At 34.4% G+C, this 144,179-nt stretch overlaps 1 protein-coding gene across 1 annotated transcript; it reads left to right on the top strand.

Moving 5' to 3' along the window:
• Positions 1-47,891: 47,891 nt before the first annotated feature.
• Positions 47,892-132,779, top strand: LOC134527983 (uncharacterized). Its single transcript, XM_063361126.1, has 4 exons — positions 47,892-47,921; positions 48,305-49,890; positions 123,087-123,346; positions 132,637-132,779. The coding sequence occupies exons 2-4, from the start codon at positions 48,305-48,307 to the stop codon at positions 132,777-132,779; spliced, it is 1,989 nt and encodes a 662-aa protein (XP_063217196.1). The 5' UTR covers positions 47,892-47,921.
• Positions 132,780-144,179: the final 11,400 nt, after the last annotated feature.

Below are 144,179 nucleotides of genomic sequence, written 5' to 3'. Positions count from 1 at the left end.
ACATCAATGAGTAATTTTTTTTGTTGATTTTTGGGATTCTTTCCGAATTTCTAGCTAAATAATTACGAATTTCCAACATGGTGACCCAGACCAATAAAAATATAGCGGACAACTTGGCAATAAATACTAATGCACTCTAACGGGTAAAAATAACACAAAATTGAAGCAGTGGTCTGGCAGACGACTAAAAATATGTATGGCTGTCTCCAGCAGACGAAAACAAGACGTGCGACTATAATATCCTAAACCAATATGGCGGCCTCCAGCAGTCAAAATAAGATGGTGGACATAACATCATACTAGGTGCCATAATATAAACATTTAACTTAGTAGTGTGAGGTAGGTCAGTCGTTGGCCTCCGTGGAGGAAGTATCCACTGCAATTTTTATTTTGTCCTCATCGGATTTGAACCGAGGACCCCAAGCTCTATAACATAAGTGGGTTTTTAGTTCAATTTTAGCAAAATTTTATTCAAATAAATTTTTGCTAAAATAAAAACATTATCTCGAATTTTTTGCTAATTATTCCGGATCTTCAAGATGGTGGTCGTGAATTCATAATTTCAAAATGATGGAATGTTTTTTTTTTATTAAATTGTAATTATAAAGTTTGTTTACAAGTTTTAAAATTATTTCCAATTTTTTTCTGATATAAATTTTGTATTTTCAAGATGGTGGCCGGAACAATAATTGCAACGATTACCTCGCAATTCAAAATGGTGGTCTCCAGAAAATGAGAAGATGCCGGACAGGACCACAAGAGCTTAGGGCGGTTATACGACGGGGAATTTAAGCCGATGTGAGGAATTTTCGTTTTTCAAAGGCAAAATTATTTCGAGGCATTTCGGATTAATTTTAAAAAGGTTTTATCCCATAGAAAATTGAAATTTTGATTCTCCAGATATTTCTTTAGATTTTTTGCGAATTTTTATGACTATAAACTAGAAATTTCGTCGAATTTTGGCGAATTTTGGCAAATTTAGGTAAATAATGAGTCTTTTCTTTGGCAAATATTGAAGTTAAAGGTCAACCATCATAACCACCGTGACGTTACAATCCAAGATGGCGGGCGAAAACCCCAATCCTTACTCCGAATCGAGGCGCCGGACCGGTTATTATATAATACTCAGAGTTCTTCATAATTTTTTAGTGAAAATTTTAAACAGTACAGATACTTAACGGGTCCGACTACCTGTCAGGAAATTTCACATCAACTTGTCCGAAATTCACTCTTTTTACAAGAAACCTCTGAAATATATCACGTAGTATATTTTTTGTAAATAGAAAACAAAACATTAATGTAAAACTACAGATATCTGTAAATTTGTACATTTATAAGAAAACAACTGCATCTCTACTATATAGTATTCGCAGTAATACTGGGTTCGGATTCTTATCTGGGCATTTATGCCTTGTGTTGTTCTAGTAGGCCTACCTCACATAGTTAAAATAATTTGTATACTGTTTTCTGAATAACTATCCAGTATTAACTGGACACATTATAAGCATGATACAACAAAATAAAGTCAAATCATTGAATATTCGTATAGGTATCATTTCAAACGGTTTAGAAAAATGAAACATTATTTCGAATATAAATTTTTGCGTCAATATTTGTGAGAAATATTCAGTATTAGCTAGAAAAACATATTTCATATATCCAAATTAACCATAGCCGTGTGGTGTAGAAAGTTCCTATATCTTTCGTGTAGTATTACAAAGTTTCTCTTCGTAACTGGTTTCCAAAGGAATCTTTTGTAATAGTACAGAAAAGTTTTACTGGGCAGAAACTGTTTTCGTTCAGTAAAAAATTTCCTTATATAACTTTTTGCGTTTGGATAATATTTATTGTAAGCTCTTCAACATGGTTGAAATGGGCACATTCACACGACCGTAACTCAAAATCTTGTAAAGTCTCTGTCATCTTACTTGTCTCAAATTTGGCAGTTTTCAAAAATAGTACCAATGGGAGCCATTTCCCAACTGTCACTTTTAAAATAATGCATTATATTTGGTTCCGAACACTCACAAGAACATCTATTTGTTTACACACACTGTTGAAAGAAAAAATGCCACAAGGATATGTTGACCATCGCTACTACCTTTGAGAACCGATTGTAAAATTTTTAGCAAGCTACAATACCAAATCTATAAATGAATGTTTACAAAACAATCAAATGCCATTTAACTATAAAATTCTAAGCACTTTCCACTAATATAATTGGAGTAATCGCTTACAGTCCTATAAGTACACTATACCTTGACAAAAGTAATGTTAACTTGTTCACGTAGAGTCGATAGGGCACTTAGAGTACGTGTTGGAGTAACCGTTAACTTTTTTTAGTTTCTGCTGAAATAAAAGTAGTAGCCTACACACTTAAATATTATTAATTAAATATTATTATAAAAAATACTTTTTTACGATTTATCCAAGGATCTTTGTGCATTTACAGATATGTAGTAAATTTAAAGGTACTGTTAATTTTTAAAATCTCACAGGTGTTATACTAGATTATTACAAAAGTATATGAAAAACTTGTTAAGTACACTCCCTCTTCCCAAAGTAATGTTTATCATATTTACAACTCAACACTGAACTAAAATTTCGAAGCGATTGCAGTTTCTGTGAAGATACAATTTTTAAGACCTTGAGTGTATTCTCCCATGCAGTGACCATTGATTTACTGTGATTCATTAAAGTAAAAAAAAAAAATAAGTAATCACGGCAGGCTTATCTCAGAATGCAGCTCACTACCAAAGTCACGCTAGACAAAATAAATCCACCAAATCACCAAATACGTGCCCCTTTTCCTCACACGAAATTGGAAATCGCTTATCCTGCTGGAAACTAAATAACAGAAATGTGTGTGGTGTATTTGACGTGCTAAATAAAATAATTTGATCGAAATCTTTTGTGGTGTACATAATGTGGAAACGACAATGGTTGGTTTGTATCGCGAAAGAGATAACATAGGAGGAGAATGGGTATGTGCAAAATTGTTCATGTTATTATGATTGAAGTCAAAACGAGAAATTCTCCCCCTCCCCCATCCTTTTTTTCCATTTGGACAACAAAACCATTCAGTTGGTCGTAAAGAAGTAAAAATCAAATTCCGCGCTGTTAACGTAATGTTTTATGAATACTCACTTTATTATATATTCTCTACGATAATTCCTAACTGATCACTTAGGCGGAAGACCGATGATATGACCGACAAATATGATGATAATTTCCTCTAAAGAAAATAAACCGTACACGAGCGACCAAAAAGCAGTTATAGAAACCAAAGACTCTGTTAATGAAGACGTGGAAACATTTCTACAAAAAGTGTAAAGCCTGTAGAATACAACCAGCTAAAACTATTTGCAACTGAACGTAATGTGCATCACAAAGCCTCTTTTCACGTCAGCACAAATCACATTCTTATACCTTCTCATCCCTTCTCATTGTTATTATACCCGAGAAGGGAATCAGGAGCCACCAGAAGAATGCAGATCCTCTTGTGTGGTGGTTGGGGAAGAGATTTCGTGGCTGTAATATCAGACGCAGCAAAGAGCAAATCCAATCCTTTTTGCAACCGTCTCGTGCGCGCGCCAATAAGCAAACAGGGTTACGTACGCTAGAACGTTCGCAACGAGTTTTTACATTGCGGCGCAACCATCAACCAACGCAGCGACGGACCCGTAATTTCCGTTCGAAAAAAAAAGAAAGAAAGCAGTAATCTCATGAACTCGAGGGGCACGGCGCATTATGTACGTGGACTGAGGAAATATCGCTGGAATGTAGACCGTTCGCGAAGGATAAAGAGAAGCAATTTTCCTCTTGCGCTCGGATAGAAGAGAAGGAGATATTGCTTCAGCCCATATTACCCTACTTTCCTTTCATCGATATATTCTCCAGCCACTTTCGAGCCAGCATCCAATCACCTGAAATGAGCATACATAATCTGGTATGGTTGTTGGATTTGCTTTGTGCCAGTCTTTGTATTTAAATTAATTTTTTTATGTTTCACGTACACATATGCGCTTGTTACATTTTTTTTTATTTTTTTTTAATACTCTTCAGTAAGCATGCTACGGATGTGAACATATATATGTTACAACATAATAAAAAAATATTTCAAGAATAAATCTAAATACAAAAAAATTGTGTTTACGTTTTCTAATGCATACATTAAGACTACTTTGAGAGCAATCTACATTATTTTATACATCTTTAAAGCTAATCATAATATTTCCAATTCATTCTGCTTTTGGTTCCCGACTAAGTGTACTTCTGGTTCCGTTAGTGATAGTTCACAAATATTACACTGTTAGAAATTACAGTAAATTTACGGACTTTTCGACAAAAAATTAACCTCAAATTAACTAAGAGTTATTCGTCATTTAAAATAGCTGAATGAAGTAAAAACTACGCCATATTTCTACTTCCGAGATGTGTATTTAGTTATAAACAAAGGTAAACACACACGTGGACAAAATAAGAGGGTTCTTGCTTTATATTCAACCAGTTTATGAATTTTTGTTAATACACCAAAAATATCCTTTTGGATTCATGTCAAAAATAAGTGAACTGGTGTCTGTAAATTTACGAAGATCCTTGGATAATTTTTAACCAGTGTTCTTTGTACATTAAAGATAAACATTTTTATATAGTGTAAAATTAAAATACTTAATTGACTGTAACAGAAACTGTAGATTTTGACGTCCATTCGGCATGAATTTAAAAAATTTTTAAAGGTGTACATCATTAAATTTTTAGTCTTGTTTTGAAATATTTTAATGATTAAATATTTAATCACAAATGAATTAACTAATGACTTACTGAGTTTGTTTACAACCTAAACATTTTCTGAGACACACATGAAATTCTTTACTAACATGTTTTCCGAATTTTATCCATTGTGGACTAAATATTTCATAAATATATTTTTGCATGCTTTGCTTAATATCAGCAAGAATTACTAAAATATTAAAAGTATATATTTAGATACTTAAGCAGTTAAAGCCATGAATATTTTTGAACACATAAGCAAGATTAATATTAACATTTTATTTTAAAATTGTATTGCTGGGATAGTATCAAGATAAATGTCATACCTAGATAAAAGAGCGTTAAATTGTATGCAGGCGAGAGACGCAAAAATATGCAGCAGCAGTTCTTATACTTCTGAAAGCATTCCACATCAATCACATTAATTCACAATACATACATAATTAGTGTCAGTGTGCAACTTTAACTAAGTAGTGTTTTATTATTTTTTTTAAATTTTAAGCTTTAACCTGATGATGATGATGATGACAAGTCCTCTCCTATTGCAAACGTTCATGGAAAATGAATATAAAAAAAATCTGCTTCAAAATAGGAACTAACAGAAGTATAAAAACATTAAATTATGTAGTTCCGCTTCGTTGCAACAAAATACAATTTCTGGTTTAGTTCGGCGTTTAAGTAAATAAGTTCTTTGAATGATTCTTGCAACGGAGAAGATTGATTTAAACAATTTTTATGGACTTATGCCTTTGTCCATTCTTGCGTTTTCTCTATTACATACAGTGAAAATTAGTAACGGCGTTTATCCATAAAATTTTTTTTTAAATATCTTCGCTAACTTCAAATTATTGTAACTGCACCAGACTTAAGATATTTAAATTTATATCTTTAAATTAGTTAACTACTGATGAAAGTGTTGAGGAAGTCTGAAAACCATATTCTGGAATATTTACGTATGAATGATACTCAAGTCAAAAAATTTTTAGTATTAGTATTTTTGTAATAAAATTTCAATTATTTATCACAATATTAAAAAATTTGAGCGAGTCTTTCAGTAGTCACCAGGGATGTGTAACATCTAACCTCGGTAACGAGCAAATTCCTGTGTGCTCATGTTGCAAATAAACTTATGATACGAAACTCTGACACGAAATGTAACGTAGAACTATTTAAATTATTGCCGTCCGTGAAAAATATACGATTATTTTAAAGGAAAATTAAAATCAAATTATAATTTTGTTTCACTAGCTGGAAAAAAATTATTTTTATCCCCTACACCGGAATTACCATTGCTTGCGTTCAGGTATACAAAAGTATGTAAACGTATGAGAAAGTATGGAAATTTATAAAAGTACTGGAAAGTATATCCAAGTGCAATCTGCAACCTGTTTTAAAGATGTTTCAATTTAAATATTTTTTTTAAAACTTGCGCCATCAAATAATATTCTTTACATATATATAATACAACATATGTAACTCACGTTAACTCCGTTACCTACTCACTTCCATTACCCTCTGATTCTGATAGTACACTACCGTATGTAAAAAAAAAAAGGTTTCACTTCAATTACATACGATAACACTGTACGCACTTGCCATAGTCCAGCCTGGAATAAACGTGCTTTATTAAAAAGTGCTCATAGGTTGATAACAAAGTACATCTTCAGGCGGGTTCCACGAGATTGCGTGACCCCTTCTTCTCCTTGTTTGTAACTGGCTTAGGGTCATCAAAGGCGTGTCAAAGCCACTGAAACTCCAGTCATAAACGTGACAATGATGCATAAGTGCTTCTAGGGGCGTCGAGATTTATGACAAGGGGGTGAAAAGAGGGGGAACGCAAAATCCACGGGTCTCCGGCACCAGAAGGCCTCGGTTAAAATTCGTGATAACTTTTACTCATGAGTTTACACTTATGAAATAGGAAATTATAAGTCTGTACCTGATATAATACATTAGGAACTTTACAAATGATGAAATACGTACATATCACATGACCATTGTAACACTTAAGTCTTACATGAATATATATGTTTAATTTTTGAAGGGTTTGAAGAGTTGTGAATTGGAAATATTATTCACACCGGGGCTCTTATGTTTCTTGACAGCCCTGTGTGCTTCTAGACTAATTTGCTAACCCAATTAATTGATACTGGAAAAAAATGTGCGAATTTATTTTGTGATACGACAAAATTCCAAATAATTATATCTTTGTGCGGCTTTTCCGTCAGTCTGAAGGAATCTCGGCCAATTAGAGACCCTCGGTCAGAGAAGTGTCGAATCACAAGTTGCCCAGTTGAGACTCCTCACAACAGGTGACGTTTGCCCAAATATGGGGAGTCTATCCTGGAGGTCATCGAGACAGCGAACCCTGGTGCCGGACATAACATTTGCATACTACTAGCGAGACAGGCTGTGATATAACCTTACCACGCGATGGTCGCTCGAGTAGGCCTGCTAACTAAGAGATTATACTAAGGACACTTCATCTTTTCATCTTCAAAATAATCGTGGCCATGATATAACCAGTAGAGTCCCGGAAATTTCGCGGATTCCTCTGGCCTCAGGATAGAATTCAAAGTTATAGGTGTGCTCGACCCATGTTTACTTTCCCATTGGTTGATTTCTTAGCGAGAACATTTTTATCCTTGTCATGGCACTACCTGATTCGCTTACTTCGCTCCTAGCTGGACATCGTTGGCTCACGGTCGTAGAGGGGCGTGTTCAGATAACTGCGGTCCAATCATGGACACAGTGCGACTGCGTGGAGGTTTGCATTCTAGCTTGCGTCTAAATGAATCCGCTAAATTTCCGTGGCTCTAATAACCAGGTGCGCATAGTTAGAGCTGCGCGCCGATGAACTGGGACGCGGTCGACAGACGGGCTGGTGCCTGCGCTCGGATGCGCTCGGAGACGCGCGGTAAGGGAGAGGGGAGGCACGGCCCTTATCACAAAGGGCAGCGGTCCGGGGCGAGCCTAATGAAGCGTGCCGCAGGGAGGACGGCGAGACGACGCCGCACGGCCGGCTGCCCCGCAGAGGCGACGTTGCCGGCGCGGGAGGCTGGGTCGTAATTGGCCGTGAGTGCGGGCCAACCAGGGCGGAAAACGCGTCGGCAGAGGCGCGGCGAGTGGTTGGAAATCCCCGTGGGTGGGAGGAGGGGATTGCTGTTCGCTCGAAGGTGGGGGAGACATCCGCGCTTACGTCAAGCTTATATAACAACTACTACACACAAAAAAAAAAGTAAACGTAGTGCTTTACGTCACGCGGTTTTGCTCAGGGGCTTGAAGAGTTGGCAGCAGTCCTGCGCTCAGAAAAAAATATTCGGTACTTTTCAAAAATTCCTTTGGAAACCAGTTGCCAAGAAATAGGACGATTTTTAACTTTTTACAACACATGACTATGGTTATTTTTGCATATACATTTTGTTTTAATACTGAATATTTCTTATGAAAATTGACACATAATTTTATATTTTAACTAACTGCAGTACTGGCGTTTCCCGAGCTGAACACAGGGTGATATACTGTCCGCGAGTTAAATCAAAATGGATAGCGCTATATGACAGTATGGTGGAAATAGAGAAATGACACACAATTACTGTTAGTATGTCTATGACCTATGATTTTTTGTTTACCCATAGTGATTGGTTGAACTGTTTAGAAGTCGGTGAGCTGCAGCGCCATCTAGTGGCGAGTTATGGCAAATAGGATATCGCGAAAATATTCTCCGTGTTCAAATATCCATGTATATCAATTTTGTGAATATAGGTTGAACGATGTATAAGTTCATGCACTGTAGAGCCATGTAGCGACTGGTTACAAAAACAATTGGATGGCAAGAACACCTCCATGGAAAAACACTTCGATGTGCCAACTTTCATGGCGATCGGTCAAACGATATTGGAGTTTATAAGTTTCATCCATTTATACCAACATTTGTTAAAAAAAATTATATCCATCCTCTCCTCGGCAAAATATTAGCGGGTATTATAATGCATCATACGAACGATGTGTTTCGCAGATACATTTAAGGTTATCACCATCACGCCGTCGAATCACAATTTCGCGAGACACCGAATTCTCGCCAACAACCACAATGCCAACTTCATTTAACGTCGGTGCATTGAAGCGTCTTTCAATGTTCTGTTTCAATGTGCTGGTCTTTCATCTGCTTTGATCACTATTTTGTGATTATCTGAAGGCATCATTTCTATTGCAGACTTGAATAATTTGCACAATTAATTGTTCTCATGAAAGAGTTGTTTCAGTTGCACAATAATCTCTCGATTTAGGACATGACTTATGGCACAACGCTGATTGATTTCATCATCAGAATTTCCAAGGAAATAAATGTGAAGAAATTTGTAATCACCATTCACTGACGGCAACAAAGTTCCTGCGCGATGACGAATTTGTCCTTGAATCTGTAAAATATATTTTTTAAAAAACTTGATTTATGAGCCACGGTAAAACGTTGTGTGATGTGTTTGTGTATGTGATGTGTGATTCAGTCAAAAAATAATATACCTTAAAAGTTGGGTTCAAATCTCATTTTTAAATAGTATTCGCCCCAAACGATGTCATTTGAAAGGAATCGCTGTACTTTTGTATATCCTGCGAGAAATGCTTCGATAGAGGTTCTTGCCAAAAAGCAATGTTGCCAGTGGCTTGGGGGTGATGTTAATTGTGTTAATTTTACCTTCACGCTCGCACAACATAATCCTGGTGGTTCATATGGAAATCTCAAAGCATTGCAATGTTGACAAACATTGCTCATTTTTCCGAAGTCGACCGATACATCCGCGGCTTAATTGACTGTAGGATCATATCTGAATGCTAAACGTTTATGTCGTAATGTCACGCTTAGCAGTTTGTTTTGTCGCAGTTCCAAATTATTTTGTGTGTAGGCTCCAACTGAGCGAGTCGAACTCGACTGTATCCATTGTTCTGGAGTTATAATGGATCGCGCTTGACCAATTCTTCTTCAATTTTTATCCAAATGTTTCTTCGCTCTTCGTCAGTCTCATTATTACTCGACGATCATTTAGTTGGCTTGCGTTGCGCGTGTGCCGACCGATATTTCGATGCCTCACTGGTGGCATTTATATCAATTAATTACGAACTGAAATCAATTGAATGTTCCAATTTTATAATTTTAATGGTTATATTATACTATGAAAATATGTTACGGTTTTGAATACACCAAATATATGGTAAATACTGATAAATAACTGAAATATTGAATGTGGAATTTAATTATTTTTAAGGTTATGTTAAGAAAATATGTGACTGTTTTAAATGTACGAAAGGTATGATAACCACTTATAAAACACTGAAATATTTAATGCGGAATTTTTTGTTGTTATAAAAACCTGTGACAGCAGAACTCTCAAACTGAACGAAATTTTCTGAATTTTCCGATGGACTTTCCAAAAACTTTTTTTCAATACAAATGTTGTCTCTACAATTACAAACAAAAAATAACAATCTTATCGGTCGATAAGTTCTCAAGTGATGATTTTTTATACTTGCTGCAATTCATTTGTTTACATATAGATTGATTTTTCATTAATGCATATTTTTTTGAAACATGGAAAAGATCTTCAAATATTTACTAATTTGATTTTATTTTGTTTTAATATGCTTATTAATGTTATGCAGTTAGCTATTCAGGAAACGGTTTTCAAATAACTTTAACCTTTGTAGGTACTGGGAAAACACAAAGCATAATGCCCGGTTAAGAATCCCAACCCAGTACTTAGGTTAACACTATTTTGTGGTAATAAAGTTCTTTTCATGTTAGTGTACAAATTACAAATATCTGTACGTTTACAAAAATATTTCTTTTTAATTAAAATATTACTACCTTTGAGAACTAACGAATTTAAGACAAGTTACATGACGCCAAGAGGATTTTCATCTTTGTGATTTGCAAGTGCAGAGATCTTTAGTGCTAACGTCATTACTTATAAAATAAATTCGAGAGTATAGAGTTAGCATGCATTTTAGTTGTAACATTAATTTTTTTTGGGGCGTTTCATATTACAGAGTTAAAGCTTATTTGTTAACTTGTCTCTTCAAAAAATTATGAAAAACTTTGCAAGGATAAATTACAAACAATTGTATAGTTAACTCAAAAGGAGATATAACCGCAAAAATTTGTGAAAACTCTATTTTTAGTGGAAATGTGAATTATCTGTAACAGGTAATAACGCAACTAATGGACCATGCCCAATTTTCTACATGACAATTTTTTTTGTGTTTGTTTAAAGTTGGGTTTTCAATGAAAACATAAGTAACTATTAATATGGTTTTTCGTTTTTTTTAACGTACGAAATTTTGGGGTAGATATTCAATTTACAAACAAATATTCTCTAAATAGTAAATTTTAAGGTTCCAGCTATATCTTAAGGTGATCAGAACCTATGAGATATTAGTAGGCTGGAAGCTCACTACAAAATTTTTCAAACATTCGTTTTTTTTTTTTTTTTTGGAAATATACGCATGACGACCGCTAAATGGGTGCAACGCGCTAGTTAACATAATATTCGGAGAGCTGGAGCTCAAATCCACTATTGTTTGTTATTTAAGAATTTAAATTATATTTTTGTTTTATTTTATTTTTGTTTACTTAAACCATCTTATGACGTTTCCGTAGACGATATTTTAATCTAAGTACAAAAAAAACAAGTAGGAGATGGATTGCTTTTTTTTTTCCTTTGGTGTATACAAAAACCTAATGTGTGGCTGGGTTTGTAAAACATTTGGTCCTGAAACTGAACTCCTAACTATCGAGAACGAGCACAACAGAAGTATAGAATACGCACGTCATTTATTATTCAGTAATAATTTTTTTCCATTTACAACAACAAATAATTAGAATTTCACGCTCTATGTGAGTGCCAGTCTTGTTCTAGCAACGAATCTTAGCACCTATAAATAAATTACTAAAAACTAAATAAAAGTAAAATCATACTATCCATTTAAACCAATAAATTTAATTTTCTTATAATAAATTTACGAAACTTTCAACAAAGAATGCTCCTCAAATAAATTAAGGGTTCTCCATTTTCCCTTATATCTTGTTCTTCGAAGAAACTACGCTCGTATTCCAACTTCAAAGTTGAGTCTTTAATTTTAAACAGAGCGAAAATGCATTTTTTTTTTGTGGGAGTGGAGAGGGGATATAAAATATGTTTTCTCAATGCAGTTTTAAAAGATATATCTTTGGTTTTGATTCATACTACATTCAATTTTTTCTCAAACCAAGTACCAAAATATGTGGATTTTTGTAAATCCCAATATATTTGTTAACAATGTTCTCCATAAACGGCGTATCTACTGCGGAGAACGTCGATGTAACGCTTAAAAACTAGAGCACATAAAATCCACAAAGAAAGGGCTCTTTATTAAGACGCAGAGTCACTGAAACAACTGGGAATTCTCTTGTGTTACCTAACACGGCACATAAAGTGGGAGTAAAATTGCCAAGGGATCACACGTGTTAATAATAAAGGAGTAAATGGTACTTAAGACCCAAGGGAAAACTGCTAAAATATATAATTCAACTACCCCGTGCGGCCCAGAAGCAATGGTGGCTACGTGGTGTCTTCCCATAGTAACTCGGAAAGAGAAATACGCAGGACAGAGGAAACTTTAAAGAAGTACACACTTCTAACAAACACAAACACGATTTTTTTGTAAGAGGTAGCATTCTCTTCCTCGATGTTAATGTTATTTTAAACCTTCACATTTTGGCGTACATTTATTTACTCTTGTACTCAAGGAAATATAGGTACTGTCAAAAATTTAAAAGTACAATTTTACTATTACTTGGTAAATTTTCCATTGCTGATAATGTAGTCTTACTCCGTGTTATGTAAATTAACATTTGTAAGACAAGTGGAAATTTAGACCATTAAAGTTAACTAAAAGACATAAACATGTCAATTTACACAAAATATTATTTCGTAAAAATTTTGGTTTTTACAAAATATAAACAGGATATCTCTGTTACTGTCGGAAAACTCTAAGGAAATAATTGGACACATTAAAATCAACATAACAAGTATTTTTTTTTTTTTAGCCTTTTTCGAAAATTTTCACTTTTTTCCTAACAGTTTACTCCTTTATTATATAAAAATTTAATTATTAATTTATAATTATGCTACAAAAAAAACCATTTCAAACATTTGAAAAACAGATTTTTCGTTAAACAATCTTGTTTCCTTTCTTCAGTCACCAAAACAAAGGTCAACATCAGTTCAAATATTCTAAAATTTTAAATAATGGTATTTATTATAAAAAACATTGCTTATTTATTAGTTAAAATAATACCTGCAACTTTCAAGTTTTAAAAAAAGAATTTCGTCTAATGGACGTTAGTAAATCCAAATATTAAAATAATGTTGAAGAGTTAAAAGACAATGAAATAATGTTAAAAAAATTAGTTACATCTGAAATTTTCGCAAATAGGAAATAGAATGAAATAACTACCCTTTAGAAAATTAATCAATAAATTTTATTTTACAGAAAATGAAACGGAAATGTTAACACTATGAAATTATAATAGGTCGTTTTAACTATTTTTACATCAAAACATTTTATGAAAAAATTAAATAAGGTTAAATTTAGTAAACGAAACCAGGATTTTAATCTTAATTTTTATTTAATTTTTACAGATATATTAATACAAAAATTTCAATAATAACCATAATTATTTTATTTTCAAAATATTATGTTATATTTTTGACGTGACAACGTCTAATAAATCGATGAACGCCGGCTGCACGCACGAAACAGTGTCCCGTTACGCACATTGTTCCGTTACGCTGTGTCCCGTTACGCACATTGTTCCGTTACGCTGTGTCCCGTTACGCATATTGTTCCGTTACGCGGTGTCCCGTTACGCTCATTGTACGCTTGCGCCGCATCTATCTCTCTTCCACTCGATTGGCCAATGCGTCCGAGGAGAAGAAAGACAGCGGCAGCACACAACTTACATCTACACGTGAACTGTTTCGTCGACTGTTTATAAAGTGAAGTGAAAAGTTAATGTGGTTTTCATTGCTTATAACAACAACAATTTCGGCAATAAAGGTTAATTATTCTTGCCTTTTAAAAATCTGATTACTAGTATAATTTCAAGTATTTATTCTTTTATTATTAAAAAAAAAGTATCATCTGTCGGCGAGTGCAGTAATAATAGGTTATGTTAGATATTTGATTACAGTTTATTGATATGAAAACAAGTTCATAATTATATTGAAACGAAAAATTAATGTGGTTTTGGTTGCTTATTATAACAACAATTTTGGAAAAAAAGGTTAATTATTCTTGAATTTTAAAAATCTGATTACTAGTGTAATTTCAAGTATTTATTCTTTTATTATTAAAAAAAGTAGCATCTGTCGGCGACTGCAGTAATCCTAATAGGTTATGTTACAATTGATAAAAAATTATGGTGATTCATATAATTGATGATAGATATTTGATTACAGTTTATTTATTTATATGATAAATTGTTCACAATTATATTTAAACTTTATAGCTTAATGCCAGTTTTTAAAATTAATTACAAGTCATCTACACGTTTCTGTTTCGTCGTCTGTTTATAAAGTGAAGTGAAAAGTTAATGTGGTTTTCATTGCTTATTACAACAACAATTTCAGCAATAAAGGTTAATTATTCTTGCATTTTATAAATCTGATTACTAGTGTAATTTCAAGTATTTATTCTTTTATTATTAAAAAAAGTAGCATCTGTCGGCGACTGCAGTAATCCTAATAGGTTATGTTACAATTGACTAAATTATGGTGATTCATATAATTGATGACAGATATTTGATTACAGTTTATTTATTTATATGAAAAATTGTTCACAATTATATTTAAACTTTATAGCTAAATGCCAGTTTTTAAAATTAATTACAAGTCATCTACACGTTTCTGTTTCGTCGTCTGTTTATAAAGTGAAGTGAAAAGTTAATGTGGTTTTCATTGCTTATTACAACAACAATTTCAGCAATAAAGGCTAATTATTCTTGCATTTTAAAAATCTGATTACTAGTATAATTTCAAGTATTTATTCTTTTATTATTAAAATAAAAATAATTCAATTTTATTCATAAACGTATGCAATCATTTCATCAATGTTTTGTTATGACGTTATAACTATCGTCCGTAAACCGACTTTACAGACAACCAATTTTGTTGTGAAATATAAGATATTCTTGTTTAATTTACCAACGAGATGGTATTAATTTAATTTTATTTAATTTTGTGGAAACATTATTTTATAAATCTACTGCAATATTATTTTTACATCTGGATATATAAATTTAAAGTCTACTTTGTGAAGAACTTATTGTGAAATGTGACGAGATGTGGGTATTTAAAAATAAACTCCTTTAAATTTATGCACATTTTTTTTTCAAAAATAATATTTTTAAAAATTTCGAATGTTAAACTAATGTTGACCAATATTGTTTTTTAATCTTAGCATCTTTCTGTCGAGAGATCTAAGACTCTTTCAAGTGATTTATTCAGATGTGTTGTAGCCTAATTACATACGAAATAACTACTATTTTATACGTTAAGGTAGCGAAAAGTTGGAAAAATACAACTGTAAAACATCACAATTGAAAATTATTATATGTAAATGTGCCATTGCTGGTTTTCAATTTATGTCATAAAGAAACTACAAGAATGGACAAGAACGATGAATACAAAAACACACAGAAAAACAAGCCATAGTCAGCCGAATTCAAGTGCTAAATTAATAGACAGCACAGATAATTTTTGGAACGAATTAGCAAATATTGTAGAAGACAAATATAGGCAACTCAATCTGGTTAACATGGGCGAAGCACTAGTAGCGCTACTACAGCGATCCTAGCGGCGTGAGCCGTAAGCAACATGTGAAATTCAAATTTGTGTACGATATAATGGAAGACTTTGGCCATGGAAATAAGAGAAAATTCGTGCTTAGGCCACGGAGGTTCATATTCCTCTGTTGCCTAGGCACGAGTTTTCTCAAATTCTGGAAAACAAACCTGTTCTTGTACTGAAAATAATGCTATTAAAATAAAAACTTAAAAAGCTTGCACTAATAACATTGTTTTCAACGCTACGTACCACTGATTTCCGCCAGGATCGCTGAGATTCACTTGTCTCGCGGAGTTTCGATGACTTTCCAATATCGTCCTACTACTTTATTTGGAATTAGTCAGAAAAATACATCCTTAAAAAAAAGAATTTCTCGAAAAGTGTAACCGGGCGATTGGTGTTACTTCTGAAATGTACAATTGATTCCTAGAGTTTGGTCAAAAGGAACTGAGACATCCTGTACATTTTTGTCATCAAAGCCTGCAAACGTAAGTTGTTTTCTTTGTGCTTTTTAAAGATATTATTACTAAATTACCAAACGAACACATATTTCAACTCAGTTAAAGGGTGGAGTATGGAACCCACGTTTTATATATTGCCAGTGTTACGTCTTGAACACTCGACCATTATGATAACCCCTAGTTAACAATTTAAACGTAATAACATCATAACGATGTTTTCAATATATGCTATACAAACAGAAAGCAAATGTAAATTTAATTTAACCAAGGACTGAAAAGTTCTGTTTTCTAAAAATAAGTGTGAATGTATCCTAAATTTCCTAGCTACACAAAGAAAATGTAAAGCTAATAATCATTTGTTCTTTACCGTGTAGGTGTCACGAGAACTGCCCTGCTGAATGTATGAAATCCATGTGTGGTTTATAAGAAACTACTGAGTGTCTTATCTACAGGTTTTCCCACGAAATAAATCCAACCTTCTCCCACTATTTGCCATATATTCAAAATATTTCACGTTTCAAAATAACTTATGTTTTTGTTGGAAAATTACTTCGTATGAAAGAGTTTAATTTGTGTGATTTTATATGCCATTGTTAGGGTGTTTTTATGTAAGTATCTACGCATGCACGTTCAACATGAATATGATTATATTGAGGTTAAATAAAACCATTTTAATATATTTGTTACTGTATAGTATTTCTAAATCCATAAAAAAAAAACTTCTTTATTTTAGCTTCATAACCATTATTATGTAGGAAAAGCACACTTCGGGATTATATCCACGTGCTTCTATTAGTGAAAAGTTATAAAAATCTTTTGAATTGGTGATTGTGTAAAAATGTCTAAAATAATTTGGAAAGTCCAGTGAGAGACATAAGTATTTAAATATGATTTAAGAATAATGTTGAATGATTCCTGGTTGTATATATTTTTATAATCACATAGTCACTGACAGATAATTTTCTCGTCGTTCTATTCAATGACTGTCAAACTGATAATTTAATGACATTCACTCAAACGTCTGCTGCTTATCAACCTCTAGCTAAGACATAAGCTAAAAGAAAAAATAAAATATTCAGGTTTGGGAAGTGTAAATCACTAAAGAAGCGCAAATAATTAACAACGAGGTGTGTGTAGGAGTCATATATTATTTTTTAATGAATTTAGACAAATAAGCACTTATTATGTAGACATGTTTTTTGCACGTAAACGTTTTCGCAATATGCTGTAAATTTGTTTTTCAATCGGAGAAAAAATATTTATATAAAATTACAGACTTTTGAAAATTTGTACATTTACATGAAAACAATTGTATCACTAAAAAATAGTGTTCACACTAGTATAATAGTTTAAGTTATTTACAAACCGTTCCCTGAACAGCTTTACAGTATTAACTGCGCACATAATAGGCGTGAAACAACAAAATATAGTTAAATTGTTGAATATTTGATAATCTTTTCCATGGTTTGAAAAAAAAATTTTAATGAAAATTAAATTAAATATTAATCATGCGCCATTTTTCGTAGGAAATACTCACTAATATTTTCAAACACATATTTCTACAAGCAAAAATAACCACAGTCATGTTTTGTACAAATTTACAATATATTTTTTCTAGTATCACAAACCATTTACAAAGGAATCTTATGGAAAAGTACAGAATTTTTTTTCTGTGTACGAGAGATTATCGCCTGCAAAATGAATTTCATGCCTTATGCAACGTGAAGTAAGCCAACTGCTCAATGGCACAGGATAAACTATGCAAGTCTGAAAGAACCACCAAGTTCTTCACTTAGTAACGGAGTTTCACCATTCTCGATTGCCTTGGTTAGTAAATTCAGCCAGCGCTCTCTGGGACACGTGATAAACTTTTCAACTTAAAATAAGTTTGCAATCCTACCGCGTTTTTGCAGCGCTCTAAATCTTAAATGGAAATGGTAAGCAATGTTATATCATATCCACATAATAAATAATTTCGTAACCTTTTGTTACTAACATTTTTATCGCTCTGAGCTTTGATATTTATGTTCGTTGTAAAAAATTATTTTAATTTATATCAATTTTTTATCTTTTTGCTAATGTATTCTATAGCTAAACCTTTTGTTGAAAAAGTAAAATACTATTTTATTTCTTGTTTTCTTTAACAAATCGTGTGTTTTGTCCATTAATTTAACCTATTAATAGTAATTGTATTTGCGGGTAATAATTTTGCATGTTTATAAGAACCCTGTTTTTATATTCATACGTGTATCAAAGATCTTCAAATTACAGAGAATCGTTAAATCTAAATCTTAAAACTTTATAAAGTAACGTGTTATAACCTACAAGAAACTAAAATAATGAATGAAAACACTAAATAGGTGGTATTTTTCAACTGCTTTTTATCTCCAAAATTTTACAACTGTAGCCATATTCTTGTAAAGTGTAGCAGTTTAAATATTAATTGAATTATAATTACTTATTTACCAAAAAATCTAAGGATTTTTACTTTTCTCATAAATTCCAAATATCTTTCCATTATTTTAGTTTCAGAATAAAATGGTGGGTCCTTAAATATACTTTTATAGTCTCGGAAAATGGAATAATTATTTTTTGCATCGTTGTCCTTTGAAAGCCGTAACATAACATCTAAAAAGCAATTTGTTTTTAATAACAAACTTCAATTCGTTTCTGGGATGACGTCCCTTGGGTACATGGGTACTAATTAGGTCAAACCTTTTCAATTATTTTCCAATTGCAATTGTACTAAAACTTTTTCCAAGCAGAATGCATCAGAAATTTAAATGCTAAAGCCACTGTGATTCGGTTACACACAACCAGTATTTGACACTTACATGGATGAAAAGACTAATAGATTTTTCTTTACTCAGTGTTCAAGAAAAAATAATAATTTTCAAATGTTTAAATATAATTTAAAAAGGGTACTATCATGGACTGAAAAAAATTGATGTTTCAATCACCTCTAAAAAAGACTCCACGATCCTCTATATACTTGGATGAATTACACCTGTTCATTGGGTACTGACGCGTGACACCTGTTAACTGGGATACTTTTTATTCGATATAACTTTCTTTTATTTTTTACATTGGATCAGAGTTCTTCAGATAAACTGTGGCCCAAACACGCGAAATTTTCAGGTCTCTATTTATTATATATGCGACTAATTTACAGAAAATAATTATATTCTTTTTGAAGTGTTTTTAATTTCAATATTAACTAAGCATATTTTATACAATTATTAAGTTCCCAAATTTCAAGTATAAAAGTTTAGATACGTACTATATTTTCATTTGCGATTTCATGCTCGTATTATACCATTAATAGTTACTCCACAAAATATTCTCTAGATAAATGTGTGACCTTTAAATGAGTCTTTAATCTATAATTAACATGGACGTATTAGATTATAGAGGGTGTCTGTTCTAAATATGCAGAAACACTCTTTAACAATTGGTTTGCAAGATTAACTTCAGCTGCATTAAGGATAATGCTACAAGTTTAATAGCTATAGCTTAAAAGAAACTCGATATAGAAATACTCGTAAAAATTCTATCATAGATTGAGTATTTGTTAAAACAAAGTTGTTAACAAAGTATAAGCAAAAAGATAAGCGTTAAATTTCAATGTTTAAAAAAAATGTTTGATCATTTATACTGGTAAAGTGGTGGGGTGTCTTATTTTGGTTTCAATTACTAACATAGAAGACATGGCATACACCAAGGGGTGATCAAATCTGCTTCATGGTAATTGTGTGAAGCAGTTTTTTTCTTCAGAAAATTGTTGCACGAATATTGGTAAGACTACCAAAGCATTAGCGGAAGTGTAGTGGTTGCATTGTAAAAACAATATTATAATATTTTTTTTATAAAAGTATATGTTTTTAACGACGGAGATTCTGATTCATACTTACTAACCATTATCAGACGTTGACAAGAAAAATTTACACGATGTTTCAGGCGGGACAGTATGGTGCTGACGAGGTTAAAAAGTGACTTCACCTACGTCACAGCATATGCCGCCTCCTGATAGTTCCTAACTCTATGGCGTGCGCGCGCGCACACACACACACAAACTCCTTACCTTCATGGTAATAACTTGGTTGTGTATTTATGGGCACCTATATTACGTTAAGCATGACGCTGCATTAAGAGTGCATGGCGTCGTATCTCACACCAAGGTGCATGCGCCCCGTGTGCTAATGGGTGGGATATTAAATCCTCATTGTGACGCGGTGGGTCCCACGAACTTCGCATTAACTACCGCGCGGTTCTGAAATAACTTCGAGCTTTCTAAAAGCAACGTGGACTAATAATTCCTTTAAACAAAAACCTGCGTCATAGGTTTGAGAGAGATCGTAAAGGGGAGAAAATGCAACCCAGGACAAGCATTACAGTATAAAAATAATAAAAAACAAAACTGACTAATTCACTACACAATTTTAGACACTTAAAAAATGAGGCAGTTGTCCTACAGAACGATATAGGTCCTTGATACAAAGAGTAAACATATTTACTATAATTTATTTTCATAGGGTTAGACATTCATTAAAAATATTTTAATCCTGCGCAATAACATTTACGCTACATATAGCATGCTATTATAATTATTAATTCATTTTTTCCCTTAATATTTACGTATTTTGCTTCAATAATAAAACTTCCATATAAAATGCTATGCAAATAAAGTTAAGAATGTGTTAATATATTCAAATTGTTTTTAAAATAATATTAATAAAGCCCGGGCGGTGCTTTTTGATATTTTATTCACACGCAGATATTCGTTCAATTAGAATTTGGCATCACTATGGTCAGGTATTACTCGCGAAATGATTCTTAGACTAACTGAGAGTTAAAACATTGTAGTATCGTCCTTAGGTAAGTTTCTTTTCAGGTGCATGTCTACTCTCGGCGCGCCAATCACAGTAATTCAGTGCGGGAAGCAAACGCGTCCTGACTGGCTCGGTCGAACAAGGCAATGGCTTCTCTTGCAGACGGCCGCCAATCACAAAGAAGAAACACCTGACACGGGTATACCGTGTAGTAGTTATAATGGGCGTCCAGATTTATTCACGAAAAAATGCCTGCCCCTAGGCATGACATTTCGACATCTGGGTCTCTGAAGATTATTATTGTAGACACCTGTATGTCTTCTGGTGTCAGTTAAAACTCCGCATACGCATGTGTGCGGTAAAGTTTGGCTTCTGCCACATTTCACCTTTTCTCCGGGACGCAATTGGTTCATTTTTTTTTTAGGTGTTTATCATCGGCTTCAAGGTGAACACGTCGAAGAACTGCACCAGTATTCACCTGGGGTGAGGATTGACACACACTAACCCTCCCTCCCCCCCCCCCCCCCGGCCCAAGGTTGAACCCACGCCCTTACAAACTGATTGACCAAACATGCTTTCTCGTTAAAGCCTCGGAAAAAAAAACCTCGCGTTGAGAAAATCTCTCAAGATATCCGAGTGGTTTCTGTCTACGAAAAGCAATTAAGAATGCACCCATGAGGGCCCATGAGTAGTTCTGTCAAATATCGTAATACGGCAATATGGGAAACTCTGGCCAATTATCATTGGCGAAGCACGATAAAATTGACATTTCTTTCAAGCTATCTTCACTGCACGCCGCTAGATGCCACTACTCTCACGCACTTAAAACACATTGTAAAAAAAAAACGCAATTACACTCCACGCCGCCAGGTTCGCTGACATTAAATGTCTCGCGTATTACTTACGAGTCTATACCGTCGCTATTACAATATTCTGTTCTGTTTTTAAGTTTTTAAATTGTATTTATAGGAGAGTGAAAATGGCAAAAAAAACGCGTGTATTCATAATTGAATGAAAAATTGTAGTTCATGTGTTTCGAACTTTTGCAAGACAGGCTGCAGCCAAATGATAAAGTTAACTATGCATGTGCTTGGTAATTAATAGAGACTGGAAACGTTCATGGATAAATAATATTTCGTGATGTGCCAAATTCAAATAATTATACTTTTGTGCGGATTCTGCTATTGGTTCGCTGCTGATCTGGAACAATCTCAACCAACTAGAGACCCTCGATCAAAGAAAGTACCGAATCACAAGTTACTCAATTAGACTCCTCACAAGTCCGCCGCCTATGAATGGGTCAAGTTTACCTGAGTATGCATCAAATTAGAATGTATGATATAATGAATGATGGTTGGAAGGGGGAGCTGACACGAGACGGCCTCTAGCAACTCTCGCCAGCTCCATGACGTTTATAGCTTGGGATAAATTCGCGATTGACTCAGCCAGGAAACGAACCTATATGACCTTGGTGGGGTGATATGACCTCTCGACCGTCGAAACTAGGTTTTTCGCACCAAAGGCCGTCACCAAGAAAAACTTCATGGCACTGGATAGTCTGTCTGTGAACAGAGAAACCTACTATCCATTGACTCCGAGTAAAGTCACCTAAATAATTCGCGTATATTTAACTTCGATTTTTAATTTATTTGTTTGGATCTATTACAAAAACAAATCTCACAAATATTATTTTTTTACATACATTCTAATAATTTGAACGGTTGATCTGCTGGATCAGCAACTACAGTTAAATTAATATATGAACTTTCTTTCTTTTTTTATTTTGGCCGCAAAGTTGCACGAGCGATTAGTGAACTCCAAATGTGTTTGGAACTGGTCGGGGGTCAATGAACATTAGATTAATTTTACTAGCACACTTCTAAAAGCAAAGAAGTGTGCACGCGGTGTTGCCTTGCGCGGTGATGCTGTCTCTACAGCTGACGACCAATACCCAGGCGTTAAGTGATCCGCAACACTGCTCACGGTGACAACTTCCGCCACACCTTTTATGCAGTTTGACGTATTAAAAGATGAAATCTAAAAGATACAGCATTTGATAAAACTACTGCACTTTTGTAGGGTAGTTTTATTTCATGGTTTCATTTTGAACACATATATTCTTGGACAGAAAAAAAAATGTGTCCGTGGAGTCCACGTGCGACAGAAGTAAAACTTCTTGCTTATTAGGTATAGATAGAGATAAATCATTAGTTATTTTTCATAAGAACAAGGGGTAATTTTTGAGAATAGTAAGGAAGCGGATATGATCTCAAATTAAAAAAAAAAAAAATTAAAAATAAATATGTGTTTTCCGCGCCCTGTACTGTAGGATACGTTCACTAGCACTTTTTGGCGCCTCTTTTCACGATATATCCCCATGTTGCCTTTCATAATACCTCTTATCGGCTTCTGCCTTTTTATTATTTTTAGGTATCATTTAGAATCACTATTTCCAGCCAAATAAAATAAAGGAACAAAATAACATCACTCCAAACGATCACAAATTACACTTATAAAGGCTATCTCACACATCTATAAGTCTTTTTGACTTTTCAAATGACAGTGTTCACATACAAAATTACAGAAAACTTATAAAGTAACCTCTTAAGTCTTTACAGATTTTTTTTACATTTTGAATAACACTTTTCACATAAAAATGAATGATACTTATGAAGTTCATTGCGCAAATCAATATATCTTTTCCACGCCAATAAATAAATTGCAGTTAATTAGAATTAAATAAAAGAAATATGGTAGCGTTAGTCGTCACTCTCCTGCTCTACCGGTTCCCCCACCACTAGCATAACTATTCCCCTCATGCGATCGAAATTTTCGCAACGCTCGAAAATTGTAGCCTCCTCAGCAAAGAAGTTTTAGTTCAAAAAAAGTCTTAACCCGGCATTTTCACAGACGTTTTAAGGTATTAAATTTTTTAAAACAATATTGTCAGTATGATAATAACGTACCTACTGGGAGCCACCGCTTGAAGTCTCGCAGAGGCGTGATACTGACGGGTTGAACTCACGTCATAGAGACAAAGGCGCGTGTGACGCGCGAGACGGTATGAGCTTTGATCGAAGGTCTCTAAATAGTGTGAGCATGCGACCCCACGCTGTGGTAGCCAATTAAGTTCTTTAAGCTTTCTTAGCCCCACGTAGTGTTGCCAATTATTCTTGTACGTTTACGGCTCACTATAACATGCCCCAAGTTATGGTAACCATATTGTTCTGTATTATCATGAGCATACAATCAAAACAAATATTTAATGGGATTGGGCGCCTTGTGTTATGATTAACATGATCTAGTGATAATTGGTATCACAATAAAATAAACACAACATTTATTTTTAAAGAATACTAGACAAGAATAATATACATCAACACAGATTTCTCGAATATGTCCAAAAAACAAATTATGTCCAAATATATGTTCAGTTACATTGGACACATGTTTATTAATTTTCATAAGTCTATGTATTATTTGCCTCCAGCTAGTCAGACACGAGACTCGGACTCCTAGGACTACTGGACCTGTGTGCGACAGTTTGATGAAATAGTTCGTTGTTTCTAATAAAATTAATGTAACACGTCAATGCTAATTACATGCGTGCTTTTAATAGAGTTCACAGTGATGGAGCTATCGACTCACGGCGCAAACGTCTCTAAATGATGGTGCAGCCAGCCATACCTGAGTGCTGGTACAAGGGAATTTCTCAACCTTATAATTCGCGGCAAAGTCGTCGCCGTGCGCTGCCTTCATTTTATGACGTCCGGAGTGATTCGTTCTCACGTTAGCTACACCTTTGTAGTTATACATGACGCTGATCTGCTTCAAACGTCCAAATTCCGCACGGGAATTATCGCCGAAATCACGCCATATTCCCGGCGTCAGATGCACTTTTTTTTATCTTTTAAATTTCGCATTGTCGTTATTAGCCGGCCAATCAATTACGTAGACGCCAGGCGTCATTATTACAAGCGACCAATTATAATGTTATTGTTTCGAACCACGGCCGATTGTTGTTAATTTCATGCGTCGTTATGGCAACGTCCGAGGCCGCTGACGCTCGTGACCACGCCAAACAAAACACTGCCGAAAGTCCGGGAACGAAACATAAACAAAACAAATGAGCTTCAAAAACAGTTGCAGTGAACCTGTAAATACCGTAGTATTACAGTAGCTTCGAAGCAAACCCACTCGGAAGAGATGACGCAAAGTCGCGTGCCGAGAAAGTGGCGGACTACCATATAGGATTACGCCGTTTCTGCTATGAAGGGATGTTTCACGGAAGGTAAGGTACCCAGGCCTTAAGTCTTTTTTCCCACTAACTACACTGTACTATAGAACTGGCATATACAATTTAGGCCAGAATATTTATACTTTTGACCACACGCACAGCAATCCTGAGTAACTTTCAACAACATTATGACATGAGGGCACTGTGGTGTTAAATTTGACAATCTTAGAGAACGCAAAAAAAAACATTTAGTGAAAATTAAATAGCAAGAACAGACGTGCTTTACTGATGTTTTCTTGCTAAACTCTAATTTCGTTTTTGTAATAGGAGACAATGTATCCACACATAACTGAGAAAGTCACGACTTAGAATTGCAATTATTTAAGATTTATCGAAATATTTTCATGTAACTTAGAAATGAAATAATTTAGAACGATCATACTACATATTTTAGAGCTCCTGCGTCTAGCCCAGGGATTAGGGAAATATACAGACAGAGCATAAGGTCCGATTCTAGGTGAGGGGAGTGAAGCCAAAAGGGGAGGGGTTTTCAGTGTACCAAAAGTACCAATATGGCGGCCGTTTGTTTACAAATACATCTGCTATACCTGTTTTGGAGGTTAAATTTGAGGAAAATGTCAACTCATATCATTAAATTTTTATTAAGAAGGTCCGTTTTGGACTTTTAATATATGCATATTAACATAGAATAACCACAAATATATTGATGTAATTTTCTTCCGAACAACTTGACTACTGTCTTCAATAAAAGACTAGAAGACCTTATGTAAATATAAACAAGTGTCCGCCATTTTGGTATGTGAAAATCATAAAAAGAGTGGGGGGGGGGGAACGGCTTCACGTCTGACGGCTAATGCTCCATCGGTATCAGTTCCTAATCTCTGGTCTACCCATGCGGCCATGTTCGTGTACAGCACAGGGTCCGGTGCTGGGCGGGTTGCCTCCGGCGTGTGTGGCGAGTTGCGTCGTCCCGCCGGCAGGCGAACTGCTTGCATATCCGCATTCACCGCCGTGACACCGAGGTTTTTAATTCTCGGTGATATAACTCAGCTAGAAGTGCACAACTTTGAACACCTCAGGTGTCAAATGAAGTCTCCAGTACTTAACCATACATATCTTTATTATTCACTATTTTTTTCCTTACACATATTTTTTCCTACAATAAAATTCGTCACATAAAAAGTATATCATTATCGTGCTCTAAAGTGTTAACTATTTAACAACTTTCTTTTTTTTCAGTGTAAATTTTCATTGGGACAAATAAAGTTACATGTATTTAAATAAAAAAAAGAGAGTTAAGTCGGGTTATTCAAAGACCAAATCTTAAGTTGAATATACATGATTACAAGTAAGACTTAAATAATAAATTATTTTAAATATTTGAACAAATTATAAATATAAAGTCGTTATAATTCTTCTTTCTCTAATTGATTGCATTGTAATTATAACTTTGAACTACTGACATATATAGTTTTTAAATCATATTTTTAACTACAAAAATTGTAATATAAATAATAATATAAGGTGACTATTAAAGTGTTTTCCACTAATGATCTTCTAATTTAATCATATTTACTTTTACATATAACTCAGAACGACTGTTGAGTATAGATTAATTTCTACATTTCTCTAAAATGTAATATACTAATATAGTATTGCATAGTAAAAACATGTATGTAAACATGTATGTGATAGCAAGTTGTTACAGTACATTTATAAAATCTGTCAATATTAAACCTATCCTGTCAAAAAGGTTTCATTAAGTAAAATACGAGGGGAAGTCATTAAGTGAGGAAAAATTTATGTAACATCTTAAAATCGTACAAAGTAGTTTTTAAGAATGTTAATAGATGGCAGCATCATCCGTCTTTATGAAATTAATTTCAAATTAACTAGGTATAAAATGGACGCGTAATTCAAATTCAAAATGGCAAAAGTGCGCGATGATTGGTGGGGATTATGTTGAGAAATAAAAATAATTTGGAAGTTGTTAGTACTGAAGAAAATTTGAATTGTTTTTTTGTGACCTACTGAATTTTCCTCTCTTACCATCGCAGTTCTCGTGTATTTTCTTTAATAAATAGAGATAAGCATAATTTATATGCATTTCAGAATGATTAGTCATAAGAAGTACAAACAATAAGTTGAAATAAAGCGAAAACATTTATGATATCCTTTTTCTAGGAAGTGGTTAGTAAGATATCCAAAATACATATTTAAAGTTTTTAACATTATATACCAAACAGCTTTGATATGCGAGGTACGAGAATCTGATCTGTCATTTTTCAAATATAATACGTAAAATAATTTACTAATTGCTGTATTAATTTATCGTGTTGGCAATGTAATTAGTAAACATTGGTGTAGCATACACGTCATATTTCCTTTGACTACCTGAAAAATCTGGAATTTATAAATTAACGCTATTAAAATTTCAGATACCTATAATCTCTCTTCAAGGAATAACAACCCTGGCAATTTTTTTTATCTCTCGATGTTTGAGGGCTCAAGCAAGTAAAAATCTTCCTGCTTTATGAAAAAAATTTTACAAGGTTTCAGTCTTTACAACTCGTTAACTTTCATATTCTTTGTAAGGCTGGAGACATAAATGGGAATAAGAGTAAATTTTTGTTTTGTTATTGTGTGTCCTATTTTAATACCTTACAAAATTAACAACTAACTTTTAGCGCACAATAAATGTCCTAACTTTCAAACGAGCAGAATTTTGTTTTCATACAGATTTGAATATCATTCGTTTGACTTAAAGAGCATAGCTTTAAGTTTATAATGGTATTCGCGTTCAATGTGATAAATGTAAAGAAGATTCTCGTAAAGTTTTAAAGTCTCAAAACCACTCACACTATTACCATTCCTTAAATCTCACAAGAATAGAAGCTTCAAGAAAAAAATATAAATAATCTTATGCTTTTTTCGAATTATTCTGAACTTGTTTAAAAATTTTTATCTGTCATATATACGTATATGAGTGAATAAAGGGGCATTAATTATTATATTACATATTAAATGTTTTATTAGGTTAAATTAATCTTAAGATATTTAATTTCAATTTTTAACTTAAAATATTAATTGTTTAAAAAAATTTTGTGTTTTTTTTCTCATTTTTTATGATAAAATTTGTAACTCACCAGGTTTCAAAGTTTAGTCATCTTCCATTTAAAATATAAGTGTTTTTAAGAATGAATAATTTATTTTAAGGTCACTGATATAGGACAATAATTTAACCGTATTTTAATAAAAGAAAGTCCTTTTGGAACAGTTTTGCAGTTTATATTAAATCCTGTAAAAAAATTTCCTGCAAATTTTTTGAACTTTCTGTACTTTTTTGGATATGATGTAGCTCGTACATTGACGACATAATATTTACGTCTTCAGTGCAGCTCGTTTCTTATTGTTGTTAAAATGGCTTTGTTTGAAGGATTTTAAAAACATTAACGTTAGTTTATTGATATTTGTTGCTTGTTGATGTTTTTTTCTTGCCGATATTTGTTTAACAATAGTCACTTGATAATGGAATTTTTACGATACTTCCTAGTTTTTTCCTCTCAACCTACTAAACAAAATTATAGCATATTAAACTTTATACAGCTATGGTTTCAGTTGTTAGACTACTGCTAAATAAAAGACTCCATCTTTAGGACAGGCACCCACGCCATGACTGAATTAAAGGTTCTGTTTGTTTAATATTTAATAAAGGACCAATAGTTTAAAATGTATTTTTATTTAGTTTCTTGGTTTTTATTTTGCTACAAATTTTTTACACTGGGGGACATGTGAAGACAGCGACACAATCAAATAATTTAGAGACGGGAGTATTTGCATGGAGTAATACAAAAAATAAAAAAAGAAGAAAAAAAAAACAAAAAAAAAAGATTGGGCCATAATTTCAAACCAATTTCCCAAATAATTAAAGTCCAGTGATTAAGCAGTGTGTCACTTTGCTAGATATTGAAGTTTAAGTTACAGATCTATATAGTGTGCACTCATAAATGTCCACCAATCACCCCAGATTTAATTTCAACGTAATATGCATGCCTAATGACACGTCAAAATGCTTTAATGGTACGCTTTGTAATAACTACGCAGTTCTAACGCGTTGCGACAGAAAAAGAGGGATAAAGGGTACTTTCATTTTATTGCTGGTACAAGATACATTCCCAGCATTACAGACTACATAAATGTGCAGTTTAAATAATTTGTACTTGTTAATTAATGTTTTCGGGTTATGAACATTGAGAACTTAAATGAACACATTACCACGCAGCTAATTTAAAATCATAAATTCTCTCCTTGATTCTCAGATTAATAGTCGATTGCGTTGAATGCAAGAAGCTCTTAAGGCCTAGTCAGAGGTGTATTTGTGTTGGTGATAAGTAAAACTCTCACTGGTGCTTCCATAGCGGTATCACCTCTAAGCGCAAGGCTGTGGACTGGCGCGCAGTCTTCTCGTCGTGCGTTGGGAAACTATGAGATATTGTAGCGGTGAGCGTGATATTGAATTGCGGGGAAGTGAAGATAAAGGTGTAAGGCAAGTCCCTTGAGTGCTTTCAAGATTAAAGTACCTGTTATTTCATGACTAAAAATTATTCTGAAAACCACGAGTTTTTAGCCTTTTTCACTCTCCTAGAAATAACGATTAAAACTAAATACGAAAACATAACTACTCAGTCGCCCTCAGCGTATTCTTAAATACTATTCGTAAACAAACCCAATTAGGATATCTAGGGCAGATTTCAAATAGCGTGGTTTTTTTTTTCTGAAGCTCAGCTCACCTTGTGTTTGCCCAGGTAGTTGGAGCCCTTGATATTGCGTTCAATGTTGCTCTGTTGAACGCTTGTCGTCTGCACTCAGCACTTTACCAGGGAGGTGCACTCCAGCAGCTGGTGCCAGTTGGAATGTTGGGAAAGGGGGAGGGGGAGTTCAATTTCTTGCGAGGGGTGAGGGGGCATTACGTCACCAGTTGCCATCGACTCGAACACGAACTGCGACACGCTGATCAATATTTGCGATCACACATGGAAAAAATTTCTGTACGTGTACAAAAGATACCTTTGGAAACCATGTGCCAAGAAATAGGTGGTAGTACAACAAGAAAGATGCTGTAACTTTGTGCAACACATGGCTATGGTTATTTTTGCATACGTGAAATACTTTTTTTTTCTCGAAATAATACTGAATATTTCTTTCGAAAATTCCCGCATTATTTAATATTTTAATCAATGTTTCATTCAAATATTTTTTTAAACCATTGAAAAGATAATAGAGTATTCAGTAAATGGACTTTATTTTGTTGTATCATGCTAATTATATATGTATTTAATACTGGATAGATATTCAGGGAACGGTTTACAGATAACTTTAACTATTGATATTGGTACAACATGAAGCATAAATGCCCGGATAATAATCCGAACCCATTAATACTGCAAACATTGTTTTGTAGTTATGCAGTTATTTTCATGTAAATCTACAAATTTACAAATACCTATAATTTTACATAAATGTTTCTGTTCCATGTGCAAAAAAATACGGTGCTGGTAATTATTTTACGTTCGTTTTTGCATTGTGCGCATGTCATACTTTTAATACCACTGCTTAAGCCAATTTTAAAAAGGCATTGAATTAATGTCATACATTTTCTATAAAGACAAATAATAATTTTTTAAACCAGTTTTAATTTTTATGAAATACGTCGTAGTTATTATGTGTGTATTTAAACTTCCAGGGTTGGTTTTCATTTCTTCTTTGGTACCTCTAACACATAAATTCTAAGTACATACACCCATTATGTGTTCACAAGTTTTATACAGAACAACAAATAACTTTATCACACCATACACACAGCTATACCAAAAAAAATCGTTCAGCCACCAACATCGATTAACTGTTACGTCCTCTCAAAACAAGCAGCGTTTAAAATAAACGCTGCTTGATAAAAATTTCTATGAAAGTCGTCACAAAATAAATACTATGTATGAGGCAACTTCTGAAAAATTCAAAACCGAGTACCTAATGAAATCTGTGGCAAATTATCATAGAGTATTATAGAGAGATATTCGGTAAGAAATTGTGGATGTAGTATACCGCATAGTACAATCATTTTAGTCAAAAAATAACCAAGAAATTAAGTAAATATGTACAAAACACAGCACTTATTAGAAAAAAAAACTAAAGAATAAAGTTAACGCAATTTAAATTTCATACTAAGAATTCTCAGGACAAAAATTATTAACCAACATGGTAAATAAAATTAACTTTCAATGAAATGGGTGAAATTGAAACCGCTATTCACTTACTAGTGTCAGACGCCAGAATAATCCGCAAATCCACATCTTTTTATATTTAAAAGTAAAATGAAGGTTAGGTTAAGTTTATAACATAAGAAATTTTCTTAAAAGCATTCTTTCTCTGTTCCCTTCCTCCATTAGGCGTCAGATTGTCACATAGATGTGTGATTTTAATTAAAATTAAATTTGGTTTAGGTTGGTTCTTCGTGATTTAAAATGCTTAATTTATAATAATGTATGAACTCTCCCAAGAAAAAAATTGGAAGTGAACTTAAACCCATAACTTCTTCCAGGAAAAAAGATTTTTAAAGAGATTTGTTGTTCATTTTAATAAAACCATTTAGAAGTTAACATAATTGTTGATAAGTTTTTATTTCGTAATTTATGAAGATTAATAATTTAATGAAAAAGTTATTATTTAAGCAGGTTTCAAGGGGAGTTTAAAGAATTATATCCACGTCCATTGATCATGACGTACAAAATAAAATTAGAGACTAAAGTAGATGGGAATATGTGGCGGTACATCGCCAACACATCTGTCGCGCTACGCCCACCACGCAGCTATCAGCAGGAGCTGTCCCGTCGGTGTATGTACACTCCTGGGCTAGAGTACAGTTCACCCTCCAGGAGTCCCGTTAGTCCGGATGCCAAGGGGATTATGACCCGTCCCCCTTGCAGGCTGCCAAGCATGCGAGGAGGAAGGAAGCAATAGTTTCTGTCTGCCTTTTAACAAGAGCAGGCTGTTGTACGCTGTAGACAAATGTAAATTTATTAGCGCACTCGACGGCGCAAATAAATAGTGTGCAACAGTAGACCTATTGTTTATTCTAGCGTGGCCTACCTGCACCTCCCGAATGATAAGTAGCCTCCCGGATATAGAATATATTTTTTATTTAGTGTAAAAATATACTGTGTCAGCTAAATCATTTTGTTGAGGTTGGATTTATTTATGTAAAAATTAATTGTAACCTCTCGTTTAACTGGATGACACCAATCCAAAAGTAAAAATTAAAAAAAATCGAATTTTTCTAGTGCACAGCAAGGGCAATTATGCAGGGTTGCAAATACATAGCTGTATACTTGAATTCGTACCCATTTTAGGGTGCAACCGTATCCGCCCCACGCCAAGACTTATGGGAAAATTGCATCTCTTAATGGTGTTGGTCCCTCCCTTTGCTCTCGTTAACTGTGTGGCCCACAACTAATGACCTTCACACTGATTCTTTTGTTTTCCTAATTAACAGGGGTGCTGGTCAGGTGTATAGATGTACAATCGGGGATGGATCGATTGACTATACCCTAGCCGGAGAAAGGCAAGCAGTGTGCATTATTCAAAGGATATCGGTATAGAAATGTGGAGGACACAAATGAGAAAACGACTTGGATTTGTATTAAAAAGAAGAGAGAAGTTAAGAGGACAGTTAGTGACAAAAGACAAGAAATTAAGAGTGCAACCAATCCCAAATGCAAACCAGATGTCGCCAGAACAGAAGTCCGAATTCCACTATTAAGAGAAGGCAAAGATCATATCTATGATCTCTACGAATAATAATAATGTGTCCTTCTGTTTAATCAAGGATTATGTCTCTTTACAAAATTCCCAGCGTATTTCAGCTTTTAACGCAGGATAGACTGTGGGAGATGCAAACACAAGAAGATCAAAGCGACCCGGTATCTATAGAGAATATTTTTTGACCAAATATGACTGAAAATGTTTCTTTTTAGTAGACGAAGGAGTCTAACAGTAGTGCTAAAGTTAAAGAAATTCTGCAGAGACACGAGCAGTACTACGTTCACAGGACTTTCAAATTGTATAGCAAGCAGACCTCGGCTTTTCATAGGACCAGAAGAACATCGCTTCAGTAGAGTACGCTTTACAGCCCAAATAAATACGGAGACGTACAACTTACTGTTCTGTGAATCAAGGATTCTTTACCGGGATAGATTTCGGAAATAATTACGACTGAAGACGCGTGCGTTTCTTCGTTTGTTTCAAGCTTCCCATCTAGCACCGTAAAAATATGCATTTTCCACTTCAATGGGTTGTTATGGCGCAAGTACAATACCTATGATTGGTTTAAAAACTTAAAGAATGAATAAGTAAGGCTTTACGTACTCACGTGCAGATCTGGCCGCGATACCCCGCGAGGTGTACGGTGCCAGAAGAGAAAAACTAGCAAAATTCTTTGACTCTTCACCAACGGGTGAAAATTTCAAACATTCCCATCGATATCTGAAATTGTGGTGATAAAAAAGCATCGAACAAACAGTGTCTGCGAAGAGTGGAACAAGCTAAGAAAACTTTCATCTTAAACCTTTTAACCCAAATTTCTACACCCTTCCATCGACATAGAAGCAGGAAGCGAAATATACATATTTAAAATATGCTCTCTGTTTGGAAGGATCAAAGAGGAAGCGGCTGTACATTAAAATGGACAAACAAATTGCCAACGTGTTGCACACAAACAAAAAAAAAGTACGGCCAAGTACCTCACCAAGTATCTGAAGAATCTGAGTCATTCAAAAAATTTGAATGACATGTCAACGGCAGTTACAAGATAAGTAAGTAAATACAAGTGTAAAAAAATGTTGAAGCAAACAATAAAAAAAATCAAAATGTTATTGAAGGACATCATCTCCTGCTTCTAAACCAAGAATAATAACTAACTTAAGATTTTAATACATTAGAATAGGTAAACGTAAGTCATAATTTATTTTAATAAAAGTACAGTTCACGAAATATATATATATATATATATAAATATATATATATATTACACCGACAAAGGACATATCATTATCCCACCTTATATGCGAAGGCACTGTTTCCTCAAGCATAATTTTCCCGGTACCACCGAGGATTTTTTATCTCGTAGGGGCGCAACTATACCAACTTTTATGTCAAGGCACGATTTTTCCAAACGCAATTTTCCCGATACCAATTCGCATATACTTTACGATTGAAAAATGTAGCCTTTTATGTTTAGCAAGTGATTTCTTATGAGAAAATAAGAATAAAACAGAATTAAAACTTTTTTACTTCAAGTGATATGAGGCTGCTATGTGCCATTGAAATTAAATTTGTACTATTTTTTTTAAATAAATTTACATACTATTTGAAAAATAAAAAAATTTAAAGAATGTATTGGCAATCATATTTTTACTGGTAAAATATAGATACCTGTTGTAAGAAACATTATTCGTCTAATTATTGAATAGCTGAAATTTTTTTTCTATGTTTAATAATTTGTTATTTATTCTAAAATACTATTTATAATTGTGTATAACTCCCAAAAAAATCCTTTACTGAAAATTTTAATCTTTATGATTGTCTTATTTCTTTGTAATAATTCACATACTGTTTCTTTATTAATTATATTTTCTTTAAATGTTATTACAAGAAATTATATTAATACATTATTAAATTTTATAAGTTTTAATTATGGCACTTTTTTATGTCGTTGCAAATGAAAATCAGTATATTTACCTTTTCAGCATACAACTTTGTACCCGCACCTTTTCTAGAAATTCACACAGCCAACAATTTAAAGACTTGGCAATTATATGTAAAAGGTGTAAATTGCAATATTAGTTTTAAATCTGTTGTATTTTACTCGATGTCATCTGTTTCTCAGATTACGGCACACATAACAAATCTATTTCATTTCACGAGAATGAATTTTAATTTTTAATTTATGGATTGAACATTTTTTTACGATAAAATTAATGTACATACCTTTACTGCAAATGCTGAGGCGACACGCAGAAAAAGGGCATTTAATGTCTTGGTGACCATATTTTCACACCAAGAATGCAAGGCAGCTAGGAGCTGACCCTCGGTGATTAACGTACCTAGAAAAGAAGTATAACGTTTAGTAAATACTTTTAGATAAAATATTTACTGAATGTGTATAAAATCAATATGGAGTCAGAAAGATGACTGGAGGAGCAAAGCTATTGTTAATATCCTATTACATAAAACAAGTTTATACCCTCCATTGAGACCTGATGAATTTATGTAAACCCTTCGAAGTTTTACTTTTTCCATCTAATTAACAAGATATTTTCGAAACAATGTTTCTATTTTCGGAGATACTTCTAGGAAAAGCAACATTGAAAATAGAATGTTACAAAAAACATAGCAGTTTTCGTGTCACGATTACAGATTATTTTGATGAGTTTATAGCTTTTCGTATCCAGTTTCGGGAAAATGGTAAACCAATTAAAATATTACAATCACTTATTCAACCTTGGCGTATATTCTTCGAACCAAAGCTTTTCCTTTGATTTTGTAGGGAATATATTTAATGTTTTAAACGGTCACAAAAGAACTTAAAAATTTATCAATATTTACCAGTTTACAAATACTGACAGCAAAGATTATTCTGATGATAGTTAGAATCAAACTCCCCAAACATATTTGAGAGCCTTTTAAGGGGGATCAGGTCTGGCACATAATGCAATCCTACGATAACAATAATGTAACTTCCTAACCGTTAACAGTCTATGAGGTAAAACCTTTTGGAGTTAGATGTTTAAGACTAGGTTCAATACGTTATGATATTTTTTAAAAAGACATGTCGTTACTATACGTTAAGGACTAGCTATTTATGTAAATTTAACACTGAAGTTCTCTTACAGTTTGTTGTCACAAATATTTTCAACATACATTCACTAAGTGTAATATAATGGATATACAGTAGGTATATGAGTTAATGCTTGTGATGATAATTTATAACACTTGAGTAAATATTTACACACAGTATGTAACACTAAGTGACTATATGTTAAAAGTATTTTTTAGAACCACAAATGTAAGATAAAAATAGTCTAAAATTAACAATACCAAACGACAATGAAGACAATAAAAAATGTGAACGCGTCTTCCAGTACTCGCCAGAGATGTGTAACATATAACCTCTGTAACGAGCAAATTCGTGAGTTCTCATGTCGCAAATACACTTATAATTAAAAATTTTGACACAAAATTCAACGTAAAATTCTTTAAAAACATTCCGAGAGTGATAAATATAAGCAAATTGTGTTTTCAACTACATTTCTGTACGAGAATAACATGTATTTATGGCACCAACCGCTAGAATTCGCTGCCCAAACAGCTAGGTCAACTATCGAATAATTCCATTTAAAACCTAAATTTTAAACTATATAATGTAACTATTCCGATACAAGCGAAAAATACTTGAAAAAATACTTAACCCTTGTTCTGTACCTGATTTTATACTAATGATTTTACTATAATACTGCCCATCTTGTTAAAATTCACTAAACAGTTAGTACTATACAATTTACCCTTTGTCTTTGTGAACTTTGGTTCGCGCCATTCGCCATAGATGGCACCACTCCGGTTATTACACATTTCCGTAACAATTTCGCATTTTACTAAATCACAAATGCCGTGCACCGAGAACTAAGATGTTACGCATCAAAAATCTTTCCAAATGGGAACTTCATATGTTTTGTCTCGCAGTACATAGTGGCCTCGCTGTGGCGCTGTGGCCTTACTTCCCAACGAAAGCAGTCATTATAGACTAGGGTTTGGGTCCCGGGACATCTCGTGTCTCGAAGTACCGGGAATTTTTGTAAATTAAGTTGTCTCGGGTCCTGAGACTTTCGAGTCGATACGAGAGACACGATTGTTGAAATTGTATTGTAATAATTTTATTTTCGGAAGGTCATACGTAATAAAATGTATTAGCTTCCCGCACTCTGTCATTGAAAGCGCCATCTACTAGCTTAACAAATAATTACTTGATACCTACACAAAACACAATACTCGTAAATGCGTTCACCGCCATATTGTTGTTTTGTGACATTTGTTTATGAGATCGTGATTCGTGATATTTGTGACTCAGGTCAGTCAGTCAGTCAGTCGTCAATTTCACTTTATGAGTTGAAGTGCTGTGCGCAGCTGTGTTGCGATTGCGACGTTCTTGTGGAAACGACGACTCCCATCTCATGTAAGTTTAAACAAACACTAGATTTTGTTTTCTTCAGTTTACATTGGATGAGATTTGTTATTTTATATACATACATAATATGATACGATAGTGATACTCATTGAACAAAGATATAACATTAATTTTGTATTATTATTATTATTATTAGTTTGTTTTTGTTACAGATAGTCAACAAATTTAAACAGATCATTTCAGATGGAAAGTACATCAAAAGTGTGGAGACATTATAAAAAAAAATTAACGAATCAACCGCACAGTGTTCGTGATTTCCAAAACAAATTTCATGCAAAGGGTAGAATACTACAGGCCTTGACAGGTACCTCCAATGAGTCCGCACAATTTTTGTAAATCAGCCGGAAGAATCAAAATCGGTTATACAGCCTGGGATATCTTGCGAACCAGAATCGAAAAAAAAAAATCAAGCTGTCTGAAATAATATAATATTTTGCAAGAAAGCCTTTGTCTGAAATATTTTCTCGCTTGGTGGCAGTGGATGGACTTACAATTAGAGCAATCACAAGGAGTAAATTCATTCTTGAGAGTAATATCCAGCAAGGTTATAAAATGCCTAAGAACGAAACTGATATCATGAAAATGATACTGAATTATTATGATTCGAAAAAAGAAGAAATTATTCAGACTTTTACTTTTAAAGATTTCGTCGCTTCTGGTACACGTTTCAGCCTTTCAGTTGACGAAGGGAGTCTGAAAAAAAAAACATGTTGTGGCCATCACCAGCGATGGTCCAAACGAGATGATGATATGCTTGAACTACAAAATACATCTAGGAGTTTTAGACACATTTTATAAAGAAAAAGACAACTGCCACATCTAATGTTAGAGACGATGAAATAATGTCTGATAAATTAATGAACTTCAATGCCAGCTACGAAACAAACTGCCCATTACAAATACAACCATTTGATGATTATTAAAAAAGTGCTTGATGAAACTCGATTCCTAGTGAAATTGTTTAAAGAGTCCACTGAAAAACAGCAAATTACATAAATATCTTAAATCTGAATTTGGGAAACAACTCAGTTTATTACTAGATGTCAAGACGAGGTGGAACTCTGACATTGTAGTGGCAGAACGGTTTCTGAAGCTCAAAATTGCGTAAAGAAAGCTTTGATTTTTTTCAAACATGTTAGACAAATGGAATGAAGAAACTATATTTCTTCTTTTGCAGTTAATCGTTGATTTATTGCAGCCAGTCAAGATAGCTGATGATACATTAGGCATTACTCACAGTTGAAGCAAAAATGACGTGTTGCTGAAAAAAATTCAATTTTCAACGACAAATGATAATCTGGTGAAACTATTCTTTGAAACTTTAAAAGCTCGCCTAGAAGAATAAGACCACAACGGCTTATATGTTTGTTAAAATATTTGCACACTGGCCACCACAGCTCACAATCCCAAAATACGGACTTTTTATTTCGAATTTGAGTAAAACTGCAGTTATTGCTTTTGTGGAAGAACTGTATTCGAGATATTTTTTTTAAATATCCCTCGTATCAAAACTCCATAACTGTAAATAATGGACGCCGAGCCTAGTACCAGTAGCTAATACTAAACTCCAATTACTTCATACAGCAAACTAGTCGTAGCAGCCAGTCACTTTTTTTTTATTACAAGCAATGCTGTAACGGAGCCATATTTTGAAAATTGTAAATGAGAAAGTGGTTATGGCATATATAATGTTAGAAACAAGATATCGTCTGTTGGTTCAATTCCCACCCTCCCTGTCACCCTTGAAAGAGGGAAAACTGGCCTGAGTCTTATTTCCGACCATTAAAGTTTCATCCATGAGCTCATCCCATGTGGGCTGAGTCACGTGACGTGCATATACCGCGGAGAAGTCCCAGCGCATACACGGAGGTGAAACTCGCCGAGTGCTTGCGGGGGAAGGGGGAGCGGGGGTGTCTTTGAATACATTTGAATTTAAATCTCAATTTGGTATTCACATGAGTGAATGGATGAGGAATAGAAGGGGGGATGGGTCGGCAAGGAACAGCCTAAAGGCTTAGGTACACAGCAGTGCTGTTGCCCCTTCACTCGCCCCAACACCTCGACCCCCGGACCCCCGCCTCGCCCGCGAACCCGCTCCGAGGCAGATGTGTTGATTCGCGGGGCAGCGCAGAAGCTGCGGTCGGCGCACGCGCAGCCGTCCAAACGAGCCGGACAGGTCCGCCACACGCACAAAAAAAAATTGGTTGTCTGTAAAGTCGTTTTACGGACCATAGTTTAACGTGACAACGTCGTAACAAAACATTGATGAAATGATTGCATACTTTTATGAATAAAATTGAATCATTTTTATTTTAATAATAAAAGAATAAATACTTGAAATTATACTAGTAATTAGATTTTTAAAATGCAAGAATAATTAACCTTTATTGCCGAAATTGTTTTTGTAATAAGCATTGAAAATCACATTAACTTTTCACTTCACTTTATAAACAGTCGAGTGGAAGAGAGATAGATGCGGCGCAAGCGTACAATGAGAGCAACGGGACACAGCGTAACGGAACAATGTGCGTAACGGGACACTTTTTCGTGCGTGCAAACGGCGTTCATCGATTTATTAGACGTTGTCACGTCAAAAAGAGACGTGTTTTTCAATTAAGTGCCATTTTTAACAATTTCATTTTCACGCGAAAACCTTCACTTTCCCTCATGATTTACAACAATATTAAGACACCTATCGTGTCGCACGACCAGCTTTTGAATCCCTGCCCCATCTAACAACCGCTGCAGTTCATCGGATAACGACGAAATCGTAAAAACGTCTGTTCTTTATCGCTTTTTTTTCTCCGACAACCATTCTGCACCGTATCTTCAGCAATGACACAAGGTTTCCCGCTTCGCTCCACACATCATGGACAATCGCAAGCCCATCTTTAAGAGCTCCGACCCGTTCCGTGTTATTTAAGCGGTTGCACTGTTTTCTCCGTACGCTTCGCTGATCTGACGATGAATTTCAGCCGCTTTGAAAACTCTGGCACTGAGGGAACGAATCGCAGCGCGCACTCCATCCACAGCCGACGGAATTCTCAATCGGCTGAAGCATTTTAAATGTTCACAAGCTAAAGTAAACACCGTCAGATGTTTCCGTGACGGCTTCTTTGGCTTGCCAACTGATGTAGGTACACAGCCGCATGCGGCGGAGTTTCGAAACGGTACTTTCTTAAATAAACAACTCTTGTATAATCAGTCGGAGATTCCCCATCCAATTTTATTTGCAACATAATTTTTTCCTTAATTAATTCCAAGATTTCCCTCTCCGCATCACCAGCTATCTAAATCGTAGGCGTTTATAAAAATTCTGGACTTCTGGGTTGAAGCCTGTTCGTGGGAATGATGAAGTTCTTTACGTTCCGGCATGCCTGTTTGCAGCCATCTACACACGGACCAACCACCGGTCCTTCATTGTTAGTGGCTGTTGAAGATGGCTGCAACGAGATATGACAAAACGTCAGGCAGGTAATGAATTCCATGGGCGGAAGCACAGCACAGAAGCTCAGAATTATTTAATCATACTCAATATTATTTATTTTTCAATTCCAATTTGTTCAAATTCCTAATAAATTCATTAATTTGATTAAATGAACTAAATAAAAACTTAGTTTATTACCAGAGATTTATTTAAATTTGGTTAGAATTACAACTGAGCATAATCTTAAAAAAGGAGATTAATAGTATTTATCAATCTTAGAAAATTACAACTATTGTGAATATGAATATATCAAACTTTAGAGCAGAAAGAAATAATGGCAAATTAAATGTACAGTTGCATTACCACGATGTCGATATGCTGCGCCACTCGGAGGCAGACTAGGGTCCTGGTCCATAGCCGTAACACACTTGTCCATTGCGTGACTTCGGCAGACTAGGCGAGAATAATCAGCAATGGTTTGGCATTACTTTCCGCAATATGGACGTAAAGGGACAGCTCAACTGCTGGTGCTGAACCAAGATGGGAAATTTTTGCTACATTCAGAACTATAAACTTTTTTGTTATTCTAAGTTTGGCCACTTGTTGATAATTACCACTTCTTTTCCACTTGTTATTAATCACATAAAAAGATTTTTTGTACCTTTACAAAAGATTTCTTTAGAAACCATTGGCCAACAAGTAGTTTGTAATACTTCATGAAATATATTGTTACTTTGTAAAATACATGGCTATGGAAACGATAATCGAATATTCATTAATTTGATTTTACTTAGTTGTTTTATGCTTATTACGTGCGCATTTAATACTGGAACACTATTTAGGGAACACTTTGCAAATAACTTTAATTATTGGTGGTACTATGACAACAAAAAGCATAAATGTCCGGGTAAGAATCCGAACCCAACATTAGTGTGAACACTATTTTGTAGTGATACAGTTTTTTTCAAGTGAATATATAAATTTACTAATGTCTGTAATTTTACATGAATAATTCATGTTCCGTTTACAAAAAAAATTGTAAGTAGAACAATTTTTATTCACAGTTTCACTAACTTTATTTTTTTTTTCGTAACCAGTTTGGACGATACAAATCCGCACTCATGCCTTAGCCGGTTCTCAAACCCAAAACCATAAGCACCGAAAGTCGGCGCGAATCCCAAATGCACTGGGGATGTCAGCTCATTTGAGCCAACAGGTAGTTCCTCACATTACGTGAATGTACTCACGTATTATGAACACACGCTCCCTAACCCTGGACACGAACCTACAGACAGAGCACTGCAATCTGGTTCACGATCGATCTGCGGTTCAGTAGATTGGACGTACGTACGTCCCGTTCCTGAACAAGAATTAGCTCTTCTATGTGGCGTTATCCGTCAGTATGGGGTGACCCAGATCATGTTGCGTGCATATACCACAGGGGCATGATTAGCGTTCATGTTTCAGTTTGCATACATTATTTCGCACAGAAACATCTCGGTGAATTCTTCATTCGATTATACAATTTCCACACGAAATAAGTGCTAGGTAAATGCCCAGCCACGTTGAAAATTGTGTTTTACTAGTAATTCAATTCAAAATATATTTCAAATTATGAAAAACTTTTTCAACCAGTCTATAGAATACATATTTGTCGGAATAAACAGGTAAAAATAACAAGTTTAACAAAACTCTAATGTTTGCGTACAAATCTTGGAACGAATAATTTTAAATATTCACATATTAACATTACATATGTAAACGTAATCGGAAATAAGCTACACATGCGATGGTTTTCTTTAAAAGTAGTTTAGTTTTCGAATATTTTACTGTATTGTACTTTATTGCATTTGTTAAACGTTTATTTATTTTCGAGTAGTTAAGTATGGCTAAACTTATGATTACACGAATTTACGTTACTAAATTTTCAATTTTTTTTTAACTTGAAATGTGTTGTAGATATTGTATGATCATTTTTTTGAATATAAATATTGAATGTCTTTAAATATTACTTATATTAGTGTAATAAAAAATATATGCTTATACAGGATATGTTAACATTCCCCGCTTGTGAGCTAGGCTTACTCGCATCGCAGGGCAAGTAAACTAGATGTTTTAAACTTAATTAGCAGCAGTGAAAAAAAAGTCAGATAGTCTTTCAGTACTTGCCAGTACACATCATCAGTAAACATCAAAACTCAGTAACGAGCAAATTGATGTTTTCTCGTGTTTTTCATGAAATAATCATATAATACGAAACTTAACGTAGAATTCTTTAAAATAATGCCGAGAGTGATAAATAAACTGATAAATAAATAGTCGCTTTTCAAATACCAAAATTTATGTATGCGAATCTCATGCAGTCTTTCTGCGCCCACCGCTTGAATTCGCTGCCTGAATCGTAAACTTTGCTTGCCACTATCAAACGCAGATAGCAATTAACAGCACGAAACGAACGAAAATTTTGAACTATTATAAATGGCTCTGAACAAACCCTGGCTTTGTACCTGTTTTTCGACAAGGAATTTTTCTAAAATACTGCCCATTTAGCTAAAATTCTCTAAACCTTTAATACTTTAAAGTTTCCGCACACTTTAGAGGTTATACTTCTATGGCATTAAAATATTAGCCGAAAAATTTTAAAATGCATATTATAACACTAAGTAGGTATATGTTTGTTTTCTTGTTTTTGTTTGAACGACTGAAATCAGTCTTGTCATACATCCTACAAACAAAACCTCAAACTTGTTGAGTTGATTCATTATCATTATGTTAAATTGTTATGTTATAATGTTATAAAATAGGAAAAAATTCAGGGACGACAATGAACCAAATTTCTTGAGGTTACCAAGAGCGCAATCTACCGCTGTGCTACTAGAAGCCTTGGAAATTTAGAAGAATTAATATTATAATTATTGTAATTCCAAATTATTTAAGTATTCTAAAACTACTGATAATTTTACTAAGGGTATTTTAGTTTAGAGGATAGTTTAACTATCATAAAATTTCAATTCACATACTAATGCGTTTGGTATGTCCTCTAATGTTTATGAAAGTGACGGGTTTATGTTGCTTCACGTAGGTCCGTCATTTTTGTGACACATTTCCGTTCATCAACTTCCATTACATTTTCACTAAATTACTCCTTCCAAGAGATAAGATGTTTACACATCAAAAATACAATTTCTATAATAATAATTTATTGGAACCCAAACTTACGATAAATGTCATACTAAACTTAATAAGCAAACAAATCAATCTCACGAACTAAAATAAAGGAAAGAGCTTATAAAATAGAACACTAACATGTTATCATCAAACAATTTTGGTTTCATTTCTCATAATTAAGTACCTTGATGTGTACTGGTGCAATATGGCTCCCAATAGATTTCAATTCTCTCTTGGAGTAAGGAGCACAAAAAAATATGTTTACTGGCAGTGTTGGAGGTGTTAAATTTAGAATTATTTATTAAATTGGAGCACAACATAAATTCCAAGGAGTAACATGACTAGCTTTACTACATACACAAAACGCTCAAAGAATGTTGTCTGAGGGAAGCCTGACGGAAAAAAGGCTCAATGGTAGCTCATTTTGCAATGCAAAATAAGTCTTTGAGAGAACAATATACGCCGACTGGACTACCATCACACTGTTCAAAAAAAAGTAATTAAGGAAATACAAGTATTTTATAATCATAAAAAACAGATCTTATTTTCAAAAAAATATTAAATACCACATAAAATAATCTGAATAGGACTGTAACTAACAAGAGTTTTAACATAGGTTGAGTATTGTTTTCTGCAATTAATTTTTTTCAACTTCATAAGACTTTCATAAATTAAACGGTATTAACCACTCATAAGAATATGTATTTGTCAGGCAATAAAGAAAATAACAAAAGTAACAAAATACCTTATGTTAATACCATGTTTGCTTACAAATCTTAGTTTAAATTACTCACACATTCACATAAATTAAGTAAAAGTATCCTGAAATTAAGTTAGTTGTAGGATAATTTTCTCTATCCGGACAGTTTTCATAGATTTGTATGGTTCTTTGGGTTTATCTTCTAGATGCATAAGTCTGTTACAAGTTTTTTTTTTTGTTTTTACCCCTGCCATTTTGTTATTTGTGTATTTACCTACTCAGTTCTTTCTTAGTATTCCCTAGTTGTTGATCTTTTTTGTTGTCAAAATATATATTTGGCTTTTTTTCTGTGTTTAGTTCATATTAATATTTTTACTCTTTTATGATTAATTTGTTAGTATTGGTCTTCTGCGACCATAAAATGCTCTTCCACAATCGTATATCGATAATATTTTTCTCTTATTTATTCTCACCTATTTTAAGAATATTTTAAAGAGCAAAAATTAAAATATGGTACAAGCCCTTGAAAATTCGATTTTCAAACATATTTTAAAAAAGTTTGAAAACTACATGAACTAAGCAAATATTTCTATAATTGTTTTTGGTTAAGAGAACATTTCATAACGTACCACGAATTAAATACATTTATTATATTTATTTAATTCACCTTTAAAAAAAATCTCGTGGAGGTGAGAACGGCTCACGGAAGTATTTGTTCTCTTATTTTCCTTTGCGACAATGAGATGCCTGCTCAATCGCTCCAGGGAAATGTCTGGCAGCAATAGCAGTCAAGTCGGTTGTCTTCCGTTCCTTTTCAGGAGTCGTGCAAGCATACTTGCGTTCGTTTGTTTTTTTCGTTAATAATATGCTTGAATTGCGTACATTTTTCTTTCATTATTTTTGTTGCGTGGTGACACAACCAGTTCTTGAAACTTGGAAATAGACAGAAGGCATAAATACTTTACTTTGCTTCCGTTTCTTGTTACAAACCTTCGTATTTTTGTTGAGACACATACTAAAGTAGAAAAAAAAAAAGTTAATTCACCACGACCTAATGTTGGAAAGTTCAATGAATCATGTAATTTTTTCACGATGATTATTTTATTGAAAGACTAACATTAATTATTTTTAATTTTTGCTTTATAAACCATAAAGAAGTTTTTTTAATAACAAGAAAAATGCTCCGAAAAGATACATTATTTAATATCTTATCGCTTATTGTAAGGAATTGTTATTCCATAAAAATATATTTTATATTGCAGTTTGTTTTTTAATGGTATGTGATACATTAATTTTTTTTCGAAGACATGTCCCTCCGTTTCCTTGCGATGTGATCTTTGCATATGTGCATTGCGGTCAACGAGTCATAAAACCCTAAAAAAAACTGCATAATTACCATAAAATTGATTTTTTCTCTATCTCTATCAACTCTTTTTGATATTATTTTGTCTTTTCCATGATTTAAAAAAAATTTACTGTAATGAAACATCAATGAAAACATAAAATTATGAGCCAATTATGTTATGAATACTCAGTATCATTACGAAAAACTTATTTTATATGTGCAAAAATAACCATACATGTGTTGTATAAAGCTACTAAATCTTTCTTGTAGTATTATAACTATTTACGGGAAACTGGTTTCCAATGGATTCTTTCGTAAAAGTACAGACATTTTTTTTCGTTGAACCTTGGTCAAACCTAGGATAGCTCCATTTTGAGAGGACACATGTGTTTCACAGACGGTCATTAAGTTATAAGTTCACGTCGTGTTCATCCCAACGAAAACGCGCTGACAATTAGCAGCAGAAACGCACCTGCGTCCAGAACAACTCGGAGACTCTCCGTGAGACGATAATCCATCTTCGGTCGGGAAAGTCTAGCGAAGTGGAGGCCCGAATGGAGGTGCGCCTAAAAACGCAGCAATTTTCCCAGACTCAGTCACCGCTGTGTTAACCCTTCCTCCGCATTCACTCGTTTATCATCACTCACTGTCATCTCTGTCGTTTTCCTCCTTACACCCAACCATTTTCTTTTGACACTCTTAGCAGGTGTTTCAGCGAGACCACTTAGACAGAGTGGCGAACCCAGTCTGCTTACAAACATGCAGCCTGTTAATACACCATTTAAGCCAGCAGTACGCTATATGCGCCAATTTGTTTCTTTACCTTAGAGACAGACAACCCTAAGTCGCAATTTAGTTTCATTGAATCGTAGATCATGTTTTATATGTTGGTTTTCTATGGAAGCTTTATATTACTACAAACATGAACGAGATTTTAAATGCATATGTCGAAAGATTTAGTTGAGTCAGACAAAAGCAAGTTCAATTACAATGTTTTGGATGCGTGGCTGTTATAAAAAGTCCCCCATTTTGAAGGCATTAATCGTAAGTTTCTTCATGCTGGCCATATGCATACGGGGTTGAGAGAAAAACCGAATCAATAAAAGATATATTTAATTAATCTGTTATAAAGTGGCCAAATTGTAACTTAAGTTCGTGTTATTACTCAAAAGTACTTCATTTGATTTCAAGAAAAGATCTAAAATGATCTTTATAATAAGGATACAGAATTTCAGGCTGGTGTGAATCCAACAGGATATTAATTCACTTCTAAACCAACCCGTGTTTCCACGCTAACCATCCAAAAATGTTCACGTCTAGCGAGCAAGCCAAAGAAATGAGTCAGGAATACGTAAATGTGTTTAAAGAGATGTTAAGTATATGCTTGACTCTTGAAATTGCAATAAATGGTCGCATATATTTAATCGTCATTATTTTATACTTAAGTTAAATACCGTTAAACATTTAGAATGAATTTTTAAGGAGTTTTTAAGTTAAGAATAAATACATATTTTTATAAAATAAATTAAAACCTTATTATGAAGAGACCTGTGGTATTGTCTTTAAACGTAAATAAGGTACAGACGCCAAACAAGGCCAGTCTCCAAACAAGGCCACCACGCTCTGTAGCACGTAGTTGTAGCTCGACGCGATAGGTAGCGGCACTATCCGGTACATCCATTGGTATCAGCTTCACACAACAGGTAGCGCGAGCTGTATCGCCAAGTACGTCGTAGACAGGCTGTGAAGAATGTTTTGTCTGACTTGCGGTAAACAAATTTGGTAAGTAATGTTTATGTCATAGTAATGATTCTAGATTTTATACATAGAACATCAATACATTAAACGAAAGGGTATTTTGTTAGCTTTCAGAATATAGTATGTTTTTAACAGTCAGCCAATTGTGCTGTTGTAAGGAAATTAATGAAAGACACAAAGTGTATGTGTCTTTATAAGGCCAAGGTGGCCTTATTAAGATACTGTGCTGGCCTTATTAGGTGTCGATGTTGTATTTTGTGATATGTTGCTATATTCACAGTGCAATGGTTTTATATTATGTAATCAACATTTGTTGTGGCTTTAATTCGTTTGATTAATTGTCTACTAAATAAATTACAGTACTTCTCATGTGAATTAATTTCTTGAAACATCTTGTTTTGTTTCAGATGAAAATGGACACTAAATGTAAACGAGCAAAGTGGACCGCTGACCAGCTTGTGGCAGCTTTAGCAGCATTCAGAAATGGCATGCCAGTTGCAGCAGTTGCGCGTGAGTACAATATACCACGACGGACATTGCGAAACCATATTTTGTCCGGAAGTAGCGAGAAAAAACTTGGAAGACGTGCGTTACTTACAGATCAAGAAGAAAGCCTATTATGCAATCGTATTTTCAGGTTAGGAGAGGTAGGGGTACCGTTAAATGCACAACTTTTAAGAAGGAGCGTATATTCGTTTTGCGAGTTGAATTCTATCAACCATCCATTCAATAAGAATTCCCAAATGGCTGGTAAAAAGTGGTTAAAGTTATTTCTTCAACGACACCCAGACATTTCAAAAAGGAAGGCCCAAGCAATGAATGCAGGTAGAGCAGCTAAACTTAACAAAGTCATTGTTGGTGATTACTTTGTTAAATTACGTGAAATATTAGAGGCACATAATCTTGTAGGTCATCCGGAAAAAATCTACAACATTGACGAAAAGGGCTGTCGTTTGACATTACACAAGCAGCAACAGGTATATGGCAGAAAGGGGAATAAGAGAGTTCATCTCGTTGCACCGGAGCATGCACAAAATGTTACAATTGTTGCTTGTGGTAATGCAATCGGCCAGGCTATCCCTCCTATGATTCTTTTTAAAGGAAAACGCTGCAAGCCAGAGTGGGAAGAAAACATGCCTGCAGGAACAGTTATTGAAATGACTGACAAAGGCTCTATGACATGCGAGGTATTTGCTAAGTGGGTAACCCATCTCTCAAAATTCAAGGCCCCTGGGAAAATACTTTTAATATTTGATGGAGCGAAGTCCCATTTAGATGCGAATATAGTGGATGTAGCCGAACAGAACGACATCATCTTGTTTTGCCTTCCATCCAACTGCACGCACGAGCTACAACCACTCGATAAATCTGTATTCGGCCCTTTCGAAGACTATTGGGATAAAGAGCTTCTTAATTTTTGGACCACGCAAGGCGACAGAACTTTAAACCGTGTAAGCTTTGGACTGATTTTTTCAAAGGTATGGGTAAAGTCAATGACCCCTGCCAATCTAATTGCTGGGTTTAGAGGAACTGGGATCTATCCTTACGATTGCAACATTCTTCCTGAAGCAGCTTTCGCCCCATCTGAACTGACATACACCGAACCCGATGCAACTGTGGCTAGCGAAGACAAAGTTGACAATGTAAGTGCAAGCATTGTTAGTTCTAGCAACGAGCCATCTGATCGCGGAGTATTGAACACTTTTCCAAACAATGATGGACGTTTAACATTCCACGATATACTGGCAACACCTAAATTGAAAAAATCTACAACACCAAGATGCCAAGCAATAAATTCACGAGCTCAACGTATTGTAAAATCATTGTTTCAGACCAAACGACAAACAGTTCCCGGAAAATGTCCAAAGAAGATAACTGAACCAAGAAAGGAAATAAAACGAGCAGCTTCTCGGACACCAAGATATAAGAATCGCACGGCTCCTCAGGCTGGATCTAGTGGGATAACAAAACATCATCATGTAAAAGAGGATTGGTCATGTCCTATCTGCAAAGAACATCAAATAATAGACATGAGATTGTGTTCAGAATGCAGAGTTTATTATCATGAACAGTGTGTTGGACTTGGCAAATGTGATGACAGGCCATTTGTTTGCCCTACTTGTGATGATTAGAGTAGATTTTAATGAAGTCCTTGACTGAAATTTCTAGGCTTTCATTAATAATGCCTCATAAAAATATTATTATTGAAATAACACAGTTGACAGTTAGGAAACAAGTATGCCTACGTCCTTTGTTTAAACACACAAATGTTTCTACATTTTTCATGCAATAAGGGTCAGGTCACTTTTTTTTACTCCTATTATGTGATACTTTGTCATGTGTAAAGTCATTCTTAATGGTATATTTGTGACAAGACTATTTATTTTGGGTATTGTTAGTGTAAAGGAACTTTTCTTGTAGCTATTGTGTATGACCGATGCAAATTCAAGTTTAATATTGTGCCATGTATTTGTTTTTCTTATTTTTGGTAAATTGATAACATTATAACTTATGTGTAACATTTAGTTTTCCTTAATTTTCATTCTTAAACTGCTTTTCTAATAATGAATGTATTTTTTCATTGTATTATTATGTTTCATGCATGATGGCCTTATTAGGCAACACCTAGTGGCCTTATTTGGCACCGGACGTCTTAATAAGGCCATTTGCTATGCCCTTATATTTTTTTACCCTGGAAAAATAATAATTATGATAATCGTGTTCTGTATTTTTTTTTTAAATCTCCACTTATGTTCTTATTACATAGTAAAATTCTAAACTTGTATATACTATCATAAATTTTATAACCACAGCCAAACCTTAACGTGGCCTTATTTGGCTCCTGTACCTTATTTCAGTTTTTTAACACATTCAAATATCCTCAAAATGTTACGATTTACCACGGGTTCGTAAAGGATAGCCCAATTAATAGATTTTATTTCACACACAGTTTTATTTATTACCACTACTTGTCACTTACAATTAATCTTCTAAGATGGCAAATAACTAACTACACTTAAATAAATGCCAGTTCTCCAGTAACTCGTTCCACACACCTCGCTGGGCCGCACCTCTGGCGCAACTCTCGCCGCAGCACCCCTCGTGGGTCTCCGTCGCCACACTCCGCCGCCGCCGCCGAGACTCACTTTCTCTTCACCGAGATCCCACTCGACTCCTCGCTCGCAACTTCGTTCAAGACTCCGCCGCGCCCGCAACTCTATCGCCCGGAAGCTCCGCCGCGGGAAAACTCACTCAGTCTCCGACTGACTGACTCGAAGGCCGGCCCTACCTCCTTATATAGCCCTTGGGTTCCCGTCCAGAACAATCGGGAATGTCTCCGAGATATCGCGCGACCTTCGCCATCGAAATGTCCAGAAACGCGTCGTGAGTCCTGTCGAAGGATGCGGCGGCTGCTCAAAGAACGCCGATAAACGCAACAAGCATCGGGTTCCCACAAAACGCGCCGATAAACATGTTTGAGTCCTTTTATTCCGCAGTGCGGCCTATTTTAAGTAACTCGATCTGAGGCAGGTGCGCGCTGCGACGGTCAGGATGTCGCGAGATAGTATGGCACGAGATACCAGGGAGAGGATGTGGGTGGAAGGGGGTGCCGACAGGCCGAACGAGCGCGGCGACGCCAAGCACTGCAGTCAAGCGCTATCGTAACAATATTATATATATATTGCACTTTATGAACGTTTACTCTTTTAAAGAGACATCAAGTTAAAGAAATATTAAAATAAATATAAATAATGACTTGAAACCGAACGTACACCTATAACGTATCACCTAATGCAATTAATATTTTTAAGTAAGTAAAAAATAAATCGTTTTTCTGAGTGTATTCTGCTGTAATTAAAAAAAAAAAAAAACAATTTTCTTTGTCTTCCAACATGACTTAGCAGTTTACGACTATATTCCTTCTTTTAGCATTCCTACTACATCTTTTGAAACTTAGAATTTCGTGTAAAAATAATATAATTTTATTTATATGTTTTAAATTCTGATAATGCTTGGTTCTAATGAAATCATTAAAATAACGGCATACCTAAATTTTTTTCCAAAAATCTTTATTAAACTGCAGCTAGACACCAAATAGTTTTTACTTAAGATAATGCGCGATCACTGGGGAGCGGCCAAGGAGGTTGAAAAATCTCATTGGGTGCGGCATATTTCTTCGAGTGCTGTACCCGTTTAAAAAATGTAAGAGTCTTTCAGTACTCACCACCACTCTCATATCTCTCATTTCAAAAGGGAGTCAAAAGTTCTGGCGATATTTTTTCAATAGCGTGTCTGTAGACATGAATTTTTTTCTCGATTGTCTATATACAATCACTCGATTTTCCATAGACATTGTCTAGATCCGGAATTCTTTCGACTTCGTATGCAAAATGTGTACAAAACTTTGCGCCAGTTTAAACGTGGCTTGATCACAGAACCGATATTAAATTGAGACAATTCGTTTGGTGACTTTCTTCATTTAGTGGTGTTGAAATCATTTAGATCGTTTTTTTCAATGCGGTAGAAATTCGTCAAGTATATTCCTAAAACTTTCATTTTACTTTTCTTGCAGGAATTAAATCTTAAATAAACGATGTTAATGTGTTGCAGATCAATGTCTGGAGTTCACTGTCGTAACAGTAAGCTGAGCAGCTATAATTGAGGTGTGGGGAATGACAGTACTCGCACATCACTTTAACATGGTGCATAGCAGAGTGTGGTACTGAAAACAACAAGGCGCTTGATATCAACAAAGACACTCTGTGCTGCGCCGCTCTCCGGGTGCAAGATAGCAAGTTCCACTATACCTATACTATAGATACCTATACTATATTTAAAAATAATAAATCGTGCAAACGCCACTCCCATTACCATTGCTCCAGACATCTAACTGCGAAACTTGCTTGTGACTGGGAATCATACAGAATATTTAAGAGCCCCACATTATAAGTAGGCTAAAAGTTTAAAGTAGAAAAATATGGACTTTAATGCATGTACTTGTGTACGCGCGTTAGTAGTTATACTTGCTTGGCGTAATAAAAAGAAACTAAATTTAATTTTTTGCCTACAAATAATTAAGAGAAATAAAATAATAAAATAACTGGAGTGATATTATAAATACCGTTGGAAAAGTATAAATTCCATCAAAATGAATAATTTAAATAAATACTCATTATTCAATTTTAATGCAAATACTTGTCCAAATGAAAATATTTATTAAATAAATTAATCGCGATAAAAATTAATTTATAAGATAAAATATATGCTGATTGTTTATTCTAATTAGTTAAAATAATTATTTATTAAATAATAATGTATGATTTTATAATTTATTGCAAATAAATTATGCACACAGGAACATAACTTCACTTATGTAAATATAATTTAAAATACACTTGAAATGTTTATAAATAAAATATCTTTCACTAATATTAAAAATAAAAAATTGTTTTAATTATATAGACTAGAATTCAATATCTATCACTTAAGTATATTATTTAGAAACACATATATCATTTTGGTTTATATGTTTCCTTTATTCATTCGGGCATTTTTTGTTGCATATTGCGCGCGCATCCAAAGAATTTATTCTCATCATTTTTAAAACACCATTCCTTACCTGTACAAAAAACACCGTATCACTAAAATTAACAATAAATTAATGTTTTAATGATACGGGCCAGTATTCAATAACAGTCACTACCTAATGTATAAAATTTAAAAGCACGTATATAAATTTTATTTGAAAGTAGCCTTTTATTTCATCGTAAAAAATTACTCTTATTATTATTTCATACCGAGCCTAAAGAGGTATTACTTCAACAAGTACTTAATATCGCCAGAACGAATTTTAGCCTATAAATAAATATTTTTAATTGATATTCAGATTTGTATCATACAGTTTTTAATAGCTTACTTACATAAAGTAGGCTACCAAGCAAGGGTGTTTTTATTTTAAGTTTGGAAAAATAACGTACTTATTGTGAAATTTGTTTTCATTTAACTCTTTTTTTTGTATAAGTCGTTCATACGCCTTAATTGTTGTTTACTGCGATCAAATAAATTTGTGAACAGTTTTTAAACTATACGGTTACTTGTTTTAGAGTGGGTGAGTAATTTATCACCTTGTTTTGAAAAAACCGTGACGTTCTTGTTTACGTGTTAAAACCCCATCAGTTTTAAGCGATGCGAATACGTAAAAAAAATTGCAGTAGACGAGCGTTACTAAGTAGGTATTTAATTAACGTTCAAAATAACAAGTTCCAGAAAGTAAGTGTTTTCCTTTGAGGCAGATGATATTGTGTGGATGCCAATTTGCCATGAATAGTAAAAAAAATATCAGGTTCACAAAAACTCATTCATATAAATAATATTACTTAGCGTAAAAACCCTTCATAATGTAGGTCAACATTTAGCATATTTCTCCACTTTTAGTAGAGCGTTTTCCTACAAAAGCAAAATAAAATCATTCGTTCTATAATGCTTAAGCACTGCCAAGGAGATACGACAAAAAATTGCGTGTTTGATGTTTATCAGCTAAGCTCTGGGTATACAGCATTTGGTAGGAGATATTTCGTGAATGGAACGGAAATATGTAAAGACGGTGCTGCCATCTGAGGAAGTCTCAGAAATCACGAAAAGATGGCGGTCCAGCGTAATTCATTTGTATATATTGCTTTCGTGAACATCGCAGAATTTACACCACGCATGGGTATTAAAAAATAAAACTAACTTTTCCATTATCCTTGAATACTTTATGTTATAATTTATAGTCATAAAAATAAATATGGAGAACTTAAAAAAGAGTTATAATCCAGGCCTTGCAATTTTGAAAACCATTAGTTAACATTGAAATGCAAAGATAGCACAGTGTTAATCATACTGTAGAGACTCAACAAATTGTTAGCCTCCATGTACTGGACGCCTTGAAAAATAAAATAATTTCGTGATTAAATTTTTACTGTCAAATATTTCATGTTTAATTAGTTCATTAAGGTTGAGGTTTGTTTGAAGGATGTATTTACAGACTGATTTCAGTCATTTCAGCAAAAACTTAAAACTTATATTTATAATAAGTGTTTTTAAACGTTTAGCTTAATATTTTAGTATTGAAATACAAGTATAACTTCTTTTTTTCTTTATATGCGAAACAGTTCAATTATAACACATACTTTCAATTTTATTTTAAATTTAGTAATATACAAAATTTTGGAATATGTAACATTTTTATAACTCGGGGAAATGCTAACTATTCTGATTTGTTTAGAGGAGTTGTGGGAGGGGGTGAGAGCAAATGGTGATATCTTTGAATAATGTTTCTAGTTGGATTAAGTGTACTTACCGGAGGAAGGGGTACCACTCCACCTGTTGGCCCAGCCCTGTTGAAACTTCACTTGTATATTTTTGATGTGTAAATCTTATTATTTGGTGGGAGTAATTTCTTGGATACCTAACACAGTCGCATAGAACGGAAAAGTGTAAAAACCAAGGTGCTGCCATCTGTGGCGGATGGCGAGAGTCAAAATTCACAAAGACAAAGAGAAAATTTATAGTATTAACTGTTTATTGAATTTTAACACGATAAGCATTATTTTAATAAAATTCCTTATCGAAAATCAGGTCTAAAGAAGGTGTTTAGTTTTTTTCCAGACTTTATTCGCATTTATTGGAGCCGTTTGATTATACAGTTTTAAATTTCACTTAAATAATTTGATAGTCAACGTAGCTGCTCCGGCAGCGAATTATAGCGGTGGATGCGGAAATAACGCGTGAGTCGCGTCCAGAAATGTAGTTAAAAACACAATTTGCATATATGTATCACGCTTGGCATTGTTTAAAGAATTCTACGTTAAAATTCGTGTACGAGGCCCGAGTTTCGTATTAAAAGTGTATTTGCAACACATGCATTCGTTTGTTACCGAGGTTAGGTGTTAACACATCACTGGCGAATACTGAAAAACTTGATCACGTTTTTTTTCCTCTGCCGCAGCATTAATAGTACGCAACAGCCGCTGCTTGTTACCACAACAACCACGCTGGTGACAAGGGAAATCAGAGACGCTTGGTGTCAAAATAACGAGGTGTGCAGTGACAGCTTGTCAATCAGCAATTTGATCAAGAATGATCCCCGTGTTTAAACGACATGATATCGATACCCCAAAGAGAGTTATATCCCCACACCACGTACACAATGTCATTTTTTTTGATCAAATTATAGAAATAAACAGAATGAGCAGAAAAATCTATAGTTTTCGAGAAAAAAAAGAACTCAACTGGATAATATTATAATAAATAATGATAAACCCAAATTCTGTGAGAAACCTTTTTAATCCCTGTTACCCCGATATTTAGACATTTGTCATGCATTCTACTCAGCATCGATTCCGCACATTCTCCGGAGAATCGATCTGTCTGTTACGCATTACGAAAACACAACAATTCCCCGCAGATAAATGCAAAAAAAAAAGAAGTGGTCCAAATAATACTAAACATTATTATTTTTTCTATAGCTATATTTCCAAAAGTCTTTGTTCTATATTGCAGCTAGTCTCCAAATTATTTTAACTTCAAATATATTATTCTTTATTTTTAACTAAACAAGCCATTCAGCAAGATATTGGAAAGTACTGACGGGTTTTAATTTTATATACTGCAATAAAAATGTTGAAGTTATTTACGAATACCATCGTGTTTGAATGATAGTAAGCTATATCTTAACTTATATACTGTTAGTGAAAACTCAGCCAACCGTAGTAGTATTAGGAAATTCCAAAATTTATAAATTAATTAAAAAAATATTTTTGCTTGTTTATCAGTAGTAGTAAATAATAGTTTCTCCAGAGACTGGAGCCGGAGCTTGGTGTCGGTGTCCGCCATCTTGGATTCTAAAGTCACGGTGGCCATCTTGGATGATCTTGACCTTGACCTTTGACCTTGAACTTGACACCGGCCGCCATCTTTATTCCCCCCCCCCCCCCCATCTTGGATTCTAGAGCTTTCCGCATTTAAAATTACGATGTCACTGTTGCAAATTCCGATACATAATTATTATGCTAGGAAATTGAAAAAAATAACAATTTATGAATAAATTTGTATAATAATTTTATTAAAAAGTTCCTGCATTTAGTTTTCCGCTATTTTAAATTATAGCGTAAATATTGCAAGATTCATTACATCCACAATATTGAAAATCCGTTATTATTACGCTAGAAACATATCCCTGTGCATATCCTTGTGATTACATCGTATCCCTCTGATGATTTTGTACTCATGTGCTGTAACTCTGTGATGATATCGTATCCCTCTGATGATATCGTATCCCTCTAATGAGATCATATACCTATTATGAGATCATATACTCTGATGACATCGAGTCCTACAGCTCGTATCCTACCGAGTTGAATGTTCGTGTGGATGTTAATCCTTTTTGTTAAATGTACGTAGTCAATCTATCGACATAACTTAATATTTGATAAATCAAAATCTCATGGTCTTGAATTCTATGAGATGTATACAAATTGGTCTGCTCGAAATTGGTTTTACTTTTTGAAATGAATGCCAAGTATCGAATAATAAGTCTTCGTGTTTCTTATAAACCTAGCTTAGCCTATACGTCCCTTGGGTCTAAGACTCTTGGTCTATACGCGTAACACTGAACATAACCTTTTTAGAATGTTCGCCGAATATCGACAAAAAATACCTCTTGGTTCGCAGACGCTTGGCCTGTATGAAGTTTTGTTATTTCTTATTATTCGTGGTGATATCTTTTTATGAGGCATATGTCCTGGGTTCGACTCTGTATTAGATCACATGCACTACATAATGTCTGGGGGCGCAAGTGTTATTTGGTAGGCTCGTATTATACTCGCGTTCCGTTTTTCGTACTTTGAAGCGATCCCAAGAAGTAATTGTCATGTATCAGTTTATGATTTCAACCATGTCTTTACATATTGGTATGATGGTTGTTGCGCCGTGTGTTTCGAGGCAAGCTGAACGGCCACCCGATGCTTTTGCAAACTTGCAAATCTCTTTCCGCGCGCAGCGACAGATAGGCCTTGTTTAATCATGCCTACGTCGAGAGTTAAGAAGTTATCAAACCTTTGTGGTTAATGTGCTTTAATTTTGGATCTTTGAATAGTCGTATGTGAATACTTTTAACTTCACATGGATTAGAATTTTTTTTTTTTACACGAGACAAAAATGAAATTCAAAGCTGGCGGTTGGGTATTGATCACATGGTCCTTACCACATGAGTGAATGGCACTTGGTGTGTGCTAACCCCTTATTTGTGTCCTTCTGTTTCATGTGATATTGATGTTTTTTTTAGTTATTGTTTCCCGGACCTTAGATGGTTTAATATATAATAATAAATTTAATTAACTTAATTGGATTAACCCAGGTATAAAATACGGAAATAAATATTTCAAATAGTTCTATAAATTAATTTATGAATTTTTGATGAATTTTAGAATTATTTCCGAATATCTAGGTCAGTAATTACGAATTTCCAAAATGACGGCCACTATGTCATTACTGGCTTATGAGAGGCTGGTATAGGAGGAATTTATGCCAATTTGAGTATTTTTCACAATTTTTTAAAATAAGTTATTTACCTTTAATTGATTTTATTTTTTTTGGATCGATCAAGGATTGAACTGAGGACAGTAATAGATTAAAGCAATAATTATTTTAAAAAGTTAATTTTTTAAATAATTTTTGGAATTTTTCTCGAATTTCTATCTTAATAATTACAGATTTTCTAGATAGTGGCCAAGATGGCCGACAAAATGGCGAGCACTCTGGCAATAAATAATACTGCACTCTAGTGGGTAAAATTAAACTAATATGACCTAAGCCACTCTAGCAAATAATGATATTATTACTTCAAACTAAAAAAAAAAAATACAAGTCTGAAAATGTGTATTATTATTATAGATAACCTATTTAATTATCGGTTTGGTAAATACTTTTATGGCCTTGGGGTCAAAGGCGTTTGTTATCCAACCGAGAGGTCCGAGCTGTCATGGTTCTAATCCCCTCGGTTCCAATGTATTTTGTATATAAATATTCAATTTAATATGTCAATTAGGACCACAATAACAATGGTAGGTAATTTAACATGGACCTTACATGCATGAGACAGCGCTCTCTAGGTAAAAACAACAGAAACAAAGATAGCGGTGTCCAAGATGGCAGCCTCCAGCTGAACAAAAAAAAAACAAGATGGCTGTTGTGAAATCTTCCGAAATGGTTACCTCCAGTGGAAGACAACAATATGGTGGACTTGCTTGTCAAAATATAAAAAAATTGATTGTGATGCAGATCCAAGATGGCGACTACAAAGAAAACTGCAACTTTCGAGGAGTGGGGTGCTCGAGTTCAAGATGGTGAAATTCAAGATGTCAACTGAGGTCAAAGGTCAAGGTCATGACCAAAGGCAATATTTCAAGGTCAAAGGTTAAATAAAGATCAAAGGTCAAATGTCTAGGTTAATGTCGTCCGAAATGGCCACCGTGACGTCACAATTTAAGATGGCTGACACCGACACCGCACCCAGTTTCCGGGGCCCCCAATATACTACTCATATTACCTCCTACCAACTGATACGAATAAAACAATTCTGTTCAAACAGTGCCTGCCAATATACAGAAAATGAATTCTTGCGATTATGTTGGTAATGGAAAAAAGAAAACTTTCCAGAAAATTGTGTAGTTATATTATTCCAGAAAATGTTTCGAACATGTGCGGGTAGCTCAGTTTGGTTCCACCATCGCACTTTTCACCCAACGCAGAAGGACAGAACTCCGAAAGACATTTGACTGAAATGTCTGAGGAACGGCTTTCGGTCTACGGCCCTTCTGACAACTACATTTTGCAAGAGTGACCAGATTCTCTCGGCGGGATAAAGTGTTATGCCGGGCCCCCGCGCAGAAGCCTCTTCAGGGGCGGCGTCAGCCCCGGTAGCTTGCGGGCGGAGCGCTCGTTCATTGGCGGGATCCCAATAGTGCGTCATCGCCGCAGGGGACACGGAGGTAACGGGACGCCACACGGGAACTCCTTCCTCCCCTCTCTCCAAGCTTTTTCATACGGTAAACGTTGTTATGATTGCTCCACAACTTTTAACTCGTCCAATTTTTTTCATTTTAAATTGTTTAACTTTTTGGCATTATAATTAACAATTTTTTTTTCTGTTATAATATATACATATGGGTGTATTTTGATACTGATAAAAGATATAAATATACTAATTTAATGCGCCACAAGAAGAACTAATATAGTCTTAAAATCTATTAGGGCCTCACCTTACGGTTTTGTTGCAATTGTTTTTATGGTTACTCAAATTTTCTTTGGTTTGGGGGTACTTCCCATAAGTACAACCAATTATTTTTATTTTGTTTTATAATTTCCAATATCTCTACAACAAATAATGGCCAAAGTAGGGAATGTGAGAGGTTTAGTATCGCTATCAATTAAATGAGACTACTGACTCTTTTGAGTCTGATAAATTGTATAACTTACCAAAATATTAATTAATGAGTGTTTGAATATTTTTCCTGTGACATTTGAAGAGTTAAAATTTTCTTAAATTTTTTATTCGGCTTTACGATGCCCAACTAGTCACAATAGCTTACGGTTAGGGATTCGCCAAGATTTTAAAGGGCTCCAAACCTCTTGGGTATCAACTCTATGCTCATTAATATCGATTCATTGGGATAGAACCCACGACTCTCACCCATTCAAGATGAGATGCCGTAAGGTTATGGTCAACCGGTACCATCTTCATATTATTCTTTTTAACATATGCAGACTATATTTTAAAGTACAACATTTTACATTATTCTGTGTTTCTTGCTTATGAGACACGTCTACTTAATAATACTAAAAAAACTGACTGGCAGAAAACGCACAGCTTAAACCTGTGGATCTAGAAGCATGACATTTTGCATAGGAGTTCCCTATATAACGTGGGTGAGCACTAAGCAAGGAGTTTTGAAAATGCATCCCCTAAGTGGGTTGAACTGGGGATGAAAATTTGTAGAAAATTGGTCAGTTTTGAAGATATAAATAATGTAAATTGGTGTATAGGCTTCTATTTATAAATAAGTATCAGTTCTTGCAGTGTTTTTTTTTGGTAATTCATCCAAAATGAGGATGAACTACATTCCCATCGGGCATAAGGTTAGTATGCACATACAAAGCGTAACTTTATAATTTAATTATTAAAAAATATCGTGGATCAATTGTAAAAAAAAAAGTATTAAATTTTCAGGTCGTTTCGTGCTTTTTCTCCCCAAGTATTCTGAATCGCGAAGAAGTCAGAAAGAGCTGAGCACATTCCTTATGACTATTTTAGCCATCAGCGAATTTCGTTAGTCTCTTTGTTGGCGGCAAAATTTCTGTGCCTGTAAGAACAAAATTTCATACATTTATTAAATTATTTTCAAAGTGAACTTATCATAAATCTAGTTAAGTTCGTGTCTACCATAATTATTAGCTAGAATTTTATATTGATTATAAATATCAATTTTTCAAGGATATTGAATCTGAGAATAATCCGTGTAACTATTATTTTTGCAGTGTCTTATAGAACATGTAGGTGTCTATGTTGTAGTGTTGAGTGTATGTAATTGTCCTGATATTGAATTTTGTATTATGTGTGGTTTGTATGTTAAACTTTTGGAATTTTAACATAATTACTAAAGTAAACAGCAAAACTTTTAAACTATTATTTCTCCTACAGTATACAAACTATATTTATTTTGTTCGATACCACAAACATAGATGTTGTAATCTCAGCAATTGTGTAATTTCTTTAAGTCAATCAAAAGAGTTTTTTTAATACTTATGTACTAGTAGAAATTCATGTAAATGGTGGTAGTATAAGATAGGCATACCACCACTAGTAGATATGATAGATATCAAACAAAACATATCACTAACTATCGTAACATTAACAAACACACAAATACACACATAAATATGTATACATTTTCTAGAGACCTACCTCCTATACATCGGGTAATTTGAAACCAGCGTTCTTCGAAAATTAGAGGTAAAAATTTTAAAAAGTTTGTAGAACGCGGGGAAACGGTTCATCTCCTGGAAATGACTGCGCGAGCCAGGCGGGAAATAACGACGTGAAAGTCATCCCACGTCTTCTCTGCTGGCTGGCGGGATGGAAACTTGTCGTGGTTTGGGCGGACAGTTGATACGCGCCCTCAACCGCCGGATCCGCCCTTCTCCGCTAACATCCCCCTCCCCCTTGCAGTTCACTTCTGCCGAGGCCCAGAAACTCTCCCTTCGCGCCCGGAGGCCCTTCGTCCCTTTTGTCAAGACTCGCTCATGATACGGCGTTCGGACGGACACGCCGAGTATCCCGTTACAACCCGAGCTGTGAGTGGTTGAACATCCGCCCCCTTATACCTGCCTTCTGGTGGAACACCAACGCGTATTGCGATAACTTTTATTAATCTTTTGGTTTTGAAAAATCGATTATGTAATCAATTCTCTGTGAATTAATCGAATTACGACCTCAATACATATCATTTTTGTTTTCACTTCGCAATATATTTTTTTTATTTTGTAAATTGAACAGAAATATTCCTGTAAAATTACAGGTATTTGTAAATTTGTACTTTTACATGAAAACAACTATATCACTACAAATTGTGTTCCTTGTAATACTGGGTACAAATTCTTACCTGGGCATTTATTTTTTGTGTAGTCCTAGTACCTCCAATATTTGAAGTTATTTTTTAACCTTTCCCTGTATAGCTTTCCAATATTTACTGTGCACATAAATAAGCATGATTCAACAAATTGTAGTCAAATTATTGAATTTTCGATTATCTTTTCCATGGTTTATAAAAGTATTGCTTGAATAAAACATCAATATAAATATAAAAATAACCGTAGTCATTTATTGTACAAAGTTGCAGTATCTTTCTTGTAGTATTACAAACTATTTATTTTCAACTGGTTTCGAAAGGTGTAGGAAATTTTTTTTTGTGCAATAAATATAAATATAAAAATTGGTAGACAGCCGTTTGCTGGCTAAGCAACAGACTATCGCCACGTGTTTCCTAAAGGAATACACTAAGCCCCTATGAAGCCAAAGGGACAAAAAAGGATACGAGCCAATCGTCCTTCAAGAAAGGCTGCATATTAAATTCTGTAAAGATACTTGCAACTTATTTGAAAGCCATCAAAAATGATTTTCAGGCTTTGAAATGAATTTTTTTAAGTATTTTAAGAGGTATTCGCAAACATCCCTAGAATAATATTATTAATACGAGATTGTTTGGCATATTAAGTGTACATCTTTTATTTCCATCAATTTTTGCTTATGTGGACTCAACGGAATGGTTTTGCCTGTTACTATGAGGTGTGTCACTGCATAGCTGTTGCAGGTCATAAGCTCAAGTTTGCTTAATATTTTGTTTTCATTTTTTTATAGCAAACACGCCTTTTATTATTTTTCAGGAGAATTTTTCTCATATTTATTTATGTAGTAAAATGTAGGCTACTATAGTTTAATGGTGTTATTGTGATGTAATATTAATTTTATGTAAGTTTGGTTGTTCTTTTATATCATCTTAAAATTTTTCAACGAAAAGGAATATTGTGAAGCGCCTCAACAAATAAAAAGAACTTAAAACAAAAATTCGTTAAAGAAAATTATTGTCAATCTCATCTCTAAGGTGTTACGCAATTTTGATTTAGGGGGGAAAAACCTGTGCTCGTAAGGTATTTCACCATTTGCAGGATAGGTATTTTATACCAGTTTTCATGACTAATTATTAATATCTATGATCTTGTTAATTTTTTTAAGGTCACCTGGATCTTCCTCCTCTATAGGTCTTCGGTCTGCCATAATGTGAACACATACTTTTCGGTTGTGCTAGTAAATCCACTTGATTAATGTAGTAATTTGTTTCTTCTGATCACTGGTTGGTCAGGTTTTATTTGCCTGATTTCGCCGGGAATCATGCAGGTTATTTATTTTTGCCGATCTCTTATTTTTGAAATTATATATTTATTTTTTTCATTTTAGGTACCACGAGCTGATGTGAGACAACCTAGCCATGACATAATGAATATCCATTAAGTTCTCGAATGGTAGTGAGCCTTTCTCCTCTCTCACTGACGGCTTCGGGATGCCTTTAACTACTCATTCAGGAAAGTCTCTTCAAAAATTTATTCCTTTAATGAAGCATGATCTCGCATGTGCTTTTCGTCTTCGAAACTGGATTCGGACAAAACAACATTTAAATTCAAGTTAAAAAGAAAATTTGTATTATTGTAATGCAAATTAAATTGTAACTTTAACTGCTGCGTAACTGTTTTGTAACGTCCACATAAATGTGAACATGAATTACGTATTTCACTCTTGAACTTGATTTAATCATATATTATAGTAGTGTGTAAATGGCGGTACTGAACCTGGAATCGGAGTGTGGATTGAGGATGGGGTCAGTGACACACCGCCCGGACGTCACGGCGGCCATTTTATGTGTCAGATTTCATTAAAAGTTCTTAAAAATTTCTCAAATTCTAAAAATTTCCTTATTTAGAGAGAAAAATAATCTTTTTTTCAAAAAAAAAAATTCCCATTTTTCCCTCAAAAAGTCACAAATTCGAAATTCGGAATCCATCAAAAAATTTTGCGTTTGAAAGAACTCAAATTCCTAAAAACAGGTTAAGACTCCTAAAAGCAAGACGCCCTAAGCCATCGAGGTCACGACCTTGACCTTGACCTTAAACAAGATTTTTTTTATTTTTGACCCCATACACAATCCACCTTCCGACTTCAGGCCCAGTCCTGCCATTTACATACTTCTTATTATGCATGTATATGTATTTATTTTAGGCCCAAAATATATTTATTTAGGTTAACTGGTAACCGACAAAACTCATAATTTTCTATACTCGTGTTTCTTGGCTGTGTGTTTTTTGTTTATGTAACAAAACAATAGGGATTACCTCCGAATTACAATTTATTCTTGTAAATTTAATTTATATTTTCGTAGCTTATGTTTTCTGCAAAACAAGAATTAGCTAGTTATTTTATTTAATTAGCTTTTAATTTTTTGATCGGTGATTTTGGTGAGCAGTCGGCGCGTTTCCTCTTGATCGTTCCATGCACTGCGAGATGGAATGCCATTGAGCCTAAGGTACGTCGGGCTTCCCTGACACATCCTTTTGGGAGATGAACCTGACCTATCCAGAGGGGTGTGGCAGAATGGAGACATCTGGAGACTGCGCAGTTGTTACGAAACGGGCTATAGTATAAATAGCTATACAAGACTGTATCGATTACCTGTCATGGAGAGCTGTTGTCGTGCAAAAATACCTCACACTATACGAATGCGTTTCGAGGTATAGGGTTTGGTTCAAAACGCGTTTATATCCTACTGGTTATCACTGGAACTTTTATCAAAAAAACTCAACGAATTTCATCATATGGGGTTAAATCCTCTTTCTTAAAAATGCCAAAATAAAAATTACATGTAGCAATAAACTTTAAATACAGTGAGGTGATCACAGTAAATTTCATATTATTTTATGCAAATTAAAACATTTTATTTAGTTAAGGAGTAATGATATTTTTGTTATGAACATTTGTATTATTTAAGATACAAAACAGTGACGTTATTATTCGTTCGCAGGCTAAATAAACTAATAAATATTTTTCATTTATTTTTTATGTGAAAACTCTTTTTGCACATAATACATCACAAGTTGATTTATATGCGAATTTCAAATTAATTATATTTTTAATATAATTATTTATTTTATTTCATGACAACTTTCCTGATATGAACGGATGCAGTGCGTGGTTTTGATGATTAGAACTGATGTCAAAAAATACACGTATGTATTTTTACGACCAAATCGATACATCTGTTTCCAATAAGGATATGGATTTTCTCCTCTGACCCTCGTCTACTATCTTCTTTCCTTTACGTAGGCCAAATTTAATTATTTAAAGCGTTACCACTTTCTTGTATGCTGCATAAAAGAGTTGTATTACAAAATAAAAGAGATAGTGAACTGACATCTGGAAATAGGCGAAATAATATTAAAATTATAATATATTATATAATTATGATATATATGTATAATATATTATTATTAATAATAAGAATATTATAATGAATATAATAATAATTATAATAATATATAATATCATTATAATATAATATATAATATTATATAAAATTATATTCCCCGTTAAAAAGTTTATTACTGGACAATAAATAATAATAAAAAGCTTTCGTATTTTGAGTTGATCGTGAGTGTCACTTCCGGGTCTCGATTTGATAACTGATTATTCATAAAAGCAAAAAAAACTTTTTTTAAAAAAGTTTTTATTTAAACGCTCTAAAAAGAAGAAAATAAATGTTTCCTTAAAAATTTTAACCATCAACTTATAACCTCATTATATACAATTCATATGATCATAAAAGCTTGTCGCGCGATTTGTAAATAAACTAGTACCAATTTTATTATGTAAATTGATCTGCTAAGTTTATTGTATTTTCAATTTCAATTTAATTAAATACTGATAGGTAATTAAACCTTGCGACAAGCGTTTATGATCATATAAATTGTATATAATGAGGTTATAAGTTGATAATTAAAATTTTTAAGGAAAAATTTATTTTCTTCTTTTTAGATCGTTTAAATAAAAGATTTTTTAAAAAAAGTTTTTTTTGTTTTTAATTTGTTGTTTTTATTTTTTAGTTATCGCTGGCTAGGTTTCTCAGTCTGTTCATCTCATTCAACGCATCATTGTTGCAAGGTCGTTTAGAATGACGCCAAATTATTTTTCGAGTTACTCTCAACAAGCCCTTTCATTTGATATCCATATTCTATAAATGCATTAAAATAACTATTCCGCCATCTTGGATGGTCCGCCATATTGGATTTAGAATGATGTCACACACCATATCGTGCATTGTCATCCAAACTAAACGTGTATACAAAATTTCAGCTCAATCGGTTGAAGATATCTACTTCAAAATTGAGTTCAAAGATTCCACCCGAATAAACATACTTACATACATACATTGCAAGTTAAATAAAAGCTTTTAATAACATACGCTCATGCCCAACACGAATGCGCGGTTCGTTACATATTCACTTGCATGGCTGTGTTCAATTTCGGTCTGATTCAGTGGAGCTGACTGGAGATCTACCCAACTTTCTCAATATTTCAGAATTATAAAACAACCGTCCAGAAATAAACATTCACTACTAGGCTAACTTATAGTATTTCTGTTAATTCGTGCTTTTCATATGAAATAATCACATAAAATAAATTTATAATATAAACATAACTGATTGATTGTGAATCGTTTTATCAATTTAATACGTATAATTATGGTTCTAACAACCTAAAAAAAAAAAGAATATATATATATATTTGTTTCATTGCTAGCTGAACAAAAAGCGTGTGACCGTATAATGTTAAGTTTTGTCTAAAACCTTTTTATGTGGCTTACTAAAATCCCAGAAAACTGATATTTTAAGGGTTTAAGCAAAATCAGATATTTATGTATTTATTTATTTATAAATGATATCCTGAAACTGAAGAACCACAAACAAACATTTAATTCAAAATAATTATATTACACGCCTTAAATGTTCTCAATTCACGCAATAATTTAAATATAATTTTTTTTTCGCGATTTGCGGAGTATAAATTTAAAAGTTCGACAGGTAATGCCAAACCTAGAATTTTTTTTAAGGAACATATTTCCTGACACAAAACACTTGCAAAGTAATAGGCGCAAACAGTTTCGCACAAAACTTTAATTTTGCCGGCTTGCAGGGGACCACTCCCATTGGCTGAGAGGACGCGGGTGCCACTCAAATTCCAGCCGGGCGCACACGTTAAGAATATGCCAGACGCAGTTTGGTGCGAAACTCCCAGTTATAGACAGTTGCCGGTAAATCCGCACGGAGGTATTCCTATCCGGCGCACGTCAGTTGTGGAAGTGTCCTTGGTAAACGCACACTGCTCCTGCTACAATTCCCCCCCCCCCACCCCCCCCCCCCCCGCCTTCCTGTCCGTACATCGTTAACACATCGGCCATTCTCTGCACATGTGAATTCTGCCTTGCCGTTTCTGTTCGTCGAATCTGTAGCCGCAGCACTGTACTCACTAAAGCTGGACTCACAATCATACGTCGCATCCGTCCGTCACCCGTCCGTCCGTTCGTCAATCACGTGACCTGCAGCCAATCAGATGGCCCGGTAAAATCCATCCGTCCGTCCGTCAAAACCTTACCAAGCTTTAACTTTCGACGGACGGACGGACGGATGGAATAACCTTCAGAATGTTAGCAACCTTTACTTTATTTAAAAGGTATTTTTAAGAATATTTATATGTTTAGCTGGTTCCATTAAATGTTACTAACTTACGTTTGAACGTAATTAAATTTTTAAGAACTGAAAATATTTTAATAATCATCGGAGCCAAAAAAAATTGAATTTAATGATTTATTAAAGTGCTTTGCTGTCATGTTCGTCAATATAATACAACTATACAATGTAAATATTTACCCGTATTTAATATTTATAGTCTGTTAGAAGCATTAAAATGGAAAATATTTGTTGGCCGTGCGGATGACTGTTAATCGCTCGGCTCTTTCTTGACGAACGGGCGGGTGACGGACGGACGAAACGGAACATTGTTGAGTCCAGCTTAACATTCAACACTGCGCTAATCGTCCAGAGCCACAAGTGTAGACGTACAACAACCAACCATCCACTGCTCAATACGCCAGACTGCTGGTCGCCAGTGCGTGTGGCTAGCGTGCATGAGCTTGGAGTGTCGCCTGCTTCCCGCGGTGCGTTTGAACGCCACTGCGCTGAGTTCTCAGCCGCTGTGGTCCCCCGAAGCCTGACAAATTTAAAATTTGCAAGCAACTATTGGCGCTTGTAACTTTGCAGGATTTCGTTCCCGGACAAATGTTCCTTGCTAAAAAAATTGCTGGGTTTGGTATTCTCAGCCACCTACTAATTTTATGCCCCAATATTCGTGAACACATCTGTAAAGTAGCATTCAAGGTTCTCAGAGTCAATAGTTAACGATAATTAAAGGTATATAATCATTTAAGAACTATCAGGCATTATATTTGTGTTTTAATTCAATTTAAATCATCAACAAAAAGATTATTAATAAAAAATAATTTAGAAAACTACTCTCTTCAGAATAAAACATTAACAATTTTAAAATATTGTAGTTTATACATGTTTGTGTATGTAGTTATGAATACTTTTAACCTTTTCTACTAATTTTGCACTAAGAAACAACACGAGACGAAACATTTTTTAACTTTACTGTATTCTCCTCGGAAGAGAAGATCCACCTTAGAATTTCCAGCCCTTCACTATGCAAGCCCTTGTTCCTTCATTCCCTCGCACGCAATCTTACCTTGCTGCATTTCATGTTATGAACAGTGACCCGGAAATTCTGCGTGTTCAGTGGCTGGCAGTTTGGTCTTGATGTTGCTGTCCTGTGTTTTCTTCAACCTTAAAAGTTTATCCATTGGCATCTATCCTCATAAGGAGACATTATAGTTAAAGGCATTGCAATTTTAAAGATTCATCGAGTAGCAAATTATACTTGAATCACATACAGGTACATCTACTTTACATTGCTGATTGGACTACAGTGTCCTTGACATTCCCATGACAACCCTGACCCAGTTTTAAACAAGGAAAATAAGTGGTTACAAAATCACATGTAACCCGCCAAAATAAAATGAAACTTGTTATCGCCCAATCAGCACTCTAAAAATGCTTTATTACATACAGGCAAGTTTAGTATAGGCTGTAGTGAAATGAATCTCCGAAATAATAGTTACTCTAACCATAGCCTTGATTGACTTGAACGAGATTCGACAGTTCAGTTGCTGTTGGTTTGTTGTTAGTTAAGGCTATCTGGGTGGCATGCCAAAACTACTGAAGCTCAATTTAAGAGGTTAATAAAAAAAACACGTACAAGTGTGTTTTACTTTAGCTTGTCGTTGAATGAATATAAGAGATTCACTTGTTAATGGTCATGAAACCTCTCGAGTGGACACTCCTGCGTGAGCGACGAGCTTCAATGAGCAATGTTGCCGGAAAGCGTCGCACGGTTGCCATGGCAACGCACACAGAGGTCCTTGTTCTCGAGGACTGTACCTTCTACGACCTACGCAAGGACAGCCTTATAGTTAACAGGGACGAAAACCACAACCACAACACGAACAGTTCCGAAGTTTATGTAACTGAAATATTTGGTTAGGTTCGTTCAAGGGAATAAATAATTATTATTTTTTTCCCGGGAGGGTCGGTTATGTTAGGCCAGGTTATCGTAACTGAAATTAAAGGTTGGTTAAGTTAAGTTGGAGTAAATTAAAACACTCTATGACCGTAAAATGTATATATCCTTGCAATATGAGCGATAGGCAAACTTTGGAGAACTTCGGAACTGCGAGCTATTGGCGTCCCCCTTCGCAACCAACTAAATGGTATGTTGGCGTTCTCATAAACGGATATAGCATTAAAGTAACTGCAACAAAATCGTACAACTGGTAGGTGATAATACAAACTCTGCATCTTATGTATGTTCTCGGGAAGTCGTGTAAAATGTGCAGCTCTTGTGGGTGGATAAGAATTGTTTGGTTCACAATTAATTATGTATTAGTTACTATATTGAGTGCAAAAAAAGTACCTTTTTCAAATTTAAACGAATAGACAAAGGAAACGATGCTGCATGTTCCATCAAATATATTTTATTTAGAAATTTAGAATTTAAACGAATGTTTAACGTGGACCATATTTTTTTATTATTGACATTTTACGCAATAAAATTAAGTGACACGTTATAAATTTTAACACCTACGATGCTTAAGGTACGAAGAGATACCGCCTTGGCATTTTACATACCTGAATCATTTTCCCTTTACAAATACACGTTGAGTGCAGAATTATATAAAGCTGTACTCGCGAGTTACCAAATCCTGAACACGGGTAGAATCATCGGGTAGCAAAGTAGACTTGAAGCATAAATACATCCGCATCGCGTTGCTGATTGGACTGCACTGCTCTTGACACGCTCCAATATGTTCAAACTCTGAACCGCTAATTGCTTTACTGTTTGTCACTTCCAGTGGAATCAATATTAGTGTTTGACACTTCAGAAGTTATTGCAATTATTAAATCACTAGAGATTTGCCATTCGCTTTGATGTTGCTAAGTTTGAATTTTGAAAGGGATCATGGTAAACATGCGAAAACTACATTTTTTTATATATAAACTAGCTGTGGTACCCGTCGTTGACATGTTAGATTTTCGTTTACTGTAAAGCATTCTGTGCTCTCAGATCAAGCCCTTAAAAATAAGGTCTGAGTGTAAACCACCACTTTATTAACATGGCCCAATATTCTTAAACATGGTGTCGCAGGCGTGTAAGAATGAAACAAGGAATTACAGATCCCTGGACCCCTTTACGGACAAATTGTTATTGGCTTGTTATTACTTCAAGTCACAGTTATAAACCTACTAAATGAAGTACTCGGCGTTTCCCGGGCTAAAAACATCTCAATATAAGGCACACCATCAACTAGATTCAAGTTTGTTGGGCATACACTTGAAAAACAGGAAATTTTAATTTTTAAGTCCCATTTATTGCACAATCTCGGTACATCAAGTTTACGCATCAGCAAAACCAGGACGCCAATCTTCAGCTTCATTTTGTGGGAAGGCAGGTAATCCCTAGGCAATATGTTACGGACGCACCAAAAGAAAGCGCGTTACAAGTTCAAAGGCAACGCCGTCTATTCACGAAGTTCTAAACTAAACTTTTATTAATGCCTTTAGTTCTCTAGCAGCAACGAGCTTCACTAAGCGGATGGGTTTCGCCAAGGAGAAGGATAGGAAGGTGCCAGACCTTACTATATGACCCTGTAGTGGACGTAGAGAATTGACACAATTTCACTGTGTGGCTATGACCTACCACCAATGATTGTCTATTTAAGGACGAAATTTCATAATTATTTGTAGTCTATGTCACTCTCCGGCCCATAAACTATTTGTATGCAAAAAAAAATCATGTCGATCCGTTACCCCGCTGCTGCGTTAAAGGACAAACAGACAAACACAGTTTCGCATTTCTAATATTAGTAGGGATAGGGATGACGGTCATGATGATGGGGGTGGGTTGATAGACACAGAGGCTGGTTCCAAACCCCCAGTCACCACCACGGTTGAGGTGACGATGGCGCGACAAGCGTACCAGGCGAGATGAGGCTGCTTTGGAGGTGGAAGAGCAAAACAGCATCCAGTCATGGACCCAGGAGGAAACTCTCTTACAGGCAAAAAAAAAAGGCCCGATCCGGCCTGTAATCGAACGAGTGACCCTTGGAACAAAGAACCGGTTGAAATCGAACACTATCCGAACTATACCATTTCTCACTCGGAACGTCACTTTATTACGCTTACATTTTTTTCATAAACTCATAATACATTCCTACTAAAACTCTCTGCGTAGGTGAATCTAAATAAAAATAATAATAATATTTTACTGGCACGTATTTTTTTAGCGAAATCATCGTACGAATTGTATATTATTAATTAAGGTTGATTCAATTATAAAGTTGATTTTGATCATTACTGTGTAATTGGAACACGTGAAAATAAGAAGTTTACATACGATAGTGCCTCAATTTTATTTCATGCTTCAGCAAATTTCTCTCGTGTATTCGTAAACTGAAATTGGTCACTTCTACTGTCACCAATCCGCTCACAACAAAATTTGCATTTTCATTATTTCTTTCAGATTCTGATTGTAGAATGCTATATAAAAGTTCCTATTAACTATTCGTTAAAAAAAAATAGAGCCACTCTTACTTTGTGGATTATATGAGATTGAATCTCATAGAAATCTACTTCACGTTGATGATTTGACAAAAATGTTACAAACAAGAAGTGTTTACCCCAATCTCGTGTAACCCACAAAGGATATACCATTTGCTATCGACTAACGAACACTCTAAGAAAATCATTGTTTGTAAATATGTAACTTGTGTCTACCCCGGAGTGAAATATAAACGCGGAAAATAAAATGGTTGCTTTTAGGAATTTTTGAATTATTAGGTATATGATAATTTATACTTATAAAGATTTATAAAGTTGTTAAAAGTAAATTAAGAGGTTGTTTCACATTAAAATAAAGAAAGCAAAAAATCACGAAGGTATAAAAACTAGTTTTTTTTTTCACCTCTCTGTGACAAAGTAAGTTATTGTGAGACAATTGCAATGATGGAGGAGAAGCTCCCGTGACTTGGCTGACATCAATCTCTCGGAGCCCTGCAGCCTCGAGAAACCATACACGTCACCTCTTCGTAAGAGAGTCTTGTTTATCCCTCGCCCCGACAACCGAGAGAGAGAGAGAGAGAGAGAGAGAGTCAGAGAGAGAGGGATAATGAGGTCCGGTGTTGTCTCTGAAACACGACACACTCGGCGCGCCGTCAGAGTCGCCCGGCAGCTGGCGGGGACGAGAGGAGTTCTCCCCGGAACTTCACGTCGCGTGGAAGGAGCACTGACTCCTCCCGCTGCGAAGTCTCTCGAAGGATCAGGTTCTCTCGAGACGGCGAGGAAGGAAGGGAGCTAAAGGGCGCTGAATTTTCTTTTTTTTCTTTGCCACGCGCGTCGTCGCGTGACCCAATAGCGTAAATGTAATTGCAGGGCCATGTATTTTCCGCGAAAAGAATTCCAGACCAGCTGTGTGTTAACACTTTACAGCATGGAATTTTTTTTCTTGGTTGGCTAGGTTTCTTTCAGGCACATGTCTTCTGTCAGCACACCAGCCATGGCAATTCATTGTGGATGTTAATGCGTCCTGAATGGCCTTGGAAAAATAGGGCAATAGTTTCTACAGCATACGGCCACCAATTAGAAAGAAACAATTGCAGTCTAATGAGACATCATATTTCCCTGCGAAAAATGCATTCCCTTACGTAAAAGACATAACATATGTGCCGTAAAATATCGTTTTACGATCGGAGAATGGTGTTCAATTAGTGAGTGGCCACACATGTATTTATTCATTGACACTGCATGAAAACGCTTTTTTTTTGTCCAGCAGATGGATTCTGTCATGTTTGGTGGGGCATCCAAAATGTTGGTTGAAGTGAATTTTCTGAAATGAAGAAACATTTTTAATGAACTGTTTGTTATGTTGGAAACTGTGTTTTACGACAGATATTTTAATTATTACTTACCAATCATTATCAGAACGAGATCAAGCACCTTTTCCGCAACATTTTGGGCGTTAAATTTCCTTAACCAATGGTTAAAGTTTTATGTCCGTATCTCAATTTGGCTTTTACACGCTGTAATTTTGAATTAATAATTAGCCAGTTTGTTAGTACTCATGTTGTTTTAAAATACATAATTTGTGCTTGGTTAAGTAGTTATTGTCTATTCTTATTTTTTTGGTCAAAATGACAAGTTGGCCATCACACATGGAAGACATCAGCTCTCAAGAAACGATTTTGCGCCACGAATTTATACTTACAAGAATTTATTTTTTAGTGCAAATACAGAAATGTAAGAAAAAATGGAGAGCCACAACTCTTATAAATACCAATTTTCCGGGGAACGTTGCGAGATCCTGATTAGTGCTAGATAATCTTTAGTTTATGAAAATATTACCACTGCAGGGAGTGGCCATTTTACGTCTTAAGTGGCTAAAGACCAATGACCAACGACATTCGCCTTACTTAAAATACATATGACTCTAACTAAGTATTAGAATATGTTTAAAACTAAACAAAACAACATAAAAAGAGGAAGACACGATCTACTATGAAAGTTGATATCCCTCTTTTCCAAACTAACTTAAATGCTAGACTATACATTATTCAGCTTTCTTAAGAGTAGTACAATTTGGACGATTCGGGCACATGGAATTGGAGAGTATAGTGCAAAGCCGGTTCGCTATCTTGGATTGTAAAACCATGGCGACCAGCCTTGGATAACCTTGAAATTCAAAATTTGCTAAAAAAAAAAAAAAAAACTCAAAATTCCTCAAAATTTGCCCAAAAAGAACCAAAATCCACCAAAATGTCAAGTTTTTAGAATAAAATCCGGCAAAATATCTTTAAAATATCGGAAAAATAAAAATTTCCCTATTTGGGTGAAAACTTCTCATTTTGAAGGAAAAATTCCTCACCTCATTTCTGAAAATCTGTGACGGCTTTAAAATTCCCAAAAGCGGCTTAAATTTTCCATTAGCAAGCTGTACTAAGCCGCCGATGTCTGTCATTGACGATTAGGATGTAATGGCCGCCATTTATAATTATGATGATACCGTTGCACATTTCTTTACTGCCGCTATCTTAAAAATCCATATTTTTTATTCCAAGCAAGGCACTTTCAATAAATCAAGCATTTCCTTCATTAGGTCATACTCATCAATAAAACGGCATCAACTGTTACTAATTTAGAAAGGAAATTTTTTTTTATGGAAAATTGAGATTGGTAACAGCGTAAATAACTCTGTACGATGAAACACTACCTAAGAATTGTAGATTAATTTAAAATATATATTTACGAATGTTCATTAGAAATACAATTTTAAAAACTTATTTTCCAGATGATAAATTACCACTAGGTATTTAGCTAGACAATAAGTGGCTTACATAAACTTAAAATGAATGACTGACAATAAATACATGGTAAGCAAATAACTGTTACGAGCTACCAACTAAATGAGCGGAACGCGTACGTGAATACTACCACGAGTCCACTTTGAAATCTATCACATTAAAATATCAACAGGCAACCAATTCAGATACCACATTACATAAATTTCCTGTGAAAAAAAGTATGTGGCTATTCACTTGGGGTGTGCGAAATAAAAGTTTATTTGAAGTTTTATTTTAAGCCTTCCAAGAACTGGAGACGTGTTCACAATCGAACGAAATGTTTTCGACACAGCGAGATTGGAAACTGCCCTCTGCTTTAAAAGAAAGTCAGGAATAACAAATGGGTTCGAGGGCTTCACATGAAAGAAGTTCCGGCTGAAGTGAAATTACTTTGGTGCAGTTCGTGGAACCCGTCGACAATGTGCATGACGTCACGTGCTGACGCGTAACAAAACACGAATGCGGGAACTACAATTTTCCTTATCATACTTCCTTCAGAAAATTTTCCAAAATACGATTTGTTTAGTTTAAACTGACAATGAATGAAACTACAATTCTATCGGGAAAAACATTAAGAATGAAAATTTTTTTAACACCTTTTCTGTACTGATTTATTTCAACAATTTTAACTGGTTACTTATTTAAATAATCTTTTGTAGATGAATATTATTTATATTTTTAATCGCCCAGTAGTACTCAATGTACGCGTGGAAATTTAATTTCTGCACTTGAATTTACGGGTATAAGTTCAAAAAAATCTAATAAGGAATTTAAAACAAATGTCAAATAAATAGCCCATTTATTATTTATTGTTTTTATCTCATGAAACTACATGTTGAAAAGTGATAGGAAAATTTTTAAAATTTACTATTGGGTAGTATCCAAACCAACGGACACTGAATTTCGCTGCAGAGAACAATAATTCACACAAACAATACCCTGGAGGCAGTAGCATATCTGGAAGCTGGTGAAGGAGAGGGCCCACCATCCAAAACTAATATTTAATTTTCAATTTTTTTTTTTACCTGAAGACGTTATTCCAACCAGTGTAAAATGTGATGAGAAGGGAGCTCTCTGGCCCTCAAGCCCTTGGACCCACCATTACTCTTGGCTGCGAATTTAACCAGCTTCATATTTACGTCACGAAAGCGCCACTCCTTTCATCGCACCAGATATTTTTATCACTTTTTAAGTTCGTGCTACGTTTTTGTGATATATTTGAGTAAAGATGTTGTTACTAGCGTTTTGGTCTTGGCAGCTAAACATTTAACGTTTACTAGAAACACTTGTAGACTTTTTAAAATTATTTAATATTCATAAAATAACAAATATATGGTCACAATTCTATTTTTTGTATTAATGTTAAATATTTTTTATCCATATCAAAAGATAAGTAATCTAAGTACACGATCGAAACATTTCCTGGTGGAAAGCCAATATTACTGGTTACTTTAAGACATAGATTTTAATTTCTATAAAACAAATTAAAATATTTTTATGCCTATAAATGGTTGTGACACAAAAATAAAGTTAATAATTATATCATTAAATATCTAGTTTTACTTAATTATAAGCTGGATAGTTTCATTCATGTAATCCGTATACCTTTTTCTTTTCTTTTTTGGATAGGCACATAATACAATTAAAATTTATATTTCGACATGTTAATTAGCCTAAAATATTATTATTATTTTTAATTGAATTAAATAAAAGTATTTTTAAATGTTAAATAATTTTTTATCTAAATGTTAAATAATTATCCAATTAATGCGAAAGATCTTTAAATTACATACCAACTAGTGCATCTATATTTTCAGCAAGAATCAGATGTAAATCAGTCTTCTTGCGGTTAATTTACAGGTCTATTGACAGGAATGACCTTTAGAGATGACTGGGATTCTTGTTTTGTGATTTGTGGCTGTATTTGCAATTAACAAATTACTTAATCCATGAAGTTACTAAAAAACAGGGATATTAAAGTAAAAGCGCACTTAACGCTTACTATCATGATCGCTTTTGTTAGATATTCTAAATTAAATAGTTATCAGGTAACATAACGTACGAAAACCGTAAATAATTTATAATATTTGAATACATATCGATCGATTATTTACGTAAAACGCCGTTTACAAAGTTTAAGTCTATTTAAAATGTGTCTATTCAAAATGTGATGTTTACACTTCCAAATAAAAGAAATATTTTAATAATATGTAACATGATAACAGCGACGAAACATCAATAATTTACTATAAGATTTACAGCATCGTTCTACGCTTCTGTATAGTAAAAAAAAATATTGTTTTTCAGTTAAAATTTCTTTAACGCTTCTTTCGTTTTCACACAACTCTTCTTAGGATTAACATAGAAACTTTAGAACAGACGCTCCAAATGTGTACTCTCTTCGGCTACACTTGGATGCGCTATACCTATAAAGCACGGGGTAGTCAAGAGAAACTATTAGTTAATGTAAATAACAGCATTTCATAAATCACAATTCGAAAAAAAATGTGAGTCTTTCAGTACTCGCCAGTGATGTGTAACACCTAACCTCGGTAACGAGCAAATTCGTGAGTTCTCATGTCGCAAATACACTTATAATACGAAACTCTGACACCAAATTTAACGGAGAATTCTTTAAAATAAGGCCGAGATTGATAGATATACATGCAAATTGTGTTTTCAACTACATTTCTTGACGCGAATTACGCGAAGTTTCCACATCCGCCATTAAAATTCGTTGCCGGAGGAAATACGTCATTTACTGAAACATTTAATTAAGAGACAAAAATGTATACTATTTAATGAAACGGTTCCGATAAAAGAGAAAGAGACTTGAAAAAAATACTACACAGCAGTTTTAGACCTGATTTTCGAAAAGTAATTTTATTTAAAATATTGCCCATCTTGTTAAAATCAATCAAACAGTTAATACTGTAAAAAAATTTCTTTGGCTTTGAGAAATTTGGTTCACGCCATCCACCACAGATAAGCATTGTGGTTACACATTTTCGTTCCATTTTCTAAATTTCTCCCACAAAATGCCATATGCCAAGAGCTAAGAGGTTACACATAAAAAAATCAAGACTGTAAACGTTACCATGGCCATAAATGTAACGTTCTATATGAATTTTGTTATAATAAACATTTAGTTTACGTCCTATCAGCGTTAACTCACATTATATATATATATATATATATATATATATATATATATATATATATATATATCTTGAAACAACTGGGTTTCCATGGTCCCAGACCTCTATGATTTTCCCTTCCCCTTTTTTATTTTCATCGTCAACCTTCTCTGTCAACGGTCCTGATAAGGCAAACGCATTTTTTTTTCTGCACAGTAGACACATGTTTGAGAGCAGGAGGGAACTTTTTTTCCCCCCGCCTTGTTTATTTTTACTTTCATTCTTTTTTTACTTTTTCCCTCCCTCTCTGTCTCCCAGCGGAGCGTGCGAGGCAAACGAGTTGCGAACAGTCGGAGCGGAACTCACCGCGCCGCAGCGACCAACCAGACCGAGGCTGTAGGCTTTCAGGACACCCTTTATTGCAGCGCCACGTCTCAATACAAGGAGCTGGGACCGGGGTTACCAGCGCCCTCGCTCCCAGGAGGAACGCCGTGTAATTTAGCGGAGGCAAGTCCAATTACAGCGGTCTTGGCATAGGTTAGGCCAACACAGACGACTCCAACTTATACAGTTTTAAGCACGAAGAAGCAGAAGAAATAAAAAGAAGTTGAACGACTTCAGCTAACGTAGTTTAAAGTTTAATGACAAAAAAAGAAAGAAGGAAGATTTAGGCTGGTGTGTGATTAGGTTAGAAAGATGTCTCCGACTTAAGTTAAACTATAAGTTAAATGATAAGACGGGAAAATATTGGTTGTTTATAGCTCTTATATTAAAGATAAATATTTTATAATTAAAAAAAAACTCTATAGCCCCAGTAGAAAAGTAGAATTATTACTAAAAACTAAAAGGAAGTGCGGAACAAAGGAATAAAATATAAATACACTTTATGCCTACACCAGGGATAAGATCTAGTATATAGAAGATTTAAGTCGAATTGTATAGTCTGTACCATGTTAACTCGTCTCAAATTGATCAGTTCTTGTATGCAGTACCTTTGGTACCCATTTTATAAATGTCAGTTTCAAAGCATAGCACAATGAACACTGACAACCACATTGAGTTTTGACACAAAAGTATCAGAAAGATACGTAGACAGTTGGTACTAATTTTTATATCTGTCATGTTTGAGACAAGTTACATGACATAAACTATAATGTATCAGTCTCTCGAATCCAACATTAACCACACACAATTAACCATATAATTTTTCTAACTTTATGTTGTGTAGGTTACCTAATATCGTCACTTGAAATTCCACTACTGTGATGTTAAAACGAGAGAGTAATTTGGCACATTTTCTTATATAACATACTTTGCCGTAAAGATAAATAAGACTGCTTCCAAATTTAGTGGTCTGGAACTGAAGATATGCATAGTTTTAGGTTTTACCTCCATTTTTTAAGACTTATCACGCAGGCAAACGAGCAAGTTTTGGTTTCTGTTTGAATGTTGTAATCCAGATTATGCTCGCATCGAGTTGTAACACACAGTGATTCCGCTAAAACCGCCTCACCATAAATGTTAGTTTGATAAAAAAAACACACAAAGATAAATGAAAGTACATTTTACCGTGGTAAATATAAATAATGTCGTTTATTTCTGCTGTAATTAACGTCGAGTAAATGTTCAAAAAATATTTAACACAGGTTAATTACATTAAAATTATTGGAGGATTAAAACATAATGAATCATTAAACAAAAAGTTGCTTTCAGGTAAGTGACGTACGATCTACTTTTGACAGTGAAACGAATAAACTAAATGGCATAGTTCAAGAACACGTACAAAAATTATTATATTTGCAAAATATTCCTTTGGAAACCAATTTCCAGGGATTATTTTGTACTAGATACTACCAGAAGATATTGTAACTTTGTACAACACATGGTTATGGCTATTTTTGCATAAATGAAGTACAATTTTCGACATAATAATGCGTACTTCTTATGGAATTTGGCCGATGATATAATTTTTGATGATTTTTATTCAAGTATAATTTTTTTACAATAAAACATAATAGAATATTTAATAATTGGACTTTATTTTGTTTTATTATGCTTATTTAAGTTCACTTTTTTATTAATAATAGCAATTATCTATCTATATATGCATTTGCATCTTGGAAACGGCTCTAAAGATTTATATGAAAATTTGTAGTTTTATAACATTTTGCTTTTCACTTATGTATATATGTATCTTCCATGGAAAAAAGCGATTTTACACACAGAAAAATATTTTTTCTAAACTTTACTTTATAGCTCTTTAGCGCCATCTGTTGTTAGCTTGTAAATTATCTACTCAACTGAAGTTTTAGTTTTTAAATTAGATACTCAACAACAGATGGCACTACATGACATAATAAATTTTAATTTAGATACTCAATTACATATAGAACTTCGGATGATATATAACACAAGTTATAATCCATGACACTTTTTTAAATAATGTATTACTTCAATTAAACTGAATAAAAACATAGCTGTTTATTTAAAATAAAGTGTTGACTTATGAAAATAAGTGATTTTTTTAGTTTAACCGACTGTAATTCATATGTGGTATCTATGAAGTATAGTGAGGACTGAATAATAGTCATATATGTAATCTTTATACTCTTAAATCATTGATTGGAGTAGGTAGAGTTATAAGGACACTCTACCTATTCCGATCACTGCATAAAAAATTAAACTTTAAATTGCTCGTATTAATAAATACATACATATGTAAATATTTTTTATAAATATAAAAAACAAAAAACCTACATATCTCGTATCTCGGAAACTTCTCTAACGATTTGAATGAAAACTAATATTTAGTTAACGTTTTGCTTTTCATGTTTATCTAAATAGGTGTATTCCCAGAAACCTCATGATTTTACAAACAAAAAAAATTCCAAGCGAAGCTTGGTCGCCCAGATATGCTTACTAATGTGCGCAGTTAATACTCGTATTAATGTGTGCGGTTAATACTCGTAAACATTTCAGAGAAAGGTTTACAAAAAAAATTATTGGAGGTGCTGGTAGGTCACAAAGCATAAATTTCCGGGTAAGAATTCGAAACCTGTATTACTGCAAACACCATTTTGCAGTGATACAGTTGTTTTCATGATAATTTACAAAATTTATAAATATCTGTAATTTTACATAACAACTTTTTTTCCATTTACAAAAGAGATCACAATATAGGAAAGCTTCTTCCTTGCTCTGTTGTAAATAACCAACCCAGATCCTGCTCGGAGTGACTTCGGAGTAACCGTGGGAAACCGTAAATAGAACGGGGACTCGTAAATGTTCCCTCTGGAATGAAAGTCCAGTGTATTGGAACCTTTCCGATGTGTATCATCTCAGTTCTCAGTATAGGGTCTTTTATGGGAGTAATGTCGTGAATGCGACGGAAATCTATAAACGGAAATGTGTAAAAACCACGGCACTGCCTTCTGTGGCAAATGGCGAGAACCGAACTTGAAAAGAAAACATTGTAAGTAGTATAGGAATGACGGAACTGGCACAGGCGTCAGGCGGTGGAGCGTGGAGCCGGTCAATGACCGACCAAACTGACGTCACGGCGGCCATCTTGGATGACCTTGATCTTGACCTTTGACCTTGACCTTGAATTAGATCCTCAAAAATCGCCAAAATCCGCCAAAATTGGGCAAAAATTGCCCAAAATTCCTCAAAAATCGCCAAAATTTACATTTCTTCGGAAAAAAATTCCGCCAAAAAATCTCAAAAAATTCCACAATTCAAAAATTAGGATTTCGTAAATCCTCAAAAGTCGTTTTGCCATAGAAAGAACCCAAATTCCTAAAAACGGCTTAAGCATCCTTAACTCAAGCCTGAGTTAAGCCATTTCTAGGAATAAGGATACCATGACCGCCATCTTGGATTGTGACGTCACGGCGGCCATCTTGGATGCGTGTAACGAGACAGAGCATAACGGGACATAACGTAACGGGACATAACGTAATGTGGCATAACGTAACAGGACAAGGCGTAACGGGACAAGGCGTAACGGGAAACAGCGTTACGGGACAAGTAGATCACGGCAGCCATCTTGGATCCGCCATCTTGGAACTGCCATTTTGGATGACGTCATTTTGTTTTCTAGAAAATTCCGGTGATGTGTTTTCCGCCATTTTGGATGATGATGTCACCGTTGCAATTTCCGTTACGGCCGCCATCTTTAACTTTTTTATTTATTATCTGATTTTAATGAATTTTTTTTAAAAATTATAAAAAAATTTAAATAATATAAATTTAATAAAATATTTATAAAAATCAAACATTAACGACACGCAGTTCGGAGTCCTCGGTTCGAACCCGACGAGTGCAGAAAAAATTAAAAATGGCTACCGATCATTCCCTCACAGTGGACGCAGGCAGACTGACCCCCACCACTTATGTCAAAGTATACATATCTTCACCTAGAATGACGTCATGTCCGCCATCTTGAAATTTGGACGCCATCTTGTAAATCTTTATTTATTATCCGATTTTAATGAAAAAAAATCCAAATTTCATCAAAAAATTAATGTATTTGAATTATGTTTGATTATATCGATGTACGTCCTTGGTTCGATTCCCGACGAGAGTAAACGGTCGATCCTTCCTCCATGAAAGCTACCTAGACTGATCTACCACCACCAGTACCAAGGTATATATCATCAACTGGTATGACATCATGTCCGCCATCTTGTCTTCATCCACTGGAGACCACCATCTTGTTTTCGTCTGCTAGAGTGTGCCGATAACATGTAGTATAATTATCTGGTCACCATACTTTTGTCCTCATCTGTTGACATTGATCATTGACCTTGGCCTTTGACCTTGACCTTGGCCTTTGACCTTGACCTTGAACTTTGACCTTGACCTTGAAATTTGACCTTGACCTTGAAACTTGACATTAACCTTGAAATTTGACCTTGACCTTGAAATTTGACCTTGACCTTGAAATTCGACCTTGACCTTGAAACTTGACATTAACCTTGAAATTTGACCTTGACCTTGAAATTTGACCTTGACCTTGAAATTTGACTTTGTCCTTGTCGACCATCATGGATCCGACATTTTATGTTCAGTACATGCTACCAGGAGCTACCACCTGTCGGAGTACACCATCTTGTGTGTGTACTTGTATTATGGAGTACATTTCCATCTGGTTAATTTTATTCTAACCCGCTACAGTGCAGTAATCATTTATTACCGAGGTGCACCCGCCATCTTGATATTCGACCGCCATCTTTAAATCATGTAATAATGTAGCTAGAAAAGCGGGAAAAAATCCAAAATTCATTAAATAAATCACTCATTAACTTACATATTGATTCGATCCGCTCCAGTCCTTGGTTCAATCCCTGAATGATGCAAAACATTTAATTTTATATAAAAATAATAATTTCAATAAACCATGTTCAAAATTCTTAAAGAGACTTTAAATCCTCTACTACCATTATCCTATCAGACATCAAGACCACCATATTGGAAATTCGTAATTGTAATGCTAGAGATTCGGGAAAAAGTTCAAAATTCATTAAATAAATTTGTAATCTATATACTGATTGATTAGATCGACTAAGGTCCTTGGTTCGATCCCTGGCCGATACAAATCAACTTTAATTTTAAAAAAGTACCATAAAAGTGTAAGGTTCGAGAAATAAAACACCTCAAAGTCTTTTACAAATATAATATTTATTACACAATTTCTATCCTACTACAGAATCACTTGCGAAAGCCAGCAATCTTATAAACATTTAGCCCTGCATAGACGTGCAACGACTACTTCTTAGCTCCAAATGACTCCAATAGCCTCCAAATGCTTAACACAGCGCCAAATGGCTCCAAATGCTCCAAACGGCTCCAAATGTTCCAAATGTCTCCAAATGGCACAAATGCTCCAAACCGCTCCAAATGCTCCAAATGTCTCCAAAAGGTTCCAAATTCTTGACAGCTCCAAATGCTCCAAATGGCTCCAAATGCTCCAAATGTCTCCAAATTTTCCAAATGGCTCCAACGGCTCCAAATGCTCCAAAAGGCTCCAAATGATACAACAGCCTCCAAATGCTACAACAGCCTCCAAATGCTTGACAGCTCCAAATGCTTCAAAAGGCTCCAAATGCTCCAACAGCTCCAAAAAAAGGCTCCAAATGGCTCCAACAGCTCCAAATGGCTCCAAATGCTTCAAATGTCTCCAATTGGCTCCAAATGCTCCAAACGGCTCCAAATGTCTCCAAAAGGCTCCAAATGCTTCAAAAGGCTCCAAATGCTCCAACAGCTCCAAAAAAGACTCCAAATGTTTGATAGCTCCAAATGGCTCCAAATACTCCAAACGGCTCCAAATGCTCCAAATGCTCCAAATGGCTCCAACAGCTCCAAAAGACTCCAAATGCTTCAAAAGGCTCCAATTGTTCCAAGAGCTTCATCTTCAATTGGTTCCAACTGATTCCAATTACTTTTCTTATCGAACTTGGCATGATTACTAACATGTCTTTATTAGTATACATTTTGACTGGCAGTGGTAACGTATTTTGCACCTTTAATTTATAAGTTTTATTTAGAAATCAGATTTCGATAAATGGTAGATACCATTTGGAAAGAAAATATATTAATTTATCTTCAAGTTTATACACATACATTTAATTTAAGCCATTATTGTATGTAGCCAGCTTCCCTCAGTTCTTTGAGTATGAAGGATATTTCTTTAATGTTCGAATAGTTTCCTGCACAAAGCGATCCATGTAGTAGTCGTAGCCTGTCAACCAATATGTTAGGATCTTCCCATGATGTATAATCAATCTCTTCTGCTGCGTTCATCCTTGCATGTTTATAATAAATATTATTATCTCTGGTGTCTTTCGTTTTAACACCATCCTCAAGGTCACTTTCGTCATCGTGACAGTGATTATCACAAGCTTGATCAGGATAATTTATTTTATTACGACGTTTCCATCGTTTTGGTCTCAAACCACCATCACAGTCTTCGATCTTGCCTGCTTTTGGTGCTTCAGCACAGTACTCAATCATATCAACCTTAGTTGTGTCAGCACAGTCTTCGTTCATGCCAGCTTCTGATGTGTCACCACAGTCTTCAATCATGTCAGCACCACAAACTTGATCAGGATAATTTATTTTATTACGTCGTTTCCATCGTTTTGGTATCAGACCGCCATCACAGTCTTCGATCTTGCCTGCTTTAGGTGCTTCAGTACAGTACTCAATCATGTCAGCCTCAGATGTGTCACCACAATCTTCAATCATGCCCGCTTCAGATGATTCATCAAAGTCTTCGACCTTGTAAGCTTCAGATGGTTCTCCATCTTTCTCATTTTCATGGAGACGACTATATATTGGAGTAAATATATTTTCATTTCTAATGTGGTTACAACTTCCTTCGTTTGTTTTAAATTTTAAATTATTATCTTGATCTAGATCAGTAATTTTAGCATTAGCTTTTTCGCCTTCGTTCCTCTTCCGCGATGTTGTAGCCCAGTCTTCGTTATCTTTATTCATCTTAATTGTACAGGTCTTGTAATGTCTATCCAAGTAATATCTTCTACCAAAGGATTTCTGACACTGACTGCAATGAAATGGTTTTTGACAAGGACCCAAATTACACTCGCTTCTCTCATGTCGTTTAGCATTCTTTCTCAAGGTAAACACCTTGCTACAGTATCTACAGTGATGACGTTTCGTTACAGCAACAAATCCCGAATCAGGATTCATATTAGTTACTGAGACTAATGCCAGATGCAAACTAAGAGTTTTAAATTAGATATATTACTTAAATAGATTTTTTTAATTATTTCATCAGCGAGAATTAATTTATCTCATTCAAAGGTACTTTTTGCAAGTAGTTCTGCTTTTCAACAACAGATGTCGCCACATGTTACTTGCAGGTAAATAATATTTAGTTCTTTTATGCGGGATGCGGGATGCTCACTAACGATCGAAATAGAACGATGGCTTCGCTAGACTCCAAGGAGAAGGAAGTTCGTCCATCCTGTTAGTGCTTCTTAGATTTCTCAGAAATTATTTGACTGAGTAATGATATATATATATATATTTTTAAATTTCCACCTGATAAAAATATTACAAGTAATGATTGAGTAGCAGAAGTTCACTAATTATATGCAACCTTGAATAAAAAATGACATGCTTCATTAAGTAAAAAAATCCTTCATGCAGAGATAAATTCCTCATCAGTAACCAGAAGCACTCGGAGAAAACCATCAGATGTATAGTCAGGAATAATCAGAAGCACCCAGTGAAAACCATCAAAATATTGTCAAGAATAATCAGGAGCACACGGAGAAATCCATCAAAATATTGTCAAGAATAATCATGAGCACACGGAGAAATCCACCATAATACTGTCAAGAATAAACGGGAGCACACGGAGAAAACCGCCATAATATTGACAAGAATAATCGGAAGCACACGGAGAAAACCGCCACAAGTTTTCTTTGATATCATAAAATTTCAGGAAAAAATAATAAAAAATAAAAATAAATTAATAAAAAATTTAAAACAAAAAAAAATCTACAAAAAATACATAAATAGATTCTGCTAGCTTGTAAACTTAGTTCTAGTACAAGACAGAATTTTATGTATTTTTTATTTTATTTTTTTTTGTTTTAAATTTTTTATTAATTTATTTTTATTTTTTATTATTTTTTCCTGAAATTTTATGATATCAAAGAAAACTTGTGGCGGTTTTCTCCGTGTGCTTCCGATTATTCTTGTCAATATTATGGCGGTTTTCTCCGTGTGCTCCCGTTTATTCTTGACAGTATTATGGTGGATTTCTCCGTGTGCTCATGATTATTCTTGACAATATTTTGATGGATTTCTCCGTGTGCTCCTGATTATTCTTGACAATATTTTGATGGTTTTCACTGGGTGCTTCTAATTATTCCTGACTATACATCTGATGGTTTTCTCCGAGTGCTTCTGGTTACTGATGAGGAATTTATCTCTGCATGAAGGATTTTTTTACTTAATGAAGCATGTCATTTTTTATTCAAGGTTGCATATAATTAGTGAACTTCTGCTACTCAATCATTACTTGTAATATTTTTATCAGGTGGAAATTTAAAAATATATATATATATATCATTACTCAGTCAAATAATTTCTGAGAAATCTAAGAAGCACTAACAGGATGGACGAACTTCCTTCTCCTTGGAGTCTAGCGAAGCCATCGTTCTACTTCGATCGTTAGTGAGCATCCCGCATCCCGCATAAAAGAACTAAATATTATTTACCTGCAAGTAACATGTGGCGACATCTGTTGTTGAAAAGCAGAACTACTTGCAAAAAGTACCTTTGAATGAGATAAATTAATTCTCGCTGATGAAATAATTAAAAAAATCTCTTTAAGTAATATATCTAATTTAAAACTCTTAGTTTGCATCTGGCATTAGTCTCAGTAACTAATATGAATCCTGATTCGGGATTTGTTGCTGTAACGAAACGTCATCACTGTAGATACTGTAGCAAGGTGTTTACCTTGAGAAAGAATGCTAAACGACATGAGAGAAGCGAGTGTAATTTGGGTCCTTGTCAAAAACCATTTCATTGCAGTCAGTGTCAGAAATCCTTTGGTAGAAGATATTACTTGGATAGACATTACAAGACCTGTACAATTAAGATGAATAAAGATAACGAAGACTGGGCTACAACATCGCGGAAGAGGAACGAAGGCGAAAAAGCTAATGCTAAAATTACTGATCTAGATCAAGATAATAATTTAAAATTTAAAACAAACGAAGGAAGTTGTAACCACATTAGAAATGAAAATATATTTACTCCAATATATAGTCGTCTCCATGAAAATGAGAAAGATGGAGAACCATCTGAAGCTTACAAGGTCGAAGACTTTGATGAATCATCTGAAGCGGGCATGATTGAAGATTGTGGTGACACATCTGAGGCTGACATGATTGAGTACTGTACTGAAGCACCTAAAGCAGGCAAGATCGAAGACTGTGATGGCGGTCTGATACCAAAACGATGGAAACGACGTAATAAAATAAATTATCCTGATCAAGTTTGTGGTGCTGACATGATTGAAGACTGTGGTGACACATCAGAAGCTGGCATGAACGAAGACTGTGCTGACACAACTAAGGTTGATATGATTGAGTACTGTGCTGAAGCACCAAAAGCAGGCAAGATCGAAGACTGTGATGGTGGTTTGAGACCAAAACGATGGAAACGTCGTAATAAAATAAATTATCCTGATCAAGCTTGTGATAATCACTGTCACGATGACGAAAGTGACCTTGAGGATGGTGTTAAAACGAAAGACACCAGAGATAATAATATTTATTATAAACATGCAAGGATGAACGCAGCAGAAGAGATTGATTATACATCATGGGAAGATCCTAACATATTGGTTGACAGGCTACGACTACTACATGGATCGCTTTGTGCAGGAAACTATTCGAACATTAAAGAAATATCCTTCATACTCAAAGAACTGAGGGAAGCTGGCTACATACAATAATGGCTTAAATTAAATGTATGTGTATAAACTTGAAGATAAATTAATATATTTTCTTTCCAAATGGTATCTACCATTTATCGAAATCTGATTTCTAAATAAAACTTATAAATTAAAGGTGCAAAATACGTTACCACTGCCAGTCAAAATGTATACTAATAAAGACATGTTAGTAATCATGCCAAGTTCGATAAGAAAAATAATTGGAATCAGTTGGAACCAATTGAAGATGGAGCTCTTGGAACAATTGGAGCCTTTTGAAGCATTTGGAGTCTTTTGGAGCTGTTGGAGCCATTTGGAGCATTTGGAGCATTTGGAGCCGTTTGGAGTATTTGGAGCCATTTGGAGCTATCAAACATTTGGAGTCTTTTTTGGAGCTGTTGGAGCATTTGGAGCCTTTTGAAGCATTTGGAGCCTTTTGGTGACATTTGGAGCCGTTTGGAGCATTTGGAGCCAATTGGAGACATTTGAAGCATTTGGAGCCATTTGGAGCTGTTGGAGCCATTTGGAGCCTTTTTTTGGAGCTGTTGGAGCATTTGGAGCCTTTTGAAGCATTTGGAGCTGTCAAGCATTTGGAGGCTGTTGTAGCATTTGGAGGCTGTTGTATCATTTGGAGCCTTTTGGAGCATTTGGAGCCGTTGGAGCCATTTGGAAAATTTGGAGACATTTGGAGCATTTGGAGCCATTTGGAGCATTTGGAGCTGTCAAGAATTTGGAACCTTTTGGAGACATTTGGAGCATTTGGAGCGGTTTGGAGCATTTGTGCCATTTGGAGACATTTGGAACATTTGGAGCCGTTTGGAGCATTTGGAGCCATTTGGCGCTGTGTTAAACATTTGGAGGCTATTGGAGTCATTTGGAGCTAAGAAGTAGTCGTTGCACGTCTATGCAGGGCTAAATGTTTATAAGATTGCTGGCTTTCGCAAGTGATTCTGTAGTAGGATAGAAATTGTGTAATAAATATTATATTTGTAAAAGACTTTGAGGTGTTTTATTTCTCGAACCTTACACTTTTATGGTACTTTTTTAAAATTAAAGTTGATTTGTATCGGCCAGGGATCGAACCAAGGACCTTAGTCGATATAATCAATCAGTATATAGATTACAAATTTATTTAATGAATTTTGAACTTTTTCCCGAATCTCTAGCATTACAATTACGAATTTCCAATATGGTGGTCTTGATGTCTGATAGGATAATGGTAGTAGAGGATTTAAAGTCTCTTTAAGAATTTTGAACATGGTTTATTGAAATTATTATTTTTATATAAAATTAAATGTTTTGCATCATTCAGGGATTGAACCAAGGACTGGAGCGGATCGAATCAATATGTAAGTTAATGAGTGATTTATTTAATGAATTTTGGATTTTTTCCCGCTTTTCTAGCTACATTATTACATGATTTAAAGATGGCGGTCGAATATCAAGATGGCGGGTGCACCTCGGTAATAAATGATTACTGCACTGTAGCGGGTTAGAATAAAATTAACCAGATGGAAATGTACTCCATAATACAAGTACACACACAAGATGGTGTACTCCGACAGGTGGTAGCTCCTGGTAGCATGTACTGAACATAAAATGTCGGATCCATGATGGTCGACAAGGACAAAGTCAAATTTCAAGGTCAAGGTCAAATTTCAAGGTCAAGGTCAAATTTCAAGGTTAATGTCAAGTTTCAAGGTCAAGGTCGAATTTCAAGGTCAAGGTCAAATTTCAAGGTCAAGGTCAAATTTCAAGGTTAATGTCAAGTTTCAAGGTCAAGGTCAAATTTCAAGGTCAAGGTCAAAGTTCAAGGTCAAGGTCAAAGGCCAAGGTCAAGGTCAAAGGCCAAGGTCAATGATCAATGTCAACAGATGAGGACAAAAGTATGGTGACCAGATAATTATACTACATGTTATCGGCACACTCTAGCAGACGAAAACAAGATGGTGGTCTCCAGTGGATGAAGACAAGATGGCGGACATGATGTCATACCAGTTGATGATATATACCTTGGTACTGGTGGTGGTAGATCAGTCTAGGTAGCTTTCATGGAGGAAGGATCGACCGTTTACTCTCGTCGGGAATCGAACCAAGGACGTACATCGATATAATCAAACATAATTCAAATACATTAATTTTTTGATGAAATTTGGAATTTTTTTCATTAAAATCGGATAATAAATAAAGATTTACAAGATGGCGTCCAAATTTCAAGATGGCGGACATGACGTCATTCTAGGTGAAGATATGTATACTTTGACATAAGTGGTGGGGGTCAGTCTGCCTGCGTCCACTGTGAGGGAATGATCGGTAGCCATTTTTAATTTTTTCTGCACTCGTCGGGTTCGAACCGAGGACTCCGAACTGCGTGTCGTTAATGTTTGATTTTTATAAATATTTTATTAAATTTATATTATTTAAATTTTTTTATAATTTTTAAAAAAAATTTCATTAAAATCAGATAATAAATAAAAAAGTTAAAGATGGCAGCCGTAACGGAAATTGCAACGGTGACATCATCATCCAAAATGGCGGAAAACACATCACCGGAATTTTCTAGAAAACAAAATGACGTCATCCAAAATGGCAGATCCAAGATGGCGGATCCAAGATGGCTGCCGTGATCTACTTGTCCCGTAACGCTGTTTCCCGTTACGCCTTGTCCCGTTACGCCTTGTCCTGTTACGTTATGCCACATTACGTTATGTCCCGTTACGTTATGTCCCGTTATGCTCTGTCTCGTTACACGCATCCAAGATGGCCGCCGTGACGTCACAATCCAAGATGGCGGTCATGGTATCCTTATTCCTAGAAATGGCTTAACTCAGGCTTGAGTTAAGGATGCTTAAGCCGTTTTTAGGAATTTGGGTTCTTTCTATGGCAAAACGACTTTTGAGGATTTACGAAATCCTAATTTTTGAATTGTGGAATTTTTTGAGATTTTTTGGCGGAATTTTTTTCCGAAGAAATGAAAATTTTGGCGATTTTTGAGGAATTTTGGGCAATTTTTGCCCAATTTTGGCGGATTTTGGCGATTTTTGAGGATCTAATTCAAGGTCAAGGTCAAAGGTCAAGATCAAGGTCATCCAAGATGGCCGCCGTGACGTCAGTTTGGTCGGTCATTGACCGGCTCCACGCTCCACCGCCTGACGCCTGTGCCAGTTCCGTCATTCCTATACTACTATTGTAGTACTGATTATTTAACTAATTTTATCAAGAGAGGCAGTATTTTTTAATAAAATTTCTTGCTGAAAATTAGGTCCAGAGCCGAGGTTTAGAATTTTTTTCAACTGTATTTTTTCCCTTTATCGGAGCCGTTTCATTATATAGTTTGAAATTTCGGTTTGCTAGTGAAATGATTCGATAGTCAACGTAGCTGCTCCGGCAACGAATTCTACCCACGGGAGTAGAAACTACGAGTGATTCGCATACATAAATGTAGTTGAAATAACAATCTGTGTACATGTGTCACGTTCAGATAATTTCAAAAAAATTTACATTTATGGTGTGACGTCGCCCCAGGACTAAAACAGTTGAAGAGTAGGGGAAATTTAAGCTGCATCCCTGGTGGGTAGGCAACCCGCGACGCAAGCAAAGAACCCGGAGAGAGAGAGAGAGAGAGAAACAGGAGATTATCAGTGGTAACGCGGTTTTTGACGTGACAACGTCTAATAAATCGATGAACGCCAGCTGCACGCACGAAAAAGTGTCCCGTTACGCACATTGTACTGTTACGCTGTGTCCCGTTACGCTCATTGTACGCTTGCGCCGCATCTATCTCTCTTCCACTCGATTGTTTATAAAGTGAAGTGAAAAGTTAATGTGGTTTGCATTGCTTATTACAGCAACAATTTCGGCAATAAAGGTTAATTATTCTTGTATTTTAAAAATCTGATTACTAGTATAATTTCAAGTATTTATTCTTTTATTATTAAAACAAAAATGATTCAATTTTATTCATAAAGTATGCAATCATTTCATCAATGTTTTTTTATGACGTTGTCACGTTAAACTATCGTCCGTAGACCGACTTTACAGACAACCAATTTTTTTTTAATCAAACACGTGGCTAGAACTTACGGCCATCGAACACTGAGCCAGCTTAGTCTAGATTGTTTGAGTTAGAATCAACTGTCACAACCGCCTCGGCAGGCGGGTATGAAGACACGAGCGACCAGCGGGGTTCACCCGAGTGCGGAGAACGCACCTCACCGCAACACCTTCCACGAGAACCGGAGAACCAGACTCCGTCCCCGTTACAAGACGACTGACGACGTCAAGCTGCCCAGGCCAAACCAGATCACCATAGGTATAATTTATTTCGCATTTCTGACAGAAGTGGACTTGGTCGCTGGAGAGTTCGGTATGCAATAAAAAAGTACGCAAGGGGTAAGCACGAAGTTACGTAAGGTACTCCGTTAAATTTCTCGTCACAACGACAGCGAGTGGTAGCTGTGGACACGAGAAAGCATCAACATGTTGGACGCAGGGCTTAAAAGAAGTGGTCGTGGCAGGTAACGGTGGCGATGGTAAGAATTGCCAAACACACCGGACCTGTTGAACGGACGCGTCGACGTATCACGCAAGGACGCAGACGAGTAGACACCAGGAGGATCGGTCGGTAGGACACGACGGAGTTTCAGACGAGGTCGGTAGCGCCGTAAGAGTGCGGGTAGCGGCTTACGAGCGGTACTTCGGACCTGTCTGTGGGGAGTCAGCTCGCTCCGGATCAGATAGAAGGAGAGCGGATGACCAGGCCCTACCGCTGACGGAGTGCCAACGGCTTCGAGGACGACACGTCGGAACCAGAGTCCCAGCTCTGTTGTCGAGTGGTCAGGGGACAGGACGACCCCGTGCAGACAACGCAGACACCCGGGCTCAGACTGGCGCAGTGACAACTCAATTGGGGTCAACGGCAGTTCTACTCGCCTTGCGGGACACCGTGCGGAACTTGAGGCAAGTTACGTCACAAAACAGCAGCCGTGTAATCGGCGGCGTTACGTTCGGGCGGTCTACTGTGATGATAACTAATTTTTTGCAATATGAACATAAATTTTCATCAGTTGAGGGCAATTAATTCCACAAGTCTTAATCAGTATTGTATTTGCGCCCTAGGATCTCGCGTAATTTTTTTGACAAATATTTAAAGTTGGAATAGTTGTAGCTAACCAGTAATTTTGTTCAAATATTAACAAAGTATGTATGTATGTATTTTTGTGTTCAGTAATCGCAGCTGCTTATAGCATACTAATTTATAATTAAACTTCAGAAAGCCTTGTGGTATTTAAAATTCACGCATGCATGTAAAGTAATTTTGAGATTGTATAAAGAGTTACTAACGAGAGTGTAGTATAACCGCCTAGTTATATATATAATTATTATTTTTACTCCAAAATTAGTTCGGCTTTTGAAAGACAATACATGAAAAGTAGTTGAAATTTTGAGCTATCAGTGCGCATTTTAAGAAAGTATTTTCGGGGGCTTTATTTTGCTCGCACACTGTATTGCATCAACGCATTGATATTTAGGTATGTTTATTCACATATATTGTGTGATCGTAAACGATAAGTTACTTTAAATCATTCTCCATGATTTGAGCTCCTCGAGTGAGACAGGCTCGGAAGCCATTCGCCGCGCAGTCGTGCGACGCCGCGCCACGCTGTGGGCTGGCTTGCAGAACGATATATCTGGTTATGCTGGCTTCACGTGAGATTGTAACACAATTGGGAACAGCGTCCTTGTTAATAAATGAACTGTGGATTTAAACGCCTAGCATCTTCTACGAGTAATAACTCAATAAAAAAATGCAAAGTGTTGATGTTGTGCCAATCATGTGCATTATAAGCACCCTTTTTTTTAATTTTAAAATATTTGAGTTTTTTTTTTTTACTTTTTTACTTAAATTCTTTGCTCCCTGCCATTTTATTCAGCCCAGTGTACGGCCGGGTCAATTATTTTTCAGCGTGTTTTTTTTTTCTCCCTCCCCCCTCCCCCACACCATCCGGTTCTCAGCTTCGCCAATGCTACGTTGCGACTTGGAGTGCTGCTTGAAGCGCCCCGGTCCCATAACCCCCGCTTGCTGTCATGTACTAAGTCTCGTTGCACGAAGCCATTTCGTGACCAAACTTGCGGGGGAAAACTGACATTTAGCCCCTGGTGACTTCCCCGAAGTCTCGCAATCAGCAAGCTTGGACAACCAGCCTGGTCAAATTCTCGGTGCGACAGACACGTCGCCTCGGTTCTCACGAACCTTGCAGAATTTCCCCCGCACTCGCCAGTCCCCACGTCCAGAACCCAGGCCGGGTCATCCACCGGTCATAACCTCCCCCCCTCATCACTGGTCCATGGAGGTCATAACCCACAGCCGCTCTCACACTCTCGTCCGCACACCCTGCCGGCGACGAGAGGAATTAAGATGCGCCGGACTGCTAAAAGACGTATCCGCGATCCATATAGCGGAAGCGAGAGACACTAACCCCTCCCTACCATCCTCGCTGTCCACCTGAGGACAGCACTGTCGCGCCCATAACAACAATGTTAAAGTTGAATCGACCCTCGACCTGACCGCTCGCCGGGCGAGTTGAGTTCCCCACTTCTCCGTCCAGAGCGCGCTGGCCAAGGATGCCAACTTCGAGTGTCTATGGCGACGAGCGCCGATTAATACCGAAGGCTCCCCCCCCCCTCTTTCAAGGGAGACTTGGCCTTTTAATTTAGCGCCCCAACCGCGCCCCGAGGTCACTTTTCTTAGGGCAGCAACCGCGAACGTCTCTGGTCTGCGACTCTCCTGACATACACGAGAATTAGAAGATCGCCGATAAATCAATTGGGATGTAGTCTACTACAGTTAAGGCCTCAAGGGCCTATTTACTATTTTTAGCCTTTAGTCTGCCCTAAGTAGTCGCCAGTTAATTTTTTTTCTCTTTCTTCTTCCAACTTTCTTCGTATCCATCATGGTTTCCAAAGCCAACCGTGTGCTACCGCGTCGGTCTACGAGGCGGCAGCCAGGCATCTGAACTCTCCCCGCAGTGGTGAGTATTTTTTATGATTTACCCCATTTCCACCTATCCCGGAGGCGGATTCCGCCACCCTACCTAACGCCTACATCCGAGGTAATTCGTACCGAATGGCCTTTGTTGCAGTGCGGGTTCGAGAGCACTCCTGGAACCCAGTTCGTTCTAGAACATCCCACATCAAGATTTTGGCCCAGCAGTTTCGCAACACCCGGTGAAACGCCTTCGTCATTCTACTATCTCTCTTCTCGTCGTCTGCGGCTCACTATGCTTGACTGCCAACATATATTTCAAGTCTACCTGCACCCGTGCCAGTTTATAGACGTTTTATTTTTATTGTTTTGTTTAATATTTCTGAACTGTAAATTTATAATTTCAAGTGCTAGCCAATGCAACAAAACATTTTTGTGTAATTATATATTAACCTTCATAATTAACCCCGTTGAAGCCCGGGCCGATGGTCAATTGTTTTTCACCTTTTTTAAATAATGTTGTGTTAAATTTGTAATATGAAAACCATTTAAAAATTATGAAAGCACTGTGAAAATAAAATAGAAAATCAATCAGAATTTAATCAGAATAAATCGAATAGCTTGCCAACCAAACCTCGGCTTCTCATATATAAGCCTTACGATCCTCTCCGCCATCTGTAAGCTCACAGGGGCGGTAATAAATTCTTGTTCACCCTCCTTAGTGTCCGTCTGAAGTATTTTTGACTTATCTTCTTATTATAAGTTTATCTTTCCAGTACGTTTCCAAATTTTTGTATCTTAGAAGTTTCTATAAGAAATTAAATACTTAATAGTAATTAGCGCACTAAGGAGAGGCGTAATAATGTCCCCACAAAATTCACATAGGCCTACATGTCACCACGTAATATTTCGTGTCCGAGGTTCGTATTATAAGTGTATTTTCAACATGCTAACACATGAGTTTGATCGTTTCCGAGGTTAGATATGACTTATCTCTGGCGAGTACTGAAAGATTCGTTCACACACACACATATATACATATATTTTTTAATTTAAAATTCTTGTGTAGTTGTTGAAATTCGTCACCAACGATAAACAGTCCGTTCATTACATTTCACTAGCTGCAGTACTCGGCGTTGCCCGGGCTGAACACAGGTTGATATACCCACCACGAGTTAAAGTAAAATGGATGGCACCATATGACAGTGTGGTAGACATAGAGAAATTACGCATTATTGCTGTTTGTAGGTCTATGATCTATGATTTTCTGTTTATCCATGGCGATCGGTTGAACGGTTTATAAGTTTATGCGCTGCAGTGCCATCTAGCGGCGTGTTACAAAAAATGGATAGCATTAGAAACATTTTCCATGAAAAAATATTTCAATGTGCCAACTTTCATGGCGATCGGTCAAACGGTGTCGGAGTTTATCGACGTCATACATTCATACATACATACATACATACGTCATATTTTGTATGTACATTGATTTAAATTTTTTATCTACTTTGACAGTTTTTATTGACTTCAAAATAAATGGCGACATATTTAGGCAACATAAATTTACACCCCTATTTCGCCCGGAACTTGTATCTAGAACCGCCGCCACAGAGAGTCTGTGTGCATGTAACTGCATCATTTCGCTGTATTGTAAATTCAATGCTGTGTTACAATACAATTTTCTACTAGATGACATATTTTCACCGTAAAATTACTTGGTAAAATATTTACTGCTAATTTTTTCATGCGCAAGTGCTTGAAAACAACTGCATTGTATTGGTAAGTACCATAAAGTAACACTTAAGAATATTAGCACTTCATACTTGAATATAAATTAAGCACATTGTTCTGCGTAAATTAAGTAAAACATTATTATATTTAAACATAATTTTTGGGGGTAGCTTCAATTTTTTTTAACAAATGTGTGTAAATTAATATCATATAGTCTATTTAAAATCTATTTTTAAAAACTATAAAATTTCTACACAAGTAATGCGTAATGCGAATAGTGTACGATAAAACTAGAAAAGACGTTAAAATATACTATATATAGATCCAGAAGAAGACACACGACACAAAACACAAAAATTAAATATTATAATTTTTAATCACAGTTAGCTTTTATCAGAAAATGTATTTATTTATTTATTCCGTACTCCTAAACCAAGGCTACATAGTGTTAAAAGTATTTGTGTTTTTTTGCGATGTTTATTATGTGTTTCTTTGTGCCTTACCTGTGATAATATGTATGGCCTACTAGTGTTGACATGCATATATATTTTATGTGTTTATTTTTTCTTATGGAGGTCGCCAACTTGTAAATTTTTTTTTCTTTATGCTGTATTTTTCCTGCATTATTTGAGTTGTGCCTTTTTATGTGTATGTTCACGGATCTTAGTGGATTCATTTCAGATTTGAATAGATATAACTTGCGTTCATAGAATGAAATTGTTTTTAAATGCTCATTGGGCGACCACAGGTCACTTTGCTTGGAGGGTAACACGTGATTGGGTAACCACGTCTTCTCCCTTATATTTGTCTCAGGTTCCTCAAGGGTGTAGTCCATTTATTACAATTTTTTGGACATGCGCCATTGCAGTTTTGCACTGTGTCTCATGGAAAAATTTACGAATGCAAAGTAATAAATAAAAATGAAAACATTAAACCTACAGAGAAAAAGCTGATGTCGAACATATGGACCCAACGATTTAAATAAACAGGTATTGGTGACAACACAATGACGACAGCACAGACAAACACATTAAAACTTCAAAAGTCAGACAGCACAAGAATCGCATGAAAGGAATTTATTCATGAAAAATAAACAGCATTGAGGGCTATCAACGACGAGACACTTTCAAGAAGAACAGCAAATACAGACAGACAACAAACCAGGACAACGACATGTATTATAGACGATACAATGACGACAGCAGTGACGAACACAGTAGGTTAACATGACAAACAGTGTAAAACTGCAATTGTGTTTGTCCAAAAAAATGGTAATAAATAAAAATTCTCCTTTGCATGAATCATTTAAAGAATTGTAGCTAATCATAAAAGTCAAATGTATATTTGAGTCAAGTAATATTCTTTAATACCCATTGAATCTGTGAAATAATCGCAGTCCTAGTAAAAGTGTTATCATAGATATAAACTTTAGTTGGATTTTCCATTATTTTTTGATAACGAAGAATGGTTTGGTGAGTTGTGGGGGGAGGGGTGAATTGAGAGCTAACAGTGTGCAAACGGGTAGGAAAACCCATGGCCTCGCGACCACCGTCTGATTGTCAATATTTCCCCTTTCCCCCCTCCCTCAGGGTTCTTCGTCGCTCCATTAGCCGATCAATCGATCAGCCTATTATACAAACATGAGCCAGTCCAGGATTGGGGTCTGGCTGGACGAGTCAGGGCCTCAGCCTTCATTACACTGCCCTGTGACACCTACTGGTGTTCACTAACTTCGGATCACACGTCGGAAGAATACACCTTCGTGCATCTTCTTTTTTTATTGAAGTTAAATGTAAATTTATTTACAGACATTAGAGTGTGTCTAGATGATGGCGTGACGAAAAGTAGCGTAACGAAAAATGTGTAACGCCCATTGTTGCGATCAGGAAGAAATTAGTATAACTTTTTGGCGCCATGTTTGTTCCATTCGCCTTTCTACGGCTACACTGAGAAAATGGGTTTTGGCGAGGCCTTGGGTCTGCGGATACGTCAATTGCTCATTACACGCATTATTCTGAAGCCTATCAACCTTGCTTCAACTGAATTTTCAACATAACCTGCAATTATACTGTGTTATCTCTTATGCCCCTCGACCAGTTAATTTATGTATCATGTTTTAACTATCGAGTGTCTTAAACAGTTGGTAGCACCGTCAGTGAGCTGACGTATAACTACAACTAGTCTGGTAAGTTTCACTTCTAATGCACTTGGTGTCCAAGCAACCACGAGATTAATTTTTTTTTGTAAAGGTAAAAGTAAGGTTAGACCGACAAACTTTGGCTACAGGTTCATCACCAAAAAAATTTAGTTGAAAACATGTATACGACTTATGTTCTGAAGTGCTTCCAAAGGCTGGTATACGGCTTTGAAGTTTGACGAGCTGCTTAAAGGCGTTGGGCTCCAAAATCTTTGATTATTCCATATGTTTTATTATAATTTTAATTTTGAACTATTTATACCATAAATCATACCTGCCAGACATTATATACCTTGTTACAACCACATATAAAACTTCGATTGATAGAGGTGGTGGAATTTTGATTGCTGTACACAAAAATAAATTCAAAAACGTTAAACCGATTCACGAATTTGACCTCATCGTAATTTAAGCGGTCTGGGTGAAATTTTAAACCCGTCAAGGAAAATTGTTAATCACTGAGAACATTTATTTTTCCCCTCAAAATACTCCCTCAACTTACACAGCTTTCTTCAAAGATATTGAAGATAAATTTGTGAATTCACATGATAATATATTTATCACCGGAGATTTAATGTACCAGGTGTAGACTGGACTCAAATTCATACACTAAACATAATTCAGCCAGAATAAATTTGAAAGCCCGATCTTTAATAAACGTCACATCAACAAGGGGTTAAACCCGGTTTAATTACACCCAGCCTGCTACCCAACTCCTCGATCTATGCCTTACTAATATTGACCACTGTTCCTTAACTAAAGCTCTCGATCCTTTATTTAGAGAAAATACATTTCATCCTGCTTTGGAAATAAACATTCAATTTGACGTAGTGTTAAATAACGATAATTCTTCACCCTCATTAAAAAAACCACTAGCTGCAGAACCCGGCGTTTCCCAGGCTGAACACAGGGTGATATACTGTCTGCGAGTTAAAGCAAAATGGATAGCGCTTTGTGACAGTGTGGTGCACATAGAGAAATGACACACAATTGCTGTTTGTATGTCTATGGCCTCTGATATTCTGTTTATCCACGGCGATCGGTTGAACGGTGTAGAAGTTGATGCCCTGAAGCGCCATCTAGTGGCGAGTTATAGCAAAATCAATATCGCGAAAATATTCTCCGTGTTCAAATATCTATGTATACCAATTTTCATGGCGATTGTTTGAACGGTTTAGAAGTTGATGCGCTGCAGCGCCATCTAGCGGCGAGTTACAAAAAAAAAACACTTCGATGTGCCAACTTTGATGGCGATTGGTCAAAATGTGTCGGAGATTATCAATTTCATACATACCAACATCGTGTTTTATAATGTGGACAATATCGTTGACTATCTCGAACTTTACAACGCTGTCGGAGAACACGACTGGTCGGTCATCTATAATGGTTGATTATCTACCTTACACAATGAATAATTTCATTAAATCGTATATACCTTATACTGTAAAGAGAATTCCTAAATATCCGTGTTGGTTTTCAAAACAACAAAAGCTTAAAAGGCATTGTCATAAATTATATGAATGCAATATGAATCCTCACTATTATTATTTTCTCAATGCCGTAAAGGAACCAAGTCACTTCTATTTAGATATAAAAAAACTGGCTTTATAATATTTATAACAAAATTAAATTAAATTTTGTAATTACGTTAAAATTATGAGGAAAGGCTATGATCGTTTTTCACTTAAAGTTAACGACTCAGTTACAAATAACAATCTACTAATAACTAATAGCTTTGCTGGATATTTATCTAGAGTCTATGTTATTCCAAGTAATAACATTAACCAATTTGTTTCTAACTATAGTAGCTGTAGCATCGCTATGGCTAATATATAAATGAGTCTATTTCTAAAATCCACATTGTCTACAAGTCCTGGCAACATTCCTAATTTTATTATAAAATGATGCTCTCTATTCGTTGCCTCTCATCTTCAGCATACGTATATTTAATATTAGTACTGAAAACGGTACCTACCCATTCAAACGGAAGATCGCTAAAGTAATTCATATTCATAAAAAAAAAAAAGTAAATGTTTCAAACTACATGCATACTTATCTACTAAAAATTCTCGTTAAAGTATTTGACAAAATTATGTTCAAACGTGTTGATTTAACTTAAAAACCAGATACACTGACTCTCAACACGTTTTTAGAACTGTTAAAACTAACATGAATATCTTTTCTCAACACTATTTATTTTGAAGTAATTACACGTGGTCATGTTGATGCTTGTTATTTTGTATTTGTTAAAGGTTTCGACACGGTTAACCATCAAAATCTTCTTATAAAATTTTCTAATTTTTGCCTAAGTGATAAATACATAAGCTGGTTAAGGAGTAATTTTTTTTAAGTCTCTATACAGAATACAATTTCGAATATTCATTTGACTACTTCTAGCGTCCCTCAAGGTGTTACCTTATCTCCTTTACTCTTCAACATTTACCTAGATGATATAATACCAAAGTTGAAGAACTCAACTGGAACTCTCTTCACAGATGACCTAATAATTCACAGGAAAATTTCGTCTTATGACATTATCTACGCCAATGTGATATTACGGGGATTGTTGATTGTTGACTGGTGTAACTCTAATTTGGTTTTTCTTAATAAAGAAAAAACCACCATCATTACCTTCAGAAAAATCCATTCTTTTGAGTATGAATACAAATTTTAAAATTCGTCTATTTTAAAATACAACATGTCAAAGATCTTGGTATTTTTCTCGACAAAAGGCTTTTTTTTTTCATCTTCTTATAGAATCCCTTATCTCTAATTATAACAAAATATTTGGTCTAAAAAATGTATTAACTTTAACACCTCAAATCTTGATTCTATCCTCTCCCTTTACATATCTTTAGTAAGATCTAAACTTCAATATGGTTCGATTATTTGGAACTGCCTCAACAACACTGATAGTGAAAAACTCGACAAAGTTCAATTAAAAATATCTAATTACATTAACCAAAAACTAAAAAATTACAGTAACTTTGATCTATTTCCATTTAGGTTTCCTTTCAACTAGAGGAAACCTTTTATATGTTATTTTTCGATAATAATTACTATAATTCCAACTTAAATTGTAGTTATTTATTTAAAGACTCTGGAATGAAAATTCCTTTATTTAACAGTCATCATCCGCCATTCTTATGCACTCTAAATAATACTAATGACATTACAAATAGACTCATCACGCATTAAAATAATTATGTGAACCTTTTGCATCAAATTATGAAAAAAAAACTTGTTTAAAAAAAAGGGGGTTGTCTGTAAAGTCGGTTTACGGACGATAATTTTACGTGATAACGGCATAAGGAAATATTGATGAAATATTGCATACTTTTTAATTTTCAAATATTATTTACAGTTTTTGCAAATATAATTTAAATAATTTGTTTAAATATAATCACGAACAATTATTTATAGAAATAAACAAAAATCTAATTAATGTCAATAAATTGTTAATTTTAAATGACGAAATTGGATAAATAAATCAAATTTTTTAAATTTCTGCTTTTAACAAGCCCGCCTTAACCTGTTTGATATTATTGAAGATTTTCTCGCACGGTGGTTGGCCGGTTCTTGTACGCTCGGCTCAGGCGGAACGTGACAATGAGTCATGTTGTTTTGTGCGTGCAGCCGGCGTTCATCGATTTATAAGACGTTGTCACGTCAAAAAAGTTTTAATCTCTGCCCCATCATAAGGTTAATTATACTTTTGTTTTCATCCTTTTGTCTCATCTATATCTATCCTGTACTACATATATGTGATATGTTTAATCAATAATTTTTATTCTCCTCTATTGTATTTAAGTCAGTATATACTTTTTGTTATTGTCCAATTATGTATTAATTATGTTTGTATTTGTATTTTGTTGTTAATTGTCTATTTCTTATTGTTACGGTTGTATTTGTTTTTATATATCTGTATTTGTATTGTCTTTTGGTACCTGCACGTGCGCGGTACTGACTGGTGGATTGTAACTGCTTGCGGGTGCGCCCATCTTCATGGTTGGTTGCACGTGATGGGGACCACCATGCGATGCCTGGCCGCATGCAGTAATCATATCTCTTTTTTTTGCACTTGTCCTTCTGTTTTTCTTTAAGATTTTTTCCTTGTTTTTTGTATTTTATATTTTAGTTTTTTTTTCGTGCTCACCATTAAAGTGTCACAGTTGTCAGTGGGCATTTCACAAATCAAAAAATTAAATAAAACGAATAACAAATATTTGCTAACAGGATCTATTCTTCAAGCGCCGCGAGGAAAGAATTTGTTCTTTCACGCAGGCGACAAATATCTCACATGATCACACCAGTTCAAAAGTTTTGACTTCAACGAGTAGACAAGGCTAACACCTATAACATATCGACCCAAAAAAACATATATACCGTCGGTCTTTTGCAAAAAGGTGCCAAGTAACATTTTTTACCATTTTACTTGGCACCTTTTTGCAAAAGACCGACGATATATATAGCACGGAAGCTATATTGTAAGCGGTACCAAAATGTTTGGAACTGCAAGATGGCGAAGGCCTGTTCCGCATTAACGACTGTACGAAGAGCGATACCCCAGAAGACACCGCAGCGGTTGGTTTCTGTAGTCACCGACGGCTGAAGAAGATCGGCAGTTTGGAGGTGACCTGACGGATTGCTGGCTGCAGACGAACTGTGCGGACACCAGGCTTCGAAGAGGACGTGTTGCGGCGAGTGCAGAACGCACCAAGCACCAACGCACGTGCAGTGGCACGAAGGATAGACACTTTCCAGGGAACTGTCGTGCGAGTTCTGCGGGGACATTAGATGCATCTGTTACATCTGCAGCGAGTCCTGTACATTTAGTGGAATAAGTTCAATGTTAGGCAGGAAGGTTATTTAGAAGCTACTGCTCAAGATAACTTTACTTGCGTCACTCACAAAGACCATATCCACGTCTCTCAAACGCCATATAATACGTATGTTTATGTTTAATACTGAAAATTTCGTTGGTTTGAGTCAGCAAAATTTAAAATTAGCTAAAATCATGGAAAGATTTGAAATCACACAATTATTTTTCCGACCACGAAGTTGCTCGAGCGAGCAGTAAAGTCTCGCGAGTGAGACGTGAACTTCGGATATGCTCCGGGGTCAGTGAATACGCTTCCCCGCCGCGCTTGGCAGCATTTTCATGTAAACTGTAACTCGTTTTATGTTGAAATTTTTTAATTATTATTTTTTTAACCATCAAGAGCTTTAATTTTCTTTAAGTGTACGCGATACATTTTATCCCGTTTATTTATTTTTCAAACAGCCTCTGTATCAGCTACCTATGAATTACTAAATAAACATTTTTCCGTAATTAACATTTCATGTATGATACCAAAGATATTTCAAGTTTGCTTTTTTTGCTATCGTAAGTATAGCCACAACTAAAAATCTGTATAAACTGGAACGATACAGACAATAATTATACATCGCGTTCTATTTAAATAAGCCTATACAATTTTTGATACAAATTATTATAACAATCTTTTCTTTTTGCATTTAAGTAATGCTAAATTATTTATGATGTTAAACCATAGTTTCTTTTAATTTGGTCTTGTATTAGCAAATTTAATGTATTTTGGCCTGTAATTATATTTGCAGTTTGTCGTGCAGTTAAGATATCTGGTTGGATTATGTTTCTAATAGTTTCAAAACATACATCGTACTATAAAAGTAAGGCTTTAACATTCACAATGGTAATAATATTTAACTTCAATTTTAGATAATACACTAGTTTCAAAATTTATCGTTGTTTTTGTAAATTACTTATTATATTTTTCAGATTACAAGCAAGAAGGTTCCAAATGAGAATTCTTACTTTTAACATGAACTCACGCTTAAAATGTTGGTGTATGAACACCACCTTCATAAACTGTTTATGTCCACAGAAAACCCACCCTTCGCCCTTACACATGTTTGTTTACCTTGTTCACAGTGAAACACGCAGCTTCTACGAAGATACAGTTATCTGGAAGTATGAATAGCACTTCGTTTATTTAACATTCTTACTTCATTGAGCATGAGTTGCATTTCGTAACTATGTTGTTATCCTCCTCCACCCCCCTAACCATTGTTGAACATATTTTATACGAAACAAACTTAGTAACCTGTGCATGAGACTGAGGGAACAGGTTTAAAAGTTAAGATTGTTGTATTAAACCTAGCTATACGGTGATTGGTTCAGTGTATTGCAGATGGAAGCACAGGGTACAAGGAGCTTTGTACTGTTTTTATAAACAAACTTTATAGATTTCTTTTGCTCTTGATGTTGGTAACCAATAAGAATAAAAAACTGTTGTTTGGTTCTTTCATATACAATACGTCCAAATATCAGTTATTTGTATGCCTACTTTGTATTGCATTAACAGTAGTGTTTAAATGTTACTTCTGAAGTAGGATACTAGGATGTGGTGATGTGTTGCAGCTCATTGAGCGACCGCCATTTTAGATATTTAGGCAAAATTCTTGCAAAAACTTCAAAAAGACTCAAAAATTCTCAAAATGACTAAAAAAAAGGTCCCTATTTTGGGAGGAAAATTAGCATTTTAAGGGAAATTTTTTACATATTTCCTCAAAAAGAGGGACAATTTTCCTCAGAAGCTCCATCAAAGGTCATCATTACCTTGACTTTGACCGTAAGCTTGATAATCTTCAATTATGGACCCGAAAAATTAAAAAAAAATTATGTTCTAAAATATTTAATTACTTTTCGATCGCGGACCATGCAATTTGTGTACAAAAATTATTAAAAAATTGAAAGACTTAAAATATTATTTAATTAAATTTTAACAAAATTTCAATAAAAATAGCACATCATGGACTTTCGTGTCCTCAGTTCGATTCCCCAAGATATTCGATTGAAAATGGTGACAGGTCCTTCCTTTTTTATGTTCTCAATCAGACTGATCCCGAACACTAATGCCAAGGAATGTATCCTACGCCAACCAGAATGACGGCATGCCGTCCATACTGGATGCCTAAATCTTATTTTCGCTTGCTAGAGTTCGTTACCGCCATATTGGTTTAATTTATACCCAATAGAGCATTCTACGTCAATCACCAGACTGTCGTAACATCCAGGCAGCTTGCCGGCCATTTTGGTCACCGTATGATAAATTTGTAATTATTAAACTAGAAATTCTGAAAATAATACCAAAAATCTTTTTTTTTTTTTTTTAATACATATAATGTACCGATGTATTCGATCGATTCCTGTCCTCAAGTCGTCAATGCTTTCTTGATGAAATAAAACTGTTTTAGGTTAAAAATACTAATTTTCAAAATGAAATATGGTTAAAAACACTACAAAATTATTAAATCCCTCTTTTACCAGCCGTCAGTAAGCCACTGTTGTAATATTAACTGTCAACATGAAAATCTGTAATCATTAAGTTAAACAATTCAGAAAAATACCGTAAAAATCGTTAAAATATTAACTCATTAATATATCGATTGTTGCGGTCGATTCTGTTCTCGGTTAAATCTTCTGTAAATGAGCAAAAGTAATTTAGGTTTTGAAATGGGTATTCAATTTATCATCTTCCCATTAAAAATAACTAGACAAAATCCACTGCCCTTACATTAAAAAATATTTCAAGAAAAAATATTTTTTTTAATTAAGTTGTTACAGAGTTTTTTTTAAAAAAAAATGAGCGCGTGCTAACCTCTTTCGCTAAATTTTTATTAATTTTCATGGACTTACTTCCTAATTGCCGGTTACACACTGCATTGCTCTATACTTCGAAAGAAACATCCAAGAAAATATTCTGAAAGACGGGCAATTTGGTTACATTAATTGCCCCTCGTAAATTTCAGTCACATTTCAATAAGAACTAATTATCGTTCTAGCAGGTACTCGCGTGAAAAAATATTTATATAATTATGCTTATTTTTATGGAACTCGCTAACGAGATGGCGTTGCTAGAAGTGGAGTCATAACAGACGAGTGTTTTCGCTGTTTAAAGGAAACCTCCTGTTATAAGAAAGAAGCGACTCATTTCTGTACGTTCCAGTTTGCGTAACTACGTACTAATGAGGTCCTGGGCAGACCTTCCAATGTGCTAGATTTCTCCGTGTGCCTCATTCAAACATAAAAACAATTGTCTAAAATTATTTGAGTCTGTTTTTAACCTCCGATATGAACACCTTTAAAAAGTTATTTTGACATAAATTTTTACTCAAAGCATAAAATTACTGTAAATAGTAATATTTATTTACTGTTTAGTTTTTAAGTCCTTAAAAGTCCAAATAAGCAGCGACAATTGTACAATATTGTCAATATGGTTTTTTTAATTCAATAATTTTATAACAATTTAAACAATATTAAAATACTAATTTTTTATGTAAAAGAAATTTTTTGTTTATAATTTCAACTTAATTCAGGAAAACACAATGCAATACATCAAATGCGCGTATAGTCGATTATTTTAATAGATTTTTTCTAATGATAGACACTAAATAAAGAGTTTTTAATATATTTTTTCACTCTATGAAATTTCTTTAACTAATTTTACCAACGTACGAATTGTCGAGTTTCATACGAGTAATGAAATCCCATAGATTTGAAATGACGGAAATCTAGATGACTAGAATTTAAATCAGTATATATATATTTATTCATTTACATTATAAATACAGGCTTTTCCAAAACTTAAGTTCCAATGATAATAATAATTTTTATACCACACAAACAAAAAAATAATATTAAAGTGTATTTAAGAAGTTGATTGGAGAAATTTCCCATAATACATTAAATGAAGTATATATTAACAAACAAAATATACACTGCAGTGATTTAGTTGAATTTTTTATATTTTACTAGTTTATATTGTAACAAATATCAGGAATATATACATATATTTATATATACAATAAGACATTTCAAAGATAAAATATAGCTTTTTATTAAACTTGTTTTTAATACAGAGCTTATCTAGAATTTCGCACTTAAATATTAGGAGTTCTACATATCGTAGACTAGTGAGATTGAGATTTTGTAACAAAGCCAAGAAGAATGTAATTTTTTAAAGTTTATATTATAAAGTTAAAGTTGACAGTTACGGTATAAAATTTTAAACAATACTACAGAATTAAATAAAATTTGTTTTCTGCCGGTTTATAGATCAAGAATAAAAAATGTGATTTCAAAATGTTTTAAGAAATATTAAACAAAGGCACTGCATATAAATATAATGAAAATTTGTAGGCTTTTTGAAGTACTTAATCTATGAATTTGAGTGCATGATATTTATTTATACTTTTTACGTTGAAAACGTTATAACTTAAATTTTTATTTATCTAATGTTTCAGGTGTTGAAAAATAGCATGACTGAAATATTAGAATTTTTAATTCAATCAATGCAAGGAGAACCTAATTGAAACCGTATTTTATATCTCAGATATATTGTAGTAGTGATATGTATAATAACTTAGATGTTGTTGCATATTTAATGTTAGCAAACAAATATTTATTTAAAAAACAACAGTATTTATCAAGGAACAAAATTAACCCTCTTCGAAAAAATATGTATCGCTATTATTTATATTAATTAGATATACTATGTAAAAAGCAAATGATTAATAATGCTATGCTTATAAATGTATATTTTTAGTTTTTTGAACATTCATTTGAATTTATTTATTTTTTGTTTATTTTGCGTACAATAGTGTAGTTTTTTAGCAGGTGTTTTTTATAGTTTACAAATCGTCAAACCATCTTAATCCTTTCGTTAATCCTATTTTTAGGTATTTGGATCGATTTAGCTTTCAATTATGTAAAATTTTATGTCGTTAGAAGTTAAACTTAAGACGAGCTTCATTTACAACTAAGGGATGAACAACCCTTGCGAGAAAAAAACCTAATGTGGTTTGTGTTTATTTATAAGATGAAAATGTATTTTAAAAATGCTTCTTGGTCGATTATATTAATATAAATTTTAATGCTGTTACAGTTATTTTTAAATCAGGTAGATTTTGTAGAATTTCGATGGGTGCAAAATAAACTTTATTTTTATTTTTGCCAAACCAAATGCGTTGTTTTACTATGTTTGGCAGCTAATGTAAACTGGGTAGATTAATAATCGAGTTACGTTTTATATACAAAAATATATTTACTAGGAAAAAAAAAATTCTTATAGTAAAAGCAAATTGTTATCTAAAATTTACACCTGAAGTTGGCTTACAAGAAAAACAGGGTTCGGGTACATTTTTTAGCGCATTATAAATTATACTTATTTTAATTTAATACACCAATTTATTTTAAAACTAAGAGTTGCAAATAATATCAAATCGCTGTTGCACAACTTTTGTAAGAGAAATGTTTTTTACAGTACCGTAGATATAAAGTTAATTATGTTTATTTATATACAAGTTGAAGTACCCGGTATTATCTGGGCTTTACGCATGGTAAAAAGTATGTTTTAAAGAATTATTATAATATAAACATATAATGTCATATTTCACAAATTAGACTAGCAATATGATGGGAAATGGCAGTATAGTTTTTTTTAGTAAAATATAGATAGTAGCTATATTATTTTTTTTTATTTTGAATGTCAGGTGCGCAAAATGTTATCAAAATATACCAAAATTATTTTTTAAAGTGAGAGAGCGATGAAATTTTTGAACACCTGTTTATACACCCTCAACTTCCATAAATAAATATAACTTCAAACAACTAAGGAAATGTTTATTTGTGCAAATATGCCGACTTTGGAACATTTTAACGTACACAGTAACACAACACATATTGGTGACAAAAATATTAGTCCCCACTTGCGCCTATACGAGTGATCGTCCATCCTCTACCTGCACTTTAAAAAACCGGAAACACACTAGCATTGTCTCTGGAAAGAGGGTGTCATATTTCGGTTGAGATTAAAGTTGTTTTTTTTTTTTTTGCCGCAAAAAGCGCTTAACACTCTTGATGCACATTTCATGTGTTTCTTCATCCAAGCATATGGTTGGAAGATTCCAATATAAGCATAGAATAGGCACAATTTTCTTATCTGAATCACTTAATGTCTCGACGTTAGTGCCATATGTCTCCTGCACGTTATCAGCTGTTATCTCCTGATGCTTGGATAGGGCGCATGATTAGCAAACATGCAGCCTCCGCTTGACTGGACATAATTTTTTATGTGCTGTCTGTTCCAGATAAGATAGACTTATTTTTGTGGGCACTGTATGTGAACAACAGCGATAAGATAACTTGGTATTCCCCACGGACTACCAGTTGAGAGTAACTGTGGTACTGCATTGGCAGTAGTTCCAATGTTAACATTGGAAAAGCTTTCATAAGGTTGTGAAACTAATTGAAAAAAATTAATTTCAATCAAAATTTATACACAGCACTTCGAGTCTCAGCTTACAAAGTTTGTAAACTGTTTGTGGTTCTATTTGGAGAAATAAAACCTTGCATTATCATACATATTTCACAGCTGTCATTTTCAGCTTTTCTTTCCTCTCAATTTTTTTTTGTAAATAATAAACTTGGTTTAGGATGTTATTTAAACATAAGTGTAATAATTTCACTATGTTTTTAAGTAAAAACAAAATATACTTGGTATTCCATTTATTTTAATGTACTTAGATTGAAGACGCCTTTACTGAATGTTTAATAATACTTCTCATGAAATATCTTTTAATCACTGCGCTGGTTTCAAAAACATGAAATTTCTCACTTTGAAATATTATACTTCTCTGTCCTATAATATGCAGACACGTTTGTCATTTTTTATTTTAAAAGGGTGAATGTTTTAAACATTTTTGAGCACTACATATTTCATAAATTCTATTTATAATATTATTTTTAAATAATATTTGTTAATTTATTAGTTGAGTGATATTAGAAAGTCTTGTAAAAAATACATCGTTAAAATATTCATAATGTTCAAGTAACAACTTTTTCAGTAATCCGCAACTATTAGCAACCTTATATGACTGAAAAAAATATCAAAACATCTCTTTCGGCACATCCTACAGGCGTAGGTAGATTTTGAAGTACCTATTTCTTCTGGAAATATTTTGGAAACTTTTATAAACTCCCGGAACATTTTTAGAACTTAATGTAGCCTATGTAACATCCCATATGTTCGCCATAAATAAAAAAAATCGATTTAACATTTTCTCATATTCCATGCAGCGAAAATGTTTTTAACTAAAAGCATTCAGCATTTAATGTCTTAACGAATTTTATATTATGCCTACTAAGATAGTTATGCAACTATGTTGGATCTTCAAAAACTATTTTTTATCCTTTACACTAATACGTGATCGTATAAATTTTTTTGGACAAAGGTTTAAGGTCACATTAGTATAGAAACTAATAAATTCCAACGAATTTGCTACTGAGAAAGTTTTAATTGTTTTTTTGTTTTTTTTTATTTCAACCACTGTTTTTACGCTAATAGTTCGTTTCATAAAAAAATATTTCATCCAAAGGTTTTAGATAAAGCTTAGGAGTTTTACAATAAATTATAATGGATTCAATAGTATATCTATTCAAAAAAGTAATTATTTTTGTCGTTTTACTTTTGTTATCTTCACCCCTTGAAGTAATGTTATGTATTATAAAAAAATTGTTTCAGACAAAAGTTTTAGGTAACAGTTATAAGATTTACAAACAATCTGAACGGATTTGATAGTGAATCGATTAAGAAAGGTTTTTTGTTTTAATTCTACCCTCATTTTTTTCAACCCCTTGCAGCAGTGGATCGTCTAATCAAAAATTGTTTCAGGCAAACGTTTTAGATAAAAATGATTAGGTTTACAAAATATCCTAATTAATTCAATGTTGTGCCTACGAAGGAAGTTTTTATTATTTTTTCTCCGCCAACCCTTACACTTTACAGTTATGGTTGGTCGTATAAAAAATTTATTCAGACAAAAGATTTTTGTATTACTCCTACGAGTTATAATATGTTCAAACGTATGTGATATTGTCCATATTATGGGAGTTACAGCGATTTTTATGTTTTTCAAAAAATCTTCCCCCTTTCTACTCCTTTGGTCAGATATTGCCCATTAACGAACTCGACCGAGATTTTCCACTATTTGATTTTATGTATCCGTTTGGAAGTGATATATATATATATATATATATATATATATATATATATACATTTGAGTTGACAATGGTTTTGGAGTTTATGGACCATGAAACGAAAAACTATATAACAATTTATTGTAGGAAAGCGCACCATGGTAACGGCTACATTATGTAGTATTTCTTTTAAATCAACCTACTATTTTGATATAAATAAAAAAAATAAAGCATGAAAATATAACCTTAGTGTATTATACCTAACTTAAAATGTAATCAGCCCGAAACATAACACACACTTGTAATTATTGTCATTTATATACTCATAAATGAATAATATTGTTCCAGCTTGACTAAGAAACTTACCAATATATTTTATTTAACATGAATTCCAATTATCCTAAGGTTTCAATTAATTTTACTCTCTAGTAAATTCTTGTTTTTCATTTATAAAAGATATTTTATATTTTAGTTCATTATAAACTAAAACTTAAGTATTTCAGCTGATTTGTGTGATCGGTTCATAGCTCTAACTTGTAGATTTTAAACTGTATATAAAAGTGTTAAAGCGTACAGAAAATCTTTATATTCTGTAAACTGAGTACATGTCATGGTGTTTCCTCTGTTTGCTGGTACATATTTGCAGGAACAAGCACAAACACCAGCAATGTCCCTGATGTATATGGGTTGTTTATTGTGCTCTTTTGATTTTTCTTATCATATTCTCTCTCTAACTTAATCACTGAGTACTTACAGATTCAATATGGTGGATATCCAACTAGAAAGATAACAAATACATTTTTTGTACTTCTATTATTTTACAGTTTATTAAAAATGTTTTAATAGTTGACTTCCTAGGTATTAATACCCTAAATAGTGACCTAAACATTGCTCGGAAAATCATTATACTTTAATATAAGTGTAAATGTTATTAATGTTTGTAACTGAACAACTTCTTTACTATTAAACAGATTTTCGAGAACTTTGAAATAGAGGTATATTTAATAGGGTAAAAATATCTAGCACATTCCTTCCAGTTTAAAAGCACACTTCATTATGAAATAACCATAAAAATAAATATCCAAAACTACGCACCGTGACACGGACCACAAGAGTTATAGCCGTAGGAATAATCCCACCGCCTTTGTTTAAAATTTCAATGAACTTATGTTTGCACTATCATTTGGTTTTAGTTTTCACAAAGAAAGCTATAAATCGCGTATATTATTTTTTACACCACTATGTTCTGATGATATTGCGGATATTCTTAGCGATATTGATAAACAAAGCAGAATGCCTCAGAACTCTTTGCGAGAAATGGAAGTCGAACCCTCACACGACGAGTACCGCAACTACTGTATTAGAAATATTTGGTCATACGTGAAGGTTGGCTAAGACAAAGAAAAGGATGACGGATGATATGATGTGCGGCCGAATAACCTGAAGTTTATAACTGCCAAAAGTCAATGAAAAATTAATTCACGCGAACTTTCTGTTTCCTTCGGGAACATATTTAAGCTCACGCCAGCTGTGAACTTCCAGGGTTACAACCACTGAGAGAGAAAAAAACACTCTGTCCTCGGAATTCTCATCAAACTGGTCATCTCTCTTAGAGGTATTTCTTTCCCTTCGGCGGAGAGCCCCAAGTGGGCTCGTAACAGCTCTCCTCAGGTTACATTCCAGTTCCTCGTGTCGTACAGACCTCTCAGTGGCAGGGTGCACTCCGAAACAAACATTCTTACTGCTCCCATCAATCGCGAATCTTATTGGAAGAGATATTTATGCTGAAGAAATAATTGAAATTCAAAAACTTATTTCGTTTATAATTGGCTAATGGCTGATTACAATGAAGTGCAGCTCAAACCATTTTTTTTTTTAATTATTTTCAGATTATAACAGCGAAGGTTTGAAAGAGGGAATATTTACAACGACCCATAATTAAATTCAAATGGTATAAATTGTAGGACAGTAAATAGTTATGATATTTTTTAATGTCTTACATTTCTGATTAATAACTTAGCTCTCTGTGTATGGCATTTGGCAGGTGTAAATTCGTGAATGTAACGGAAGTCGCATGGAACGGAAATTGTAACCACGGTGCTGCCCTATGTAGCGGATGGCGCTAACCAAAGTTCATTGAGCCAAAGAGACACGTTATAGAAATGATTAACTTTTAAATGAATTAAAACAAGTTGGGGAGTATTTTAATAAAATTCTTTGCCGAAATCTGGTCCAAAGCCGGGTTTAGTATCTTACAAGACTATTTCGCTTTTATCGGAGTCTTTTTTTAATAGTTGAACCTTTCGTCCTGTATATCGAATGAGTCTATAGTAGACGTAGCTGCTCTGACAGCAAATTGTAGAGGCGGGTGTGCCAACTACGTGTGATTGGCGTCAATAATTGTAGTTAAAAACACCATTTTTCTTATATTTATCACGTTCGGCATTAATTTAAGAAACATACGTTAAATTTCGTGTCCTTGTTTCGTATTGTAAGTTTATATACAGCATGAAAACACATGTATTTGCTCGTTAACTAGTTTAGATGTTTACTTATCACTCACACATATTTTTTATTCAAATTATAATGAATTTTTTTAATAAATTTTAATTTTTCCAATTTTTTGGATGGTAAAGATTTTTATTATGCCGGACATGGCGTTATAATTAAAAATGGTGAATTCAACATGTCGGAAAGTTCTAAAATCTAAAATAGTGGACGTGATGTCTTAAATTTAATACTTATAACGGAATTGATTATGGCAGAAAGTTCTATAAAACGAAATGGCGGGCATTATGTCATAACTCAAGATAGCGGCTGGGGTCATGGTCAAGGTAAACGATCCTTCCAGATACATATTGGAGGCTGATAAATGGGGAATTGAAGCCTAGTTGGAGAAATATAGATCTTGGTCAAGGTAAACGATCCTTCCAGATACATATTGGAGGCTGATAAATGGGGAATTGAAGCCTAGTTGGAGAAATTTTGATCTTGGTCAAGGTAAACGATCCTTCCAGATACATATTGAAGGCTGATAAATGGGGAATTGAAGCCTAGTTGGAGAAATTTATATCTTTTAAAGCAAAAAAAAACACTTTGAGGAATATATAAATTGTTATTTTAACATTTTTAATAGGATTTTTTCCTTAGAAATTGAAAATTATTGAATTTTTATTTTAAAAAAATGTATCTAAAAAAACTCGTCACTTTGGGTCATTTTGACGCATTTTGGTTTCCATTTTGGCGAATTTTGAGTCAATTTTCGCAAATTTTGGGCAAATTAAGAATGTCAAGGTCACTCAATATGGCGACAGTGACGTCACATAAAAATATGGCAGACACCGCCATCGACACCACGCACGAGCAGCAGTAACAGGTAATAAATACATTTGTATACTACTTTTGAGGCATTTAAATTATTTAAGGAAGCATACCGTTGACCGTATATTCAGATCACCGCTGCTAAACAGTGGTCGCGGCCAGGCCGTGAGCAAGGACTGACACCATGCTTCTGCGGCTGTGTGTAGCTTCTTCTGGAGGAGAAGTCGCCACAGGGACCTACGTAACCAAGTGTCTGCGGGTTCGTTCATGGGATGCTTTTCTAATTTTCATTAGGTTCATATAACTATTTCATTAGAAAAAGTTTAATTTATTTAGTAATCGTTTATTCAACATATTTCGCATTAATTCATGTTCAAGCAAAATTAGAAAAATAATAATGAAAAATTATTTTAAAAATTATAAGATATTTTTTTTTTACAAAACTGATTGAAGTCAAGGGAGAAAATCCAAAATATTATAAAAATTAATGTAATATTTAGGAGCCCACCCTCCATAAGTGACGGCAATCTTGGGTAGAACGTGATGCGGCGCTGCCATACGCTGTTCTACTGGATGTCGTTTACCATCGAGTAGCCGCGGGGTGTCGGAACGGCTTCAATTTACGTTCCTCACCTTACGCCCTTACACACCTCCCCCCCCCCCCCCTTCTCCCTCCACGTAACTTCGCGCGAGCCAGAGCGAGCCAGCTTTCTCATCTCGCGAAAAACGTGTTAGCGAACAAACCCTGTCGCTAAAACCCCTTTCACACTGCTGTCAAATATTCATATCCAACTGCATTCGACAACAATGTTTGAAAGGTAATTTCGGACGAAACACGAACAGATTACTTCAAAAACGTTTTAAACCTGATAGCACTATAGAAGTGTATTAATTGACTAAGGTAAGGTCTAAAAATTATTTTTTCATTGTGGAAGATTGATTTAACTTAAAACCATGGACATACGCAATGCCAGTAAACGCTGGTTTTCACAGAAAAACTTGTAGTAATGGACACTAAAGTAAATACATAAACTCGAAAAACCACTCATAATCATGCGATGTAAAATGTTACATTCAAACACTAATGAATGGCAAATATCCAAATTTTATGTAACATCAATGAACTAATCTAGAGGATACATTTTTTTTAGTTAAAATAATCCAGCAGAGAGCTGGATAAGAAAATATTAAGATTTTTACAATCACTCATCGAACGTTTTTTAGAACTAGTCGAGTAAATCTAAATATTTTATGAAAACTCAAGATATCTAACTCGTCAAACAATCATGGATTAGATCGTGAAGTTTCGGTGACATCGAAAGGTTTCAGTGACCCACGAAAATAATGACAAACTTTATTTGGAATGTTTGACAGAGTGACAGGGAATTGAATAGCGAATTTCGTCAGGTGAGCTACGTTGTCGTACTAAGCGAGCCAATTTAAGGTGCAAATAAGTCCTTATTCACAGACATACTACAGTACACTTTGCAAACCCATGCTTAATTTATTCACACACTGAGCTACTGACTAAGATACTAGCTGATTGAGGTTTAAGATGAGCAGGTATTTCTGTAATTTTTCAGCAAGGAATGAGAAATTAATTGCAGAACTACATAAAAATACATTAACTGAAAAAAATTAAAAATAATAATTTAGCCAGTTAACATAACAAAATATGTATTTTATAGCACCCTCAAAGTATTTGCTTTGTGTTATTAATTTTACTGTTTATTTAATTTTATGTGCAACTGTAATCAAAACTAGAATGTAAATTTTCATTAAAATTATGTTTAAAATACTGCGTGTATGGTAAATTTTTGATATGACTTCCAGTACTAATACATGTATTTTTATGAGAAAAAAATATGAGCGAGTGTTTCAGTACTCGCCAGTGACGTGTAAACAACTAACCTCAATAAAGAACAAATTCCTGTGTTCTCATGTGGTAAATAAATACAATATGCGTTACTTGCGTTATTGCGTTCCTTGCGTAGTTTATAAACCCGGCCTTAGAAAAACCACATGGCTTTGCGTCGCGCTGTTCAAGGCCAAGAATGATAAATATACGTTTTTCAAGTACATACTTCATCCACCCGCCGTTAGAAACCGTTGTCTGAATCGTAAACTATGATTGCCATCGTCAATCTCAGATGGCAACACAAAAACGCACGAACAATTTCGAACTATTAGAAACAGCGCCTATAAAAGCGAAAAACTTGGAAAAAAAAATCTAAACCACAGAATTGGACCTTATTTTCGAGTATGACTATTTTATTTTAGCAAGTATATACCAGGGTAATTTCACTATCATAAAGTTTCATTTGGCACACCAGTATGTGTACACTAATGTTTGGTACGTACACTAATGTTTACGAAAGTGATTATAAACGTGTTCATGTTGCTACTTGTCGTTTCACCATCTTTGTATCACATTTCCTTTCACTGACTTCCTTTCCATTTACACAAAACTATTTCTACCAAATGCTAACCGAGAGCTAACACGTTGACACATAAAGAAAATTAAAACGAGAAATAATTCAAAAATAATTTATAATGGGATTAGAAACTCACTATAATAAGTATGCATTGAGAGGTTTCAACTCATATTTTAATACACTCAGCTATTTTACTTTTTGTTATGTAGCGTAATTAATATTCAGACATAAAATTTTTACAGCAGATATAAAATCAAAACTTTTTTGGCTACTTGAATTCATGCCTTTTTTAAAAAGTTTGATAGTTGTAGAAATGCCGGTCACAAAAATAAAAAATAAAAATGTTGAACGTTACTTGTAGTCTAAATCTATTGAATAAATTGAAAACAAATATATATATATATAGATATTCCGCTTACTTTTGAGAAAAATAATCATTTTTAAAGGAATTTGATACTATCTCTTTTATTTATTTCTCTTCCAAGATATTATATAGCAAGTATGGTTCATACAAATTAAATTATGTATCAATTCAGATTTACATTAAATAATACCAATTTTCCAACAAAACATATGCCCTAAATATTAAAAAGGCTTATTTGAAGTAACTCATTCATCAATAATTTTATTAATAATTTCGACTTTATTTTGTTGCATTGGAAAAACATTGAAATATTATATTAGAGGATCCAGGTAGTTGTTGCATTTATAATTAAATTTAGGTTTATATATTTTCCCAAAATAACTTCAGGCTCCCAGGAGTGTTTCTTGTGTTAAATCATGGCGAATTTATTCCCCAAATTCTTTGGTGCTTACTGTGGGTGTATGGTTTCATCTCTTTAATAACCTTACTGTCGATGAGATGTGAAACTTAAATTAAACATTTATTTATTGAAAACCATTATGTTTATAATTTACACAATACACTGGAACGTAAAATTCAAAATGACCAGTGAACTGATTTGAAGTAAAAGTTTATTTAAGACTTTTAAGGAGTCACATTTTTGTAAACACTATCACAAAGTGATTTTAAAAAATTACAAATATATCCTAATACATACAGTGTCTATGAAAAAAATACACATTCTACGCTAATCGTAAGTGTAAAATAATTACCTACATTATAAAATAAGACAAACCACTTGTTGTTTACAGTTAAAATACAAACAAAATTTCGTGGCTGTTTTACAATAATATTCATAGTGAAATATACGTCTCCAGAGCAGAGATCTCAAATCATAATTGAAAGGTATGGCCGTTGTCAAAGGGAAGAATCAAATCTTTTAAACTATTTTAGGTTTTGTTCATAAAATTTGAAAACAAGATCCAAAGACGTCTTTTTTTTTTAACAGAAGTTTGGGACGGGATATCAGTTGACAGTATTATTTTAGTTGCAGTAATTCACAAAGTTCGACTCAATTCTAAACTCCAGTGACTTCACAAGAGAATTTATATGTAGCAGACAGTCACTTTTGACTTCAGGTGTTCCAGGCTTCAAAGAAACCAAATTCATAAAACCGAACAACAGAAAATCGGTATGGCCTTAATATTATTGAAATTAAAATGGGGTCGTTATAATCATATCCTTCCATTATAAGGCCTGGTCTCTCACACCAAGTTGAATCTCCATTTTCTCGTCATTTATATTAACAAAGGGATTTTCCTGCTTATTTGTTCCGATAGTTCTCTTGAATTCACTGTTGTCTCAAAAAATTGTTTGAATAGCTATTTAATAAAATTTATTTTTAATATGTGAAAGGTCAAGCAAGTGGTCATAATTTTGAACGATTGCGTGGTATTTACCGCCATTAGATAATCTTAAGTTAACATCTTATGAGAAGACTTCAGACGAAACATAATACTCAATAGTGCCATGAATGTAACTTTACAGGAAAAAAACTCAAGTAATAATGATAAGAAGCAATAAATAATAACCACATGGCGTGTGAGACTAGGCGTTAATGAGTTCGCACAGCCAGGGATTATTTGTGTTAGTGATGCTGGATGATAAGTATGAAGATCGTGGTACTTCTAGCTGAGGTGCGGGAAAGTACCATAATGGATAACTACCATAATGAAATAATTTCCCCTGGCATCCCCAAACAGGGGAAAAAGTAACAAAATGGAAAACTACTGTAAGTGAAAATGACGAAGGGGAATTCTATCATAATTTCTAATACACTTGTTACCGTGTGTATTGGTGACGAGACGTTTCGTGTTAATTTTCTACATTAAAAACATTTAGGTACACGAGAGAAACATAACCTTACCTGTTTACAATAAGGAATCATATTTTGACATCACAAGCCATGGATAGGCTACTGCTGTATGCTCTTTAAGACAGTATCCTTCAAGCAAAATCATGAGGATTCCTTCCATATCAGCTTCAAACTCAAGGGTACCAACTGATATCTTAGCAAGAAGAAGAATACAACCGGAAGACTCACCTGTGTTTTGATTGTTTGGACTACAGTGAAGAACCTTCTAGAACTTTCTGTAACTGTCCCAGACTTTCTATTTCATCCTAGAGAGTTTGAGAGGCAATAGGAGGGAGAGAGAGAGAGGAATTTGGGTATAAATAGTCGGAGATTTTGGTAGTTCAGGATGGAGCAGCAAGGACCATTAAGACGACGCCACCATGAAACATTGACATCAGAAAGAGAAGGGGGGCCACGAGAGTAGGGAGGTTATTGGAGAGCTAAGTATAATTTTAGTGTTTGTTATTTTCTTTAACGGCGAGTAATTTTTCTAAGTCTGAATGTCTACCTACAAGGTTACTTTTAAATGTCACTAATGTTATACATCTTTTTTCTTGGTCTTTTGTGTGTGATGCACCTGGTAAAGTAAAGTAAATGTTAGATTTTTTTGGTTGCTCATAATACTCTGCACTTGTTTGCACTTTCTGCACTTTTGTGCACTTTCTGCATCTTCTGTGCTGTTTACTTGGTGGCCATATTTGTTTCATAGTAGTAAAAGTATCTTAAATCTTCAGAGCCTTGAAATTAGTTGTAATTTTATATTGTCTTATTTTTCAGAAATTTAAGAACTTATCGCTCAAAAACATTTGCTATAAAGTAACTTGAAATATATTTAACAGCTTAGAATATCTTTGAGATAATTTCGTGTGATTAAAAACAAAATATATATCAACTTCATTTTACCTGAAAAATTATGAGATCAGATTGATTATTTTTGTATTGTTTACGGAAAATTTGTTTTTTCCTATATTTGTTTGATATTTACACTTAAATAAATTTAGTAAAATTTACTTGTTTTGAATTTTTAATGATGAGACATCTTATGAAGTTTTCAGCATGTAGATTATTTATTCTGATTTTCATTTAATATGCAGGTTAGGCCCCATCTAGGCAAGCAAGTGTTTACCTTGTGATTTGGTAAAATAGTTGGTTCTAGCAGTGAGTGTTCTGGACACCATGGGACCGGCCTCACACTCCATAGAATGAGTACAACGACATCGCTCTCAGAGTATTTTATAGGATACGTCGGTAGGTAGCGCCGTCAACCCCAGCAGTTTCTTTGATAAACGTAAAAGTTTACAGATTACACTTCTAACGGCAACTTTCTGTAGTTCCAGTTTATATGAATTTAACAGATCGCGAGCGAGACAAAACAAATGTTTCCAAAAATGTGTTATATAAAGTAGCACTGTGTTATTATAACCAGGATATGTAAAAAAAAAAACTATGGTAGAATTTCCCTAGTACTTTTGCCTTATGTTAGTTTTCCATTATGGCACTTTTCCCTCTGTTCCGAGGAGGCCAGGAGTAATTTTGTCATTATAGTATTTTTCCAGTAAGTTGCTTTTCCCCCACCATCTTCTAGTTTCAGGCTCTGAAATTGCGCGGAGTCTTTAAGTTTTGCGTAGGGCAATTATGAGATTTGAGCAGTGACCATGATATAGACCAAGGTAGAGAAATTAAGATAAATGTGTAACGCAAGTCCTTAATAAAGATAGCTTTTAAGAATACATACAGAATGATTCATGTCTAAAAATTATTTTAAAAACAAGTGTTTTTTTTATTTCACTCTCATAAAAATTAAAATTTAAAAAGATGTGCGAAAATATAACTGTTCGTGAGCTCTCAGTGTATTGTTAAATGGTTTTCCGTGAACAGGCACTACTCGGATGTGTTGAGCAGTTTTGCAAATCGTGTGGTACTTTCTTCTGAAGCTGTGCTCGCCGTGTGTGTGCCCGGGTGGGCCCGGGTGGGCCTTCAGGGCATACCGCGCGACGGACAAAGAGCGGCGGACGAGTATACTTCCTCGTCCGTCATCGGCGCCGACGCACTGCTCGCCATCCGTCTTGCAAGCGACGTGCGACCGGCGGAGATTGATCGTCGCTCACGCAATGAAAACCTCGCTGTTCCCCCGCTCAGTTCGCCCTTTTACTTGCCTTAATTTTTCCCATCCCAACTAAACCTAACTGCTTATACGCCTAGTCATGTTGCACTGTAATTCATTTTTTTGTATATGAAACAGAAATATTTTGCAATAAACACGGATGCTTTGTACACTGCCGTGAATTTATGCATTTGCATGAAAACAACCGTACCATTACAAAATATTGCTCGCTGAGTTCGGATTCTTACCCTGGCATTTATGCTTTGAGTTGCCCCAGTACATGAAAAAGTTTTAAGTTATTTGTGAAGCGTTCCCTGAATATATTTCCAGTATTAACTGCGCACATGATAAGCATGATGCGTTAAAATAAAGTCAAATTTTTGAATATTTCATTGTCTTTTCTATGTTGTGCTTAAATGAAACGCAAATAAAAATATAAAACAATGCGCCAATTTTAGTAAGAAAATCCTATTTCATATATGCATAATAACTATAGCCATGTGTTGTTCAAAGTTACGTCTGTCTTGTAGTATTAAAAACTATTTCTTGGCAACTGGTTTCCAAAGGAATCTTTGGTGAAAGTACAGAATTTTTTTTCCTGTGCGCCTAGACATGGTGGGATCAGCCACGCGGGGAGAGGGTCGCATGCGCCGTGTGCTTTGTGCGGGGATTTGCCAGCCATGGCTGCGAGTGAAGCCATGAATGACTCTCCTATCTCAGACATAGACTAAAACTGCGTAGATTTGAGCCCAGGTAAAACCCTGCGCACAGACATGCGGACTTTCATCAATATCTTAGGTATACTCAGGATACAGAGGACGGTGTGGATGCGGAGTTGAACACATTCCGCACACCTTTATTTAAAACATTTTGGTGGCCCTGCTTGAAACCTATTCCTCGGTATACCTCCGCCGGATGACGAAGTCAAACACCACTGTGGGTCCGCTGGTTCATACAGGTGTGCCTGAATACGACTCAAACATGTAGAAGGCTTTTAAGGGGAAATCTAGTGTAAAGAATTTTGCACGTGAATTTATAACCGAAAAATATCATTATTTTGCTACAAGAAAATAACTTCATGCTTAAAATTTTATTTGCAAAAACCATTGGTGTATAATATATATGAATCATTTATTCATTGTCAAGTGTAAAGTTTTTTTTTAAATTCAATGTTAAAAATATATAAATAAAAATCTTTGGGATTTAGTAATATCATAAGAAGTTATTAAAATTGAGGTCCTTGGTGCAACTCTAAGAGAGATTATAAATGAATAATGGTTATTGAACACTGATCATTCCTACAATGAGCAACTCCTTAATAGTCGACCGTCCCACTAACAAATTACCTCAGTCATTACCAATACTAGCCACGTTTTACGCATTCTTCAGACACACTCGTTACGACTTAGACCACCCGTTTGGCCAACTACATAAAAGCATAGTGAGATTGGGCTGTGTGATCGTTGGCATGAACTTTAAAAAGCACACAAACGAATTAGCATTATTTTTTATACTTATTACAGTTGAACCCTGGATCACAACTTTTATAACTTTAACGGATTTTATTTATATATTTAATAAAAAACCATTTGTTTGTATTTTTATAATTATATATATGATATAATTTTTTACTTTGACACTGGATTGGGTTAAGGAACTTTTTTGTAAAGCTTAAAACTAAATTTTTTTATTAAAACATATTTTTACATAATAAAATATATTTAATAAATATTGCTATTGATTGTTATATTGCAAAACAAAAATAGGGTGGGAGGAAGCATTTGCTGACATTTGCGAAAATGAATAGCTTGACTATAAAAATAATCTTTATTTTTTGGGGAAAAAAGCATTAGAATTCTTGTGAAAAATACTTAATACTTAATATTTCGTTTAGTGAGAAGCGTTGTCTGTTAAGTATTTATTGTTTCATTATTTATACTTCTGTTTCTCATAAAACTAAAATAACTTTCTTGTTTCTTAAACGAACGCTACGATCATACAGTAATATTGCTAACATTTAGTATTTAAACAAATAATACCAATGATTTATCACTTACACTTGTTATGTGTTCAAATATTTTACGGTGTTATGATTTCAACTTAACCATTGTCTGCAAAATGGGCTGTAACAAAAGCTTTGAGGAAATTAGATTGTTTATTTTCCCGACGAGTTGCGTTTGTACGGGTACTGTACGGGTAATTCCTCAGAAAAAAAACACGCAAGCATTCATCAGAGTTAGCGCCTAGCAATGCCTGTAGCCAGATGCGGTCTTAACGCTTGTAAATAGAGGCAGTACGAGAAGTTAGAGGCTAAGAAAGAAAAATCACACAACTTCCACAAGAGAAGAGAGAGCTTTTCCTAAAAGCACGTATTAAGATTTTTAACATAATTTAAACTTTTTTATTTAATAACTATTTATAATTTTACCCTGAAAGCACTCTCTCCTCCGTGCTATACCCTATTTTAATACTATACTTCAAATTTAAAGCTTGGAACATATTTTCATATCTGAACTCGTTTTTATGTTAAAAAAAATTTTCAACGTTTTATTTGTTCAGAGTGAAAACGTAAAGTCCAATTATTTAATGACCTTAGCTTCTTTAGAGTTTTCTGTACAATTTAGTGAATAATTTAATTTTGATGCTGAAATCACGGGCCAGTCTTTTTGGCCATTTGATTTTATAAATCGATAAAAAAAAGTCGTAGATTAGAAAACTGTCATGTCATAAAAGTTTCGAGATATGTTTACAGTGTGGACACAACTAATTGTTTCTTGGTCACGTGACAACAAATATAAACGAAAGGAAAATCTTTATGTTGCAAATTTTTAACTCGTTATCATTTTCGCCATACTATCTTAAATTGAGAGGACTTTTGCTGAGTAATAAATTTAATAATTCATTAAATGTATCTGTGTGTAAACAAATTTATTTAGTGCACTACAAAAGTTTTACCAGAATATATTTTACCCTAAACAAACTTTTTTTTTCTTTTTTTAACTATTGGATGTTTTGACAGCACGTCTCCAATGTAAGTGCATTCACATAACTAAGATTTATCGGTTCTGGTAAGATGAAATGTTTAGAAGTGGCAGTTACTGATAGTGAGCTATAAGTTTCAAAATAATATCGAAAGCAAGCAATGGCGAATGTAGGAAGTTTTGAGTGTAAATTTTGATTATCTGTCTCTCTTTGAGATGCACCACAAGAAAATAATATTTAGATAACTGCATTTAAGTTGTAATCATATCTCAAATTAACTGCTATGATTATAATTTAGTAATTAATTAGAAAGAAAATTCTCACAATTAAATACGACTCTGACAGTAAATTTTCAACGTGAAAAATTAAGTAAAATACATGACATCAAATAAAACATTTACACTCCAAATTTTAGAAAAAACTAATGTTATAATTACTTTGTTGTAAAAAAAATTCTACTAACATTGATTTAAATGTCCCTAATTACATATAACACTTTCGCCAAATACTTCACTTCATATTGTACTGTATTTTTTTAATGCAATAAAGTATCTTCATAATTAAGACGCAAACACAAATATAACACAAAATTATATTTTATTTTTTTGTTGCGATTGGCAGTACTTGACTCAATGAGAGTGTGTGGGAACGAATGCCCTCCAGCACACTCTCGAAGACAACCCTGAATACAGACTTCATTCGACTCCCAGCATCACGACGCTTCTTGCGACAAACTCAATTTCTTCTTTTTCTTCTTTTTTTTTAGCTTCTTTTTCCTTCACGGCTCTTCCACGTTTCGCCGAACCTTTAAGAGTCGCGTGCCAATCAGGTTAGGAATCAATCAGCGCGCGAGAAAGGTTCGTGTGTGTTGGTGTGTGCACGGGCTTGTGGGAAAAGTAGGGGGGTGATATAAGAGGGGTGGTAAGGGTCGGTAAAGGAGTTGGTTGCGTTCGAGAGGTAAAACTAAATCCAATTCCGCACAGTACAAAGAGGTTTCCCCTCCCAATCACAATTTTTTTTTTACATCTCACGTCTCGGTGCGCACGAAACGCTTTATTGCGACACTTTTCTTTTATTATTATTTCGCGCACCACCCTTTGGCAATGATTGAATGCGCGTAAATTGCCAAGTAGGGAACAACCTTTCTCATTTGGTACTTTTTTGCGAAGACTTACTTTGTTCGTTCGCTTTTCTAGACTGGCCTCGCTTCAAAGAAGACACTTCTACCGAGAAATAGAGTGAGAGAGAGAGAGCGATAGAGTTATGCAGCTACTCGATTGCAGGAGAGAATACGTCACAAGTTAATTACTGGTTTGGAGGTCGGATTGAAGTCCCAAGAGAGCATTCTAACTTTCACTTTGGAATCCGAGACATTATCTGTTTGTAATTAAATTGCTTAACCAGTCTGTGATGACAGAACTCATTCTCTCTTCTCTTATAATGTATTTTAATATACAGTAAAAATTTCAATTGCTATTCGAGAATATTTAATTAATTTTTCTGATGTCATAAATTAATTTAGTTAGGAAGCCAAAATTTCCCAATATAGTATTAATCTCTACATTATATTTTGTTTCGGGAAGTTCTCTTTATAAATGAAAATATTTTTATCTAACTCACCCAAAATAAATCAAGACCCTTTGTAAAGTGTGTCCATTAATGTCTCGCTATCTATTGCTATTTGATAAAACAGAAGTTTATAAATTGGTGTATGATAGCAATAGGAATAAAATTTCGTCTCATGAATTTTTACCAATACTTACTTACAGTATTTACAATACCTACTTATGAAACCCAAATATATTTATAGGAAATTATATGACTTAATTTAGTATTTACCATGTTAAACAGTTATTAATATTATACTACAAAATAAATACTATTTTACCAATCATAAGAATGAAATCACTAAATTATATTCCTGCCTTTAAAAATAATTTAACACGTAAGTTCATTTATTTGAATGTTGAAACGCAGTTTCTATTGTTCTTCTGACTTAAACACATTCTCTAATTCAAAAGAGAATCGGTATGGAAAACTTTAGAAGGAAAAAAGTCCTAAAACTTCCCGAGGCAAGGAAATGGTATTTGTTCTTCATTAAAAATTAAATAGCGACATTTTTTTTTGGTGTTTGCGCAACTGTACTTAAAAATAATTTAAGAATTAAAATTATCTCAGTTATTTTATTAATTAATTTTCATGATCAGCTTCTGTATTTTTCTCTGCAACATGATAAAATATAAAATTCAAGATTTTGCTCGGTAAGTATCCTCATTACTGTTTTAAAAAAAAAGGATCGTTTTTTGTTAATATATATTTGTGGAAACGAATAACGATAAGCTCACTCGTTTTAATGATATTTTTGCTAGTAATACACTATCATTTTTTATTAAGATGGTTGGTCCAAATATCTTTATATATATTGTCGTTAGGGAAACGGGGGGTGGTTCCGGATAGACTGAAACAGTGTAACTTGGGCGCCACCACGTGTAGGGGCACGTGTACCCGGCTCGGGGCCGTGACGTGACCCGTGTGGGGACTAGGCTCGACTCCCCCTTTGTGCAGTAGTGGGCCTACTAGTGGGCTCTTGAGGCGTCCCACACGCCTCGGGACTCAGAAGATTCCGCACGCGGCTGCTCAGTGAAACTCACCGAAGTCCAGGGAAAGCTCTTCGTTGATGTCGAGCGGCACAAGGAAATTAAACGTTACATTAGTATAATTACGTGAAAAGAGAGTTATTAACTGATACACTGAAATAACATGCCAACAGGAATATTACACCGGCTTAAAGGCTGACCAGGTCACCTCGTGGCCTGGCCTCGAAAGTTCGTTACGTATTAAGACGAAATAAAATATCCAACTGGATTTAAATAATTACGTTAAAGAGCCAACCTCCCGGGGTGGACCTCGAGGAAAAGAAAAAAAGGTTTAAAAAATAATTACGGTACATACGGATGTTACCAGATCAGTGAAAACTAAAGTTGAAGTCGACGAGATGCGCGCAGGCCTTCTACCCCGGGCGGCGAACGGAAGCCGACTGACGAGGCCAGAGCATCATGGCCGCCGGGAAGCGTCAAGTTCCCGTTATGTTACCAGGTATCCACCTGGTAACATATTAACATGACAAACCCTCTGAAACACTAAGCAAAAACTGACCACAATGATTTATCGTTACCAAACTTAACTTATTTTTAATTTATTTTTTAAAGTTCAAAAAAAAGGTAGTTGCGGGTAGTTCCGGGGTTGCCCGCCTGGCGCGCTGCGCCGTCCTTACTAACTAAAAACTTAAAACATCAACACTTAGGAATTTAAAAAAAAATGAAAATAAAAGGTTTACATTGCAATTACTTATTATTTTAATTAAGCTTTTACGTGAATGTGGCACTGAAGCTACTGCCTCTTGCAGGGCCGAGGCTCACACGCACACACGCACGCACGCAGGCGGCGGCGGGAGGTTTGAAACAGTTGATGGTGGTGGTTGATGAGGTGGGGGGGGGGGGGGGGGGTGGCGACGGCGTGAGGCACATCGGGCTTAGGGAGGGCGGTGCGCCGGTCGACGTCAATATATAAATATATATATATATATATATATATATATATAGCCCAGTCACTCAATGGATTACCAAGTGCGCAGAGAAGAGAGAAAAAAAAGCGTATTGAAACTTTCTTTATTTCAATTAATTTTGGTAGTTTTTGTGTATTTTTGGTGGCAGGATTATTTTTAATTTTAAAAAACTATATTAATTTCTAAATAACTATTAAAAACCAATATAATATTGTTTCATTTTACTTACCTTTTATATAAATCTTTTAAATATTAAGTCATTATTGCGGTAATTAAAAAGACCATCCACTTAATGTTTGAATCAGAAAATAGTGTTTTACCAAAATCCAAGACATCAGTAACAAACAAATTCCACTGTGCAAAAAAAAAGTCATAAGTAAATGATGTAGGTTGATTGTTATGTAGTTTTCTCTATGCCAAATAAAAACTCTCAGAGTTTATCCAGTTTGCATTTCCATATGCTTAATTATCTAACTTCATTACTTTCATAGTTTTTGCACAAAATTACAATTTTATTCAAAATCTAATCATGCTTTACTCTAAAAAATTAAATCAGCTCAATTAGGATTTTAATATGTTTTAATGGCGTAAAAGGCTAATTTATATTTCCAACATAGTAAGTACGAACAGAAACCAGTAAGTATGTTTTTATAGTTTGAATAAACCAGCAGCATGAAGACTTTTTTTCCCGTAAATCCCTGAAAACCTCATACTATCCTAACTTTAGAAAAATATAATTTTTGATATGTTAAATGATTCTATTAAACTGAAAAGATTAAAAAAGAATGCGTACAGACTATTAATTCAAATCTGTAAACAATATGATATCAATCATGCTCTCAGTTCATGCTAGGACTGAAAAATAAATCTACTTTTAACGTTTCCAAAATATAAAATAAATACATATTATAATTAAGAATGATTAAAATAACTATGTAATGAGTGTACTGGGCAAAAATATAAAATAATAGAAGCAAAATAGTTTTGGAAACTATGCTGTTAGGTCTTGGGGGCATGCATTATATGGCAGGCATGGCGTACCGGCGATGATTATAGATGCACACAAAAATCATTTATTTTTTGAGAATCAAGTGTAGAACATTCACACCCATGTTGCATGAACTACTTTGCAGCATGTTTGAAACATATGGCCTCCTGCACATCTGTTGCTTGCAGCCGCGCACACTTCAGTTTATTAATAAAGGTCTCTTTCAAGACAAGAATATTTTAACCTTTGATCTTGGCATTTAATTTGGCGATAAATATTAAACCCGAATACCCATCACTTACTAATCATTAACTCTATAAATCTCAAGAGACCTATCGAGCTTAAATTCAGTACATGGATTCGTATTATGTTCTAGAGGTGCATTACGATCAGATTCCTTTCAAAATTCGGCTTTTAGACGTTTAAACCCTACTGATGCCAAAATAGAATAGTTTCTGACTTTCTGCTTCTTTTTTGGGTAAACTGATAATTTAAATCCGATGTAGAAGTACTGTGTGAGATTTTATTAAGAATAAAGACATATTACTAACGAATAAAAAGACCTCAGATATTTATAAACGCAAACTTCTAAATTAAAAACCCACTAGCTGACCGAACACTGTATCTCGTAAGACAAAACTTTTAGGTAACTAGCATAAGTTTATCGTAGGTCTGTGCCGCCAACTAGTATTTCTGGCACAATTTTAAAATTGAATTTAAAAAAAATTAAATTATGTCTCCAGTCATTCTTTTGCTGCAAGAACTTAAACTTTTTCCTCTTTCTTTACACTCCCATTCAATCTTTGCCAGGCCTGCCTCCCCAATTTTTCCCAGCCCCAGATCCGATTTTTGCCGAGTCTTTGCAAGTCAGATTGGTATCCATTTATTCCCGCCTCCGATCTGTGACGAGAACTGCTATGTCCTGCAAGCTCTCAGAACAGGCTAATTCTAAGACCTCGCCTGATGAGAGCCATTTTCACCAAAGTACAGTCACGCCTCCGGGTCCTGTAGAGCCTCTTTCCCACTGTCATCAGCAGCCCCCACACACCCCACCTCTCCAAGTTTTCCTGGGAACTCTTCCCAGAGCGTTGACCGGCAACTAACCCCAGCCAGGGTCGGCCTGACCTCAAGGCCACGACTCCAGTCCCAAAAAGTACATGTTTATGCCACCTGGCGGTAGTTTTGCAAATCACTTCCCCTGGGAGTTTGAACGCCGGCTAAACACCTGCTTTCTGGCATTTCCCGCAGCAACCAGTACCCAGTAGTTCCTTCCCCGGCCACCATAGCGCTTGCCTAGTCCACTCCGTAAGCCACATGTAGCTATCAGTGGCCTCGTGCGAGTCGACCTCTACTCGGTTCAGCCACACCTCAGTAGGTCGCGCTGACATAGGCTGGTACCACCAAATTTGAGATATCGAAGTCTGCTTTCCTCGACAAGCCCCTCGGTAACCTTCGGAACCTTTCGGTCCGAAAGCCGAAACCTCTCCCCTTTCTTTCTTTAACGTCGCATTTTAATTACGAGTCTCTTCCGCCCCAAATTTACTGCGCGCCGCGATTCTGGTCTGATTACTTCGCATCTACATCATCAGGATGCCTCTCCATTTTTCTTTTAAGATGTGATCAACTAGACAAAGATTATTTCCACAACGGTAGTATTTAGGCATTAGTCAGTCTGTATAGATCTAGCTCGTAGAAGTAGTCATGTTATAGTAATCATAAATAATTAATTTTTTTTTTTAAATCATGAAACGCCCGGGCAGATCCTGGAAGATATCACCCTGTTTGACAGGGACCAAGTTCCAGACCATTTATAAGAACCGGACAGATTACAAGTACCGGACCAGGGTACAAGTACCGTACCAGTTTACAGGAACCGGACACATTCCAAGGACCAGATCAGTCTCCATGGGCTGGATGACTAAGGCCCTCTGACGTCCCGTCAGCTGTTACAATTCGTCCAGCAAACTTCAAACCACCAGCCCTTCAGTTTTTAAAAACCTTTTTGAACTATCATGGAATCACGACGTTGAACAGATCAGACAGCTAGCAATTTTTCATTAGGACTTAAAAGCTCAGTGTATTGTTACGAATTGTATTTAAATTATGTTATAGACCTATTTAATTGTCTAATAAGGGCCGGCCTATTCTTTTATTAATGTGATTATAAATCCATGTTATTTATATAAATTTTTGTTAATCAATTTATAAAATAGACAAAGTGAAAATAATCAAAAGTAAAATAAAAACAGAGGTACTAATATCTAGACGAAATCATTATTTTACCTTCTGAAACCAAAGATCCTCTAGTTGCCCCCCAGTCATCAGGAAAGTGCATTGTAACAAAGTTGTAACATAACTTGGGTTTACTCTGTTATGACTGAGGAGTGTAACAGGTCATAGAGCAACACTAATAAAGGATATTTCGTGGTCTTCGTGTTTCATGAGCAGTAAGAGCTTGTCCATGTAGACTTCCTTTGCAAAGTACGGTTACATCAGGTCAACGAAACCAAAATAACCGGAACTATACACAACTTGGACATTGGGTTCGTTGAATTTTACGACATCCGCGAGCAGGTTTTTGGTCATCGTTCAAAGTTTCACAGTTGCAAAATGCACCAAACTTCACAACTTCACTCCAACCAAAACCTCAGAACATAGAGACGATACAGTGGTAGTTCCACCAGTGTGTGTCGCTATTACCAGTCCATCGTTTCTGTAACTCTTTTACACCAACAAACTCACTTATATAGGCGCGATCATAAAACCTTAATGATAATGTTAATAGCCTTTCCACCTGCTCGTTTTTCATCTCCTTTACGACCTTTTTCACGAGTCTTCCGCCCGTTGCGTTGATGTAATTGCGCGCTCTTGAGAGATCTCTTGCAGCTGCCCTCCATTATAAAGCGGTTTCCCTGATTTCCCTGCGGCTTTGCTCCGCGACAGTTATTAATGCAACTTTTCAAAAGACTTTCAAGACCGCATCTCAATCTAGTAATGGATACATTGTCCCTGCGCAGGCATTCATTCAAATGCCGCAACCAACTTATTTTAATTTTATCAAGTTTCTCGCATGTGTAGCAAGATAAAACAGCAAAACCATTAATTCATGTACACTTTAATGTTTTCCTACAAAACCCCTGCATAACTATAGCCGCAAGAAGTTACTTTCAAGTCATTATGGATATTTTAATCTTTTATTTAAACCTTTTATTAAGAAATAAATTTTAAAGCCAATGATTACACACTTACTGATCATGAACTCTAAAAATCTTTAAAAGAACCATAGTGCTGAAATTTGGTACGTAGATTCATATTGTCCTCTAAGGGTTCACTAAGAAAAAACTTTTTTTAAGTTGTTTGAATCGTATTTTGGCCAAAAAAGAGAAATCTATGATTTTATACTTCTAGAATAATTCAGAATACAAGTTTCCAGCCTCCTAGAAAATATATTTAATTGGAAGGGATGGGGTTGTTTCTGATAAGTTTATCATGGAGAAGAAACATCGCACTACCACCAGGACTCGGAAGAACATACTACAGTACTTACCTATTTATATGTTACCCAATTTATATGTTCATTTATATGCTACCAAAGTCTTTTAGTATCGATTTTAATGTTATAAAATTAGGTACACATTTCTATACTAGGTATCAATTACCCTTTGTTACTCAAAATGAATTTGTGAGACAAGACTCAGTACTGCGATTACCACACTGCAACTGAACTACAACATACATATTTACTCGTTTTTGCAAGGTTTTAATAAATACACGATAGCTAGATAGTATACGAATCCGTAATTATACTCTTGGAATTAACCATACATCACCTGCATTACACTTACATCTCATCACAATTATTGTGACTGTGGTAAAACTGATTGAAGGGATAAGAAACGATTATATTAAAATTAACTCTTTTTACAATTTAAAATATTAACTGCTTATTCAGTTTATAATTATTATTGATAAAAACGTATTCTTTATTGTCCACTTCCCAAAGTTATCTTAATCTAATGTATACATCTTTGGTGACATAAATTATTAGCTCTTTGCGAAGATATCGAAAGTGTTAAACCGTGCATCAATACGCTAGGGTTGTACCAAGAAGTGTGAGAGTCTTACAAAAACTTCTCAGAGTTTTGCAGTGTAAATTTATATGTTAAAACAATTTTCGTAAGAAATGAATAATATCTTTAAACATATCCATATTAATAATTCTGATATCTCGTACACTCTCAATGATTAATGCCTGAGTTGCTGGAAGAAGCCTAGTGCTCGAACCATTGAGGAATATATAACTTACAACCTCACCTGGTATTTACTAAAAATTTTTTTTTTTCACTTTTTTCGCCACCTTTTTCTAATTTTCACTTTTAATATTTTAAATTCAACATATTCTTTCTCTTTATCGCTGTACTCTTTGGCGTAATCATAGGTTACAATGCGATGTGTCCAATCTTACGTGAAAGTGTCATGATTGTCTTTTAAGTTATTTGGAATTATATTTATCAGGTGTCACATTTCTCAGGAAGCCGTTGGAGTAATAATAAAGCTTTTGTCAATCGGTTTTCGACTTCTCGCGTGATTTTCACCTTGAAACTTCACTTTTCTAGGAGCAAAATTGTTGCCTTAAAAATAGTTATTTTAAAGTGATCATTGCATTAACAGTGAATGTAAATAATATCAAAAAACTAATGTAGCTAAGAAAAAAAGTTTCTTTTAAAGCTTATCAACGCATTTAGTATTAGGAACATATTTTTCAATGAAAAGGGTAAATTAATACAGATCTAAATTGCTTTTATTTGAAATAATTGATTATTATTAAAGTCAATTTCTCAAAAATTAAGACCTAACAATTTGTAAAATGAAATACATTTTTTTAAAATATGAGCTTCAATTTAAAACCAGATTGGGAAAATCCGAAATATTTTAAAGCAAGACAAATGTTCTCGATTACTTCAACACTTTTTAGTCATTGCTATTTACGTCCATGCGGCTAGTGACAATAAGCTGACGGTTGAAATGTTTTTTATGTGTTGCAAAAACAGTTGAAAGCACCTAAAAACCATCAAAATTAGCGTTATTTTTTTATACCAAGTAAAACTCCACAAACATAAATTTTAAAAATTTGAGGTTTATTGTAAATTCGCTGCTGATATCAAAAAATTCGCCAATTTAAAGCTGTCAGGTTATGTTCACACTAAAATCTCTTTGCATAACTGGGATAGAAAACCCTTTGAACCAGGATTATTTCACAGATAATTTCACTTCAGGGTAGTCTTAACATCCATGTATTTAATTAAGCATTTTAGAGTGCTCGTTCGTGCATGCACATAATTTGGCGAGATGGATGTGATTGGATAACTACTTCTCGTTCATGACTGACTCAGGGTCATCAAGGGCGTATCAATATGACTGTAGTCCAGTAATCAGATTTATATGTGTTCCAAGTCCACTTTCTTACTCAATTTATCCGCAAAATAACAGTGGCAATACCTGCAAGCTAACAAACTAACAAACGTACAGTCTGCAGGGGTTGTGGGTAACTAAATTTGGTTCCTAAAACCATTTATTTGCTTTTTTAATGTGTTGTCGCCAGCTTGCCACTTTTTGAAGTTTTAAAATCAGTGACACGATCTCGATCGTATCTACTGTGGATCCTTCAAACACTTGATTTTATTTTTCAGTTACTTGTTTTAAAAGATTTATTTTTCTTCTCTCAGAAAAATTGTAGGCTTTAAGCATTTCTTAACACCTTAAATATATTCACAAACATCGTCATCTTTACAGTCACCATATTACTGTCTTGTCTGTAAAGGTACTCCAATTTGGCGAAACAAATGTTCTGAGGCACAACCAATTACGTGTTCTTTTAATTTTTTTGTTACGGTTCATGTTAATAAGTGCCTTTGTGCAGTTAGCATCGTAAATGAAACGAAATATTCATGTAAAATAATAGATATTTGTAACTTTTTACAAAAATTTTCGCGGTAATATACTGGGTCCGGATTCCTACCAGAGAATTTATGCTTTGTATGGTCCCAGTAATTCCAATAGTTAAAGTTATTTGTAAACCGTTCCGTATCCAGTACTTACTGCGCAGATAATAAGCACGATACAACAAAATAAAGTCCAATTGTTGAATATTCGAAAAATCATCCATGGTTTTAAAAAACATTTATGCTTGAATGAAGCATCAATTAAAATATAAACTTGTGTGCCATGTTCCGTAAGAAACACTCAGTATTATCTCGAAAAAATAATTTCATATACGCAAAAATAACAGACTTTCAACATATCTAAAACTATATCTTGGCATCTGATTTCTAAAAGAAACTTTTATAAGAGTGCAGAATTTTTTTTTTCTGTGTAGGAAATTATTAGAATATTTTTAGTTGTTGGTGTGAAATAAAGAAACACTTCCTAGACGGGGAGCTATTCGATGGGCAGGGGGGTGAAGGGACCTTGACCTTGAACCGGCGCTTCTGTCACACACCCCACGTGGAATAGTAAAACAGGCCCCCGAGGTATCGATTGGTGTGGCGGAACGCTCCAGTGTCGCGAGGGGTTGTAGGGTTGGGAAAGGGCGTCACGGGAAGGGAGGGGCGCGAGCCTAGAAACCGGGAAGTGAGGGAGGAATAATGGATAAAGCGGGCGGCTATAGACGAGCCTGGGAACGCCGACTAGCTCACCGCCTTGCTTAGGGTTCTCTGGACAAGGATAAAAATAGGGACGAAGAGCAAGGCGATGCAGAGGAAGTCAACAACCACGCGGTTTTCAAAGAGCCTGAACAAAGTAGAGAGGGTTTAAAAAAAAAAAAAAAAGTTTGTGGAAGAAAAGAGAAACACGAAACATTCGGGGAGTACAGTCGCAGACAATAAAACGTGTAACTTCTGTATGTTAGGAACTCGCTCTTTAGAAGCACAGACATCTCAAAACTTACGACGTAAAGCTTCTTAAAATGTGCTTGAGAAAATGTTGGAAATTCTACAAAAAAATACACGATTAAGTTTTGTAAACTAAAATGTTGTTTATATTTTGCAATGTTTCCAATATTTTGTACAAATCATTTCTACATTGAACTTTCTTCAAATAATAATAATAATACAACAAAAAATATTCAAAGTATTTCCAAGTTAGCAGTTAAACATTTTGTTCGACATTTTTATGATTGAGCATGTACTTTCAGAAGTATCTTAGCAGGAAATATTATAAATAGAATTAAATACATATACTTCAAACATGTGTCCATATTAATGTTAAAATATAAATAAATTTACATTTTAAATTTTAGTTATTAATTTGTATTATAATAGTAATAAAATTTTAGTTATTTTTCTTATTTAATTCGAAAAAGTAATTAAAACCAATTACCTATACTTAATAATTTAAAAAATTTTACATATTGAGTTATATTTTATTATTTTATAAAACACGGAACTATTAGAGCGTTAACAGATTTAATGGCTGAATAATAATAATTCACACTTATAATTTCGATGAATATTTATGTTAAATGAGATTTTAAAAATAAGTTTGTCACAAATATATAAAGTTTTTAAAATTTCATTTACACTATCCTCTGATGCAAAAACTTATAAACCAAAATTTTATTAATGACGATAAAATAACATTTACAATTCAGTGATATGCATTTGGCAATATGTTTACAATACAATGTTTTCTGCAGTCTTAATCGGTTAGTTTATTAACCTTATTTTCCCAATCAAAAATAATTAACTTCCACCTGGCAGGTCATTTACTTATTGATATAAATTTAATATTGTTATTTTACTTAATTCAAAAACCATCTCCCGTTCTTATTCTTTTTAATATTTTAATTTATTTTAAATGCATTTTTCTTCTTTATTCGAACCGTTCTTAAAACTTGGTAACTCCACGGTATCAAAAGAAGTTGCAATAATCCAGTGATCGATAATGGTGTGACAGTTTTAGGTATTCTCTGCCAAGGAATGTCATTTATTTCTTTACGTCCGCATACTTGCGTGTTTATCGCAACATATCTTCGTATTAATGGATTAGCTACTCGACATACATTTTCATAGGATGCTTGTGGAAATTTGGCTTTCTTTAATAATAAAGTTACGTTATTAAATAATAATTTTTTTTACTAGTATTTAAAACTATTTGTATTGCCATTGTTTTTCCCACGTAACATTACATTCTCTAATTTTTTCTCACAGAATTTTCTACTAATTTCATTCAATATTTTTTATTAAGATTTATTATTTCACAATAATTTTTTACTCCACTAACATCGTTTAGACTAAGCATATCGTTTAATTTAGTTGTTTTAGAAATATACGAAGTGTAAATACAACTAGAAAATATATAGTTGGCTAGAAATTTATCAACACGTAAACTACTTTTAAAAAATTGATTTAATAGATCTTAAACTGTAATTTGTCCTCAAGTTAATTATTAATAAAAGAAAAATTTTTATGTGCTTAAAAATTTATAATTCCTTTACTTATTTTTTTTTTTAATTTTCCTACTAATTAATTTCACCAAACAGTATACAAGCACCTTTTTTTTATTTTCCATAATTTTTATTTTATTTATAGTACAAATATGTTTATTGATTACTAATTCTTTTATTATTAAGGCCAAAAAATCTAATTTTTATTAGGAAAAACTGTAACACCAAACCAATATTGAAATGGTTTATTTTTTAAATCTTGCCACTGAATATCGTTTGTATCTTCTGTGGATTCTCCAAACATTCGTTATTTATAAAGGTTCTTCTCCAAAAATCCTTTTTTTATATGCAATAAAATGTATATATTCATACCTTAGTGTTAATTCTTAAGTTTTATTAGTTTTTGAAATTTTTGAACTTTTACATCTATTTACAAACATAATTTTTTGTACACTCATTTTATTACTGACTTGTTTGTACTGGAATCGACACGAAACAAAATTTTCGGGGCACTAGCCCCTCATACGTTTATTTTTTTATTTTTCTTCATATTACTTGCTACCTTTGTGGAGTTTGTGTATGCAGGGAATTAATAATTTATATTATTGGTGGAGTAGAAGAATGAAAACTTTAAAATGATAATATAAAAAAGATTTTATTTGCGAGTGTTCAGTTAATTAATTCGCATAGTTGAAATATTAAATTATTTCATTATTGAACTGCTGTCAATTCATAACTTACACTTTAATCACGCTTCACGCTTTTGCTGTCTCGTGAATTAAATCAATTCCGGCTGTAGATCTCGCCGCTAGAAGTTTTACTACGGTAAGAACATTGCTGATTATCCTATAGATGTACGCTTGGATTGTTAAATAATTCCTACAAGTTTAAGTTCGCAGAATGAACACAAGGTGGGAGTGCAAGCTACAACATCTCGCAGATGGGCTGTGAAGGTAGCGCCCGGGATGGTTCGAGCACGTTGACTGCTGTGGCTCCCGACAGTTAATAACAGTTCAACATATATTCCCAAGGCCTCTTCGTTTGATGACTGTCACAGCGAGGCTGTGCGACCCGAGGTCAATAATTTGGATTTGGTTCCAGAAACCAGAACTCTGAGACTTTATAAAACAAATCACACGTGCCAAAAAACGCAAGGGTCCTGGCCAGGATGACTACACCAAAATCTGATGCATACAGCATTCTCTCGCAGCATGTGTAGTTATTTAATAAACAGTTGCTTGATAAAGCAGAAAAAAGTATTATATTTCAAACTTTGATGTCAAATATAATTTAATTTCACTACAGTTTTGTATAATGAACAATAATATTATTTCTAATGTTTTTATTATTTTTATCATAAAAATATCTTAGTTGCTAATATTAATAAATTTCAAAATTTTTAAATATTCTAAACACAGCAGAAAAAATTATATGAGTTTATTTAAATAGAGTTTTATAAGTTAACATATAAATCTTGACATGTTTAATATTCAAAGTACTTTTTATTATTGCTTTATTTAGTGGTGTAAAATATATTTAACTATTCATCTTACTAGGTTTTCGAAGGTTCACTTATTCATTAAATTGTAACAGTTCTTTTATTTAAATTTGCGTTATGTAATTTTTAATTCCTAAGAAAGGATGCAGTTTTATTTATTTTTTTCGACTCACATTCTATTTTTTCGGATATTTAATTTATCATCAAAAAACAGATTTTGATTATATATTGCCAATATTTTCTTATCTTTATACAGACTGAAATAGTTTTCTTTTATTTTAATTATTTTATATTTCCTAATATAATTCTCTTTACGCCTCTGTAAAACGTAGTCACTGAGCTAGCAAATAGAAAGTTTTTTTTCAACAGCCTTATGCTTCCATCTAAGTAAAACATTTTCCCTCGTCTATACCTTATGGCATTTATGAATGTTACCTACCTTATATTTCACCATGATTTAAGTCAGGTTTTAAGAATACCACAATCACTATACCAACCTATTTTCCTTATACTCTTCGTGTGACTTATAGCATAGCTGCAGTCATAGGTGATCGCGTTCTAAAACTGCCGGTTTAGTAAAATATTTTGATTTTCCTTTGTTATCTTAATAAATTATTTGAAACCAAGTTTGCGTCTTTCGGTTTTATTCTTAAAAAATATGTTTGTATGGTTTTAATGTCACGCATTTAGCAACATTGATTATTGATTTTCCCGTGAAGTTCGTTGTCAAAGTAAACTAAAGATACGTTCGTCAAAACTTAACACCAATTAATAAAAAATAAGTTCGATGGTATTTAATTCTTTACTTAATCAAGAGTCCCAACACAAATGCAATGATACGGTTTGTTACGTGACGTAGATGGTGACGACATATAATGTTTTTATAACATTAAAAAAACATTTATAACATTTTTAAAAAAACATAATTTTTCCAAGAAACCATCCCGAGAAGAAAAATTATTTTTGCCGAAGTTCGGGAAAATAAGTTCTCTTCCCGAATTTCATCCAGATTTTCGGGATGCCATTCACCTCTCTCTATCTCTCTCTCTCTCTCTATCTATCTCTCTCTCTCTCTCTCTCTCTCTATATATATATATATATATAACGCGGGTACGCCATCTTGTCGAGGTTTCTGACATTTCTGCGCTGGCGCACCGTTTTTGCGCATTTCCGCTCCATCCACGAAATTACTCCTGCCAAATGCCGTAGTATACGAGAGCTTAAATGTTTTAACATCCAAAAGGAGTCTCACGAACTTTCACGCAAACTAGATAAAACTTGGTATGCGATACTTTAAGTGGTCCAAGCAATATAAAAACTTCTCAAGTATCCTGAAATTTATAATGTCAATGAGTGGCGTATGAGAGTCTTTACAAGCTCATAATATACCTAAAAAATTGTAGTTTCATTTAGTATTAAATGGAAAGTGAAAAAAAAAATTAAAGAACAGAGTATATTTACAAAATCGTTTAATGTTTGCTAGGTAAAATCGGGTATACAGTAATTTCAGTGTTTAAAAAGTGAACGTAGCCTCCTATTTTCAGATATAAAATCATAAGTTCGCCACTTAAAATCCCAAGGAAGTGAAGACTGCACGCCAGTCCAGTGCCTTGCGTTTAGAGGCGAATAGGCTTTAGATGCGAGGGGCAGTGTCATCCTTAGCACCAGCGCTTTTTCACAGCTAGTGCGTCCAGCCAGGCAGCCACTTTGATTATAACTACAAATTCCTATATTTTGAGTTTTACTTTAAGGCCTTGTCACACTGTTAAACTTTCTCATCAAATACATTTAAGTTGGTCAAATAATGTTGTAGGATTGTGGTGCCGTTGATAACGTCACTAATTGCAGACATGTTTGTTTGACAAGTCGCATGACTTGAGTTAACGACAAATATTTTTATATGGGAATGATTCTAAAATATTTTGGATTTAGGACGGAATCAGTCAATGAGAATATTTCCCAGCAAAAACAGAAACGGCAACTGCTTACTTACAAATATTTAAATGTCGAAGAACGCAGAGTCGATTAAAGAGGTTATGAATGTAAACAATTTTAAGTAATTTTAGTATAAATATTGTACAGTAAATTAATTTTATAAGTAAAAATTAAATGAACTGTCTACAAAATTTAAAATTCACAGAACGTTAATTTTATCATGCAATAAATGTTATGTTAATTTAAAATGAGAGATGGTTTAAAAGTTAATAAAAGCACTAAAATCATAACAAAATCCAGTACTTTGATACATTATTTTAATTTCCAAGTGAGATTAAAATTTTGAAGTTGTAAATAATGTTGTTTAATAATGAAATTTAATGTATGAAGGATACATCATGAAAGTATTAATCGTATAAACCAACCTCCTCTAGAACCAGTTTTTGAAGAATATTACAGCGGTGAATCACTTGAAAAAACAAATACTTGTTGCTGGCAATAACGCGATGACTATATAATAGGACCGCTTAATAAACACGGGTGCATTTTCATACAATATTGAGTGCCAATAATTTTGAATGAAATTAAAACTGGATTGGGATACATATGTAAATGACTGAAAATCCTCACTAAATATTCAAACAATAAATTGTACTCTCGTTCACATTCATAACTTCAATAAATGTTTAATTTGTGTTGATATATTCATTTCAACGGCTGTTTGTACAAATATCATGATTTTATTTCCAGCGAAAGTGGATTTTTTTAAATTTCTAGCCAGTATTTTACTGTCCGGCTTAGATTTCATTAAATATATATCTTAAAGAGATATTTTTATTATTTGAATAAATATAGGAAACAAACTAGAGTATAACTGAACTACATTTTCTTGACTTGTTTGACAAAAAATATTTATTCATTATTAAAATAAAACATATTTTAAAGGAGAAAATTGATGAACATATTAATCTAAATGCTCTTTATATTTGACTCGTATGCAGTTTTTGAGACAGGTGAATGTAACTTGTGTATGTTTCAGGTAGTTACGTTGAATATTATCAACCATCAGGTTGGTTTTTCAGCCGTCTCCAACTAAACCTTTAGGTATAAGTAGATGAATTTTAAACCTTTAATTTTTTAAACAGAAAAATAACATTAATGAGAGGAAATATTATTTGTTTTATCTGAAACGCTTACCAAATTTCAGCTTGATAAACGAAGAAATAAAAATTATGTTTCTTGAATTCCCTTTTGACTATTGCATACACAGGTGTACTGTGGCAAGTTGAGTTAACGTACAAAAAAATGGTTGGTTATTTCTGCTCATTCGCATGTATGACATGATTTTGGATTGTTGTGGACGTTTTCAGACGTGCGTTCCATAGCACAACAGCTGCGGTCTCATTGGCGAAAGTGAAGCTGCCGGTTACTTTCGCCTGAGACGGGAATAGGGGAG

This window comes from Bacillus rossius, chromosome 1, assembly GCF_032445375.1.
Source record: "Bacillus rossius redtenbacheri isolate Brsri chromosome 1, Brsri_v3, whole genome shotgun sequence".
Taxonomy (NCBI): Eukaryota; Metazoa; Arthropoda; class Insecta; order Phasmatodea; family Bacillidae; genus Bacillus; species Bacillus rossius.
This window is presented reverse-complemented; position numbering and strand designations above follow the sequence as displayed.

Bases quoted from the DNA above. Each gene is read 5' to 3' on its own strand.
- LOC134527983 (XM_063361126.1), top strand. From the start codon at position 48,305: ATGAAAATGGACACTAAATGTAAACGAGCAAAGTGGACCGCTGACCAG. The intron at 49,891-123,086 runs GTCATGTCCTAT...TTCCGTGAACAG, and splicing joins CATCATGTAAAAGAGGATTG to GCACTACTCGGATGTGTTGA. The intron at 123,347-132,636 runs GTTCGCCCTTTT...CCTGTTTGACAG, and splicing joins CCTCGCTGTTCCCCCGCTCA to GGACCAAGTTCCAGACCATT.